General features: G+C 49.9%; 2 protein-coding genes and 1 long non-coding RNA gene across 6 annotated transcripts; 1 reads left to right on the top strand and 2 right to left on the bottom strand.

Moving 5' to 3' along the window:
• Window positions 1–5,006: 5,006 nt before the first annotated feature.
• Window positions 5,007–56,675, top strand: MRC2 (mannose receptor C type 2). Of its 4 annotated transcripts, none has more exons than XM_047081656.1 (30): window positions 5,008–5,367; window positions 33,554–33,955; window positions 34,648–34,821; window positions 35,020–35,184; window positions 35,410–35,523; window positions 36,007–36,150; window positions 38,748–38,936; window positions 39,092–39,246; window positions 40,184–40,291; window positions 42,227–42,342; window positions 42,821–42,969; window positions 43,543–43,760; window positions 44,447–44,589; window positions 45,625–45,727; window positions 45,993–46,131; window positions 46,247–46,282; window positions 46,604–46,764; window positions 46,851–46,918; window positions 47,637–47,737; window positions 48,036–48,178; window positions 51,819–51,933; window positions 52,065–52,228; window positions 52,393–52,501; window positions 53,036–53,274; window positions 53,442–53,610; window positions 53,705–53,854; window positions 54,192–54,311; window positions 54,506–54,685; window positions 55,185–55,211; window positions 55,336–56,675. In XM_047081656.1, exons 1-30 carry the CDS (start codon window positions 5,241–5,243, stop codon window positions 55,554–55,556), a joined length of 4,449 nt encoding a protein of 1,482 aa, XP_046937612.1. In that variant the 5' UTR covers window positions 5,008–5,240; the 3' UTR covers window positions 55,557–56,675. The 4 variants fall into 4 exon arrangements, 3 of the variants coding, with proteins under 3 accessions (XP_046937613.1, XP_046937612.1, XP_046937610.1); XM_047081654.1 differs by having other exon boundaries at window positions 55,333–56,675; XM_047081657.1 differs by lacking the exons at window positions 55,185–55,211; window positions 55,336–56,675 and having other exon boundaries at window positions 5,007–5,367; window positions 54,489–54,573.
• On the bottom strand, window positions 20,132–22,065 carry LOC124513552 (uncharacterized). The gene is made up of 3 exons (XR_006962424.1): window positions 21,718–22,065; window positions 20,728–20,939; window positions 20,132–20,490 (listed from the first exon to the last, which is right to left on the bottom strand). It is a non-coding gene; the product is annotated as an uncharacterized LOC124513552 (long non-coding RNA).
• A 7,771-nt stretch (window positions 56,676–64,446) lies between the features above and the next one.
• MARCHF10 (membrane associated ring-CH-type finger 10) lies at window positions 64,447–141,036 on the bottom strand. The gene is made up of 9 exons (XM_047080448.1): window positions 140,947–141,036; window positions 130,203–130,322; window positions 108,744–108,915; window positions 97,227–97,379; window positions 90,282–91,701; window positions 86,186–86,352; window positions 83,445–83,554; window positions 73,267–73,380; window positions 64,447–64,593 (listed from the first exon to the last, which is right to left on the bottom strand). Exons 1-9 carry the CDS (start codon window positions 141,034–141,036, stop codon window positions 64,447–64,449), a joined length of 2,493 nt encoding a protein of 830 aa, XP_046936404.1.
• Between the last annotated feature and the right edge of the window lie 214 nt (window positions 141,037–141,250).

Below are 141,250 nucleotides of genomic sequence, written 5' to 3'. Positions count from 1 at the left end.
TGTTGGTTACCACCTGCTGGGGCCCTGACAGGTCCACTTACTGCTGTGTCACTCAGGACTCTGGAAGGTCTGGCTAGCCTCTCGGAGCTGGGGTGGGATGGTGGGCCAGCTGGATGCAGCTGCCTGGCTCCTGTTCTCATCAGGGGCTCTATTCCAGCAAGGGTCTAGGATGGGTCAGGGGAGGTTCTGTGTCTGCAAAACCACCTCCTGCATGTTTTGCCTCCAGGCCAGAATCCGCAAGAGTCCCAGGAGGCTGTTGGCTAAGACTGGGCCCAGCCTTGCTTTGGAAGGTCAAGTACTGAGACTAGAGTAAACCTCCTGCCTGTCCTCCCTGAGTTGGGCAGAGGGAGGCAAGGACCAGGGAACCGCGTCAGATGACCTCCTGAAGAGGCAGGTGCAGAAGCAGCCAGCCTAGCCAGTGCTGTGGACCAGGGTGGGCCTTGACTCCTGCCTCAGCCCTACCCTCGGTGCAAGGACAGGCTCAGAGGAGCTGCAGCTCCAGGTTGGGAGAGGCCCCTGAGAGCAGACAGGATGATGTGGCATTTTTCTTCCCCTAAGCCCTGGTACCAGCTGGGTAGGGCCGTAGAGGGTTCTGGAAACTACATCCCATCCAGCTGCAGCTGGTTCTTCAGCTCAGCTCTGCCATCCCCACTTTGGCACCTCAGGCCAAGCTCTGCTCCTCTCTGAAGCCCCACTGGCCAGCTTGCTCCTGACCTGCTAAAGCCTTCCAAATAGAGACAGGAGGCAGTGAGGATCCTGGAGACGGTGGATTTGTGGCCTCTGCTGCAGCCTGTGACCTGGGCTCTGCTTGGCCCACCTGCTCTGAACTTAACTCCGAGGCCCTGACGACTTCTGAAGGCCTGTCATGGGGACTCGTTCAACTGGGGGTCCACATCTCCTGGGGAGGGAGTCTGCACGGCTTGCCTCCTTGGAGGGGTTGTGAAGTGATCATCTCCTACCCCTAGGGTTTGGATCCCTTTAAAGGAACCATCTTCTAATATAGGCCTTGGGCTGAAAGCCAATGGATACAAACTCAGCAGCCCTCCAGGGAGTAGGGGTGGCGGGGGGGTTGGTGTTCTCCAACAGAAGGTAAAGTGGGCAGAGTTTTTCTCAGGTTGTATCTGTGGTCATTATAGGGTAGACTAGTCAAGAGAGAGTGGTAAGATTCCTCAGTAATGTTGCTATGGGAGAAATACTTCCTTTAGGTTAACTGTCCCAAGGTCGTACAACCTAGAAGAGGGGGAGCCAAACTTTGAAACTTGGGTCTGTCTGAATCCCAATCTGCCGCCTTTCTTCCCTTTATAGCCCAGTCCTTTCTGAGATCCTCAGTGCTGCGGACGAGGGGGTAGTAGCCGCATGGACTCAAGGGGTGGTTTGTCTGAGTGGAGACCCAGGAGTTTGAGTTGTAGGAAGAGTGGGGAGAGGAGAGAGAGGGTGGGAATGGCATAAGCCAGCCCCTTGCTTGGCCAGACTTCTCCGCTGGCTTGGAAAGGTCCGGGGTGAAGAAAATCATGGCTGCCCCTTTGGGTTCACACCCTCTTCTCCAGGTAAGGACCGACTGCATCTTTCTTTACATCCTCCTGCTGGGGGTGTCCAGAGGTCTGCATCCCCCGGGCACCCTCTGGCTGGAGAGGCTGCTGAGCTCCAGAACCAGGGAAGAGGAGACTAATGTGAGAGGAGCCTGAAGCACAGTGAGTAATGATGCCAAGAAGTGCACATCCAAGGGCTCCAAGGCTCAGAAGGGAAGTGACTTTGCTCAGGGAAACGTGGTGAGAACTGACACCTGGCATTCCAATTCAGCGGTAGCCCCCAGGCCTGGACTCATCCCATTGCTCCGTGCTTGGTGATTTATGGGCGTGCATTCATTAGCCAGCCGTGGTGGGCATTGACCACGGTTACACTCCAGAACACCAGTTTTGTATACAATTTAATATGAGATGTTCAGACAGGGAGGGGAGGTTGTATTCTCTCAGCCAAAGGAAAGCCCCCAGTGTTGCAATCCTGATAAAACTGCCCTGTGCAGCTCTCATGGACAGTGGGGTTGATGGGTGGCTGGAGAGGCAGGCAGGGTGAGGGATAAGGAGTAAGGAGACACCCTGATGTTCAAATGGCGAAGGTGGGAAGCAGGGAGGGGACGAACATTCCCTGAACATCTTTATCCGGGGCTGTGCCATCCCTTTATACGTCACGTTTAATTGTCAGAACAAGGTAAGAATTGTTGCCTCATTTATAATAGAAATCATGAACTCAGAGCTTCAGTAACACTGAATGCCGCAAGGCTGGTAAGGGAGAGAGTCAGAATTTGAACTGGGGTCTTTCTGACTCCAGAGTCTGCTCTCTGTACTCACTGAACTGGTTTTGCTGAAATCCACAAACCCACAGTGCCTACTGCTGGCTGTGTCTGAAGGAGAGCCATATCTCAGTATCGATGGCACCATAGTAGATATCATCCCGGTAGAACTCTCCTAGACCAGGTCACAGACCTCACTAAAGTCCCAGCACCTAGCCTCATGCCTGACACATAGTAATAAATGGCTGTTCAGCTGAGCTTTAACAGGAATGGTGAGGAGGCTGTAGGCACAGAGGACACTGGCCCTTCTTTGGAAGTAGAGGAGGGCCTGGGTGCTAGTAAAGGGTCCCATTGAAAGCCTTAGCCCTCTCAGGACACCCACCACTCCTGCAGACCGTGACCATGTTCTGTTATCAACTGATGGTGTGCAGGATCTTGAAGCAGTGGGGGACCGGCCGGATTTTCCAAAGAGAACTGCCCAGACATAGCCCAGCTCTCTGCCCTCCGAGTTCAAGATCTAAGACAGATGGTGGCCGCAGATGTGGGCCCACAGTCAACAGAATACAGCATGTAACCCTGACACACTGGAGCAGGAAGTCTCACGCTCGGCAGAGACTAGAATAGGGCTTCAGAGACTTGGCCAGACATCTGTCCCCGCGAGCGCAATGCACTTGTGCTCCTCAGCCCCCGAGCTGCCTGCCGTCTTCTCTGCCTGGAGGATGGCAAAAATTGGGTCTATTTTCCCCACTAAACAAAACTCTTCTAGGGCTACGACCGTTGGCTGATCTTTGTTCCCCCAGCAGCTAGCACAGGGCTAGCAATCAGTGGTCATGAAGTGGGTGAATGAAGAAATGAGAGAGCATCTCCTGTGTGCTGGGGACTCTGTGTCCTGTGCAGGCAAGTAGTGGGCCTTTTGGACCCACGTGATTGACTGGTGAGGTCAGGTAGTTGGCTTCTGCCCTGCTGGTGGCAGGAATGGTGGGGAATGTCGAACCGGCCCTATTCCAGAACCTGGAGGGCTCCTCGGGTACCCTGCCTGAGTTCCCCTTCAGAAGAAAGGGGACCCCTTGGTAAGGACTTCGGCCAGCACATCCAAAGATAAGTCAGCAGCCTGTAAGATGATTTCGAGAAAAAGCATCCTGTGATCTGGCCTCTCAAGACAGAAAAAGAGCAGCTTAGTTAAAGCTGGCCAGTCGTCAACCCCTTGTAGATAACAGGACTGTGAACAGGGGAGGCCAAGAGGATGATCTTTGAGGCAGCCCCAGCATGGCCAGTCACCTGCAGAGCACTGGGGTCCTGGGACATGCCACATCACGAAGATGTGTCCCAGAAGGCACTTGGTTCTGTCAGACTTCCCCAAACCAGCTGTGCAGTGCCAGGGGCTCCCCTGGCCTGGTGGCTAACCATTTTTTTTAGGGCCAAAGTATGGATAGTGGGAATCTTTTCCAGGGGACTGTAGGCGATTTCACACGGGTGCTCACTTTGGGGCCCTGCAGCCTCTGGACTGACATTTGCCAAGAATCTCAGCCCAGCAGAGACAGAGTTAAATGAGCATCTCTGGCCCCGTATTCTTACTGCAGAGATGGGGAGGGGAAGATTTACTGAAGGTAGTTAAAAAGAAAAAAAAAAAAAAAAAAAAAAAAAGCTGAGTTCCCTATTTCCAAAAATAGCACCGAGGTGGACAGCCCAGGAAACAATAAAATTTATATTACAGTTTCCTAGTGTTTTTATTGGATTACTCGTAGTGGGAGAACGTGAATCTCCTTTGCATTTAGGGTCTCTGAATGCCTCAGTCCTCCTTTGAGCCCAGAGATCCCAAACGACTTTCCAGAGTTGCTCAGGGAATCAGAGGTAGAGCTGGGGCTAGACTCCAACATCCTGACTCCCAATCCAGTGCTCTGCACTGCGGTGACCTGTTGCATAATACGGAATAACTGTGGATTGTCTTTCCTTTTATGAAATTTCCATTCGGCCCTCTGCGACCGGCCAGCAGTATGGTTGCTGGTAAGAGTGAGGACGTCTGTCTTCAGTGGACAGATTTTTCTCTGGGTTTCTGGATGCAACCCCAACTAGCAAAAGCACTGCACCCCTTTGCGCCAAGGACGCTGACCCAGGGGTCGCGCAAATGCTAAAACGACGTGCAAGTGTTTGCGCTCCGCACACGGCCGGGGGCCCTGCCTCCCCCTCCCCCAATCTTCGCCCTGGTGGCCGAGCCCTGGGCTCCGCCCCTTTCCCCCCAGACCCGACCAAGGGTCCTCCTAGGCGTGGAGGTAGCGGATGCTCGCCAGAGCAGACGTCCGCAGAAAGGCGGGATAGAGGGGGCGCCCGCGGCCGGGCTCTGGCCGCCTGGGTCGGCCGCGCGCCCCCGCCCCACCGAGCCTCGCAGCCCAGGTCCCGCCACGCCGTGAAGTTTGCGGAAACTTTTGCAGTCGCTTCCCCTCCCGCGCCAGCCGGGGAGCTGTGACGCAGCGTCTGGGGCTCCAAGCCCGGACTGAGAAGAGAGGGAAGGCGAGGCGGGGAGAGGGAGGGCGACGGAGGACGAGAGAAAGAGCGCCCGCCGGGGTCCTCCTCGACCCCGCGGATCCTCCTCTCCGCTTCCCCTTTCTTTCCCCCTTGGCGCTCTCTCTGCGGCCCGGGCCCCGGCCCCGCGCCCGCCGGCGCCTCCTCCCCTTCCCATCCCACGCTGCCCGCTTCCCTTCCCCTCTACCCCTCAAACCCTCCTCCGGGTTCTGCGCTCCTCCCTCCGCCCTCCCTCCCCGCCCCCCCCACCCCCGCTCCGGGCCAGCCTCCTTCCCTCCTCCTCCCCTCTTCTCCCCGAGAGGCATCACTTCGTCCCGACCCGAGGAAGACGCGAGCCCCTCGCGGGCGGTCGTCACAGCCCAGCGCCCGCGCTGCCACCGCGCGCCGCGCCCGTGCGCCCTCGGTCCCCGCGTCCCCCAGCGCCGCGGGCATGGGGCCCCGCCGGCCGGGCCCCGCGCCCTGGTCTCGTCACCTGCTGCGCTGCGTCCTGCTCTTCGGGGGTCTGCACCTCGGCCACCCCGGCGCCCCCGGGGACGCCGCCGCCGCCGCCCTCCAGGGTAAGGCGCTGCCAACTTGGCCAACTTTGGGGGCCGGGCCGGGGGAGGGGGGGGCGCCGGGGAGCGGGCCGCTCTCGACTTTTCCCTCCTTTTTTTTTTTTCTCCCAGAAGCGCGTGTGCGTGTTCGTGTGTGCGTGTGCGTGCGTGTGTGTGTGTGTGTGTGTGTGTGTGTGTGTGTGACTGGGTTTTTAAAAATCGTCTCCGCTTTTCTGAAAGCGGGGTGGGGAGGAGAGGGGAGGAGGAGCACGCCGGGAGGTGGGGGAGGACCTGAGTGGAACCAGATGTGGCAGGCGGCGGGGGAGGGGAGCTCGGGGGTCTCGAGCTGCCTCGGAGGAAGAGGGCGGGCTCCGGGAGGACCCCCGCGCCCGCCCTCCCGGACCACCCGGCGCCGGCCCTGCCCTGGGCCCCGAGACCTGCAGGGCGCGTCCGGGGAAACCAGAGGCTCCCTCCAGGCCAGTCTCCTTGCTTTGCCCCAAGACCCATACGTTATTATTGTTTTCGAATTATTCGTAAGGGCTCCTTTGCCCTTCCTGGCATCTCGGGGGCGTTTATATTTTCTTTTCCACACTTGTTTTTCAAGGACAGCTTGTGGCATGTGGCAACCTCACTGTTTGAAGGAAACACTGTGGGGGCACTTTTGTGCCCCCAGGATGCAGCGACAAGCTGGGCACTGTGTGTGTGTGTGTGTGTGTGTGTGTGTGTGTGTGGTGGTGTGTGGGTGGCTCTGACCAAACTGGCACCCCTCCAGAGTAGACAGACCTTGGGCCCCAAAAAAGCTGCTAAAGATGCAAAAATCCAACCAACCAACAAAACAAAAAACCGAACTTGTGCCTTTTCTTTCTGCTGCTCTTTCAAAGGGTGACAGTGACGTGTGGGGACAGACAGACCCCTCACCAAGAATCTGAGAACTAAAGGGAAAGATCTACTTCCGGAGGTGGGGGGGGGCGGTGCAGGAGTCAAAGCTGGAACCTCCCGGGAGTGTTAGTTACTACAGCCCCAGTGCTGGGCCCAGCTTCATCTTGCTTTATGTTTAATTTGCGGATGGGGGTCAGTGGAAGGGGACAGTAGTGCAGTGTTTGCAGTTTTGCGCAAAACCCAAACAGCCCCCCGGAGGATCTGGGTTCTCTAGCCATGGCCTATGCTTGCTTGCTTGCTTGGCCTGGGCAGTGTGACGTAGAGGACCAAGACCCGTATTTGCCCGATTGTGCTGTCCGGATTGTGTGGATGGGAGCGATGGGGTTTGGAGTGACCCACATTCACGCCATGTAGACACCCCACCCCCCACCACTGAACTCCACACCCACCTGGAATTGAATGTTAGACGCAAACCAGGCAGCATCTCCCTACCCCCCGCTGTCCCCTGCCTCCCTGCCCTCCTGCCTGTGTCTTGCTCCTCTGTGAAGGATCCCCGAAGAGGCAGGGTGGGAGGGGTGGAGGAGGATGGCCCTTCCAACAGCCCAAGAGCACATTTGAAAGTCAGGCCCTGGGAGAGTGGTGGCCTAGATGCTGACTCGGCCTTTTCCCTCATGGAGCTTTTGACAGAGGGAGCTGGAAATGCCTGGGGAGAGGCCCCATCAGGGAGGGGGAGAGGGTCCCCTCTGCCATCCCCCCTCTTCTTGCCCTCCCTCGGACTGCGTCTCAGGACGTGTAGCCCCCACAGCCTCAGAGGGGCCCCTTCCCAGTGGCATCGCATTAAACACCCCCGCACGAAGCTTAGGTGTGGGCAGGGAGGTGGCGGTGGGGGGACGGGTCCCCACAGCGGCAGTGGAGTGACGGGAAGGAGAAGTTGTTACCAGTGCTATCCCTGCACATCATTGTTCCCTCGGCCGGAATGCTGCTCCTCTAGGCCGCAGTCCTTCCTCATGCCCCTGTACCTGATGAATTTGGTAGCCACGGGTGGGAACAGTTTACCGCCATCAGGATCCTAATGGTCCAGGAAATGTTTGGGGGGGGGGATGGATTGGGCTTGGCAGGCCAGTGTGCTGGGGCGGAACTTAACCCTGGGGGGTGGGGGTTGTCTGCGAGTGGCTGTCTGACCACCAGCAGGGGAGCCCTGTGGGGTAAGAGTATGGGGCACCACAGCGCCCCTTGGGGGCAGCGAGGCAGCAGTTTGGCAGTGCCTTTGTGGGTATGTGATGGCAGAACCCGTCTCTTCTCCAGCTCCGTGGAGTGCCCCACACAGTGTGGCTGGAAGACCTCTTTGTTAATTGCAGGGTTGGTGCGGGTTTTTTTTTTTTTTTTTTTTTGGTAGCATTCACTGCTCAAGGCTGAACCAGATACTTGGGGCGGGGGGGTGGTGGTGGAAGGTACAGAAGAGTGTAAGACGTATCCTCAGAGCAAGTTTTGTTGGAGGCGGGAGAAACTGAGTGGGGCAAAGGGTCCCCAGGGCTCTCTGTGGGACCAGGCTTTGCAGCGGCAGGGAGGGGAGCCGAGAGGGAGACCCGGAAGGTGGGCTAGCTGTCTGGGAATGATGTGGAAGCTTGCTAGGCTGGGGTGTAGAGTTGGTGAGTTGGGTGGAGGAGAGGCTTGAAAGGGGAAGCCGGCCAGGTGGCTGGGAGGCTAAAATGGGGGAACCACTTGCTGGTGGGGGTGGGGAATCCCAGGGACCCCCTGGGGTTTCTGAGCAGAGGAGGAACGGGATGCGGATTGGAAAGAGGGTTGCTGGGGTCCCGGGGATCAGGTACCCAGGTTGAAGGGTGAAGAGACCTTGGGAGGTCTTCCTGTGGGGACAGACCACTGTCTAGAGAACAGGGAGGGAGACGTTCCTTCTGAGAGGCAGGCAGGTATCCCTGCTGCTGCCCGTCAGCCAGACAAATAGCTTGCACCGCTCCTGGTGAGTCACAGAGTTCAGAGCCTCCTTATTACCCGCCAGCCCCCCAAGACCCAGTCTTCCCTGCTCCACCCCGCTTGCCTTCTGTGGGCTGCCAGGGTTAGGGTGGCGCCTGGCTTGAGCCGCAGTTGATGCTGGGGAGCTGGCCCTCCGCCTCAGGCTCACCTGGACAAGGCGAGGGCGCAGGCAGGAAGGGGAGGAGGAAGCCCAGGTCTTTGTCCCCATCAGTGCACATTAGAGAAATCTTCCCTTTCTGATGCTTGCATGGTGCAGGGATTTGGGCCGATGAGATGATTTCAGAAGTGCCATGAAATTCTCAGAAGAGTATTCGTTTGGATTCACTGCTAATTTAAGCCCTGTTGCACCCTGCGGAGGGATGAGGTGATAACAGCGATGGCTACCATTATTCATGGGCCGGGCGCCTCGCCCAGGGCTTTATAGGCAACAGCTCTTGTATCTCACAACCCTGGGAGGGCGTCACCACCACCGGCAGTCAGCAGATGCGAGATGTTAAGTCATGTGCTCGAGAGCACACCGCCACATCGCTAGAAGGTGGCAAAAGCAAGATGCGAACTCAGGTGTGGCTGCTGAGCCTGAACACTTCAGTACCAGAACATGCTGCGTCTCCGAATTACGTGGTATGTGTTAGGAAAGGCTGGAAAATTCTGCTGGGTGGGTTTTTCCCCACTAGCTCTAAGCCTTCTAGAACATCCTCTCGATGAGTCTGTCCTGAGAGGAACCCTAGGAAGACGGTAGAGCGGGCAACCCTGTGTTTATTTATACCTTGGCTGTGTCAGGGGGCTTGTCTCTCCCCCAGTCCCACTGGGCCCAAGACACAGGGACTGAGACCTGCTCAGCGTCCTCAGGATATCTGAGATGCCCCCTCTGAGGAGGCCTCCGTAAGCGAGTGACCGAAGGGGTCTGATGGAGGAGGAGCCAGCCCTCCTCCCCCCGCCCTGCACCCCAGCTTCCCAAAGGTTAGGGATTCATAGGCTCATTCATTTGGTCTGAGGATCGTGGGGCTGCGCTGAGAGCAGGGATGGCTGTGGCCGGTTCTTTTGAGCCCACCTCCGCCTACCCCTCTGGTGGGGGTCCCTGGACTTGGAGGGCCTGGGCACTGCTGACAGGAAGAGTCCCTTCCTGTTTGCTCCTTCATGAGATGGGAGGGGCCGCTTCCCATGACTGGATCCTATAAATCTGGGTGGGGTGGGCCATGGCAGTGGTGATGCAGCTCTTGGATCTCACCCTGGGCACTGCAGATCCCCATTACTCCTCACTCCTCAGTGGTGTCAGTAAACAGGCAGGCTGGGTGAAGGCCACACAGTGGCATCTGTGACCCTGGGGACCTGCCGGCATCAGCCAGCTCCAGCCACTTAGGGGACAGATTGAGTCGGCTCCCAAGCTTCACACGTGGCCTGATGGGCAACGCCAGGGGGGTTCCTGCCCTTCCCCCTCCTCTCCCCTTGGCTGTGCAGACCCCTCACATCCTGCTTGGCCGCAGGGTGGGGGGATGGGGGGGCTGCTTCTCTGCTTCACCTCAGCCCTGCCCTTCCCCACTTCGGTTCCTCTGACTGTGCATTCTGCCCCCACAACTCTGGTTGTGTTGCTAGATGATGGCTAGGAGACCATAGCCTCTTCCCAGGTCCCCCGGCCCCCACACCTTCCCCCTGTCCTTAGCACGGTCTGCTCCATCTCCCCTGAACCTTCCTCTGCCCCGGGATGCCCTTCCCTTCTTCCTCCCTGGCTCCTGCCACACTCTGCCTTTCGAGACTCAGGAACCTAGGGGCGCCTGGGTGGCTTAGTCGGTTGAGCATGCGACTTCAGCTCAGGTGTTGGTCTCACAGTTCGTGAGTTCGAGCCCCACGTCAGGGTCTGTGCTGACAGCTCAGAGCCCGGAGCCTGCTTCGGATTCTGTGTCTCCCTCTCTCTGCTCCTCGCCCCCCCCCGCCCCCCCCCCCCCGCCCCTGCCCATGCTCTGCGTCTCAAAAATAAATAAGCAAAAAAAAGGGCTCAGGATGCTGGGAAAGACACAAAGGAGTCTTGGTCACTGCCTCGGGCTCACCTGGGCTAAGGGGAGACCAGCATCCAGACACTGCACGTGGGGCTAAACCCCAGCATGGGGTGGGGGGCCCTCTCTGTATCTCTTTCTCTGGGTCACCTCTGGGATGACACAGTGACACACTTTTGTCCTGAGCTTCCTACAGGTAAAAACAGGAAGCCAGATTCCCATCTGTTCCTGGCACCCTCCCGAGAGTGTCTGGAAGGGGAAGCTGATGTGGTTCCCCCCACCCGGCCCAAGTGTAGACTGAGGCAGAAGCAAGGTGTGGCCAGGAATGTCCCACCTCCCCTCAGTCCTCCAGAAATGTAAATCAGGACTGAGGTAAGGCCGCTCACCAACTGTGTGAGTTTCTTCATTTGTAAAAGGGGAGAAATAAAACAAAACCCCCTCCTTAGGGGTATCATATTACACAGAGATGAGATAATATGGGTATGAGATGCATGCCTGGTACAGAGTCAATTTCCTAGCAAACCGTATTAAATTATTGCTATTTTCATTATTATTAGGAAGGGAGAACATGAATACCAAGGGACTTCAATGTGAAAAAACACAGTCCTCAACAGATGAGATCCTAACTATAGCACTTTTGTTTTGAGATCAAAGCCGGTCTAAACCCGTTACATCTCAGTGACACTTCGCCAGCTACTCTGAGTGCCTGAAAGTAACCATATTTTTTCTGAACCTCAATTTAAATCCGAAAGGAAAAAAAAAATCCTATCCTCAGTTGTTCTTGCTCCTAAAACCCTTCAATCCCCCACCTTCCCTCTTCACTTCCCTTCTTCATGAAGCTTCTCCAGCTGACCTTCACGTAGGAACTGAGGAGTTTCCTAGACTGGACTTTCAGTGTGAAAACCCAGACAGTCCCCGGCAAATGGAGCTGCTTCCTGACCCCCGGCCACTGTAGCGTGCTGCGTCTCGATGGTCATGGTAACTAGGCTTCCGGATTATTAATTTCAGTGACCCTCCTCAGGCCTCACCTTGCAGCGTGGGGGTGCTGTTGATACTCTCGGTTTAGAGAATGCATGCTTGGTGGAAAACAGACCATACGGAAGTGAAACATAAACAGTTTGGGGTCCTCCCTCCCCTCAGCCCACAGCTTACAGTAACCCCTGTCATGGGGTCATCTTCCGGTTTTTATGCATATGCACACACACACATAAATACTCCTTTTAGACAGTTGGGGCCTCATTTTATACTCTATGATGTGACAAAGTAATTTTTATTTTATAATATTCTTGTGGGTCTTTCCATGACAGGCTAGAGAGCTGCCGCATCCTTTTTTTTTTTTAATTTTTTTTTAATGTTTATTTTTAAGAGAGACAGAACGCGAGTGGGGGAGGGGCAGAGAGAGAGACGGAGACCCAGAATCCGAAGCAGGCTCTAGGTTCTGAGCTGTCAGCACAGAGCCTGATGCGGGGCACAAACCCACAAACCACGAGATCATGACCTGAGCCAGAGTTGGATGCCCCACCGACTGACCCTGCCCCCCCCCACCCCGGGCGCCCCACTGCCACATCCTTAATAGTGCCCAGGATTCTGGTGAAGGGGTGTACAAAGAAACTCCTTTCCTACGGATGGACACTTTTTGAAAATCCTCTCCTCCTCTGGCCTTTGTCACTCAGTTTGCATCCGTGGTCTCTGCCTCCTGTCTTCCCCTCCATCCTCAGTGCAGAGCCCAGCATTGCTGCCACATTTGTTCCTAAAAGGCAGATTTAATCCTCAACAGAACAAGGTCTGAACTTTCAGAATTGGGAATTTGAGGGCCTGCTGAGTTCAGGTTCTACCCTTTCTCTTCAACCCCTGGCACAAATCAAACCGACCTACTTGCTGTCGTGCAGAGATGGCCCTGGTTCTGCCCAGCACAGCCTCTGCTCAGGCTTTTCTCCCAGCCTGGAGTGCCTGCTTCCACAGGTCCGAGTCCCGGCTCATACCTGAGGCCTCAAGTTGCCCTCAGCTGGAAGAAGCCTTTCTTTCTAGAACTCCTCTCATGTTTCATCACTGCCACCTGCCTGGTGGAGCCACTCCTTCCCTTCCTGGACTCCGGGACAGGCATTTATGGCCCCACACTGGCCCTGCACAGTGCCTTGGACACAGTGGCATTTAGTAAGTAGTTACTGAAACAAAAAAAGGAAAGAAAGAAAAGAGCAGACCAGTGTTCAAAGAACCTCCCGTCACCGGTTTTACTGAGGTATAATTGACCTGTAACATTGTATTGGTTTAAGGTGTGCAGCATAATGATTTGACACACATATATGTTGTGAAATGATTGCCCCATCCATTGCCTCACATGGCTACAAAATTTTTTTTCTTATGATGAGAATTTTTTTTTGTAATGGAAAGGCAATAAGGAGAGCTATGCTTCTAGAGTTTTAGATGACGTCACAGTCATGAAAAACATATGGCATGGAATTAAACAGAAAAGAATCCAATGGACTGGAATAAATTCCAGAAGTAGACTTAAACTTGTTATAAGAACTTAATGGGAGAAACACCAGAAACAACACATTAGTGGGGGAAAGAATCTTTACTTTTAAATATTATTGGACAAGTAGATTATAATTATTACAGTTTTAATTTCAATCTATAGCTGATCACACTTAAGGGAATTTATAGGGCCTGTTGTCACACGGAAAGTGAAAAGATCGCTAGCAATTAAAGAAATTAACTTTCTTTAAATATGTAATTAAACTAGCAAAAACAGAATACCTAAACTTGACAGCTATGAAGACACCAATCTGTATGACTTAGGGCACTATAAATTGGTTCGGTTTTTCAGAGTTCAGTCTTTCAGACAATATGTAAGAAACTAGTTATGTAAGACTCCATATCCTTTGACCTCATTATTCCACTTTGGGGAATTTATAAGGCATTAATCCCAAAGAAAAAAAAATGCTCATAGTAGTGCTATTTATAGTAGCAAAACAAACTGGAAACCGTTTAAATGCCAGATGGTAAGATAATGGATAAGCACCTAAGATGTCTTAACACAATGGACAATTTATGTAGCTCTAAATGGCAAATACACAACTAACGTCAGTGCATGCAGATATGTCTAAGAAGGCAAGTTCTCATGACCACAAGGCAATCTTACAAAATACTATGCACATGCTAGTAACAAGTGGAGACGCATGCCTTATCATGGACCTTCATTTTTCGTTTATTCACTTAACTTTTGGTTTTGTTTTCCTGAGTGCTGACAATGTGCCAGGAGGACCCCCAGGGGTGGCTCAATTAGTTAAGCGTCTGACTCTTGATTTTGGCTCAGGCCATGGTCTTGCAGTTTGTGAGTTTGAGCCCCACGTCAGGCTCTGCACGGACAGCTCTGAGCCTGCTGGGGATTCTCTCTCTTTCCCTCTCTCTCTGCCCTTCCCCCATGTGCGCTCTCTCTCTCTCTCTCTCTCTCGCTCTCTCTCTCAAAATAAATAAATAAACTTTAAAAAAAGAAGAAAGATGGGAGCCATAGACATCTCTGCAATCTCAGACATGGGGTTGGGAACCTGTCTGAGAGGAGAGAAGCCCTGAGTGAGACCAGCCTGGGCAAATAGGAATTCAACTGGAAACAGCCTTGCAGTCAGTCATGGCCCCCAAGAAAGGATTTTCTGGTATAACCCCAAAGATGCTTAACCTCATTTCTGAAGGATCTGAGGCTAGAAGAGCAATGCTGGTTTAGAAGAGCCTGGAAGCACTTTATAATAGCCAAACAAACAAATGTACATTGAAAGAAATGTGGATAAATTACAGAGTATAGACACACAATGAAATATAATGCAGCAGTGAAAGTAGTGAACCTCAGCGACATGCATCATCATGGGTGAATCTTGGAGACAGAATGTCGAGTGGGGTAAAAAATCCCAGAGTACTACTTTGATATTATACTTCCTCAAGCCATTGGAAAAGCTGAGAAAATAGTGAACACCCATATACTCTTTACCTAGAAGCACCAACTGTTAACGTTTAATCACATTTGCTTTAGCTCACTCTGTGTGTGTGTGTGTGTGTGTGTGTGTGTGTGTGTGTCTGTCTGTCTGGTGAAGCTTTGAGACAGTTGTAGGCATGACATTTCACACCTAAATACTTCACCATCAACTCAAAACATAGACGTTATCCTTTATAACTATAATACCATAATCACATTCAAGAAATATACAACCTTTTTTTTTTTTCTTACATGCAGTCCTTGTTTGGATTTCTCTAGTTGTCCCAAGAATACCCTTTACAGCTGTTTTTTTTAAAGTCCAGGATCCAACTTGTTGTCACGTCTCCTCAATCTCTTTTATTCTAGAATAGTTGCTTGGTCTTTTTGTCTTATAAGCATTGCATTTTTTTAATGACTTCAGGCCAGTTGTTTTGTAGAATCTCCACAGTCTATATTTGTCTGATGTTCACTCATTACATTCATGTTAAACATTTTTGGAAAGAAAACTACATGGGAGATGTTGTGTCCTTTCCATTGTGTCACATTAAGTATGTTTGTTCCTCTGTTGGTAATGCTAACTTTGGTTGCTTGGTTCATGTTGTTTACCAGGTTTCTCCACTAAAAAGTTACGTTTTCCCCTTTGTGTTTAGTAGATAATCCAAGGAGCTTCAACTAAAACAAGGAAAGGAACAGCTAAAAAAGCAAAGTTATTAATAGCAGCACTATTCATAATAGCCTCAAACTGAAATCCAGCCCCAACTAAAAACTACCCAAATGCCCATCAACAGTAGAAGGGATACATTATAGTAGCCCCACACAAGGGCATAGTATAGAGCAATGAGAAGGAACAATCTGCAACTCCGTGCAACAGTGTGGATGAAGTTCACAAACACTGAGCAAGACCCAAGGGAGCTCATGATCCCACTAATATAAAATACAAGAGGCAAAATTAATCTATGCTGTTTGAAATCAGGAGAGTGGTTACCATTAGTGAAAGCAGTTGTGACCAGAGTCTTAAATAAAATTTAAAAAGAACAACACACAGGGAAGAGAGATCTATTATGTCTTTGGCAAGAAGCTCATAGAGGCCAATAGGGAAAAACACAGGAATCTCCAGTAGGTTTTTTTTTTTTTTAAGTTTATTTATTTCAGGAGCGAGAGAGTGAGAGGGGAAGAGAGGCAGAGGGAGAGAGAATCCCAGCTGGCTTCACGCTCTGTGAAGAGCCCAACGCAGGGCTCGATCTCACAAATGGTGAGATCATGACCTGAGCAGAAATCAAGAGTCTGGCGATTAACTGACTGAGCCATCTAGGTGCCCCTCCCCGGTAGTTCTAAGGCATCTAAAATCAGAATAGGTAAGACAGCAAAGGCTGTGAACAGAGTTTTGCAAAGAAGACGAGTAGCAGTATCTAATAAGCCTATGGAAAATGTTTAAAATTACTAGCAAACAAGGTACCATTTTCACCCCTGACGATAGTGCCAACAAAGATTGATGTAACAATATGTTCAATATAACATTATAATTATGAAAATCTATAAATTGAAGACTATTAATAGTGAATAAATGAAAGGTAGTATACAGCGCCTCATGGAATAGCATAGCCATGAAAATGGTTTTTACAAAAGTTTTTAGAGACAGAAAAATCCTTTTGCTGAGATGTTAAGGACAAAAACAAGATTCAAAAACGTCTGTGTAGGTGTGTGATGTGTCTGCATATATAATGTGTATATATATATACACACACTGTACACATATATGCATATTATGTGCATACACATGAGTATATAGTGTATTTTGAGTCTATAGATAAAATTGGTAGAAAAGTCATACCAAAATTTAGCAGAGGTTATAGGTCACATTCTACTGTTCTATACCATATTGTGTTACGTATTATCCAACAAGGGTGATTATAGATAAGGCCTTTTTTTTGTTTGAACACGTCTGCGTGTTTGGCGATTGGGAGGCAGGGGGCAACTTTCTCCTCGTCCAACCACGTGACGCCAGCAGCACTCCCCTGACTCCCACCGCGTAACTGGTCGGAGCCCGGAGCACGTGACTCGGCAGAGCCAATCAGGGGCGCGCTGGAAGGGCGGGCCTTTCTTGGGCGGCCCGGACGCCAAGGTATCTGTCTTGGGCTGCGGTTCGGCCAGGCGACAGCGGCCTGGCCCCGGGAGGCGGGAGGGATGCTAGGGAGCGGGGTGGGCGGCCCTGGGGCCTGAAACGCTGACCTGCCGAGACTTTGGCTGCGGTTTTCCCCCCGCTGTTACCCACCCTCCTCTCCCGTCGTTTTTTTAAGTGCCGAATCGGAGTAGGGCCTCTCCACCCGGGGCTCAGCCTTCGGGGCGGGTTTTCCGAAAACGCAGGCAGGTTCCCGGGGCGAGCGCAGGGTCGCGGAGCGGCTGTGGGGACCCACCTCCACGCTCTTCCCCTTAACAGGAAGAGCCTGTTTGGAAAGCCCCTCCAAACGCGAGGCTGCCCCTCTCTACCTTGTACTTAGCCGTCGAGTGCCTACGGAAAGGGGGCTAGGGGAGAGGACCCACGACGCTGAAGTGCAAGTTTGTACTTAGACAACAGCAGGACACAGCACTCTAGAAGCACTCAGTAGCACTACGTACGTCCCATACTGGAGAGCACATCAGAAGGGCGCCAGTTAAGGGGACAGGCTTTTGGAAGGCTTTGTGCTTTTTAAAATTGTATACGTTTCTGTATAACACTGTTTGTGCAACAAATGGGAAATGGAGGCTACACGAATATTTACTGAGCGCATCAAGTCGGCCAGAGTCAGTGTTAAGCAATTCCACGTATACAATATTTTAAGCCTCCTATGCCTCCCTTTCACAGATGAGGAAATTGAGCCAGAAACACTCAGAGCCAGGATTACATAGCTGGTGAGTGGCAGAGCCAGGGATGTAATGCTGGCCTGTTTGGTTCCTTCCATGGTCTTCTTTTATTTTACAAATAAGTATTGATTAATATATAATGAACGTTTGGGAACCCACCACCTAATCCAAGACAGAGGACATTCCAATACTTCTGTCTAGCTATGTGCTTCTCATCTGTCTTCCTTTTCATTCCCCCCAACCCAACTCTGCCCTGAACTTTGTGTTTATCAATCCCTTGGTTTTAAAAGTTTTAATTCTTGAAGTATAATATAAATATAGGAAAGTGAACATATAAATGTTCAGTTCAATGAGTTTTCACAAACAGCACACCCATGAAGCCAGTGCTCAGATCCAGCAAATAAGAGCATTACTAGTATTATTAGTATTCCAAGTGCTTGTAAAGATGTTCCGTGGCCTAATTAGACATGAGCATTTTTTCTTTGTGAACTGTGTTCCTATCCTCGATCATCTTCTCTCTTCAGATCTAAGCGGCTTAAAATTATGCAGGTGTCTGTGTTTTTCTCATTGACTTACATAAGCTTCTTGCTGCATTTGTTACAAGTATTTTCCAGTTTGTTCTTAAGTTAAATTTTTTATTTGGGTGGCACCTGGCTGGCTCAGTCACACAGCATGTGACTCTTGATCTGGGGTCATGAGTTTGAGCCCATTTTGGGTGTAGAGATTACTTCAAAAAATACATCGTAGGGACATCTGGGTGGCTCAGTCGGTTAAGCGGTTAAGCATCTGACTTCGGCTCAGGTCATGATCTTGTGGTCTGTGAGTTCGAGCCCCATGTCGGGCTCTGTGCTGACAGCTCAGAGCCTGGAGCCTGTTCCAGATTCTGTGGCTCCCTCTCTCTCTGCTCCTCCCCCACTCATGCTCTGTGTCTTTCTCTCTCAAAAATAAATAAACATTAAAAAAATACATTTTGGGGTGCCTGGGTGGTTTAGTCAGTTGAGCGTCTGACTCAGTTTCGGCTCATGTCATGATCCTGGGGTAGAGGGATCGAGCCCTGCATGGGGCTCTGTGCTGAGTGTGGAGTCTGCTTAGGATTTTCTCTCTCTCTCTCTCTCTCTCTCTCTCTCTCTCTCTCTCTCTGACTCCTCCCCCACTCGTGCTTTCTCTTTCTAATAAAAAAAGAATACATTTCCGAGATTGTAAAAAATTGCACTTACTTACAGCATTAAAAAAATCAAATAGGAACAAGTTACCAAAAAAGAAAATTTACCTGAAATCTCATCACTAAGAAACAACCACTGTTAACATTTTGGAGAATATCCTTCCAAATTGCCTCCCTTCTCTCTCCCCCTTCTTTTAGGAAAGTTGACATAAATGTCTTCATGTTGTTTTGTAACATTCTTTTGTATGCCAATACGTTATTGATGTATTTCTACCCAATGCTTCTGTTGGTTGGGTAGGATTCCATTGTATGGTTGTACCATAACTTATCCCTTGTTGGACATTTGGGTCATTTCTCATCTCGCTGTTGTGGATAACTCGGTATGCATCCTAGCACATTGGATCTACAAAATAATGGGTATCCTGGCTCAGGCTGGGGAGGTGGCTTGACTGACATCAGTTTAATGCATCCGGACTCACCCAGCTTCTTTGTTGTTACGAGTCTCTGCTCCTTGGCACAAGGACTAGGTGTTTTGTCTCCCCCATCTGTAGACTTTCCCGGGGAGCATCTCTTCTGGTTTATTTCTGTAATCTCCCTTTCCAGATGGACTGAGTTTAGTGTATAACTCTGCACATATAGGTTGAGGTCACTTAGGGTTACATTTGAAACACAGGACAGACAGACACACACACACACACACACACACACACACACACACACATTCTCTATCTTTTTAAAATTAGCAAATATGTTCATTGTAGAAAATGCAAGGAAGAGAAAAAAACCCACCAGCTATCTCTTAAGTCAGTGATAACCACTGTTGACACTTAGGTGTATACAGTGGTTCCGAAACTCTGGGGTGCCTGGGAATCTTGTTTACAATCCAGATATTCCTTTACTCTGTGGTTCCAATTCAGTAGGTCTGTTGCCAGGCCTGGGCACCTACATTGCTCCCCAGGCAATTTAGACACTCAAGTTTAAGAACAAGAAAGTACCAATGTTTTTCCAGACATTACTTGATTTAAAAGAAAATAGAGGGGTGCCTGGGTGGCTCAGTTGGGCAACCAACTTTAGCTCAGGTCATGATCTCGCAGTTTGTGGGTTGAGCCCCGCATCAGGCTCTATGCTGACAGGTCAGAGCCTGGAGCTTGCTTCAGATTCTGTGTCTCCCTCTCTCTCTGCTCCTCCCCCACCTGTGCTCTGTCCCTCTCTCTCAAAAATAATAAGTAAGCATAGACATTTTTAAGGAAAATAGAAGTGAGATTGTTTTATTTTAATATTTTATTTTATTTTAGTTTTTAAAAATATTTATTTATTTAAGTAGTGTCTACACCCAACATGGGACTTGAACTCATGACCCTGAGATCAGGAGCCGCATGCCCCACTGACTGAGCCAGCCAGGTGCCCTGCATTTGTGCTTTTGAAGGCTTTTGATATATGTTGTCAAATTCTCCTCCAAGAAAGTCACCCTCCTACTACCATGGAGGTTACTGCTACTTCTATAAGCTCACTTTTTGCTGGGCAGGTTGGTGAGGCCTTTCTGTCCGTGGGCTCAACCAGTACTGCCAACTACCTGGTGGGTAGTACCCAGCACGGCTCCTGGCACAGGCTGACTCTTTTCTCCACTGAAGAGATGACAATACTGAGGGATGAAGAGGTCAAATAACCAGTTTGAGAGCAGGGATTCAAACCCAGCCTTGTATCTGGAGCCTGAGAGCTCTTAACCACACCATGATTTTGTTTATTTTTTATTTATTTTTAAATACATCTTGTTTTCTTTTTCTTTTTTAATTTTTATTTTAGAGAAAGCACACGTGAGCAGGGAAGGTAGCAGAGGGAGAGAGAAAGAGACAGTGAGAGAGAGAGAGAGAGAGAGAGAGAGAGAGAGAGAGAATCTCAAGCAGGTGCCACACTCCTGGAGGAGCTGGACTCAGGGCTCGATCCCATGACCCTGGGATCACGTCCTGAGCCGAAATCAAGAAGTGGCCATTCAGCCAACTGAGCCACCCAGGAGCCCCACCACACCATGATTTTAAATTGATATCAGAGAGTGATGGTTGTGGGAGCAGTACTTTTTTTTTTATATGGTTCTAAAAAATGTACGAAAGAAATCAGGAAAAGGCATCGGAGGCTGGGGAAAGAGAAGTAATATGAGGGGACCGGCACAGACGTTCCTTTGTAGGTCAGGTCTAGTGTGTTACTGTGGGTCTGGGTGATGTCACAATGGTGGTGGCCGTAGTGCGGTGTTGAGATCCTTTGTTGCCGTCCAGGGCAAAGCAAGTTACATTCACAAACATTGGACACTGAGGCAGGTTCTGTGGGATATACAGAAATATTTGGTTTCTTCAAAGGTGATAAGATCCCCTGTGTCTTCCTTCCCTCAGTTTTATTTGCTCTAGAAACATTGTAACAATATAATCGTAAGTTATGTGTAATCCCAACCTCCTGGCATAACAAATAATTTTGTGTTTTCACTTTATTCCCTTCTGTTCATTGTCCATATGGAGATCTGTTTTTAAGAGGGTATAATTTAGAGGATGTTAAACCCTTACCCATAGGACACAGCTTGCCTTCTCCCTCCCCTGGTCCTGTTCAATTCAGCACACACGTAGGGAACACCTGCTGTATGCCATGCACTCGGGAGGCGCGTGGATGAGACACAGCTCTTGTTCTCCAGGAACTGGTCACTGAGGGAGACACACCCTAAAAGGATCGTGTCAGTATTCCATAGACTTCTCTCCCTGTAGATCTCCCCAGGAGGAGTCTGTGAAGAGTCAGGGAGAATATTTTATAATTCAGTTTACGGGTAAGAAGACCGAGTCCCCTAACGTCATTGAGATTGTAATGGCAGGATCAGAACCTGAACTCCTGAGCCAGATCTGAGATTTCCTTTCCAGCCTCCTTCTTGTAGGTAACGGGGCCCCGCAGCCGCATGACTGCTTGAGCCCCAGAGAAAGGTCCCTTGCAGACTCTGTCCACCCACTGTCCCAGCATCTGCCAGGCTGAGGGGTGTGGGCGCTACCCCACTCCCTTCCACACTCTCCCTTCCAGCTGCGTATTTTGTGACCTCATTTTCCCTTTACAATGGCCCTTGGAGTTTATTTCTGCAGAACCGGAATGTGGTAGGGACCAGGGTACACCCCAGGCCGCCCTAACTCTCCCAGAGACCCCCTCGCTTTGCCCTGACACACTTTGCGGCCTCTTCCGCCTGTAGCTCCCTTCCAGGCACACCTGGGGAGGGGCCGAAAGTTGAGAGGCCAGAAACAAATGGTGGTTGCCAAGGCACCCACGGGAATTGGGGGGAGGATCCTGCGTCTGGACTGTGAATTTATTTTTCTTTTAATTCTGTGGAAGACCAGCTTAAACACTTTCGTCCTTGGCCTTACTTCCTCTTATCGTTTCCTCTCATCCAGATAGCAGCATCTGCTAAGCCTGGTTCCCAGGCTCTCTGCTGCAAAACACAGATTCCTGAGCTCACAGCCGCAGTCCAGGCAGAGGCTCTTGCTTAAATATCAAAAAATAGTTATGGCCCTTCCACTTACCAAGGACTTATCAGGTACAGAGCATCTTCAAGCATTTTCTTGCATAATCCTGCCAGAAACCCAGGAGACGGGCCTTATTAATGTCCTTCCAAAAGCAAGGCTTGCAGAAGTGAGGCAGCCAGCCCCAGGGCCCACACAGGGATTTGAACCTGGGTGGGTACAGATTGCAGAGCTCATCTCCTAACTGCTCCACCGCTGTGCTTCCCGGAGAAGGTGTGGGCAAGGTGCTCTCGGCCCGTCATTCCAGAAGCCGGCAAACATTTGATCTTCGGCATGTCGTGTTAGGGAGATCCTGAAGAGTGCCACGCTTTGCTTCTAGAACCACACAAGTCATCTTTGGCTGCTGCCACGTCAGAAGGTCAGGAAATTACCAGAGAGCAGAGGAAAAGGGTCATTATGAAATGTGTCATGATTTCTCAAAGTCTTGTGCTGCGATTCAGAAATGTGTTACGAAAGGGATACGACATGTCACAGGGACATTGTGCTTGCAATAGAGCCTCACTTAGAGGACCCTCCCCCCCTTTTTATTTTTGGTTTTGAAATAGGCATAGCTGTCTGGTCATTTTTTTTTTTAAGTTTATTTATTTATTTTGAGAGATAGAGAAAGTACAAGTTGGGGAGGGGCAGAGAGAGAGGGATAGAGAGAGTATCCCAGGGAGGTTCCACACTGTCAGTGCAGAGCCCCAGCCCAACCCGGGGCTCAAACCCAGGAACGGCCAGATCATGACCCTAGCCAAAGTCGAAGCTTAACTGACCAAGCCACCCAGGCGCCCCCTCTGGTCACTCTTAATAGAGACCAGGATACTGAAGAACATTTCTCCTCTCTGATAAAAACAGTCGTGCAAGCATGATACTATGTGGCTGCTTTCATTCTACCTCAGTGTTGGGTTGGGGGCTGGGGGGTTTGCAAAAGGGGTGGGTGGGGACTGTGGCAAGCTAGTGAGCGCCCTCCCAGGTGGGCAGCTCCACCCATGAACCGGGACTGGCTGCCTGTGGATACACTGGAAACTGGAAATCCAGATTATTATGTAAAATCTGTCTGTCTGTCTCTGTCTCTCTCTCTCTTTAAGTAGGCTCCATGCCCAATATGGTGCTTGAACTCACAACCCTTAGATCAAGAATTGCATGCCCTACTGAGCCAGCCAGGGGACCCTCTGAAATCTCTTCAGTTTTAAATGTTGCCTCACTTTTCTTTCACACACTGTGATGACCAAATATAACCCACCTGTAGGTTATCAATTTAAAGCACCTGGAATAAGTTGTTCAGTGCTCAGCTCTGTACCCGGTCCTCTTGGACTCCCCTCTGAGCTCTGCCCCTTATCAAGCTGTTATCAAGCTGTCTTAATCTCTCATTTAATACCTTATGTTCCTCATCTGTCAGGTGGGAGATGGTAATTTTACCTACTTCTGAGGGCCGCTATGAGAATTAACGAGAAAAGGCTTGAAACCTGGCACCTGATACCTACCAAGCCCACAGTAAACATTAACTTTTATATTTCAATACTTTTACATCTCATTATTTGTGTCTCTTTCCATAAGTGCAGGGTGACGTTATGTCCTAGTTTGCCTGGGACAGCCCTGGTTCAATCTTGTGGTACATGTGTAATTATCATGAACTCCCCTTTTTATTCTTAGTATTAGACAATAAATTATATGGTCAACCTATTTAAGCAAATACTGGCATTGTGCCATTTAGGACTTTAACAAATTGTATTTCAAATGAAAAGATCATGGTTCCAGTTGTATGAGGATCTTTGGACAAGTCACTTAGGCTTTCCATGTTTCTGTTTCCACATTCTTGTCAAAGTTTCAGAAAAAAGAATGAATCACTGAAGTATAATTAGTAAAAGTTTCTTGTGCACACACCAAAGATTGCAAACCAGGAGGACTCAAACCAAAACATGGAATGAGGCTCAGAGGTATATTATTATGAAGCACTTAGATAGTGTGGAGGCAGTGGCTGTTTATACTTCACAGCGATTAATTATAATATTAGAGCTTTCTTTTTTTTTTAAGTTTATTTATTTATTTTTGAGAGACACACAGAAAGTAAGTGGGGAAGGAGCAGAGAGAATGGGAGAGAGAGAATCCCAAGCAGGCTCTGCACTGTCAGCACAGAGCCCCGATGCAGGGCTCGAACTCCCAAACCGAACTCACCAACCGTGAGATCATGACCTGAGCTGCAACCAAGAGTCCCATGCTTAACCGACTGAGCCACCCAGGCACCCCTAATATTAGAATTTTCTTAAATGAAAGGGAAATGGTTCCTGGTTATCTCGTATGAATTTTGGGGATCCATTTAAGTTTCGCTTATAATTTTCAGAGGCACACGTTAAGTATTGACCCAGTTCAAGTTAGATTTGCTTGTGTTGCAAACTAAGCTAAATTAAGCTTTGCTTTTATGACTAAACTGGTTTTGTCTGCTCAGGGAATTTTCAAGTCTGGTCTCCCTATGTGTTTGATTTCATTATTCTAAAGGATTGACAAGATGAATTCTAAGATTTCCACAGTCTGCGTTCATTTTGTCATTTGACAAACATTTATTGTGAGTCCAGACTATGCCAGGCAAATGCCCAGCATGTGGAGAGGCCAGAGACGGAGGCCAATAAGGACCTCTCGGGCAGCGGGGTGGGAATCCCTACCAGGTTTTAAAAGTGTTATTTGAAAGACTTCTCTAGAAATTGTTCACAAAATGTTTCTAGTGAATGGAATGTTTATATTTGAAACCTCAGTTTCTAGCAAACAAACCATTACATGCAGTGTAATTCTCTACACATTTCTATCTTGTGAGTGGCTATCTAATTTTAAAAAATTATTTCAGTGTGGAAAATTGGAAAATACAGAAAGGCCCAAAGGAAATTCTTCCGTTGACTCTTCAATGAGCCAGGGGCCATCTAATGTTTTAGCTTTAGGTTACTCCTCGCCCCCACACACCTGAGGCCACTTTGTCAAAACTAAACTTTAAAAAGCTGCTCTCCCCACATTTGCGTATTTCCTAATAAAGTAATTCTCCAGCCATCCATCCATCCTCCATCAACCAGGTATGGAATACCCAACCTGGCGCTGTGCCTGGGGCCCCAGACGGCTCTCCTGTCAGCGATATAATGAAATCGTCCGTTCGCGACTTCCTCCTGCAGATAAACCAGCGTGGCTCAGCACTGGTAGGGGCGTGCTTTCATGCGTCGGTGGGCATTGCTGGGCAGGTGACTGGGGCGCCTCGCCTCCAGTCCTGAATCTGGCTCTTCGCGGGCGGGCCAGTGGGGTTGGACGGTGCCGGCCCAGAAAAAGCCACTTCCTGCCGCGACCGGAGCGGGCCGTCGTTGTGAAAGCGGCCCCCTGGGGGAAGGAAGTGACTTTGCGCGGTTTATTTTGGCTGCGGGCTGGCAGACGGCGCCGGGGGCCGCGGGCCGCGCAGACCCCGCGTTCGCAGAGCGGGGCCGTGGAGCCGGTGGGCGGAGGCCCCGCGCCGAAACGCTGGGGGCGCGCTGCCGAGAGGGGGCGCCGGGAAGGGGGGCGGCGCGGCGCGGAGGGGGGCGCGCGGCCGCGAGGACCCAGAACTCCCGGGGCCGGCGGCCCCCTGCCCCCAGGTCCTGGGGCGGGGTGAGGGAGGAAGGGGTCGAGGTGTGCCCACCCCGGGGATGCTCCCGTGAGGAGCCCAGCTGGGGAAGGGGCACAGAGGACAGGCCTGGGAGCCGACGGTCCGTCCGGAGCTTAGAGGCGTGATCGCTTCTGTAGGGGCCCGGCGGCATCCCCGTTTCATCCTGCCAGATGGGGCCCGGGAAAGGACAGGCCGCAAAGATTGTAATGCCTTAGTTTGAGGAGACAAAAGCCGGCAGAGGGTGAGATCAAACACCACTAAATCGCCAGGGGGGGAGGCCAGGGCCTGAGAGTATTTGGTTCCCAGAGAGCCCGGAGGGTGGGGGCCGAGGGGTGGGGGTGGGGGGACCCGGCAGAGTTGCAGGAAGGTGAAAATCGCCTCTCCGATTTTACGAATAATCCAGGTCGCTCCCACCCGCTTCACGTACCCCCTCTCTTGCGTTTATTACGTGGACGTGACAAGTCCACCTCAACCCGTTCCCCGCCCAGAGTCTGCTTTAACATCTTCCTGGGACGGAGCAGGTCACATTTTGCAGCACATACGTTTTAAGGGGGGAGAAGAACATCTCTAGAAATGACTGATAGAGGAAGCTCACCATGGCTGGAGGGAGAGAGGGAGAGACACCACACACACGTGTGACAGCAGCAGAGGGGGGCTGCGTGTGCCGAGTTTGGTCACATGCGCTTTAAGCAATGGAGAGCAGGCAGTTTGGCCCCGCTGGAATGCAGAGGTGGTTGGGAGGAGGGAGGAGAGTGTGAAAAGCCTGGAGGGTGGAGAGTAGACGGAAGCCCACAATCGCCCAGGATTTGGGTGGAGATATCGCACAGTTGGACAGGGCATTGGGCCCCTGTGTCCTGTAACTGTCCTGCCCTTCTGTGAAGGGATGCCCCGCCTCCCCCATCCGGGTCCAATGTGCGCATGGACCTTCTAGCAGAAGGTAGGGCAGGGTGGGGTGCTGGGTCCCCAGGGTTAGCTTTTCAACAGGGAGGGGCTGGCAGCTTCTGCTGACTCAGGGACATTTCCAGGCCTGGCCTCAGGGCCAAGCGGCTTATTGAAAGCAGCTGCTCCTCTTGGCTGGTGGCCCTACGGCCCCTGGCTCTCCCTGGGATGACCCTTTGCCTCTGCGTGGCCTGAGGAGGCCTGAGGAGAAGGGCCAACTACAGAGACTCAGTGGTTAGAGGTCACCCTGCCATGCCCCCGGGGACCAAATCTGGTCAGCCCCCAGGGCTCACCAGCTGGTCCCTAGGAGCTGAGCCAGGCTGGTGACTGGGTCCCCAATCTTTGCTCTTGCCATTCCCCCACCTTGGAACACCTTCCCTTGCTCTTGTCTCTGCTGGTGCCTCTCAGGGTTTTGTTTGACATGCCTCTCGTTCAGCAGATTTTGAGAGTCTGCTGAGTGCCAGACACTCCGCTAGAATTAACTTCCCCTCTGCTTCCTTCAGCACCATGTCTTTCTTGTAATGGAGAGCAGCCGTCTTATCCGAGGTCAGACCTCTGGCTGCCTTCGCTGCTGGGCTGAGTGCCGGGAAGCTGCTGGGACGGCTGAGAGCTTTGCTCCTGAGAGACAGAGACAGTTCTGAGTCTTTTGCACTCAGCCTCAGGACTCCGCCAAAGCATTGCGTGTACCTCACAGCAGATGGGAAAGGAAAAGAGGCCACGGTGAGAGTCAACAGGGAGGGAGGAGACAGGGGCTCCTCAATGTAGGGCACATAGCCTTAAAAGCCAGTTGCTTCTGAGCACAGGCATAAATGTCCAGGCTGACGACTTGGAGATGTCTGAGAAGGAAGGAAGTGTGGACACTGCAGCAGAAAGATTGCTGTTATCTGGAAAATCCATGCTTTCCAACACCTTCATCCCCAGCCACGCGGTACAAATTGGACCTGGGGGTTTTACACACGGGCTGACGTGTTGCTTGTAACTTTTTCATGGATTGCTTCATGAGTTCTGCCTCTCCGGCTTCATTGTAAATGTCACGAGGCCAGAGGCTGCATTGTCTAATTTCCCCGTCGTACCTAGTCATAAATGCTTGTCATCTGCACAAGAGAGAAAGCCTCTGGGGGAGCAGACAGAAGGGTGATTAAGGAGGATGGGGTGGGGGTCTGGCCTCCAAGTACCTCCTCTGACAAGCCCAAGAGGCCCATCGCTGGTCTGAGGGTCAGAGGGAATCCTGGAACGGTAGCCTCTGGGGAGTAAGGAGGCTGGGAGAGAGGCTGTGGCTCCAAGACGCAGGGTTGTGTGTTTGTCAGGGTCCTTTTGGTTACAAGGACAGAAACCCTTGTAGACAAGCTCAGCACAAAAGGGGAATGTGGCTGCCAATGAGCCGGAGTGATTCACAGGCTGGAAGAAGAGCCACAGGAACTCTGGGTCTGGGACTGGGTATTCAGCACATGAAGACTAGTTTCCTCCCCTTCCACTGCTCAGCTGTGTCTCTTTCTCCAGTGTCCCCATTCTCGTCTGTAGCAGGAAGGTCTTTCCCTCATGGTAGGAGACATGGCCATTGGCAGCCGCAGTTTAGCGATCACAACAGAGAGAGAAAAATCACGTATGCCAGGGGAGGCCTCTGATCAGCCCTGTTTGAGTTATGTGCCCAGTCACCGTGCCAGGGGGATGGACACCGTTACTGGCCAGGAGTGAGCCTTGTGCCCACTCACGTAGCCAGAGCAAGAAAATTATAAATAAGAAGAAGAAGGGATGGGAAGTTCATTGGGCAGACAAAAACAAAGGCCAGAGACTGAGAGAAGTTCAGTGAGGTTCAGGGATTCTGTTACCATCTCCATATCTTCCATGTAGAGCCCAGTGCCAACCAGACCATATGGTGGTGGGGGCCAGATTATGTCTCTGTTGCTCCCCACTGTACTCTCAGAACCTGGCACCGTGCCTGGCACCTGTGAAATTCTCAATACGTGTTTGTTGAGTGAATGAATGAATGAATGGATGGATGGATGGATGGATGGATGGATAGATGTGCTCAACACATAGCTTCCTGCCCGGTTTCATTCATTTCTTTATTCACCCACTGAGCAAGTACACAAGGAGCCACACACAACCTGGTGCACAACACTGTGCTGGTCGTGGTGTGGTTGCAAACAAAATGCAGGAGGTCGTCCTTGTCCTTGAGGGATGTACGTACCACAACCCTTGTGAGGGGCATTTCTACTTCCTGATGCTCCCCAGGGCATGTGGAGTGAGGCGAAGGGATGGGTAAGGCTGGAGGGGGCCTTCCCGGGATGGGGGGCGCATCGGGCCTCTGTACCCTGAGCTCCCTCTGCTGCCTCATGCGGGCTGGCTGAGCACAGGGCTGCAAAGAACACGGTCTCAGCTCAAAACACCTTTGTGCCCTTCCCTCGCCCCCTTACCGTTTCCAGCTCAGCCAAGGCTGGGCTTGATCTCTTCCTGCATTGGGCCCTGGAGAAAGAGCCTCCTTTCTGTGAGGGCCCAGGCACTGCCCCCTAGACTTTGGGTGGAAAATGCTCTCTCAGGAACTCGCCCCACTCAGGTCCCAGCTTGGCAAAGTCCCCGGGATCCACCTCCAAGAATCCCCCTCAGCTTCCCCTTTGTAGCTCTCTTGCCTTCCACCCCTCTGCTCCCAAATTCCTTGTTCTTTTCTCATTTGCTGCCAAGGCAGTTCTTTGACTTGCATTCTTCACCCCTGCCTCCTCCAGACCCTTAGTGTCTTCAGAGAGTCTCCCGCCCCCTCCAGAAGCACAGCTCTCTCTGACACCCCCAGACACCTGGCTTTTAAGGGCTTGTTTGCCTCATGTTCTGCCATGTCCAAACCCACTGGCCTTCTCTAACTAGGACAGTGCTGTGTGTTTCCTCCTGGGCCCAGCGTTGCCTGGGACATGCCACACACACGGCAGGTGCACCAGGAAGATACGTGGATTTGAACCCAGAACCTAGGATGTCCTAGGATGGAGGGGACTTGCAGGCGTGGTTCATGTGACAAAGGAGGAAACTGACACCTTGAAAAGTACTGCGATTGGGCGTCCTAATCTCTTCTCCTCTCTGGGTCTCAGTTTCCTCATCTGTCAAGTGAGGGAAAGGTGGCCTGACCCTGGGACTGCCTCCCCCCGGCTGACACAGACCCCTTCAGACCCCTCATTTGCCATTTATTATGATGCACAGCCTGGCTGGAACGCTTCAGCCCACACGTGGGTTTTCTGGTTGGGGAGGAGCAGAGGGTTCTATCCCCCTGGGCTGCTGTGGGCTCCTGTGATGTTTTGGGCTGCATTGTCCTGTCCCATCTCTGAGAAACATCTACAAAAGCAAGCACTGTTTTCTCCCTTTTCCGGTCCCAGGCCCTTTCCCTACCCCCTGCCAAGGGCCACTTTCTGTTCCTACTGACTCTTCTCACTGGAGGGGACGTTTTGAGAATCAAACACCCAGTCCTTAGAGGAGCCTCAGGCAGGCCTGGATTAAGTCATGGGGCCAGTTTATGGTTCCAGAGTGTGGCTGGAAGGGAAGCAGCAGGCTGTGGGGAGGGAACAGAGGACCCCCATCCTGGTTTTGTTGAAGAATAGAGTGACCAGTGCCCCTGCACCATCAGCCTTCTTACCGTGGTGTTTTGAGCACTCAGTGACAGAAGCTGTGACAGTGCTCTGTTTTAGGAAAATTAATTTGGCAGCTGGATCAAGGAACAGAAAGATAAGACTGATTGGTTGTGATTGTTATCTAGGCAGGAGATTCGTTCGTTCATTCATTCGTTCATTCATCCATGTGTTCATCCAGTATTTATTAAGCACTACTGGGTGTAAGGCCGAGTTGTAGGTGCTTTGGGTGCAGTGGTGGAAAAGACTGAGAAAGTCCTTGGGAGCTTATGAACAAGAAGAGAGACACACAAAATAGAAACATGTCAGATAATGAGTTCTGCTTCTGGAAATACCAGTGTAGTTGGTAGCAGTCTAACTCTCTAGTCAAGGGTACTTATACACAAAGGATATAATATAAAACACAGTGGTTTGAGAGCAATCAAAAACAGGTAGATTCTGGGGAGGAAAAAAATCGCCAAAAGAAAAGAAGTGGATGAAGTGAGAGGTTCATTTAAGCAGCATATCTCCCTGAGAGCACTGCCCTATTTGAGGACCTCAGACAGAAAGTGGCAGTTTTACTGGTCACCGTTTGGGGCTTCTGGAAGCTCGTAAACTGTGCATGGGAAGGGCGAGGCATTCGGGAACCCACCAAGAAACAGCAGCTGAGAGACAGAGGTTTCAGATGCTGCCTGGTCCTGAGGGAACAGAGTTTGGAATTCAAGATCCACTAAGTTAGAGGGGCTTGGTAATTGCCTAAGGTTTTCCTGTGAAACTCCAGAAGGGTCTCACCTTGTGATTAAACCCAAGGCTAACAGCCGCACCCTAAGACTAAAGGCGAAACCAAAACAACCCCGCCCTAGCAAAGCCTAAAGCCAAGCCTCTGCAGGATCAAGATGATCCACCAGTAATTTAACTGCCTGCCAGAACAAAACTCAACATTCTTTTTAGGAAGATAAAGAAAAAAAAAAAAAAAACAAACTCAGACTCCCTATAACATGTCATCTACAACATCCTGTATACAATAATAAAAAAAAAAAATCCAGACTCTTTATAACATTACCCACAATGTCCAGTATGTAACAAAAATCACTAGACATGCAGGCAGCTGGAAAAGTGACCCATAATCAAGAGAAAAAATAATCATTAGACAAAGGTGCACAGAGAACCCAGATGTTGAAAAAAAATCAGAGAATAATAAATAGTGAAGATAACTACAGTTGAGCAATATGATAGAGAGTAACTGAGTAGCTACTACAGGTCCGAAGGGCCTCTTTAAAGATGTGACTTTTCTGAGAAGTGAAATATCAGGCAGGAAAAACCATGCAAAGACCTTGAGGCAACAAAGTACGAAGCCTGGGGCTCCTGGCTGGCTCAGTCAGTGGAGCACATGACTCTCGATCTCAGGGTCGTGAGTTGGAGCCTCATGTTGGTTGTAGAGGTTACTTAAAAAAATAAAACCTTAAGAAAGAAAGAAGGAAGGAAGGAGGAAGGAAGGAAGGAAGGAAGGAAGGAAGGAGGAAGGAAGGAAGGAAGGAAGGAGGAAGGAAGGAAGGAAGGAAGGAAGGAAGGAAGGAAGGAAGGAAGGAAGGAAGGAAGAACCAAGCCTGTTCAAGGAAGGGAAAGGAGAGCATTGTGATTTGAGCAAGGAGCAAGTGTGATCCAGGATCAGACTGGTAGGCAGGACCAGATCATGTAGGATCTTGTGGCTCATGGTAAGAAGTTTGAATTTTATTTGAAGAATGATGAATTAATTGCCTTTGAAGGACTTTAAGTAGGAGGGAAACTTACCTCACGTATGTTATTTTATATCTTACTACGAGTGAGGCTGTTTCAAATAGTTACGAGCCAGTTGCATTTCATTTTTTTTAGCTGTGTATGTGTGTTCTTTTCTACTACGCTGCTGATATTTTCCTCATAATTCATTCTATTTTTTGTAGAAACTTTTTATATTAGGGAATAAGCTATTTGCCACCAGTAATTTATGTATATATTTGTCATTGGAATTCTGGCTTTGTTCATGGTATTTTTTTGCCATGGAAAAGATTATTATGTCATTGAATTCGTCAGTGTTTACTTTATGACCTTCAACACTCCAGTATTATTTTTTTAAAGATTTGGGACTCACTTACATCTTTAAAAAAATCATTCCAGCTGGCCAAGAGAATGACTTATAGAGGGATGATAAGACCATGGTGGAACAGAAGGAGCTTGAGGTTTGGACTCCGAAGACCAGGACCAAATTTCAGCTCCTCTCTGAGCAGCCTCATGATCGGTCAAGTCATTTCACTACCCTTAGTCAATTTCTTTACCTATAACATGGAATAGTAATGATAATAAATGGCAACAGCAATAATTTACAGTGCTCTTACTGTGTGCCTCACCCTGCTCCAAACACTTTACAGGTATTCTCTCATTTAACCTTTACAATAGTCTGATGAGGAAACTGAGTCAGAGAGAGGGAATGCGGCTTCCCCAAGTCACACGTTAAGTGGCAGAGCTGGGGTTTGTACCCTAGCTGTCAGATTCATGCCTTTAAGACCTGGAAATTATCCCGAGGGGGTAGTGGTTCATGGATGCAAAAATTCCTTGGTGACAGGGATGTGCTGTGTGTGTGTTGTGTACAACTAGGTGATGAAACGTGGATGTCAGGCCTGGGCTTGCTTCCTGGCTGTGTGACACCGTGAGCAGGTCACCTCATGACTCTAAACTAACCATGATCCTCTCTCTTTTTTATTCCTGTCTCCCTCCCTCCCTCCCTCCCTCCCTCCCTCCCTCCCTTCTTCCTTCCTTCCTTCCTTCCTTCCTTCCTTCCTTCCTTCCTTCCTTCCTTCCTTCCTTCCTTCCATCTCTCCCTCTCTACCTCTCTTTCTCAGCTTTACTGAAATGTAAGTCATGTCTCAAAGAACTCATCCACTTAAAATACACGATTAATTGGGTTTTACTTTATTCACAGAATTTGGCAGCTATCATGACACTCTAACTGTAGGACATTTTCATCATCCCAAAAGAAACCCTGTACCCCTTAGCAGTCACCCCCCATTCCCATCACAGCCCAGCTCCCAGGCAACCACTGTCAACTTCCCATACATTTAAGTCTCCATTTCTTAATCTGTAAAGTCAGTGTGCTCGGGGGCAGGTTGGGTTTCACTGCCTTCCCCAGAGTGCACAGTGAGGCGATGGGTGAATTGATGAGTGACTGGGGGAAGCTCTAGCTTTAGCCCAGCTAAATGCTGCTTAAAAAATGGTGTGCAATGGTTCTGGGAGGCATGAGTGGTTGGATATGGAGGTGGAGGGCGTTCTAGAAGATTCTAGAAGTCAGGAAAGGAAGGAGCCAGTGAAGCTGAGGGGCCAAGGGGAAGAACAAGACCAATTACTCCAGGCCAGAGAGGAACTTTGGTGGGAACACCACACTGTGTCACGGAGCCTGGGATAAAGTTGTGATGTGCCGAGTGATGTCAGTGTGTCCACTGCTCCTCACAAGATCTTGGGAAAAGTATACAGCGCCCAACTTGCCAGGTGGAGTCGGGCTTGCTGTTTGAAGGTGGGATGGAGGGCTGAGTCCTGCCTCTAGGCTGAGCATGGGGCTAGAGCAGAGGCTGGCCATGCAGCCGGTTTCAGGCTCAGGGGCAGCGTCTGAAGGTGGCACTGGCCATCAAGAGCCAGCCAGGAGAGCCCCTGGGATGGCATCATGCCCTGCCTTCCCTTCCAGAACCCAACGTCTTCCTCATCTTCAGCCATGGACTGCAGGGCTGCCTGGAGGCCCAGGGTGGGCAAGTCAGAGTCTCCCCAGCCTGCAACGCCAGCCTTCCCGCCCAGCGCTGGAAGTGGGTCTCCCGAAACCGGCTCTTCAACCTGGGTGCCATGCAGTGCCTGGGCACGGGCTGGCCGGGCACCAACACCACAGCCTCCCTGGGCATGTACGAGTGTGACCGGGAGGCCCTGAACCTCCGCTGGCACTGTCGCACCCTGGGTGACCAGCTGTCCCTGCTCCTGGGGGGCCGTACTGGCAACACATCCAAGGCCGGCAGCCCCGAGCGTGGCGACCAGACCCGCGGTGGCCAGTGGCGCATCTATGGCAGTGATGAGGATCTGTGCGCTCGGCCCTACTATGGTGAGAGGCCGCTTGCCGGGAAGAGGTGGGCCCCCGCCCCAGTGTCAGGAGGACCGGAGCCACAGAGTGACAGATGCGGGAGCGACAGATACAGACCCTTGGCAGCCGTATCTTTAATTGTAATGGGAAGCATTTGGAAATAATTAAGAATATTAACCTCAAAGCATTAATTTTTAAGGACTTAAAAAATTAATACATGCTTGCGAGGACCTCAAACGGTGCAAAAGCGTATCACGTAAATTTAAAATTCCCTTCTCCCAGGCCCACTCTCCAGGGTAGACCCTAGAGTAACCCCATTGGTGTCTTGCTCCCCATTTTGCAGGGGCGACCGGGGACCGGGGTCACTCGGTAAGGGGCCTTTTGTGGTGGACAGCTCTGTCCAGGGGGGTCCTCTTCCTGTAAGACATCCTGAGTTCTGAGATGGAACTTGTGGGGAGGGGCAGCTGGATTTTGGACAGGCATGAGGGGCGCTGGGGGGACCCCTTCCCAGCGCTGTGGGATGAGCAGCAGGACCTCTCCCAGGCTCCCTGGCTGATCTGACGGCGAGGGGGCCTCAAAGCCTTAAGCGCCGCTTTGGCCTTCCCATTGCTGCCCCATCCCTAGCTCCCTGGGGTAGGCGGTTTTCCCTGAGGGGGGAGGGAGGCGGGCAGCCTCTGGGGTCCAGATGCCAAGACACTGGCTCCGTTCTGCAGAGGTCTACACCATCCAGGGAAACTCCCATGGGAAGCCGTGCACCATCCCCTTCAAGTATGACAACCAGTGGTTCCACAGCTGCACCAGCACGGGCCGTGAGGATGGGCACCTGTGGTGTGCCACCACCCAGGACTACGGCAAGGACGAGCGCTGGGGCTTCTGCCCTATCAAGAGTGAGAGCAGGGTGGAGAGGGTGGGCCAGGGTGGCTCCTGGAGGGAGGCCGACCACGAGGGGCCTCAGCATGGGTGGAAGAACTTGCCGGACTGGGGTGATAAGATGCCCCTCCTCGTAGCGCAGAGCAGCGCGTGTGGGGTCTGCACTCCTTGAGGGACTCCCGTGTGGGACCCATGTCCCGCTGTCGTGGTGGCAGGTAACGACTGTGAGACCTTCTGGGACAAGGACCAGCTGACTGACAGCTGCTACCAGTTTAACTTCCAGTCCACGCTGTCGTGGAGGGAGGCCTGGGCCAGCTGCGAGCAGCAGGGGGCGGACCTGCTGAGTATCACGGAGATCCACGAGCAGACCTACATCAACGGTGAGGCGGCAGGGCAGTCCCCGGGGTGGGGGTGGGGGGGCGGATCCTGGGTCTGGCGGCCCGGCAGGGCAGGGCAGGGTGGCGGCAGCCTGGGCCCTGCTGCCCCTCTTTGGAGGGCCCTGGGCCCTTCCTGCTGGTGGGGCACGGATGCCCTTGGGGGGGCCACACAGTGGGAGGGCCGCGGGTGGGCCAGTCCCCTTCTCACTGTCTCTGACTTGCTGTCAGGGCTCCTCACTGGCTACAGCTCCACGCTGTGGATTGGCCTTAATGACCTGGACACCAGTGGAGGCTGGCAGTGGTCGGACAACTCGCCCCTGAAGTACCTCAACTGGGAGAGTGGTGAGGCGTGGGGTTCGGGCGCAGGGTGGCCGGGGGACTGCACAGGCATCTGGTCTCCTATTTATTCCTCCCCGGGAACCCTTCTCCAGGCCGTGTGGGGGAGGGGCGGCGGGGCAGGTTCCACCCCCTCCTGGACCGGGTCCCGCCCCATCCGGGCCCGTGCAGTGGCCTTGCGTAAACTAGAACCAGAACCCGATGCCCTCTCCTCAGGGCGCAGGGCCTGGGGCATGGGCTGGATTTCAGGCCCTGTCCGTCCCTTCAGCTGCACCCAGGGCACCGGCAGCCCGGCCAGGGAGGCCCCGGGGGCCTGTCACCAGTGTCGAGAGGAGGGTTTGGGCCCAAGGGGGGAGGGGGAGGCGGAGGTGAGAGGCAGCGAGGGGCCCCGAGGGAGCCGGAGGCTGTGAGGAGGGCCGGGAGGAGGCCCGGGTGTAATTGAGTATCTCTCTCCCGGGCTGCTGGCGCCCTCCCCTCCCCTCCCCACAGATCAGCCGGACAACCCGAGTGAGGAGAACTGCGGGGTGATCCGCACGGAGTCCTCGGGCGGCTGGCAGAACCGCGACTGCAGCATCGCGCTGCCCTACGTGTGCAAGAAGAAGCCCAACGCCACGGCCGAGCGCCCGTCCCCCGGTGAGCGGAGGTCCCGGCGCGGGGCGGGGGACGGGCCTGTCGGGCGGCGACACAAGGGACACTCTGCTGACGGACTAACCGGAATGTGGTTAAATGCTGGTAATCCGCACGGTCCTTGCAGCAGTCCCACTCAGCCGGAGGTGACAGACATCTCAGCACACAACTGGAATATCCCGAGTTATGTACCACTATAAAAATATGTGTAACAAATGTTAGAGAAGACATGCCTAGAGAAGAAACTGCTTAAGCTCCTGAGAGTTAAGGAGGGCTTCATGGACGTGATGTTTGATTTGGGCTTTTTAAGCTGACTGTAAAGAGGTGTGAGGGAAGGGCATTCCTGGCAGAGGGAACAGCATGTGCAAAGGTGCAGAGGCATGGAAGTACACAGCACCTTTAAGTTTGGTGACGATTGCAGTCTAGTTGGAGTGTAGACTCTACATAGGGTGTGGTGTTTGGACCGGCAGCATGATGCTGTTATAAATGCAGACTCTCAGCCCCTCCACCTGGCCTCCATTTCACAGGATCGTCAAGCAAGGTGTGTGTGCAGGTGCAGCCAAGGTACCCTGGCTTAGAGGGCATGCTGAAGAGAACAGTTCAGAAAGGCAGGTTGCAGCCAGTCCCTGAAGGGTCTTGGCTGCTGGGTCAAGTTTGGGTGGGGCCAGGTAGGCTGTGGGGAGCCTCTGCGGGTTTTTAAGCCAGGGAGTGTCTTGCTCACATTTGTGATTCACAGAGATAGCTGTAGGGGCCTATGGAGGAGGTTGGGGTAATGGGCACAGCACTGTTCTGGGGACTGCTGCGTGTGGCTTTGGGCAAGGAGCTCTGTCTCTGAGCACAAATCGCGAATAAGCTCCTACCCCTTGCAGGGTTGTTGTAAGGCTGGAGACAGGGCCTTGCCCAAAGGAGCGTGACCGTGGGTAGCAGAAGATGTTCGTCAGTGTAGGTTGGAAAGGCTACGACAGGAGTCCAGTAGCCGTGGGAGCCACTGCTTTCTCTCCTCCTCCCCTAGGGATTGGCACCCCACACATAGGGCACCTCCCCTCTAGCTAGAGGGGGCCTGGGGCAGGCACCAAGTCAAGGTCTTCTCAGACCTAGAAGGAAGGAGGGCCCTACTGTGGGCAGGCCTGCCCTATCTGTGGCCCCCTTTGGGCCTAGCTCCTCACCAAGTCCCCTGTCTCCTGGATCTCCCCAGTGTGACCCCATTGGGGGAGGTCTCCTCTGAGGCCTCCTGGATCTGCAGATGTGTCTGTGGCCTTGGACTGACTCTTTCATCCCACTCTGCATGAGGCATCTTTTCCGAGCAATTTCTCAAATGCGTTCTGTCTTCTGGGTCTCATCATGCAAGGCATGTCATTCCAAAGGCAGGCACCATTGTGTCCGCAAGGCATCCATATTTCCTGAGTTTCTTTCCTCCCAACAGCCGGAAGAAGGCCCCGTTGGGTCTGAACTTGGGTTCTGTCTGTGGCGGCAGCCTTGGGTCTTAGCCGGGAGGCCCAGGAGATGATTGACAAGTCAGAGCCGAGGAGTGAGTCAGCTCAGGCTCAGGCCTCTGAGAAGCACTATGCTGGACCCTGGAGCGTCTCACAGAATGGAGTGGATCCCAGAATCCCGGTCTGGGGTGACGCTTCCAGTGGGTGCATGCTTTCCTGCCTGGCTGGGCAGAGTCCTGCCCGAGCCTGACATTGTGGGTGGTTTAGTAAAGTCTTGTTTTCTCTTGCCAAGGCCCAGGTGAGGGCTTGTTTGCTTCAGCTGCTCTGGGACCCGGATCCCTAGAGAGTGACCCTGAAATGCATGGAAGTGGGGGTGAGGAAGAGCCTGTCCCTGGTTAGTTTCTCAGCCCTGAGTGGAGCTGAGGGTAGGGGAAGGAGCAAGTGACTTCTTGGGCCTCTGGCCTGGTGGTCCCACTTCCCCATCCCTACATCCTGGACTGCCGAGGTCGGCCCTGGGTCCACACTCAATATATGCTCTCTGAGGTAGTGACAGTGGTCTCATTTATTAAGCAAGGTGGACATGAGCTAAGTTTGAATCTTATAATAGGAAATACCATTAAAAATGTTTTTAATGTTTATTTTGAGAGAGAGAGAGAAACAGCATGAGCGGGGGAGGGGCAGAGAGAGGGAGACACAGACTCCAAAGCAGGCTCCAGGCTCTGAGCTGTCAGCACAGAGCCCAACATGGGGCTCGAACCCACGAACCGTGAGATCAAGACCTGAGCCGAAGTCGGTCACTCAACGGACTGAGCCACCCAGGCACCCCAGGAAATCCTATTTACAGAGGAGGAAACTGAGGCTCCCAGGGCTGGTCTGACCTGAGTCTCCCCACTCATCTCTTTCTGAAAGCCCTAGCTGAAGGGGCTGTCCTGTCCTGGGTGAAATTTGCCACCACTTCCCGGGGCTCTGCTTCTGGGCTTCCAGCAGCCCTGGAGGGCTTTGTCTTTTTAGAACCTTTCAGCATTCGGACCTGTTCTGGCGGCCAGGGCTGATCTGAGGCAGGTGTGGGGAGGAGGTGACTTCAGGGCCCTGCCCATGTTGACACTCAGCGGGTCAAGGCATCCTGGCTGGGTGGCTTGGTCCTGAACGGCACCTCGTGGGTCTCCGCAGACGTGTGGGCCAACGTGAAGGTGGAGTGCGAGCCCAGCTGGCAGCCCTTCCAGGGCCACTGCTACCGCCTGCAGGCTGAGAAGCGCAGCTGGCAGGAGTCCAAGAAGGCGTGTCTGCGGGGCGGGGGCGACCTGCTCAGCATCCACAGCATGGCCGAGCTGGAGTTCATCACCAAGCAGATCAAGCAAGGTGAGCGGCTGCTCGTCCACACCCGGAGTGGAGGGCACGGCCTTCCCAGCACCCATCCGGTCCCACCCAAGAGGCCGTGGGACTGTCCCTCTGCTGCTGGTGGCTGAGGCTGACCTCTCCGTGCCTTCTCTCCCCTGTCTCCTGCTGCATCCCAGAGGTGGAGGAGCTGTGGATTGGCCTCAATGATTTGAAACTGCAGATGAATTTTGAGTGGTCTGATGGGAGCCTCGTGAGCTTCACCCACTGGCACCCATTTGAGCCCAACAACTTCCGGGACAGCCTGGAAGACTGTGTCACCATCTGGGGGCCGGTGAGAACCCCCTCTCCCCACCCTCCTGGTGCCGCTGTCAGCTTCTGCCTCTGTACCACCACCCCATGGCCTCTCAGAATCCCCCACTTCCCCACCAGCCCCTTCCCTTCCATGTGCAGAGATCGCGAGGATTTGAATCCTCCCCACCCCCAACTGGCTGGGGCACCTTGGGCAAGTTACTTAACCTCTCTGTGCCTTGGTTTCCTCATCTGTCAATGGAACACTAACAGTGCGAACCTCAGACGGTCATTGGGAGGATTAAAGGAGTTAATTCTCGTGAAGCCTTGGGATTCTGCCTGGCACGATCTTGGTCTACCGGCTGCCCTTCCCTACCGGCAGGTGGCATCAGAAGCCACATTTTGTGGACACGCTCCATTGGCTGGGCTGCTCTGTGCCAGCCCTACCCAGCCCAGGGTCCTGTCTCCTCAAAAAATTATGGGGTGATGGCTGTTTGCCATGGTTTGGGCTCAGATGCAGTGTGGGTAGATGTAGGAATTGATGTAGGGCTTCAAGTAGAGACAAGAGAACCTTTAAAAAGAGACCAAGTCAGAGGGACAGAGGATGGACTCCAGGGACAGACAGGACATTCTGCTGTGAGATGCTGCAAAACGGTGCCAGGACTGTAGAGACAGAGCCATCTGGCATAAGGGACGCTATTTAAAAATTTATAAACAATTATTTGTTGAGTGTCTGCCACGTGCCAGGCATTCTCCTGGGGACTGGGACACAGACACCTCTGCCCTCTGGATGGAGTTAAAGGCAAATAAACTGCTGGTGAGGAGACTGGGGACACAGGACAGTCTGGAACACAGAGAAGACAGGTCTCTTGCTCAGGATCACACAACAAGTTGGAGGCAGGGGCAGGTCTAAAAGTCAGGTCCGCCAAAGGGTTTGGGGGAGGGGGGTGCTGAGACTCTCCCTCATCCTGTGTCCCTAGGAAGGTCGTTGGAATGATAGCCCCTGTAACCAATCCTTGCCGTCCATCTGCAAGAAGGCAGGCCAGCTGAGCCAGGGGGCCGCAGAGGAGGACCACGGCTGCCGGAAGGTGAGGGTGCTTCTGGAGCTGCCCCTGGGTGGGGCCAACCAGAGGGGCTCCCAGAGGAGGGAGGGAGGGGAGAGTCTCCCCCGGCCTCCTCCCATGCTTGGCACATCCCTCCTTCCTACTCTCCACACTGCTCTGTTCCAGAAAGAGTGATAGTGGCTGAGGCAGGGTGGGGGTAGGGTGGGGGCTGTTGGGAGGAAGCAGAGCTCCCCACCCCCGCTCTTTTTGGGGAAGCTACTTCTCAGAGGCGGCAGAGAACAGGAGATGGGTGCGGGCAGGCCCCCAAGTCCTCACCTGAGTGAGACTGCCGGGGTGCATCCCCCACCCCTGCCCGCCGGCTCTGTCTCTGCTGGCCCACACCTTGCCGTCTGACACACGGAGCGCTTGTCTGTCTCCTGGAGGAATGAAGCCCTTCTGGTGTCTCCTTCCTTGCATTCCTAGCCCCAGGGGCTTCCAGACGTTCAGGGAGGGAGAGGGCCAGGACTGCCCACGTTAGTGGGGCGGTGCGTGTATGAATGAGGGACCCATGTCCTCCTCCAGGCCCTCCCAGGCTCCCTACAGCCTGGCCCTCAGCCGAGCAAGGGCATAAGTGGTGTGGATGAATAAGGGGAGGTTACTCAAAAAAGACACTTAATGATGTTTTGGCCCCTGGTGGCTCCATCCGCCGAGGCCACGTTCCTGCCAGCCCCTTGCTGCCAGTCTGGCTCCTCACTCTGTTTTCCTTTACCACACCCCCACCTCACTTGAACCCCATGCTCTCCCCCGGGGAGGAGCCCGATACGACGACAGGCACGACCTGAAGTGGGGAGGAGAGAGAGCAGGGGCCCTGCTGAAGCATCTGGGGGGCCGGCATGGGCAGGGACTGGCCCAGGGGCTCTGTCCTGGCTTGGGTGAGGTGGGGGCAGGGGAGAGAGGAGGAGTGACTAACGGCTCTGGCCCCAGGGCCACCTGAAATGTGCGTGCAATGTTGAGCAGCCCCAGTTAACACCCTGGGAGACCTGGGGTCTTAGCACAGCCTCCCCCCACCCCGCCCCGCCCCACCAGCTTCTCTTTTGCTTGGGCTCATGCTCTTGGGGCTGTAACTTTCTCCCAACCTCAAATCCACCCCAGGCCTTCCCATTTCAAGAGCTCCTGGAGGTGAAGGCCCTGGCAGGCACCTTGTGTCATCTTAGGATGGAACAGGGCTGTGGTCAGGACAGGAGCAGCCTTTGTGGTGTGGGTTCAAGTCTGAGCTCCACCTTGTACTGTCTGTGTACAAAGTCCGATCACTTAATTTCTCTGAGCCTCGGCTGCTGTTGTGAAAGGCAGGAGCAGAGAGCTCAGGGTGGCCCAAGGGGCGGGAGGTCTGTTGGGTGAAGCCTTGCCTGGTCCCCTGGGGGTTGGATGGTAGAGGACCAACCACCGAGGAGCAGTGGTCTCTTCCAAAGCTTCGCTGCTCCTCGCTGAGGGTCCGTCCCCCCACCCCAGGCTAGCTGCCTCCTCTGCTCACTGTACCTTTTCCAGGACCCGAGGATTACCCAGCCTTTCCTGGCAGCTCTCCCAGCTTTTCAGCTCTGGTTTCGCAGCCAGCTGGCAATTTTCCCACCGTGACTCTTGGTTTAAATGCCCGAGAGAGGAGTCCAGTGGGCCGCCCATCTTTCTTCACTGGCCCACAGGCGGGTCACTGGCTGCCTCCAGATCAGCCGCCCTTGGGCCATGCTTCCACCTCTGGTCTGGCAGTTGTGGGTGATGGTAGGGAGTGGGGAAGTGAAGTGGTAAGATGCAGAACACAGCACAGGAAGAGCCGTCTCTGGTGTCCAACCAGTCCCCTCTGTCCAGTGCCCAAGCCTGTGGCACATTCAGTGATGCCACCATGGCATCCCCCACCCCAGGAATTCTGGCTGAGGGAGGAGAGTCCTTCCCACTGACGTCCGTCTTTTGCCCACTCTCTCGAGCCAGGGTTGGACATGGCACAGCCCATCCTGCTACTGGCTGGGAGAGGACCAAGTAAGCTATGGTGAGGCCCGGCGCCTATGCACCCATCACGGCTCTCAGCTGGTCACCATCACCAACAGGTACAGGCCAGGACCGTGTGCCCAGACCAGCCCTCAACGCCTGTCTCAATGCCTAATGTGGACCTTGCACCAAACGGGGTGGCGTTGTAACATTAAGCACAGAGGGACCTGAGTCCTGGGAGCCTCAAATGGCTTCAGGACCTTTTTTCTAATATTGTCATGAGAATGATTCCCGTTTATTAAGTGACCCCAGTGTAGGGCAGGGCCTGGGCAGGGGCAGGGGCAGGAGCAGGAACAGGTGTAGATATGGGTTGGATGCCCAAGAGAGGCCTTGGCTGTGTCTGATTTTCTCTACTTTCTTCTCAGCAAGGCACGAAGGTGCAGGCAGTGGGCAGGGAGCTTGGTTGCTATGTGTCAGCTGTAGGGTCCCCATGGGTCCCCCAAGTTACTGGTTGGGGGGGCAGGGCATCTGGCCTGTGGCCCAGGGAGTGGTCAGGGGTGGGGCGAGCTCCCTGCCTGACCAGCTTCTCTTCTACAGGTTTGAGCAGGCCTTTGTCAGCAGCCTCATCTACAATTGGGACGGCGAGTACTTTTGGACCGCCCTGCAGGACCTCAACAGCACCGGCTCCTTCCGCTGGCTCAGTGGGGATGAGGTCATGTACACCCACTGGAACCGTGACCAGCCTGGTGAGCCCTTCCCACACGGCACTTGGCCAACCCCTTCTTTGACCTTCCTTGGTGAAGCCAGGAGGCCATATGGACCTGCCCTGCCGGGACCGAGTCCCAGGGCTTCCCAGTAAACTGATTATTGGTACAGTGTGGTGAAATGGTTAGGGGCACAGGCTCTGGGGCCAAACCGCCTGGTGCATCTTTGAGCCTCAATTTGTCATCTGTCAAATGAGGATAAGGTACTTTGGGGTTGAGATGGATTAATAGATGTGAAGTGCCTAATTATTGTATGTGATGCTAGCACAGGTGCTTTTTATTATGATTATTGCCATTTCACATTCATTATCTTTTGTAGCCTTTTCAATTCCCTGATGAGATAGATGGTCAAATAGCCTCAGAGAAGTTAAGCGACTTGCCTAAGATCTCACGCAGGAGCAAACACAGAGCTGGGACTCTGCCTCCATTCCCTTCCGGGTCCCTGCTGCCGGCCGAGCTGGTCACCCAGTGTGCAGGGCCTGGCTGGGGTGGTGCCCTGTGGGGAGGACTGGACCACGAGTCCTCAGCAAACGGGTCTCTTGCTCCCCCCTCCAGGGTACAGCCGTGGGGGCTGTGTGGCCCTGGCCACGGGCAGCGCCATGGGGCTGTGGGAGGTGAAGAATTGTACCGCGTTCCGGGCCCGCTACATCTGTCGGCAGAGCCTGGGCACGCCGGTGACGCCTGAATTGCCTGGGCCAGACCCCACGCCCAGCCTCACCGGCTCCTGTCCCCAGGGCTGGGGGTCAGACCCCAAACTCCGGCACTGCTATAAGGTAGGCAGCCTGCCGGCGTGGGAGGAGGGAGCAAAGGAGCTGCACGCCTGGGGTGAGGGCAGCCCCAGCAGGGCCCAGGCTCGATCCAGGCAACTGGGCCCCAGGGACAATGTTTCCCCACAGCAGCTTGCAGACAGAGGTAATTTCTGATGACAGGCTTGTCAGTGGAATGTCAGGTGTGACACATAATAGGTGCTCGATATACATGTGAGGGACTGAAAAAAAATCATGGAGATAATCAGTTTCAGAGGTTCCCAAATGTTGGGGCTGGGATGTCTGCTTTTCAGCATCATCTGGGCAGCTTGATAAAAATAAACTCCTGGGGCTGCCACTGTGGAGATTGGGATTTGCTAGATTGGGGTGGGGCCTAAATTTTTAAACCCTGCTGGGTTCGGGAGCCACTGACATAGTCCAAGGTTTTTTGTTACATGAGGAAACTGAGTCCAGGGAGGGGAAGGGACTGGCCCACAGCACACTGTGGCTGGTTCAGGGGTCTGGGCAGAGGTATTCTCTAGGAGCCGGCTGTGCTGGCTCCCCTCCCCGGAGCTCATTCTCTGAGGCGCAGGCTTGTCTTAGGTAGCCTGCACCCCCGTCCAGTGCGGCCCCAGCCCCCTTCCCCACTGCTGTCATGGGAGGGCGTGTGGACCCATGGGGACAGCTGGGACACCTGGACTTTGTTCCTGTAGGTGTTCAGCTCAGAGCGGCTGCAGGATAAGAAGAGCTGGGTGCAGGCCCAGAGGGCCTGCCAGGATTTGGGAGCCCAGCTGCTGAGCCTGGCCAGCTATGAGGAGGAGCACTTTGTGGCCAACATGCTCAACAAGATCTTTGGGTACGGAGCCTGGGGCGGTGGCCTGCACGCACCTGTGTGGGCTCTTGGTTCTGCCGGGCGCAGGGCAGGGGGCAGGGTGAGGGCGCCCCCGGTGAGGCCTGTCCGAAGGCTCGGAATGACCTGTGTATCCGCAGCGAGTGCCAGGACCATGCTGTCCTCCCTCAGGTAGCCATCATCTCCCTGGACTTGGAGACTTTGTTGCTCACCAGTGTCAGGGAGCCAGCAGTGGCCCCCTCAGACTCACAGACTTCGACAAAAGTAACTGCCCTTCCCATCCCTCTGCAAGCTGATCCAAGTTGAGCATCAACACCCAACACCCCCAACACCATCCCGTAACAACCCACTCTCCTCAATAAACCGCTTTTCCTGAGAAAGAGGAGGACAGAAGCTACAAAAATGAGCATTTGCCCATGGGGGTCCCTCCAGGACCCTGTGTCTGTCCTGTGGGCTCCCAGCACCCTATGACACAAAGCACGTTTAATCCCTTGGCACTGGGAAAAGGCCAAATGGACCAGGCTTCCTGAGATCTTAATTCCAGGGCCATGTCTTCCCAGCAAACATCAAGGTTACGTTATTTGACGTAAATACAGCTCTTGTCAATGGCCTCTCACCACGTCTCAGGCACTGCACTAAACATTTAATCCTCATTCAGGCTTGTTTTCAACCCTACGAAGTAGACATTGCCACTGACCCATGTGGGCTGATAGAGAGGTTGGGTTATTTGCCCACTGTCACGGAGCTGCTCCACGGGTGACCCTGGACTGGAATCTACTTTTATCTGAGTCCAGAGCCCCAGGTCAATGCTCCATCCCCGTCGACTTACTGAAATCCTGAAGTGAAAGCCCACAGTCTTGCTGGCAGGGCAGGGCAAACCCCACCGGAAGGGAGCCAGGCCACCCTCCCCCAGTGAGCTGGGCGTCTGGTCCAGCGAGCTCAGTTCTCTGGGTGTGAAGTCCAGACGGGAGAGGCCCCAGGCCCTTGGGACTGCTCCTCTTATCCCCGTATCTTCTGTCCCACCCCTGTGTTGTGCTGAAGTGAATCAGAGCCCGAGATCCACGAGCAGAACTGGTTCTGGATTGGTCTGAACCGTCGAGATCCCGGAGCGGGACAGAGCTGGCGCTGGAGCGATGGCTTGGGGGTGAGCCGGCCTAGAGGGGACAGGCCAGCAGGTGGGCGGGGCTCGGTTGTAGGCGTGGTCTTTCCGGGCAGGACTGGTCCTGGAGGTGGGCGAGGTTTAGAGGATTTAGGGTATTTGGCTTGACCCCGCACGTTAAAGAAAGGGGGGCGGGGCGTCCAGCCCAGGTTAGGGGTTCCCAGCTCAGGTCGGGCCCCTGTTCGTCTGTCCTTCGGACGCTGAAGCGTGTGCCTCGTGCCTGATAACTCTCTCGTATCTCGACCTCCAGTTCTCTTATCACAATTTCGACCGGAGCCGGCACGACGACGACGACATCCGGGGCTGTGCAGTGCTCGACCTGGCCTCCTTGCAGTGGGTGGCCATGCAGTGTGAGACGCAGCTGGACTGGATCTGCAAGATCCCTCGAGGTTGGGTGGGATGGCGCTGGGAAACGGGGGGGATGGGGTGAAGGGCGTCGGTGCCGGGAATCCAGGGGAGGCGTCTCCGTTCCCTGCAGCGTCTCTGTCCCTGTTGTCCCTGTAGGCACAGACGTGCGGGAGCCCGACGTCAGCCCACAAGGTGAGGCCCCCGCCCCGCCCTCCCCCCCCCCACCCTGGGCTGTGTGGAGAGGGTGAGGGGCGTCACCTCCCGGGCAGGGCCTGGCTGAGATGGAACGAAAGGAGTTAGGGATTCGAGCCCAGGGAAGGGGAATCGGGACGCCTGGAGCCCTGTCGGCCTCCGTCTCCAAGCAGGGGCAAGCGTGGGCCTGGAGTGGTTCCTGCCCCGGGTCCTAGCGGCTCGAAAGCCACCTACTGCCTGCCTTTGGACCGGGCCTTGCCCACCGGGAGAGCAAGCAAACCCTGGCTGGCCGCTACTCGCATGCTCACACTGCCCCCGCAGGCCGGCGGGAGTGGCTGCGTTTCCAGGAGGCCGAGTACAAGTTCTTCGAGCACCACTCCACGTGGGCCCAGGCGCAGCGCATCTGCACGTGGTTCCAGGCCGAGCTGGCCTCCGTGCACAGCCAGGCTGAGCTGGACTTCCTGGGGCACAACCTGCAGAAGGTGAGCACTTGAGCGGGCAGGGGCCTGCGGGCAGGACCTGGAGGAGAGGCCCTGCCACCCCTCATCTGCCTGACCGGTTTCCCCAGTTCTCTCGGGGCCAGGAGCAGCACTGGTGGATCGGCCTGCACACTGCAGAGAGTGACGGGCGTTTCAGGTAGGAGCCTTCCTTGGGGGGGGGGGGGAGGGGTAGCGGGTGGGGGGGGTGCACATGCCTGGATGGCCACCCACGGCCCAGGTGGGAGCTAGGGAGGCTGAGGACAGAGGCAGATAGACCTGAATTTGAATCCAGCTCTGTTCCTCACTGGCTGTGTGGCCTTGATCGAATGGGCCTTGATTTTCTCACCTAAAAATGAGAATAATGCTGCCTGGTAAGATTGCTCTGAGGATTAGAAAGAAGGTATGTGAAGTCTTTAGCACAGCATCCAGCATATAATTGGGCACCAAATAATGGCAGCTCATATTATGCTGGGGCCACTCTTGAATAAGGCCCCCTCAGGACATGGGCAAGAACATATGATGTCCAGAGGGCTCTCTCTGTATTCAGTACCCACCTACCATGCATGAAGAGGCTTGAGGCAGCGAGGACCAGGAGCACATAGGTATCTCAGCACACTGTTGCCCTTGGGCCTCTGCTCTGGGATTCTTGGGCTTTTCTAGGTAGAGAATGAGAGCCCAGGGAGGGCTGGGCTTTCCCTGGAGGCACCAGGTCTCTGGGTCCCCAGCTGCCCTGAGCTCAGTAGCCTCATTCTCAGCCTGGAGCCCCTGGACTTGGGCCCTTTCCTGCCCCCCTTTTGGTGGCCTTCATTGCTGCATACAAGGGAGGTTGGGCCCAGGGCCAATGCTGGAGTCACCTCTGCCTGGTGCCATTGCAGGTGGACAGATGGTTCCATTATAAACTTCATCTCCTGGGCACCCGGTAAACCTCGGCCCATCGGCAAGGATAAGAAGTGCGTGTACATGACCGCCAGCCGAGGTGAGAGCAAGGCGGGGGCAGAGAGGGTGCAGAAGCCCAGGAGAAAGTTGATGTTGGGGGCAGTGAGGTGAGCCTAGGCAGGACCGACAGTCTCTTCTCATTCTCTTTGTTCCCACAACCCAAGAGGGGCTAGACCCAGAGAGGGGACCTGTCTCCACGGTCCAGCAGCCATAGAGGACTAGAGTTTAGATAGAGCTGGACACAGGCACCTGACCCCCATGCTCTTTTCTTAGGGCATGAGGTAAGGGTGCTGCCCGCCCTGCCCTATGCTAGAGTGACCGCCCCCCTCTTTCTGCAGAGGACTGGGGGGACCAGAGGTGCCTGACAGCCTTGCCTTACATCTGCAAACGCAGCAACAGCACTGGAGAGCCGCAGCCCCCAGACCTGCCACCCACGGCTCTGGGGGGCTGCCCCTCTGGCTGGAAGCAGTTCCTCAATAAGGTAGGAGATGGGGAGGGGGCCCCCCAAGGGAGTCAGGGGAGAAGATGTGAACATGGCAAGGCCGACTTTCAGGAGTTCTGGCCCTTCGGCAACATCAAATTCGTGGCCCCTTGCCTATGCCCACCAATGTCTCTCCTGCTTAGCCCTGGTGCCGGGGTTAGACTCCCTGGAAAACAACTTCTTTTGGTAGGACCTTCTAATCCACCAGGTAGAGTGTCCACATAGTGCGGTGAGTTTTCGAGGTTAGTGGTTGCCAAACATTTAGATAATGTTTGATAATTTTGATAATTCCTGTTAGGAAACAAAATACTGAGAGTTCAAAGAATATGTATGTACATTGTATATATGTGTGTGAATATGTATATATTTGCTTCTGTACTAATGTGATTAATGTTATATGTATTAAAATATGCACAAGAACAAAAGAATATAAAGCATGAGCTAAAGATTGAAAGAGAATACAGGTATTTTTTTGAAAAAATATTAAAAAAATTTTTTTTAATGTTTATTTATTTTTGAGAGAGAGAGAGAGAGAGAGAGAGAGACAGAACATGAGTGGGGGAGGGCAGAGGGGGAGAATTTGAAGCAGCCTCCAGGCTCTGAGCTGTCAGCACAGAGCCCGATGAAGGGGGGGGGGGGTGGGGGTTGAACTCACAAACTGAGATCATGACCTGAGCTGAAGTTGGATGCCCAACTGACTGAGCCACCCAGGGGCCCCTTGAAAAAGTATTTTTAAGTTAAGTTTAAAAATGTTTTCTATATTAGTGGTATGAGAAAAGGCCTCAAAAATGATCAATGATAATAATTTTTTGTATTTAAGTAATTTGGATAAGAGAAGGTAATTGTATTATTTCATTATTTTAAAAAATATCTTGGTCTGACACTTTGTGATTCGGGGCTTCACAGGTCTTCGAATTATTTTGGATTTAATGGTTATTGTAGATGAAAAGGTTGCCTCACAAAGACAAATACATCAGAATGAAAAAGTTCATTCATTGTTGGTTGGACTTTTTTCATTTTCCAGTCTTTCTACCAGTTAAACAAAGGTTTTTGTTTAAAAATCAGCTACGAAGTTTCCGCATTCTAAACTAATCTGCCTCATAAACTAATCAGAAGACCTGATTAAGATGGTTTAAGAACAAGCCTTTGGAAGATTTTTTTTGAAACGCCATTTAGGAAATTCTTTTCCCAAGGGTTCTGAGTGTGCAGATAGGAAAGTTTGGGGTGGTAACATGAATCAGAAGGGATATGTTTCCAAACAGGGCTTCAAAATGTTCCTTCAAGAGTGTGAATTTCTTCCCCAAAGTGGTTACTTCTGCACTAGTGGGTTGATTTATAGATCTGATTAGACCTTCATTGTTTTCACCTCGTGGTGAAAACACTGCTGAGAGGAGCAGCAGTTTTTTGTTTGTGCTGGCATCATGAGTATGAGCTTCAGTCCCTGCTTGCTTTGCCGAGGTTGTAAAACCACTTAGCCGGATTGTGAGGATTAGATTAGTTAACCCCAGATCATATAATCCGTAAATCTTTGTCCTGTAATGGAGTGCAGCCAGCCCTTGGTGTCATGGAGCTCTTACTGTCTTCAGAATATTCAAGAGACTATTATACCTTTTCTAGAAACAAACACGTGTATTATTAAAACTTCGGAAAACACAGAAAGAAAAAATAAAATTCACTCACTCATCCTCTCCAGAAATAACCACTATTAATATTATTACTCCGCTTCTTGCCTTTTTCCACATAATTGAGATTGTACTACGTAACACGATCAAACTACGTAACACGATTTTCTTTCTCAGGGCTGTATTTTGAGCATTTTTCTCATGTCATTACCTTTTTCAAAAACTTACTCTTGTGGCTTCTCCTACCTGATATAAAACAATATATCATATGTAGGTAATTGGTCTCTTTCTTTAAAAAAATTTTTTTTTTATGTTTATTTATTTTTGAGAAAGAGAGCATGTGAGCAGGAGAGGGGCAGAGAGAGAGGGAGACACAGAATCCGAAGCAGGCTCCAGGCTCTGAGCTGTCAGCACAGAGCCCGACGCGGGGCTTGAACTCACGAACTGCGAGATCATGACCTGAGCCGGAGTCGGACACTTAACTGAGCCACCCAGGCGCCTCTAACTGGTCTCTCTGTCTTAATGCATCAGCATCATTGTGAAGATACCAGTTACTCCCCTGTCAGAAGCCTTTGAATTATGAGAGGCTGTTTGCCCCTTTGCTCCCTGGCCCCAGATACCTTGCTCTGCTAGTTTTTTGCCCTCTTTGCAGCCCCATAGCATTTGGATGTAAGGATCCACCTCTCCCACTAGCCTTAAGCTCCTGGAGGGCAGGGCCACTGGCTCCTGACATATCACTAAATATACTTGCACATGATAGGAGGTCCTGTAGTGTTTGTTGGGCTGGGCTGAATACTTCCTCTCTTTAACTGCGGATACTTGCTGATACGGGTGTGACCTTGCTGCTTCTCATCTTGTGACTAATTTTGCTAGTTATTTAGAGGAGGCCTCCGTGTCTCTGAACTGCTTCTGTGAAACCAAATGCATTGGCTTCATGATAAACCTCCCCCAAACTCTTGCGTTATTTCTGGGCTTATAGTTTTCTACCCCAAATCTGACGTTTGCATCAGTAAGCTCATGCTAGAGCTGGTCATAAGAGTAATAGTAAGAGCTTTTACTTGTTAAGCTCCTGCTCCTGTGTTGTGCACTGTTCTCTTTAACCTTTAAAATGACCCCAAAAGACAGATTTTTTTTTTTTCCCATTTTACAGAAGGGTTAAGTTAGATCTGGAATCTGAGCTGCACGTCCCCCGGCCCTCTGTGACTCCAAAGCTTCCTTCCTTTCTTTCTCCTCCATCCTACCAAGGAAGAAATCACTGGAACTCATTCATTTTTAAATAGTCTTCACTTGAAAGATTTCCCACACAGGGTTCCTTTGACCTTACAGAAGTAGTGAAGGTGGGAACAGACAAAACAAAATTACAGAGTTACAGGCTGCTGCCTAATAAAGATCATTCGAAAGTAAAGCTAAGGTTGGGGGCACCTGGATGGCTCAGTCAGTTGAGAGTCCGACTTCAGCCCTGGTCGTGATCTTGCGCTTTATGGGTTCAAGCCCCGTGTCGGGCTCTGTGCTGATAGCTCGTAGCCTGGAGCCTGCTTCAGATCCTGTGTCTCCCTTTCTCTCTGCCTCTCCCCTGCTTGTGCTCTGTCTCCCCAAAATAAATAACCATTAAAAAAAAAAGATAAGGATATCATACAGGTGAACTTTTAAGTTCATGGGGTAAAATAGCGGATTTCAGGCAACACTCAAAAACGTGTTTAGCCGAGATTGAGACAGACCTTGTCTCCATGCGTGGTCCAGGCTCTGCTGTCATAGGTAATAGAGACTTTGGTGACCCAAAGAAATCCTGCCACTGACAAACTCTCCCGAGTGTAGGGACGTGTGTGTGAATGTGGGGTGCTGGGCTGAGAGGGCGCCAGAGCCTTGCTCAAGGAGCCCCAGATGTCCTGATTCTGATTTATTGTTCTCACAGCCCCCAAAGCCTCCCAGGGCCTGCCACTGAGGGCTGCACAGCAGAGTTTCTGGGTTTGTGGGACAGGATGGTGGGGCAGGACATCATGTCTCCCCCTCCGCCCCAGTGTTTCCGAATCCAGGGCCAGGACCCTCAGGACCGGGTGAAGTGGTCAGAGGCACAGTTCTCCTGTGAACAGCAAGAGGCCCAACTGGTCACCATTGCCAACCCCTTAGAGCAAGGTAGGGCCAGCCCATGGGAGGGCCCCAGTATCCTCTGACGCGATCCCGCCCCCCCTCCCCCAGGATGGCTAGAGCCGAGTGAGCGAGGGGCTGTCCTGTCACTCATAATTCTCTCTTCTGGGGAACTGTAGCCTTCATCACAGCCAGCCTGCCCAATGTGACCTTTGACCTTTGGATTGGCCTCCATGCCTCTCAGAGGGACTTCCAGTGGGTGGAGCAGGAGCCTCTGCTGTATACCAACTGGGCACCTGGGGAGCCCTCTGGCCCCAGCCCTGCTCCCAGTGGCAACATACCGGTGAGGAAGCCCCTCCCTCTGCACCCCCACGCCAACCTGCTGCACTTGCCTTCACTCCCGGGGTCCCCCTGTCTTCCAGCCTCTTTGCTCAGAGTGCAGCCTTTCCAGGGCAGTGGCACAGGGGAAAGCTGCCAGGGCTCCCCTGAGCAGTTCCTTTCCCCCAGACCAGCTGTGCGGTGGTCCTGCACAGCCCCTCAGCTCACTTCACCGGCCGCTGGGATGATCGGAGCTGCACAGAGGAGACGCATGGCTTCATCTGCCAGAAGAGCACGGGTACGTGTCACCAGCGAACTCAGAAACGTCAGCACTGGGGCCAGATGCTGTGGGCCATGCCAGGAGGAATGAAACATAGTCTCATAGACCCAGGACCCCCCCCCCCGAGGTCACCCCCAGAGTCTGGTATCTGCTTGGGAAGCAGATGGGCAGAGAGGCCAGGCGCCAGTCAGAGGGAAAGGCAGTGAGTGCTGAGGGTCTCAGGAGGAAGGTTTGGGAGGATGGAGGGCTGACAGGGGGCAGCTAGACACTGCGCGTGCCTGTTGTCAGGAACCTGAAGTTCCGCATCTGAGGCACCTGCAGCCCCGTGCATGTTCTACATGGGTTCCTGGGGTAGGACTAGGTTGCTCCTCCGTTTATCAGCAAGAATGTGTTCTTAGGAACAGTGGCTAACATTTCCTGTTAGTCTGTGCCAGGCACCGTGCCCGGCAGAGACCTGGTCTCTGCCCCATGGCTGGTGCTCTCTCAGCTTCGTGCCTGGAAGTGGGGTGAGGGAGGCAGAGCCTGGCCTGAGCTCTGCCCCCTTCCCTGTAGACCCTTCCCTGAGCCCATCCCCAGCAGCGTCGCCCCCTGCCCCGGGCACTGTGCTCTCCTACCTCAACGGCACCTTCCGGCTGCTGCAGAAGCCTCTGCGCTGGCATGACGCCCTCCTGCTGTGTGAGAGCCGCAACGCCAGCCTGGCCCGCGTGCCTGACCCCTATACCCAGGCCTTCCTCACTCAGGCCTCCCGAGGGCTGCGCACCCCGCTCTGGATCGGGCTGGCCAGTGAGGAGGTGGGCCCCCAACACTTGTCCTGACGCCGGGGCTGGGGACCGCTCCCCTGATTTCCCTCCCTGTCTCCTCCTGACTCCTTGCCTTACCTTACCCACCTCCCCCTACCCCCCATCCCCTCCCCCCACTGGCCCCCTTCTTCCCACCCTGATGGCCCCCTCGTGCCCAGGGCTCCCGGAGGTACTCCTGGGTCTCAGAGGAGCCGCTGAGCTATGTGAGCTGGCAGGACGGGGAGCCCCAGCAGCCAGGGGGCTGCGCCTACGTGGACGTAGACGGGGCCTGGCGCACCACCAGCTGCGACACCAAGCTGCAGGGTGCTGTCTGTGGTGGAAACAGTGGTGAGTGCCCAGCCGCTGGGGCCGAGGGGTGGGCAAGGCGCAGGTTATCCCGGGGAGGACTCTGGGACACTTCTTCAACCCTGCACCCCCGCAGGGCCCCCTCCTCCCCGAAGAATAAGCTACCACGGCAGCTGTCCCCAAGGGCTGGCCGACTCCGCCTGGATTCCCTTCCGGGAGCACTGCTACTCCTTCCACATGGAGCTGCTGCTGGGCCACAAGGAGGCGCTGCAGCGCTGCCAGAGAGGTGGGCCGGGGCAGGCGAGTGCCCACGCGTGGGCATTTCAGGTGGTGACCCCCGGCGTGGACACTTACAGACTCCATGGATGCAGTCCCCCTGCTACGCTCCACCTGTAGGCCGCACTCACACATAAGCGCCCCGTCGTGTTCCGATTTACAGGGACCACATGTGACATTACACGCACGTAACACCTGCCACGCACACGCAGACGCCCAGACTCCACACCATCCTCTACCCAGGCTGCCAGAGAAGAGGGGTGGGGCCTCTGGGAAGGGGGAGGGGGGGTCTCCGCCACCCCCTGGGGAGACCTGTCTGCCCTGACATGGGCCTCCCTTGTGTCCAGCGGGTGGGGCAGTCCTGTCCATTCTGGATGAGATGGAGAATGTGTTCGTCTGGGAGCACCTGCAGAGCTCTGAGGGCCAGAGTCGGGGTGCCTGGCTGGGCATGAACTTCAACCCCAAAGGTGGGTACCCTGTGTGTGGCATCGGGAGGGTGAAGCCTCAGGGTACAGGGGGGAAGCCCTCCTCCAGGGCTTGGTGGGGGTGAGGGCCTGCAGGAGATGGGAATTGGTTCTAGAACAGGCCTGCTCTCTTGCACCCGCTCCTGCTCCACCTTGTGTCCTCTCCCCCACACCCCTCAGTGTCTTGTTTCCCATAGGAGGCACCCTGGTCTGGCATGACAACACAGCTGTGAACTACTCCAACTGGGGGCCCCCCGGCCTGGGCCCCAGCATGCTGAGCCACAACAGCTGCTACTGGATCCAGAGCAGCAGCGGGCTGTGGCGCCCGGGCGCCTGCACCAACATCACCATGGGCGTCGTCTGCAAGCTCCCTCGAGGTGAGTGCGCTGGCAGATGCTGCGCTCAGCCCCTGCCGCCCCCACACGGCCGGCCGGTGCTGGGCCTGGGCCAGGGGCCTGCTTCTCATTCTGCCGGAGACACACGGACACACACGGCGGGCGGGAGGGCGGGAACCGACAGGCCCCGGGGCCGCCAGGACCCTCCCCCGGGATAAATTGGTCTGTAGGAGGGACCGGCCCTTCCTACAAATTTCCAAACTAGACAGCAAACCCATCATTTTGTAGCGGTTAAGGGCAGGGACAAGGTTCAAGCCCCGGGCAAACCACTTTACCAACTCTGTGACCTTGGGCAAGTTACTTGAAGCCTGTGGCCTCAGGGTCTTCCTATGTAAAATGAGGATAATAACAGTACCTACGAAATTAAACGAGCTCATGAGCTCATAACGTGGCTGGCACTCGGGAAGTGCTGTCTCCGTGTTTGCTTATTATTTCTGTTAACTACTTCGGTTATTGACTGGTCCCTCCCTCTCCCCTGCAGCTGAGGAAAGCAGCTTCTCTCCATCGGGTGAGTCTGCAGCTGGGCCCAGACCAGCCCTCTCCCCGCTTTTCCCCCGCATGCAGGGCAGCAGGTGGGCAGGTGGGCAGCCGGCGGGCAGCCTGTCCCCTGAGTGTCCGGCTTGCCGCAGCAGCGCTCCCGGAAAACCCGGCGGCCCTGGTGGTGGTGCTGATGGCGGTGCTGCTGCTCCTGGCCCTGCTGACTGCGGCCTTGATCCTCTACCGGCGGCGACAGAGCGCGGAGCGTGGGACCTTTGAGGGCGCCCGTTACAGCCGCAGCGCCTCTGGCCCTGGCGAGGCCACTGAGAAGAACATTCTGGTGTCTGACATGGAAATGAATGAGCAGCAGGAGTAGAGCCAAGGGCGTGGGCAGGGTGGGGACAGGAGGAGTGGGGAGGCTGGGCCCTGGGTCAGCGGGGCCCCCCCACCAGCTACCAGCCCAGGTGGCCTATGGAGGGGTGCCTTTGGGATCACTGTCGGGAGCTGGGGCTGAGCAGGGCCTGGCTGGTGGGGTCCCTCCCTCCCATGAGGGCTGGGCTGAGACCTGGCTGAGTGCAGAGTGGTGTTTCCCTTTTGGGGGGCCTAAGGTCTTGTCACCTAGGCCTGTGCCCCCATGGTGACTGGAAGCAGGACGGGAGCCTCTTTCTGCCCCTTTCTCCCCAGGCCCCACTGCCCAGGCCTGCTGACCCACGCCCCAGGACCCCCTTCTCATTGCAGAACCTGAGGGTCCTCCCCTGAGCCCTCAGCCAGCCTCTGTAGCTTCTCTCCTTCCTGGCAGCCTAGGCTCCCAGCCCCTCTCCCCCATCCCCTCTCCCTGCTTCTCATGCAGCCCTTCCTTCTGAGCCAGAGCCCCAGGGTTTGGGGAGCCCTGTTGCTCATGGTGGGTGTCAGCGGAGGGAGCCAAGCATCTGTCACTCCTGTGCCTGCTGGAGTGGCCCATGGGGCATGGCAGGAGGGGCCTAGGTTGGGCCTGAGAACCAGGGCACCACTGGGGTGTCACCTGGGCTGGAGACAGGACTGGGAGAGACGCCCTGACCTTCTGGGGGTGACCGGGCTGAGGTGTCATCTCCTGCCGGTTAGGGGAGGGCTCTGTCCCTAAAGAGTCCCCTGTGGGGACCAAAGTAAGTTCCCTAACGTTTCCAGCTCCTGGCTCTGGTTGGGAGAGAGGAGGGGGTTGCTAGAGCCCCGGGGACCTCAGAAGCAGGAGACCGCCCTCTAGTGGGGCCCAGAGGAACAGTGCCCAAGCTCCTGGGGGGCCCAGTCCCAGGGCGCTGACAGTGCCTTCCGGAACCCCGGCGGGGGCTGGGGCGGGCGGCCAGTCCCTGTGCCACGGCGCGGGGCAGTGTGAACACAGACTCAAAGACGTCCTTTTTTGTAGTTCTTAATTTTTTTAATGTGCCATTATTGTGAAAAAAAGAAAAGAGAAAGAAGCAAACAAATAAAACACCTTTAAGAGGCTTGAGAGAGAAGGGTTCGTGCTTTGTTCTGTCGTCAAAAGTTCCTCGTGTTGCCTCAGAGATAAATGTCGTGTTTGGAGTTCGTGTTGTGTGCTCTTTCTGCAGTCCACCATTTTGTTACTATGCCTTGGCCCCATGGAGACCCCTGCACCCTTGTCTCTTCTTCTGGACCCTTGCCTTTCTGGACCTGCTCCCCACGTTCCCTATTCCTGGGGACGTGTGTGTAAGTAAGTGACAGCTCAGGAACCACCTGACGGCTATGTGAGCTTCGGCAACTTAGCTCGCTTTTCAACGTGTGTAAGATAGGAGGACAGGATGAGCTTCCTGGGGCTGCTTTAAGGATATTGGAGGATTAAATGAGATCATCTGTGCAAAGCAGTTAGCAGCCCAGCACCTCTGAGCTCAGCCAGTAAGGGCCTCATAAATGCCAGCTGTTACTGTTATTTCTGGGCGGCGGCCTCCAGGGTAGCCTTGGAGGTGCTCAGGCCAGCCCTGGGCTGGGGGGTTCCACATCACCATCTTTCAAGGCAGCCACATACCTGTCTCTGAGCTTCGAGAAAGTGCACATTTGTTCTTGGGGAGTTTGGGCTCTGAAACCCCCCAGAGGCGGGGTCGGTGGCTTGCAGGACCTTTCTCCCACCAGCATTCACTCCGGATATTTGAGCTGCAGACAGCAGCGAACAAAGAGAAGGCTCTGCTAGTCAACGATGCCAGGTACGTGCTAGGTGCTGTGGGGAAGACTGAACTAGGCCATGGGAAGGGGGTGTTAGTTTGGACTGGCTGGTGGGGTAGAGTCTTATCAGAGGAAGTGAGATGAACCTGAAGGAGGTGAGGGAGTGAGCAATGGAGACACCTAGGTAGGTCCAGGCCAGGGGGTGGGGGGGGCGGTGCGGGCTGGGCCCTGCTGTGTGTTGGTCCCTGGTGCTTCAGAGGACCAGCAAGGAGGCCGGGCTGGCTGGAGGGTTGGGAAGGGGAGCATGGGGGAGTCCAAGGCCTTGAAGGCAGTGGTAGAGAGTATGGACGTTGTTTGAGGTGTAATAGGAAGTCGGTGGGAATGGCTAATCCGATTGTCCTTTGAAGATGGTGGTGTGGACCGGTACCTCGGTGTGGCCAGGTTCTGGGCGCCGGCACATATTACGTGCATGTTTTACCTCGTTTGTGATTTTTGAAAACAAGTTTCTGTTTTTTGAGTAAGTTGTAACACCACGTGGTTCAGAGTCTAAACCTAAACAGTATGAAAAGATACACATTGAGAAGTCCAAAGCTTTTGGCCTGGACAGTAGGGTAAATGGGGTGCCATTTTTTGAGCCGCACCCCCCCCAGGTTGGGCTTGTGAGCTGCTTCTCTGAACCCGTGACTGAGGCCAAGCCCGAGGCCATCTTCCAGCTCTCGCCTCCCTGCAGTGGCTGTCCTCTGACGGGCAGCAGCAGGACCCGTGGAGGGAGCTGGTCACTTTGGGGAGGGAGCCCCAATCCCACAGGGGAGGGGTCCTTAATGATTAATCCACTTCCCCCTGAAGCGATTTGCTCCCCAAATTAGGGAGCGGCTCCCTTTGTGCGCTAAGGGCCCTGCCATTATCTGCAGCTCAAAAGACTGCTTGACCGGCCTGCAGGGAGCCACCTGGGGGCAGAAGCTCCCTGGGCCTCTGCTGACCCCTTGCCCTGGGAGGGAAGAAAAGCTGAGGGGTAAAGGCAGGGTCACGGGATTCCTGGGGGTGGGAGGAGCAGCCAAGGAACCGAGGACGCAAATGTCTAGTGCTGCCTGGGGGTAGCGATGGTGAGTGTCCAGAGGTTTAAATTATTCCAGAAATACCTATCCTGGCCCCTCTATCCTTCCCTCAGGTGGCTGTTGTTCTCACCAGAGCCCTGTTCCCCGGCTAAACGCTGGACTTCACAGACACCTGGGGGCTCCCTGTAGACTTTGTTCTTTATGCTTGGGGGCTCCTGCTGGCCCAGAGGAAGGTAAGGGGAGGCTCTGGCAGCTGTCAGGGCAGGAAGAAGGCTCTGGGCCGGGAGCAGCCATTTCCCTCGGGCTTCTCAACAGTGCTGGTTCTGATGGAGTCCGCTGAACCTCCTGTCTTTCTGTTCATTTCAATTCAATAAACATTAAGGACGCCTCTGCATTCCCTCTCTGCCGGCGGCAGGATCTCATCCCGGTGGGCCTGGCCGAGGGCACTGTGTGCCAGGCACCAAGGCCAACCTCCACCTGCAGGGCTAACCTGGCTCAGCTCTGGCCTCCTGGATGTTTGGTGACAGCTCACTGAATCCATGAATGAACGGGAGAGTGGGGCCGCCCTCCAGAGAACAGTGTCAGGCCTTTTCTCACAACCTCTCCTTGTCGAGGCAGAGATGGCCTCCTCCCAGGTGTCCTGGCAGAGCTGGGCTGGCCCAGTGGGCAGCTCTATGAGGCCGCAGGGGTGAGGAGCCAGCCAGCCACACCACATGGCTTTCCTGGAACGGGCTGCCTGAGCCCTGCCAAGCTGCCTGGAGCACTGGGGCTCCGGTGTGTGACAGGCACAAGGTAAAGAATTGCATCTTGAGGGCAGACCGGAGAAAGAAGGGCAGGAGGGGGAAAGGAGAGGAAAAAGGGAGGGGCCTCAAGGGGGGACAATGAGGTCCAAGTGCCCAGACGTTCAGGCCTTTATCATAGGGCTCAGGGCTGCCAAGAGGCCCCAGGAAAAGGCTGACCTCAGTCTTGACTGCCACCAGAGTCAGCACAACCCGAGGTGTGATTTCAGTCCTTCCTTGTCCAGAAAAGCAGGCGGGCAGCCAGCCCTGGAGGGAGGAGAGGAGCTAAGCAGTAAGCAGGCATCCGCCCCCCTCCCCTTGAAATGGATTCGTCACTGGCACTCAATGCAAAAAATTGACTATCTTCTGCTAGCAGATGGTGGAAGTTTAGTTTTAGCCGTTTCCAGGGAATCCTGCTCGGCTAAGGCTTTCTGGTCCACTGGGCGGTTTTCTCCTTTCCTCCCCGGCACCTCTAAGTTCTGTGGTCCTCTGGAGTATCCAGCGACACGGTCCCTGGTCATTGCAGCTCCCTGCTGGTTGATGAAGAGATGCCCTTCTTTTGCCCTTGTGTGTGTCTCTTTGGGACTTGGGAAACTTTTGGACAGTGTCTTTCCCCATACGGGGGCTGCAGGGGACTCAGGACACTGCCTCAGACAGGCCATTCCTCCATGATCATGGTAAAAATCAAAATATTCATTGAGTATTTACTATGTGCAGCCCTGTTCTGTTTGCCATGAACTAACTGATTTTATCCTTTCAAGACACCACGAACAGGTGAGGAATGGAGGCACAAGAGGGGAGGACTTGCCATGTCACCTCTTCCCCACCCCGCCCCCCGCTGCTCTATAGGAATTGTGGCAGAGTCAGCCATGGGAACAGAGAGCCCCTGGGATCTTGAAGCCAGTCTCTGAGACCCAAGAGTTTTGTCTCAACCTATCATTTCTGCTTAGAGTTTCAGAAGCCTATTTTGAGCTTAAGGGTGGAGAAGGACGGCTTTCTTTTTGCCCTTCCAAGGCAGTGGAGGAGGGAGACGTGGGTAGCCTGGGCTGGGGTAGGGCTGAGGGTTACAATGTACGATGTGCGGAATTGCAGGGAATACACAGAAATGAGGTGGGCACTCGGTTGATATATTAGACATTTACAAGGTTAAGGATATTTAAAAACTCATATTCGCCTCCTCAGTGGGAGTTGACTCATCCAACGTGCTGTTGTGACAGGGTGCGCTCCCCTCTTTCCTACTGCCTGTTCCTCTGGGTCCTACTCTCATTGTGCCAGCCTGGGTTGTGACTATGGAAGCTCCCTGCTGCCTATGTGTGGACTCTCAGCTCCCTGTCTTGGCCCCACGGTCCCCTAGCTCCCCTGCCCAATGAGCCCTTTCTAGCCAGTGGCTCCCACCGTACCCTATGTTTGTATGTGCTCCCCATCTGCCCCTCCCTCCACCACCTCTCTGCTTACCTGAGCTCCACCATCCTTCAAGGCCCTTTTCTCCTCCACAAGCCTTCCCTGAACCTTTGGCCCTCCTGGAGCTGGTTAAGGATATTACCCCCTCTCTTAGGCAGTCTGGGAGCCTGGCCTTGGCCAACAGACTTCATCCTGTAAACTTCGGTGCATCACACAAGGTTAGGTTTGTGATGGTTAATTTTATGGGTCAGTTCGACTGGGCTAAGGATACCCAGATAGCTGGAAAAGCGTTACTTCTGAGTGTGTCTGTGTTTCTGGAAAAGAGTAGCATTTGAATGGGTCGACCGAGTAAAGAATATCTCCTTCTCCAGGGTGGGTGGTCATCACCCTATCTGTTTAGGGCCTGAAAACAACAAAAAGGCAGAGGAAGGGTGAATGTTCTCTCTGCTTCGGCTAGAACATTCGTCTTCTCCTGCCCTCAAAAATAAGCCTTTCTGGGTCTTAGGCGTTCAGTTTTTGGTGATTTTTTTTTCTCTTTCTTTTCTTTCTTTTCTTTCTTTTTTCTTTTCTTTCTTCTCTCTCTCTTTCTTTCTTCTTTCTTTTTCTTTCTTTCTTTCTTTCTTTCTTTCTTTCTTTCTTTCTTTCTTTCTGATTCTTATTTTTAAGTAATCTTTACATCCAACGTGGGGCTTGAACCCACAACCCTAAGATCAAGAGTCACACACTCCACCGACTGAGCCAGCCAGGCACCCCTGGCCTTCAGGTTTGAACTAGAACTACCTCACAGACTTCACTGGAACTTTAGTTTGCATGTGGTAGATGGCAGGACTTCTCAGCCTCCGTCATTGTGTGAGCCAATCCTTCATAATGAATCTCTTTCCATATATTTATAAATATACCTTATTGGTTCTGTTTCCCTGGAGAACCCTACTACAAGTTTCCTCTCAAGTAATGTGGGGTTAGTAATATCTGCCTCACAAGCTTATTGTGAGTCCCCAGGCCCAGCTTATAGAAAGTGCTCTATGGGTGGCATCTATATAACCTTGGTTTGACTTTTTCTGTGTATATCCTATTGCCCCAGAAAGGCTATGTTCCTAGGGGGCGGGCATCATTTGTTTTCTGTGTGTCCTTACAACCTGGCACATGGTTGATGGTTGATAAATGTTTGAGGGTCATGGTGAAGGCAAAGGTTTTGTTTTGTTTTTTTTTTAATCCACGTTCCATCTACTGTGTCTCAACCTCTAATAGATTTTGACAATATTTACTCAGTTAGAAAGGGGCAATGTAGCCCTTTTCACCAGGGTCTTTTAATAAATGAGACTTGATCCTTGAGGCACCTCAGGCCATGAGAAGCCCCATCAGTGGAGCCCTGGGCCACAGCAATGTTGAATTAATGGTGCAGGTAGATATTAGTTCTGCTGTGTCTTTCCCACCGAGACCTCAGAGGAGGCACTCTGAGGCACCCGAGGAGGGTAAATCCTTGAAATCGTTTTCAAAAAGTCAGTGTTGGCTGATGTAAACCTGTGACAATCTCAGGGTAGCGGCCTCAAACATTGTCCCATCTTATAGTGGATTGGGCCTGTCAATGTTTATACGGCCACCTCAGATTCCATCAAGCTCTCTATAAAACTTATTTTTTATTTTAGAGAGAAAGAGAGCACAATTCGGGGAGAGCGGCAGAGGTGAGGAGGAGAGAGAGAGAGAGAATCTTTTTTTTTTTTTAATTTTTTTTAACATGTATTTATTTTTGAGAGAGAGACAGAGCATGAGTGGGGGAGGGGCAGAGAGAGAGGGAGGCCCGGAATCCGAAGCAGGCTCCAGCCTCGAGCTGTCAACACAGAGCCTTACATGGGGCTCGAACTCACAAACTGGGAGATCATGACCTGAGCCGAAGTCGGACACTTAACCGACTGAGCCACCCAGGCACCCGAGAGAGAGAGAATCTTAAGCAGGCTTCTCGCTCAGCACAGAGCCTGACTCAGAGCTCCATCCCATGACCCTAGAATCATGACCTGAGCCAAAGTCAAATGTCAGGCACTCAACTGACTGAGCCACCCAGGCGCCCTAAAACTTATTTTTTTTTTTAAATATGTATTGTTCCTTCTTAGACATTTCTCAGTATTGGCTCCTGGACCAATTCTTTAGTCTTGAGTCAACCTTTGAGTGCAGTTGAAAAATAAAGGCCCATTTTCTCATAGAATGATTAGGGCTTGGGGCTGCATTTGTGAATGGAAGAATTTGAGGTTTTAGGAGTTTTATTTACATCAGGGAGATATTTTCAACTGGAATGGCTCTTGTAGATTCTATTAACATTCAAAGGCGTCCCTGTGCTTTGCTCTCAGCTCTTGGAGCTAGGCTGCCTGGCCACACCCACCAGCTTGCAGTAATAGAGTCACTTTAACTGGATCTTGTCGGGGATGGACAAGATTTTGAGGGAATTCAGTCAGAACTCAGATTTCCTAAAACCCTGCCGGCACCGTGACTCATCTCAGGTGACCCCGTCTTTGTGGCAAAATCTGCAATGGCTCCTCCTGGTCTTGGAAGGTAGGAGGGAGACATACCTCTTTCTTCTCATTTTTCCTTTCTCTCTCCCTCTTCTCTCTCATTCTCTGTCTTTTCCTCCATTTTTAGAGAAAATTTATTGAGGCGTATTTTACAGTTATACCACAGAGTTCATCCATTGTGAGCACCCAGTTCGATGAGCGTTAGTAAATTTGTCCAGCTGTGGAAGCATCACCCAGGACCCAGCTTTAGAGCAGCCTCCTCACCCAGATCCTCTTGAGCCCGTGTGTAGACAGTCTCTCCTTCTGGTCCCAATCCTGCCACTCCCGATCTATCTCTATAGTTTTGCCTTTTCAAGAAATTGTGTGTAAATAGAATCGTACAGTGTTGTCTTTTATGCCTGGCTTCCTTCACTTAGCATCATGCTTTTACATGTATTAGAACTTCATTCCCGCCATCTTTTATTATTTTTTTGACCTTTGTCCCTCTCTCATACACACACAAACCTTCTCTGAGCTTTTAATTTTTTTTAATATTTATATTTGAGAGAGAGAAAGAGAGTGCGTGAGGAGGGGAGGGACAGAGAGAGAGGGAGACACAGAATCTGAAGCAGGCTCCAGGCTCTGGTCTATCAGCACAGAGCCTGAGGTGGGGCTCAAACTCATGAACCGCAAGATCATGACCTGAGCTGAAGTCAGATGCTAAATTGACTGAGCCACCCAGGCACCCCTGACCTTTTTTTTTTTTTTTTTTTTTTCTTAACCTCACGTGTTGGCCTAGTCTTTGGGCCCTACGGTGTCAATAGGAGAGTTGTATGGAGTCCACACACCAAGCCCGACCTAAGTAGATACTACAGGGGCTGCTGGCCATTCAGCCTGTCACAGTCCACAGGGTCCAGGACATGTCACCATGATGGTGGGGAGCAAGGAGAGGTGGAGGTGGGGAGAGGGGTGAGATATGCTTCCCTGTCCCCCAAGTTTGAGGCCCTGAGCCTTTGTGCAAAGAGACCAAAACAAAAAACAAAACACACACACACACACACACACACACACACAAGGAAGTTGGGTGAATAAAGCCCGTTTACTGAGGATGTGGCTCGATTCCACTCAGCATGGAGTAAGGCCTGCCCAGGTGCCCTCAGCAGAGGGCCCCCCGGGCTGCTGGGCTGGCAGGGCTGCTGGGTCACCTGGGCTTCCGGCTGAGCCAGCAGCAGGGCCACCTGCAGGGACCCAACAAGCCCCGGGCTTCTTGGCTTGCGCTGTCTGGGACTGCACTGGGGCTGCGCCGGTCGCTGCTGCCGTCTGTATTGCTCGGGCCAGACCCCAAGAAGAGAGGGGCACAAGGGGAAAACGGTAATGTAAACACTTTGGTTTCCGTTTCAGTAAAGAGGAGGAGGAGGAGGAAAGGAGGCATACGGGGATGTAGAAGAAGCGGCTGTGGGGCGATGTCTTCGCAGAGCTCCAGGGCCAGCTCCCTTGCTAGACAACGTGGCCGTTGCTTTCGTTTCCATCCCCCAGCTCGGAATCTGGAAAGTAAGAAGGCATCTCAGGCTGTGGAGCCATAGTGGACAGTGAGCTCTGTCAACCAGGGTGTGGCTGGGCTTCCCCTCCTGCCCCCACCCCAGCACCTGTGCCCGGGCATTCGCGAGCTTGCGCGCGCGCGCGCGCGCGCACACACACACACACACACACACACACACACACACACACACACTCTCTCTCTCTCTCGCTGCAGTGCCGACAACAGCATGGATAAGGGCCCACTGTCCCGGGAATCCTCCAATGCCCCTCGGGGCTTCCAGCCAGGCCAGGGCAGAGGGGACTGTAAGCCCCTCCACAAAAGCACCTTAGTCCACATCCTCGCCTGACCTGGTGTGGCAGATGTTTGCAGGGTGAATCCCCAGAGGAGCCTTGCTGCCTCTCAGGGCAATGCCTCCACATAAACCTCTACTTCCTTGCTGGGTGGGGGAATGGGGAGAGGGTTGAGCTAGGTCTTTAAGAAATCTTTCAGAGATCAAATGGCTGGAGGTAGAGGGTCCTGCGATGGGAAGACAGGGAGCAAAGAGGCAGTAGGGTGGCAGTGGGGGCCCCGGGGAAGAGGGGGAGTATGGGGGAGTTGTCTTTATTCTTGGGGGAACTCTTGTTCTCAGAATACTTTTCCCATTGGCATCAGGAGTGCTCCCTGACTTATCTGGAAACCACTGAAGAAGGGCAGGGAGCAGGATTAATTGACATCCTGGACCCTCTCTGCCTCTGCCCGTGCTACAAGGAAGCTCCAGCCCCACGAGCTGCCCCTGTGCCCTGGCCTATCCTATTCTTTCCCCCAAAGCTAGTTGCCTAGACTTGCGTCTATGGGGGTGAGGTGGTCTGGCCCAGCCTTTGGCCTGAAGACCCTCAAGGCTGCACCTGTCCACACCTGTACAGCTGGCTACAGGAGGCATTGTTCCCCTCCCAGGACTTGGACTTGGCTGTGGTGACAGTCATTTGTGTCAGTCATTTGTGAAGTGCCTGTTGGGGGGGGCTGGGTCAAAGAGCCATATGGCAAGTGGTGGAACTTGGGCACACCCACCCAGGAACTCTCCAAAGCTGCTTTTACCTCAGTGCTGCCGGTGGCATTTGTGTGCTCCAGATCCAGGGGAGGGGGGAACCCAGTGAGAAGCCTGGCATGGGCACCACGGAGCCCCAAAGAGGTTGGCGTCTCCTTGTGCCACCTGATGGGCCCCGATGTTTCGTCTTTTTCCTCCCTTTTTACCTGAACTGAGCTAGGGCAGCTGTGACTCAGCTCTGGCAACCCAACTTAAAAAAGTGCTGCCGACCAGGTGAGCCATGCCAGGCTTCTGGGGAGCAAAGGAGAGTGTGGCCGGAGGAGGACGGGAGGCATGTGCGTCTATCTGCCTCTGGCTGCCCCGGCTTGTCTGGGTCTTGATTGTGGCCCCGGCCGGAAGCTAGGCAAGCGCGGCACCTGACCAGCGTGCCAAGATAGCCCCTCTGTGCAGGGCCCTCCTCCACCCGGGCTGTATCCCCAGTGTCTGGGATGGTGCAGGGAGAGAAGGCCTAGACCCGCGTTTCCAGGGGAGCATTGGCTGCCCCGCGTTGGGGCAGATCCTACAGCTAGTCCCAGCTTCCTGAAGAGGGGAGGGCAAGTGACGATCAGCGGGACCATCTGCCTCTGAGCGACGCAGGGGGGCAGCAGCGCAGCGCCAGGCACTTGCAGGGAGGGCTCCCGCAGGTCTCGGCGGAGACTCTTTTTTTTTTTTTTTTTTTTTTTTTTTAAGCAGAGCCCCAGGGATGCTCTTCCCCTGCTCTCCAGAGAGGGCAGGCTCCCCTGCGGCCCGGGCGAGGAGGCCCCCAGACCCCCGGGGAAAGGCTGCGTCCCCGGGACCGCAGGGCGACAGCGACCCGCGCTGGGCACTAGGGGTCGCCCCCGCCCAGCCCAGCCCAGCCATCGCGCGCGGGCCGCGGGTTTCCCGGGACCGGTTAGAGCCTCCGGGGCGGGGGCGCTGGGAGGGGCGCCTCCGCCGCCCTGCCCGGAGCCGCGGCCTCCCCCCCGCCTCCTCCCCGGCCGGAGCGCGGGCCCAGGCGCCCGAGGTCTGCTCCCGGCCGCGCCCTTTCGGAGCAGGGGCTCTAGCCGAAGGCTGCCGCTGGGACCTGCGAGCGAGGCGCAGAGGCGCTTTCCCCGAGACACAAAGGTCTTTTCTAGATCTCCACGCTCCCTTCCCGGCTGCCGCAGGGGGAGCAGCGGCTCCGGGTGGGCCCAGGCGGCAGGGCCGGGAGGCGGGGCCCCGAGCGGCCCCGGGACCTGGCGAGGGCGCCAGGGGACGCGGGGGGGACACCGTGGCGCGCTCTGGGCTCCTTTTGTGAACGGAGGGAAGCGTCTCCTCCCCGCGTCCCTGAGAACGGTCAGCCCGGGTTCTCAGCGCTGCGTGCCCCGAATAATAAATTGGGTTCTCTGGGGTCGGAATCCGGGCCCCACCCTGTGGGGCTTTGAGCTGGTCGGGGTTCCCCAAAGCATCGCCGCGATCGGCTGCGTCGGGATCCCCGGGGGTCCACCCCACCGTCTGAATCCGAACCCCTGGGAGGGGCCCAGGAACCTGCCCTTTTGGTAAATCGCCCAGGTGATTCCGATGGCGAGGCCAGTGTGGGAATCGTCGTTCTAAACCTTCCACCTGCCTTAGGGCGGGCGATTGTAAAATTTCTCCCCTGAACTTCTGGAGATGGGATTGTCACACCCGCCTCAGTCCACGGTAACGTTCATTTTCCCTGCTGATGGAGGAATCCTTCCTGAGTCTGGCTGTAAACCCTCCTGCTTTAATTAAGCACATTTTCTTCCGTGTGGTGGTTTTTTTTTTTTTTCCTTTTCTTTTTTTTAATGGGATAACGAACCTGTTGGAAGACAGCTGTGCTGCCTCCTTTGTGGGACCTTTCTCCGGGGACCTGCTTTCCTCGTTCAGCCTCTGTATCCGGCTGAGCCGCCTGAATGGACCGCGTGGTGAGAGGATCCAGGACAGCCACTAGCCCGTGAATGAACGTGGTCCCTTCCCGTGATGGCTAAACAGCTCCCTTCCAGGGTTTAGAAGATAACCCAGGAGGCTCCCCAAGTACCGGATGCTGGAAAATCCCAGCAAAGGCGAAGGGAAAAAAGCCTGCAGCCAGCCCTCCCCAGCCCGCCTGACCATACCATCTTCCCTTTGGCTGGCCCTTGTCCTTGATTTCAGGATGAGTTAAAATTCTTATCTGCTGTGCCTCCAGCCTACTCGGACTCGCTTTCCTGACTGCTGCAGCTAGACTTTCCCAGGCTTGGTGGGGTTATTTTTGCCTCTGGGTGGTGGTCATTACTTCCTTCCACAGTATGAGGTTCAACACAGCCATGGGGGAAAAAGAGTAAGTTAGCAAAAACACCCTCAAGATGGCAGGACTGACCCCCAAACCTACTTTCATTTTCTTCCGGTCTGGGTTGTGGGTAATTTCTTGACAACTATGAGAAAGAAGACAATGAAAAATGAATTTTTTTTTTCTCCAAAGCAATTGTGAACAGATGTGTAATTCCCCGGTCTCAGGAATGTCCTAGGACTCCCTTACATCACCTTAAAGGGGCAGAGGTGCCAAGGGCAGTGTTGATATTCACCTGCAGGGCTTAACCTCTCCTAAAGACACCGGCGGCCACGACCCAGGTCACCTTTGCTGGTTCAGGGCTTCTAAATTTGGCCATGTGTGCGCAACTTGCTTCCTTTCAGCAATTGATCTGAGTAGCAGAATCCCATTCTGGATGGCCCGAATCATCTACAAGCCAGTGGGGGCGAAGGCCGTGCTAATTGGCCACTTGCCTCACCACTGGCTTTTAAACAATCGGTTGTATTCTCTGCCCGGCAGGAAGCAGCAGGCCCATCAAGGCTCTGGGCTCCCTCTTTGTTCTGACTTTATGGCATTTTATGCCACAATGAGAAACACTGTGTACTCCGTGGGAGCCCATTGTGCCAGGCTGCAAGGATGTGGCTCCTGTGCGGAAGGGCTGGTGGTCTTCCCCCCAGCAGAAGAGGGGCTTTGTGACAGGCTGGAGGACAAAACGAGGGGTGCCAGACGCTGTTCCTAGGGCAACTGCTGGCCATTGCGGAGGCAGCGTTGGCGCCTGGGTCCCTGTCACCCGCAGACTGGGGGGAGGGCAGGAGAAGGATGGACTCTGTCCTAAGTAGCAGTCCTGGGGACGGGGTAAATTATACGCCAGGACTGAGCTATCCGCAGCTCCCATGCCCTCCTGCTGAGCCGGCCACATCCCGGCCTAGACTCAGAGCCAGGTGACCGCATCTATATTAACCAGGCCTCATTCCTCAAGGAAATGCCTTCTGGGTGAGCGGGGAAGTTTCCCCAAATGAGGGCCAAGCCTGGGCCTCAAATATTTTGGGTAGACTTGGTCCTTTGAGGCAAGAGTTTTGGGTTTTCTACGAACAGTGTGAATGGGAGGACCTGGAGAAAGTCCCTGTGGCCTCACACGTGAATGGGCCAGTGGGGTTTCAGAGCTCCTTCAAGACCCTGCCCGCCTCCCAGGCCAGCCGCTGCGTTCCCTGCCCCTCCTCCCAGTTTCACACAGGTGGAAGTTGCCCTTAATACAGCACACCCGGGGCAGGAAACCAGGGCGGGTGTGGGTGCTCACTCCAGGAGGACGCAGGCACTGTCATGATCCCTGAAAGGCCCAGGGTCCCTTCTGCTCTTTGCCTTTTAACTCATGGACCGAGATTCTTTCTATGGTTTGACGTAGTCCATGGAGGTCGGCACTTTGGGGCACCGGGGAGCTGCCTTGGGCAAGCAGGGAGAGGGATTCAGGGTACAGGTACATTTCATCGAGGAAATGGAGAGCATGATACTGACAAAACCTATGGCTAGGAGAGAGCCCAGGACAGGGGACTTTGTGGGTACTGGCTCTGAATAATGGAGTACCCCACATGGGCACTGAGAGGGAGGGAGGTGAGGAAGGTGAGTCCATTTAGCTTCCCCACAGAGGACAGCCCTGTGTCCCCATCAGCTTAACAGGCAGCTGGTGGGGTCCTGTGTTCTCTGGAGATGCTTCCACTGTGAGCATTTGGAGAAAAGGCCAGTTTCCTGCTGGGCCCTTGCAGAGAGTAACAGTCAGTGTTTCCTTCAGCCTGGACCTCACTCTGTGCCCTTTCCGTCTTCAGTGCTCCCACCTGGGCCCCCTTAACCCATCCCACTGCAGCAGCAGCTGCCCGCCTTCCACATAGCTGCTGCAGTTTTCGCTCAAAAATGCAAATCTCCTGGCCCGCCAGCCTCGGGCTAGAAACCCTCCCAGAACTGCACACAAACCCTCCAGCCCCTGCTCCCTGCCTCCGCCTCCACACTCACTTCCTGCCAGCTCCAGCCGCGCTCCTCTCCTCGACTCTCTCAAACATACAAGTCTTCCTCATTTCTCTGAGCCTCTGCCTTTCCTTCTGCATGGAATGCCCTTTCCCTCACCACCATCCCTTGTCCAGCTGCTAAACTCCCCAAGATTTGGTTGGGACATCACCTCCTGAGCTGATCAGGTGGGGGGGGGGCAAGCATGGAAGCAGCCTTGGCACGAGGCTTCTCAAGCAGTGGGAAGGCCCATGGCAGAGGGTACAACCCAACCGGATTAAAAGCAAGTCTTCTTGGAACGTTAGTTTGTGTCTCTGAAGACCCTGCCTGGACAGTTGGTCCTGGAGAAGGAGTGGTAGGAAGGGGTGAGAAGGGTGGTTCCTCCCGGGACCTAACTGCTCTGGGCGCTTCTGCATCTGGCTCCTTCTTCCATCGTAAAGCACATTTCTTGATACTCTTGGTTACATGCTTATCTCTCTTCAGACTCGGAGCCCCTTTTAGGCAAGGAGTTTGTATTCCCAGAATTTAGTTTAGAACCTGGCACGTAGTAGGCATACAGAAATTCTTTGAATAAATATATACCTTGAACTTGAGAGGGTTCCTTTACCTAGAATACTGTTCATGCTCCACAAATTTGTGCTACTACTTTCTCCAAAACATAACTCAAAACTCACTTCCTAGAGAATAGGCTTTGGTTTATTAGTTCATTGATTTGAGCATCAAAGTTTACTGAGCACCTACTATGCGGCAGGCATTTTCTAGGCACTGGAGGTTTGTGGGGCACAAAGAGAGATAAAAATTCCATGACCGAGCTGCCAGTGACCGCCACCCTCCCCCCACCCCCGCCCCCCAGGAGACCATGTCCTCATTTGCAGTCATTTAGCATTTTGGTAATCACTCAATGCCCCTGGCGTCCACAGTGCCTGGGACATGATCATCAAATATGATTGGTTCACTGTATGCCCAGATCATCAGACAGGTGTAGAAGGCCCGGCTTTGCCTTCAAGTAACACAACCTCATGAGGGAGACAAATGGTTTGTTTATGGGATCACTGGAAACCCCAGAAGTCCCAGCCAGGGAAGATCTTGTTAATTCACAGCCTCTAGAAACTCACTGGATCCACTGGTACTCTTGACCAAGTGCTACTTTCCAGTTATTTCCAGTCTTTATAAATATGTGAGTCTCCTCTTCCAGCTTGGTCAGAATGGGACAACATGGCATCATGTCAGGTGCCCACTTCCCCTGATTCCCATCTCGGCACCCGAAACAAGCCAGGGCATGGATGAAAGAGTGAGTGTTCAAGAGTGGGCAAGGATTCATCACTGGGTGTCTTAATGAGACACCACCAAGGAGTCAGACATGAATGGGTTCTCCAGTTCTGATAGGTAAAGGACAGAAGGGTTTTTTCCCCAACATAGGGCCTTTTTTTTTCTTTTTTTTTTGCTACATGTTACCCTCAGATTCTTAGTATAGTCTACAAGAAGATCCCGAGACTCAAATCCAGGAGAGTGTGAATTTGACAAAAGTCATTTGTTTTCGTCCTTCCATTTGGGTCCCTCTTAACTGGCTATTTGTACTGGTTATTGTGTGGTGGTTTTAGTGCGTGAGATCTATTTCAGGGTTTCCCAAATTAAATGTAAGCCTAAGAGTGTTGCCCTGTCCATTCTGCTTCCTTCTTCCTTCCCAGCAAACTGGGTTCCCAGATTGTTCCTGCTGTCACTCCTTCTCTAGGATAGTTTTACCAGAAAGTTCTGCAGACTCAATGCTTTAAGGCCTTGGTTTTCACCCATGGGGTTGTACTGTACGTTGTCCTCTCGTGTTTGTCCTGCAGTCCTGGAGGCTAGCATTGCTTATATTAGCCTGTTGACGTTTTAGCCATCTGTAACCTATATCAAACACTGGGTGCTTTGAAGTTCAATGTGCAATAAAAAGTTCATTAAAAAAGATGTGGAATCATGAAAATAAGGTTACAGAAATGTTAACAAAGGATCGTTTCCTGCTTCCTGTATTTTTGTTTTAAATGTATTTCTCTGAGGAATTTATGTCACCATTAAAACTACGGAAGAGTTAAAGGAAGGACAGGCCTGGGTCAAAAAGAGGGTGAGATTCCTGAGGAGATATCTTGGCCAAGACCCAGCCTGTTTTCTTAATTGAGAGCTTGAGGTCTAAGGGGAGAATTTATGCCAGAAAAAAAAAGGAGGGACAAATCTAGAATTCTTATGACTGATGGTTTGAACCCAGCATCACTAATAGGGATGGCTCAGAAGCCTGCTGTCATTGCAAGGTCTGGGCTATGTCAGGGACCCTCAGAATCACTGGGTTCCAGCCTCCAGGCAGGTGCCTCTTACCCACTTGAGGAAGAAGAGGAGAGAGACATGAAGAGAGACAGAAAGTGGGGGACAGAGAAGAGAAAGTCAAGAGAAAGATGCATAGGGAAAGGGTGGCAGAGTGTCACCAAAACTGCCTTGTGACACCACTGGTGGCTTGCCCGTTGCCCACACTGCCTTGTTGCCAGTCACGACCTCCTGATAGGAGCAGAGGTCAAGTTTCAGGCCCCGAGGGGCATTGAACGCTTAAAGCAGACCAGTCCCTGGCATGACCTTAAGGTAAGCGAGGTACCCGTGTGTGGCTACGGAGTACGCTTTCCTGGTCTGGCCACAGACAGGCATTTAGCCAAGAGGGAAGTCCCTTGGGGCTCTGCGTTCTGACTGGACAGTGACCAAATGTACATTTTGCTGGACTTTGCTAAGTCCAGGCTCCAATTAGTAGCGGGGCCAGGCTTCTCCCTCCAAACTGCGTGGCCTCATAGAGGGCTCCTGGTTCTCCTATTAAACGAAGGGCGGCCCCAGATGATTATTCCCTGTGAACACATTGTCCCCTCTCTAATGACAAATGGGACACTGTCGGCACCTTTATTTCCTGGCCTCACACATGCAGAGACACTGGAATAACACACTCTGGGAGCCGAGGCAAAAGAAACAGTTCTCCTTGGGGGGAAGGCCCCTGTTTTTTACGGACCCTCCGAGCTTGGGCCGTGGGCACGCCTCACAGCCTTGCTGGCCTCTACTTGGGGGAGCAAATATCTCCAGAGACTCACTTGCTTATATGACCAAGAGTGACCATTTAATTGCTATTTATGTTCAATAGGAAGCAATCATGTGATTATCCCTTACTTTTCAGCCAGAAGGCCCACTGTGCATACACTTAGCAGCCACTACGTCTTAGTCCTAATGATGGCAGTGCCATATCCTACCAAGTGACCGTGAAGGCCTCAACAGATTGCACATGTATTAACCAGCGCTGCAAGGTTTGGGGGACTGCTGCCGACGGCCCGGGTCGGAGCCACACTCACCCTCTCTCTGATGACTCGGTTGTAGTTGCGTCTCATGAGTTCTGCAAACCTCTGCTCATAGAGGTGAAGCAGGAGCGCCAGGTACAAGCCTGAGTTCATCAGCTCATTTTGTGCCTAAATATGGAAAAGAGACTCCTAAGTGCATCTATAAACTATTCACGGTCTACATCACAGGGCAGAGGGTAGTAAGGACACCGGGTGACGAGAAGTGGGACAAGACCCCAAACCCCAAGGCAAGGCCTGCCTTTGGGGATCAGAGAACAGAGCAAGAGAGGGGGGATCCTTTACTGCTCTCTCAGGGCAGAGGCTGGAAATTCTTTACTGCTTAGTGGAGGATGCGCTGAAAAAGCCCCGTGTTCCAGGCTCAACCCCATGCCTTGAACGTTTATTGAGCAGTTACACGTCAAAGCCTCGAGCTGGGTGTTGTGGGGAATATGAGGTCCTGCTGGGAGCCCATCGTCTGGTGTGGGACAGCCTCGTTCAGAGACGGTTCTAGTACCAGCTGCAAGTGTCACATGCTACACTGGAGATGCACGGGAAGAGAGACCAGTTTACTAAGACATGGGGAAGGCCCCTTGGACGGTCCCGAATGGATGGGAGCACCTTGGGTGGGCTCTGAGGGTCGGTGAGGGCCTTTCAGACAGAGGCATGGAATGCCAGCAAAGGCACAGGGGCGGAGAGAGCAGAGCACGTGTTGGGTAACATTCCCTACGCACTGGTGTGGCTGGAGTGTATGGGGAAGGTGTTTGTCTTGGACTGAAAAACTCATTGGGCATGGGCTGGCGAGATGGGAAGGTGGGAGGGTATCAGGCCGAACCAAGAGTTTGGATGTCCTGCTGTGTGTGTATACCTAGCTACCTGAGCGGAGGAGTAAACACAATGAGATGTGCATCTTAGGAAGGAAAAGTTTTCTGTGGGAGAATGTGGAGTACAGATGCCACGGGCATTTTGTTTTTCTAGATCCCTTGTTTGTCCAGAGAAAAGGCCCCAGGTCTTAGTTCTGTGTGTTTCTCTCTGTATAATTGGGCTTAATGATGGTCTCACCTAAAGCCCCCAGCCCTGGCTGGTCCATTAACTCCCAGAGGGCAAGCTGAGCATGTGCCCAGTAGAGTTCCAGATGGGCTGCAAACCTCAGGGCCTTGGCTCACCTCTTCCTCATTCCATCGGTGGGCTTGGTTTGTTCTTCTGTTTTGAGTGCCCCCCGCCCCCCTCCCCCTCCCCCCCCACCCTCCCCCACTCCTTTCACAGGACTTCCTTCGCAATGTCTCCTGCTTGTAGAAGCCTTCCTGACGAACCTCATTTTGCTTTTCCTCAGCGGTGGGTTGTGTTTTATTTTTCTCACGGGTGCTGGGAACATAGGGAGGTACCCAGGGAGGGTCTGGCTGTCTGGCTGAGGACAGCTCCTCTGTCCTCAGTGCCTTTGGTGGTCTATGCCACAAGGCCTGTGGACCCTTCCTGGACCTTCAATAAATTAGGGGCATTAGAAACGACTCCTCCCCCTCCGCTTTGTTTCCCTGCCTGGCCTCCCATCAGATCCCCATGGGTGGGGGATGGGGAAAGGCCAGACCAAGCTCGGGAAGCCCCTGGGAGACTAAAATCCCTAGCAGAGGACATGGCCCTCTGCATCACCCTGGGGAAAGGTCAGAAGTGTGACTGTTTCCCTAGGATAACTGAAGCTCAGACCTGACGCGGCGACCACCTCAGTGCTTTTCCCTTCCTTCCGGGCCTATCTCCCTGTTCCCATTGCATCAAGGGGAGCTCAGGAAGAACAAAACAGCTGCCAGAAGAGGTGCCCAGGTTGAGCAAGGATCAGTGCACTCTTCCTTCTGGATCAGGTCCAACTCTGGATCTTGACCACTGGCCCCAAGGTCACGGCTCAAGGCCCTTCCGCTCTCCTACGGACCTGTCTTTAAAGGCTCTAGTCAGCTGTCCTTAGCAGTTAGCCTCCTATTTTTAGCCTTTGGTCGTGTTTTCTGTGCTCTCCTGACCTTGGCCTAGAGCGGGCAGAGAGGAAGTTGCTTGTTTTCACTTTTTTCCTAATTGCCTCCTCCCACCTGCCTCCTTGTCGGCTGTCTCGCAAGCCACCGCCTCTGGGAAGCCTTCCTAACCCACACCCTTCGGCTCCTCCCTGCACACCGAGCCTTCTCCCTTGCTTGCTTCTATCACTGGCTGGCGGTGGCCTCCCGCGAGCTGCTGCTGGTTTTCTCTCCAGCACCCTCTTCGCCAGTAAGCCTTTGTGCTGAGAGACACTCCGATGCATAATGGCAAATCAATCAGCTAGAAAATGGCTTGGAACGATCAGGTTTGTCAAAGCATTCAGGGAAATCATTTACTTTTTATGACTCAATAAGGCCCGGAGGCATGCAGATGGGGAAAATATCCACTAATGTTTTCTGCAGATAATTTGAAAAGTCACTTCTAGCAGATTGTGTCTTTTCTCTGGCCTGTGGGAGGGAACCTGTCACGTGGCGCCATAAATCTCACTGGCCGGGGCCCCTTGATGTGCGCCCTTTGCAGAGCTGGTGATGCACCACAGAGGGGCTGGGCTGACCAATCAGAGCATGCGTTTGCTAGTGAACTCAGTCATCTCAGGCTCCGAGCCACAAGTGGGAGGGACTTGTTATCACAGAGAGTTCCAGGGCATTTGTTCGGCAAGGGCAAAATGAGCTAGGTTTTGGAGCGTTATTTTTGTAGCTCTCCTGACCCTCCCTCCCCGAACCATTCTGGTGGGGCATTGACACCCATGTGCAGTGTCGGCAGTGGGTGGGTGGGGGGCAGGGAGGCTCGAAAGAGAGGAGGCTCATGAAGCCATGGACAGGAGCCCCGAAGCACTCAGGCTGCCTGCCAGATGTTTTTCTTTCTTTTCTCCCACCTCCCTCCCACCCCTTCATTTTGTTAATATTCATTTGGGCCAAGAGATTGGCTACCTATGGAAATTCTCCATATAATCCACTCAAAGACGCAGACAGCCTGGCTGAATGTCCTATCAAGTCTTCAGATGTGTTCAAGAGATGCTCCTAGGTGTGAGGGTGATTAGGTGGCTGCGTGTGTCCAAGGACATCTGTCCGTGGCCGTGATGGAGCAAAGCCAGGCCTGTGCTTCAGAGCAATGACAGCCAGAGGCCCGCTGAGACCCTCCTGTGCAGCCGGGCAAAGAAGACAGCAGCACATCTCCATCACGCAGTGGGCGTGGGCCCCCAGAGCGGGGCAGCCTGGGGCCATCGAGTGCTAAGACTTTGGGCGGAGTTTTAACTGGGCCTGACCCAAGTGACTCCAGTTATAAAAAGGGGAGAAATAACCTCTATCCTGCCTGTTTCCCCAAGGTGTTTTTGGCAAAATGAGCTAATACAAGTGGACGTGGTATTTTGCAAAATAAAAATATCCTATGAGAGGCAGAGAGGAAAGATAGGACTCAGGGCAAGGACCACATGTGCCTGTTTGATCCTGTGCTCGTGCCTAGCCCTGGATATTTGGTGTGTGCTCAGTAAATATATGTACAGACGAAAGAATGACAAAAATGTATGATTTTGGACCAGACAGTGGCCCATTTAGCCGTGTCTTTTGACCCTAGTCACTCCCAACTTGAATGTGCATCAGAATTACTGAAAGGGCCTTTTAAAACATAGCTGCTGGGGGTCACCTGGGTGGCTCAGTTGGTTAAGCATCTGACTCTTGATTTCAGCTCAGGTCCAGATGTCATCGTTCGTCGGATTGAGCCCAAGCCTAGCATCAGGCTCCGTGCTGATAGAATGGAGCCTGCTTGGGATTCTGTCTCCCTCTTTCTCTGCCCCTCCCCTGCCTCTGCTCATATGCAGTACACATGCTCTCTCACTCTCTCTCTCAAAATAAATAAACTTAAAAAAAAAAAGCAGTTGCTGGGCACCACCTCTCCCCCTCCCCCAGATTCTGATTCAATGGGTCTGGTGGGTAGAGCCAAAGAATGTGTATTTCTTTTCTTTTTTTTTTTAAATGTTTATTTATTTTTGAGACAGAGGGAGATAGAGCATGAGCTGAGGAGGGTAGAGAGAGAGAGAGGAGACTCAGAATCGGAAGCAGGCTCCAGGCTTTGGGCTGTCAGCACCGAGCCCGACCTGGGGCTTGAACTCATGAGCTGTGAGATCATGACCTGAGCCGACGTCAGATGCTCAACCAACTGAGCCACCCAGGTGCCCCAAGAATGTGTATTTCTAACAAGTTCCTAATTGATGCTGATGCTACTGGGGATCACCCGTCTTGGAGAACCACTGCTCTAAGCTATGGATCAACAATGTGGTCTGGGGATGTGCTCTGGTGGGAAGGAAGGAAGGAAGGGAAGGGAAGGGAAGTAGGGAGGGCGGAAGGAAGGGAGAGAAAGAAAGGGAACGAAGGAGAGGAAGGATGGGCAGACAGACACGAACTTCTCCAGTTGGAGACAGTACTCTCCATTTTGCCTCGGTGACCACCTCCCTTTATTATAATGACGCCTGCAGGATTCCGACCGTTTAATATGGGCCTGGCCTCTATGGCGTCTGAGCGTACAATCTGTGATCTAAACTGTGCTTCATCCTGCTTTCTCCTGGCCCGTCTTGGAGTTTGGAATGTTAGTTCGAGCTCTATCTGGGGGGTTCTTCCTTGCACCCCAACACTGAGTGCCCCAGCCAGAGCCAGATCTGAGGCCTACTTCCCAGGTGAGAAATGTCACACAGGACTCCTCCTTCCCGGACAGCACCCACAGAGCGAATGGACGCTTCTTGGGCTTCCTTTTCAGGCATCCTTGAGTAAGGAGGGTGGGAAGGTTGAGCTATGATTGGGCCACCAGGTGCCAGCGGCCCCAAAGTGCTGAGTCCAGGTCCTAGGGCCCCCGCAGTTGTTTCTGCTTCATGGGGCCACTCTGCACACAGCCTGTAGGAGCTCCTAATCCAGCCACTAGAAGCCAAGTAACAAGCCTTGATCTACGGGGCCTACAGGAACCACCCAGTGTCTGAGGGATGGGGCATAATCACATTTCAATGCCCTGTTAAAAAAATTTTTTTTTTCAACGTTTATTTATTTTTGGGACAGAGAGAGACAGAGCATGAACGGGGGAGGGGCAGAGAGAGAGGGAGACACAGAATCGGAAACAGGCTCCAGGCTCTGAGCCATCAGCCCAGAGCCCGACGCGGGGCTCGAACTCACGGACCGCGAGATCGTGACCTGGCTGAAGTCGGACGCTTAACCGACTGCGCCACCCAGGCGCCCCTCAATGCCCTGTTAAAACCCATGGGCAACATTCACTCTACTCCTACTCAGGTGCATTGAAGCAAACCAGGAAAACACTGGTCTAAGCCCCTCCACACCCTCAAAGCCATTGACAATGCTGACTGGACACCCAGTGGGCATGACTGCGATCTGGGATCAGATCTTGTGTCAGGTGTCTTTCTTTGATGTCTCAGATTTTGCCTTCAAGGGCACGTGGATAGAGAGCCCACTGCTCTTTTTCCTTCCTGGTCTTAACTGTCTCTGCCTCAGGGAATCTTTCTCTGGTCCTGAGAACGGGTCAGACCTCTTTGTGGCTGTTCCCAAGCTGCCTGCGCATCCCTCGTTGTGATGCTCCCACACTAGGGTTACCCTCCCTATGCCCTTCCTGTTAGAAGGAAGTGACTGTGCTGGTCTTGGGCACCTTGGTGTCTCCAGCAGAGCATCTGATATACAATAGGCTCTCAATATGTGCTGTTGGGTTTTTTTTGTTTTTTTTTGTTTTAATTTTTGTTTTAACGTTTATTTATTTTTGAGACAGAGAGAGACAGAGCATGAACGGGGGAGGGTCAGAGAGAGAGGGAGACACAGAACCCGAAGCAGGCTCCAGGCTCTGAGCTGTCAGCACAGAGCCCGACGAGGGGCTCGAACTCACGGACCGTGAGATCATGACCTGAGCCGAAGTCAGCTGCTTAACCGACTGAGCCACCCAGGCGCCCCTCAATATGTGTTTTAAAAGTTAAACTTTTATGTTATGTGTATTTTGCCACTCTTCAAAAAAAAAAATTTGATACCTGGGCCCATCCCAGATCAATTAAATCAGAATCTCTGGGGCCCGGCCTAGACATGAATACTTTAATAGGAAAATAAAAAGGCATGCAGCTAAATGTTAATTATAGGGGATTTTTTCATGTTTGTGATTTTTATAATTGAAGAAAAGCAAAACAAAAACAAAAACAAAAACAAAAAAAAACCCAAAGCCACCTAAAGAAAAAATGCATAACATAATAAGTTAATTGTTAATTAGTGAGTTAGCAAGTTAGTTGAGGTCAAGTGAGACCCAGACTGGGCTGAAGTCAGTTCTAGGCTTCTTCTGGTTTTGATCTTTTCCTTGTATATGTCTGTTTTGGGGACCAGCTACCTCACGTCTCAACAAAGGAACTTGTTTGCCAGGAGTGAAGGGCACTGGGCATTGGCTAAGATGGCCAGAGGACCAAGGTTTGGGAGTCGGGAAAGGCCTGGACCTCAGGAGCCCGTGTAGACATAACAACTCCAAGGCCAGGCCAAGGGGCCTCCCCGGCTGGGGACGAGCCGAGAGCATATTATATCCTCCATATCTTTTTGTTCAACAATAGTTACTTCCGCCTTGGTCCACGGAGTTTCTGAACTTGTCTAAGTCATGCTTCCCTACTGTCTCAAGTTTAACTCAGACTGTTGGCAAACAGACTCCATTAAATCCACAAGGGTCCATCAGAGCAGTCAGAACCATTGCGAAAGGGTGAGCCTGCAACTGTTTTCCACCTGCAGGTGAATACTGCGCGTTGGTTCTTGGGACTGTTGTTCGCCCACCAGGGTGGGTCTGTCAGTCTGGTTTCCACCTGTGGTTATAATGAAGGGCATTTTCAAAAGGCTTTGATGGCCTGTCAGGTTCTTGCTGAAACTCATTTAAACTCTTTTCTGCTTCCATGTAGAGTAATCACTGTGCTAGATATTTTCTGCTTTCCCCTCCAGATTCAGTTTCCACCCTGTGCTGTGACCTACACGCCGATCTCAATGGATCGCATTAACTAGACCCCCTTGTTCTCTGGCTTCCCGTTGGGTTTGGCCAATGGGAGGCCCTGGCAGGGGACCAGAGGGCGGGAGGAGAGGGAGGCCGGGTGGTTATTCTTCTTGTTCCCTCTCTGCTGGAGAGTGGTGTGGCAGTGGCTGCTTTCCGTTACTGAAGGTCACAAGCCATTGCCGACTCTCTCTCCTATACCTATGGGTCTCTTGATCCTGGTGGTTGCACCCTCCCCTTGTCACTTGAGGCCTGGGAATGGTCACAATGCCAGTCTCAGGATACTTCATCCTACCTTGTTGGTTTCTTTTCCTGCACATTTCTGCTCTTAGGTCAGCTCTCCTTACTCACCCCTGTTGAGGGTGCCTCGATCTCTTCCACCAAGATTCTGGCTAACACAGTTACTTCCACGGTTCTGGTTAGGACATGCTTGTAGATGCTTCTCTCCACTGGTAGGGTGCAGTGAAGCCAAGGTTACGGGTATGACCCCTGCATGGGCTGGTCGGCTTTTTTCAGTGATGGACTCTAGCCTTGTCCTGGCATGCTTAGCTGCCTCCCTCGAGTCCAGAGAGGTTGGGCATCTCTGGGGCTATTACACGGTGGATCTCATTTCCTGAGCGCCTTCTCTGCACAGGTCCTGGATTAGGGGTTATCCTCAAGTCTTTTCCTACCTCCCATGCTGGGGGGTAGGAACTATCTCCTCCTTCCTACAGATGAGAGAACTGAGATCCAGAGAGCTTGTGTAGTTTCCCCAAGGTCACACAGCAACTTTGGGGAGGAGAATAGGAATTTAGGTTCACACCTTCATCAAAGCTGGTGTGCTCTTCGGTGGGGTAGGCTGCCTCTGGCTACGTGAGTGCAAACGTTTTACTACAACTTGAAAAGTCTGCTGTGAGTGAGTGAATTCTACAAATACCAATGGTAAACCAACAGCACACGGTGGTGGTAGCTGCTTTGCAGAGGGTGAACGATGCAGAAATACTTGGAACCAACAGGGGTCTTTACTAGACAAGGCAATCCCTTGGGCTGCACTGTGTGATGTCTGCAGACCATTCTGGTAGTATTCCACATAACCTGGCCTTGTCTGGACATGTCCTTCTCAGGAAGTCCCACAGGTTCCATTTCCGGAAATAATCCTCCAAGATGACCACGTGGAACCTTCTGCACCCTGGCTGGCATCCTGATCTCAGGTGCTCACGGGCCCTGGTTCCCTTCAATAGTGTGGTTCCAGAATCACTTCTGTTTCTCATCTCAGTGCCTGGGGTTTGTGACCGAGTGATTCAAGACCCTCAGGCCTCAGAAAGGATGGACTCAAAATACATTTATTTCTCAGGAAATTCTTTCTTCCTTTTTTCCAAGTTTTCCAAGAAACTTCTTGGTTGTGCTATTCAAATATTTCCTTCTTATCAATAGTTTGTCCTTCTGTCTCGAAGCCTTAGGGTTTTAAAAAAGGTAACTAAACAATTGCCTAGACTCAGATGCAGCATTTTGACTCAGCTGTGCTTTTTTCCAAAAAACAAACAAACAAACAAACAAACAAACAAACAAACAAAAAGGTCTGGGCACAGGCTAATGATTTAAAAGTCAAAGGGACTCCTCTGAAGAATGACATTTTAGTTACTAACAATGATTTTATAGTTTTAAAGTAATGTGCTTTACAGTTACGGTTATTAATCCTTTTTTTTTCCTAATCATGTTAAATCATAATGGTAATGATGACTATTTTCACTTGATAAATACTTATTGACTGCTTATTACATGCAAGGCACCTTGTAGATAAACATCACCCGATGAAAATACAATGTGAGTCACAGATGCAACCCCGGTATGTAACTTGATTCTTCCCAGTAGCCACATTAAAGAAGTGAAAAGACACTGGTGAAATTAATTTTAATAGTATGTTTTATTTAGCCCCGTATATTCAAAATATTATTTCAACATATAATATAAAATTATTTATGTGATATTTTGCCTTTTTTAATACTGAGTCTTTGAAATTCAGTGTGCATTTGACACAGCACATCTTTCTTTTTAATTTTTTTTTTTTTAATTTTAGAGAGGGGTGGAGCAAGGGAGGGGCAGAGGGAGAGAGAGAAAGAGAGAGAGAGAGAGAGAGACAATCTCAGGGAGGCTAGCGTGAAGCCCTACATAGAGCTCGATCTCATAACCCTGGGATCATGACCTGAGCCGAAATCAAGAGTCAGATCTCAACAGACTGAGCCACCCAGGTGCCCCTCACGTAGCACATCTTGAGTGGCAGTAGCCACTTGTTCATTAGCCACATGTGGCTTGTGGCTGCCATATTGGACAGTGCAGTTCTAAAGAAAAGATCGTTTGCCTGAGAACTGAACAATTAACTATTATTCTGAGCACGGATCACCTTCCCACATAAGGTTACCTAGCTTTTTCTTTCTTTTTTTTTTTTTTTTTAATTTTTAACATTTATTCATTTTTGGAAGGCAGAGAGAGACAGAGCGCAAATGGCGGAGGGGCAGAGAGAGAGGGAGACACAGAAACAGAAGCAGGCTCCAGGCTCCAGGCTCCGAGCTGTCAGCACAGAGCCCGATGCGGGGCTCGAACTCACAGACCGCGAGATCACGACCTTAGCCAAAGTCGGCCGCTTAACCGACTGAGCCACCCAGGTGCCCCACTAGCTTTTTCATAGTATTAGAATTGCAACCCAAATGCCCCAGGAGAATTAATTCACCGGGTGTTAAAAAGCACACACTAGGTGCTTACTACCTGTTAATAAACAGTAAAGCAGTTTCTTATTACCCTAGAGTTACTTGCTATGTAAATTAGGGACCATTTTTTCCAAGACCCTGATTTTTTTTTTCTTGTCGCTATTAAATTTAAATTACTTCAGCAAATCGGGGCATGGAGCTTGCCAGAGTATTCCTGTTTCTGTGTCCAGTCGGCTACTCTGCCTTCCTACTTTTGCCCCTGACAACAGCGGGACCTCAACCCCAGGTGACCAAGACTTTCGAATCCTCCCGATGGCCTGATTTAGTAGCAGACCTTCTTGGAGACGAGAGCCGGGGGGGGGGGGGGCGGGGGGGATATTCCCAGACTCACGCCATGCACAGGCCTAATACTGTCCCTTTATCAGGGAAAGCATGTCTTCCTACCATGCGCCGCCTCTAACTGACTTTGAGCCGTGGAAGCAGATCGGCGTGAGCGTCTCTTACCCGGGATTGCTGGTGTTTGTGATAGAAGTCGGTCACGTTAAAATCATCCAGATCGACCAGCAGGCTTTGCTTACACATTTCGCAGGTCTTCGCGGCACCTAGATCCGCTCCTGAAATTAAAGAATTCTTTGTTACATGTAGCCCTGGGTCTCTCTGTGCTGACATTTTGGGAGTGAACTTGTGTCTGTTATGAATTCTGAGTTTCAGTGACCTTTTTATTTTTATTTTTTTTATTTAAAAAAAATTCTTTTTTTAACGTTTATTTATTTTTGACACAGAGAGAGACAGAGCATGAACGGGGGAGGGTCAGAGAGAGGGAGACACAGAATCTGAAACAGGCTCCAGGCTCTGAGCTGTCAGCACAGAGCCCGACGTGGGGCTCGAACTCACAGACCGCGAGATCATGACCTGAGCCGAAGTCGGCCACTTAACCGACTGAGCCACCCAGGCGCCCCTCAGTGACCTTTTTAAAGCCAGCCATTGTCTGTAGAAAAGGACCTTGAATCTGAGATCTGGAAAATTTCCTTCGTAATCGTTTTCATTATTATGCATGCAAGCTTTGTATACGTGAAATTCTCGTGACTTTTAAATAATAGGCCTTGCTTTCTGTTTAAATATAAACACACTGCTTCATAAAATTGGAGTTGCTACATGGAGGCAGAGAATCTGTAACATAGGTGTTTGCCAAAAGAGTGAAGATTGGCCTATGTTGTTGTTTTTGTTGTTGTTGTTGTTTTTCTGACAGACATAACCCAGGTCCAAGCAAATAAATGAGGACCACATTGATGGCAGAAGCTATTCTCAGTCTGTGGCTTAAAAATCTGCCTTTACTCTCACCCAGGTGACTTCCCTCCTGAGGGGGTGAGGGAGCCGGGGGCCATGTATGGGAACTAGCACAGCAGTATCTCTGGCCAGCCCCTGAGACTGAGCTCAGCCTCATCTGGGAAAAGAAACATGAGAAGCCTTCCTTTGTTGCTGTGGGGTTGTTGGTTTTTTTAATTTTTTTTTTTTTTAACATGCATTCTAGATCAGCATTTTTTCTCCGCTTATCCTGGTCCCCAAAGCAAAAATGGAAGATGCAGAACTGTGCTGTGTTGAGGCAAACACCATGCCCAGCGTCTTTTCCCGGCACGTGGGTGCTGCAGTTTTGCTAATGATGTCCTGGTGTTTATTTTCATGCATTAGAAACTAGAGGCCTGGTTAGTTACCTGCATTTATTTGGGAAAGGTAGGGTTGGTGCCGTTTTATACCCCAGTTCTACTCTGCCTCAATGGGGACGTAAAGAAATAGTAAATGGTAGAGAACGTCAAAAGACAAGGATGAATGGTGATCCCGTGTCTGCATTTTGTTTGCTTGATTTTTTTTTTTTAGGGCCTCTCGGTAGTGCTTTAGGCTACTGAGTGTCCCATGTGCCTCTGATCTTGATGGCGCTCAACACACCCCTACTGATGCTGGCGTTTTACAAGCAGTTAGCAGTGCTTTCATTGCACATTTCATGAGTGATCTTTTCCTGTGCTAGATGTTTAATTGGCCCAAATTTGTAGTAAGATAAAACACTGCATGACAGGGTCATTAGCGGCCAAGATCCCCGTTTCCTCCCCGTCTGAAGGACTGAGTACCAAGCTCGCTACGTGGAGATGTGTTTAAGCAGCTTGGATGATGGGCCCAGGTTTGTTTCCCTTGCTCGGGAAAATGCAGAAGGTGGACAGGGGATCAGGGAGGAGACGGGTAATGTGATCGGCCCACGGTTCCTGCCTCTTTCTCTGGAGGGGACGTGGCCACTCCCTATGGGGACAGGATAAAGCTCTTAGGTCTCCCAGGCTGCCTGAAAGAGTGATAACCAAGGAGGAAAACACGGAAGAGAAGAGAACTAGGATCCAGCTATGGGGTAAAAGGTTTTCAAGGAGTTGTGTCTGAAAGACATAGCAGCTATTTTGTAATGGGTTCTTTGCATTGCCGTTTCCTGTTTTGGGTTTTTTGTTTGTTTTTGTTTGTTAATTTTGTTTTGGTTTGTTTGTTTGTTTTTGGTTGTTGTTATTCAAGTTGCCCTTCTTCCTCAAACCCTGTTATAAAGAAACCCCCTGTTTTCTGCCAAGAAAACCACAGCTGACCTCCCCATGTGGCCGTATTTAGGTTATAACCTCCCCAGGGAGTTGAGAAAGGGCTTCACATTCAGTTACAAGATCTGCAAAAGACAGAGCTGACAAAGCCAGCACGCGGAAATCTCTTTACCTAATACGGTTCTAGAAAATTAGATCAGCGCTCTTTCCCTGCCCCTACTGCCAAAACGCAGCTTTGCTCAGTTTCTTAGGTGACACCCTCCTTCCCCCGCAAATAAAAGGAAGCAGAACTGCTTTTGCCAGGTGTCTATTAGCAGGCATGGCTGCTGTGTGCTTTTGCTGAGGTGCAACCACTGACCTATTTCAGTTTCCTTCCTCCTGGGAGGGAATCTTAGCATCTCTGCTCGGGCTCAAGTGGGGTAGGATTTAATAGCATCGCCAAGATTCTTCTCTCAGACTTGGAAAACAAATTCATTTCCCTCCCATAATTTAAAGGCAGCATTTAGACCCGCTACCATCCATCAGCGCTGTGAGCAAGAGTCCTGGGGTCAGGGGCCATGGTTCTTCTGGCTACTGCTTAGGAGGAGAGGGGACAGTTGTCCAGGCTCGGAGTCCCGCACGGTGGTGTCTCATATTAATTATATGTTGGCTCACGTTTTCCGCTTCTCCTTCCCCACCCACCTGATGTTATTTTCACTTTCAGCCACTTTTTCAGGCACTCCTGATGAACAAACCGCAGGCTTCCCACACAGCCGCAAGGCTCCAGGAGGGGGTTGGTTGGGGAACCCCCGGCTATCTGACAGATGCGACACAAGTCTCCCTCCTCCTCTGAGTCCTCCTCCAGGAGACTAAATGGAAAACAAGCCCTGGTGAGCAGGGGTCTGCACAGTTGCAGTGTCTACAAACTACAAATACCACGTCCCGGGATGTTCAAGGGGGAGGCCCCCCCCAGGACTCCCCAGGCCCACCCCCTGCTCCCTCCCACCCTGCTGAAACTTCTTCCCGGTTAGTGATAGCAGGTGCACAAAGTCTTGTGTCAGGCTCCTCTGCAGCTAGTGGTACGTGTGAGCTGACCAGGAGAACCAGCAGTGCCTCCATAAATCTAGAGGCGTGGGACAGGGCTACAGAGGAAAGTCATGGAAAGGGCTGGGCGCCCCTCCCCCTGTCGTGGCCACTGTGAGGGAGTTGGCGGTGTGGCTTGTTGTTGAGTACGTGGGATTTGCAGGCAGGGGGCCTGGGTTTGAGGCTTGCCTCTGAAACGTGTGGGTTTGGTGACTCTGGACCAGTTCTCGAAGCTTCTCAGGTCTCTGTTTCCTCACATATAAAGCCATGTGGTGCCAATACTACTTATCTAACAGGGTCTTGGGCAGCCTGGATGCCATGATGGCGGTGTCACCGCTCTGCAAAGTGCATCGAGAGTCTGGCAAAGTATTTGCACACAGAGACCCCTCACTAGATGTCGTTTGGGATGATGATGAACCAATGAACCTGGATGTGAATTCACCAATAGCATAACACTTGCCAAGAAATTTTGCCAACATTCCAGAATGTAAGCTGCTGGGATCTGATAAAGATGGAATTAGTGAAAATGTAAGCAGATATGTTTGTGTCTAATCGATGGGGAGTGAAGACTAGCTGGTTGATGTTCATGTTGGGAGGCCCTTAGGAAGCTTAAGGCTTGTTCTTTAGAATCCTCATGGCCTGGGGACTGTCTGGTCAAGGAAAGGAAACTGGCCAGAGACTCAAATCAAAGGAGAGGAAGAAATGGGCATTGCTCTGGAGATAGAAGTGTGTGCTGAGTTTCTGAAGAGACCTTCCTCCCCAGGAAACAGAAGTCATGAAAAGGAACCAAATTATAGTTTTCTATTATGGGCACAAACAGAAGAGGAGATAAATCATATTTTTTAAAGACTCAGTATCTCTAAGATGTCAGTTCTCCCCAGAATAATCTACAGATTCAATGCAGTTTCAGTGAAAATCCCAACAAGCTGATTCTGAAACGTGTATAGCCCAGGACTCTTAAGGAACAAAGTGGGGAGGCCTACCAAAGGGCACCACTGGCTACCAAAACTTATAAAAGCTACAGACATTAAGATGATGTCGTATTGGATTAGGGAAAAACAAAAAGGAACAGGCCAGAATGGAGAGCTCTGAAGCAGACTCGTACATTTATAGTTATAAGACAGAGGTGGCCCTTCAGTTGAGCAAGGAAAGATCTTGGGACAGTTGGGCATTCACAAAGCATACCTCACATCACATATTAAACATTACTTCACATTCAAGACCAAAATCCATTTCACACTAAGTGCTAAGTGTTCAAAGTGAAACTGTACAGATTTTAGAAAAAAATAGGAAGAATATCTTTAAAACAATTTTTTTAATGTTTATTTATTTTTGAGAAAGAGAGAGAGACAGAGCGTGAGTGGTGTGGGGGGGGGGGGCAGAGAGAGAGGAAGACACAGGATCCGAAGCGGGCTCCAGGCTCTGAGCTCCAGAGCCCAATGTGGGGCTCGAACTCATGAACCACAAGATGATGATCTGAGTCAAAGTCACTCAACCTGTTGAGCCACCCAGGTGCCCCAAATAGATAGAACATGTTAATGACCTTCAGTTAGCAAAGGATTTCTTCATCAAGATAACAAGATACAAATCACAATCCATAAAGATGGATATATTTGACTCCATTAAAATTAAAAATTTATTTTCATTAAAAGACATCAAGAGGGGGCCCTGGCTGGCTCAGTCAGAGGAGTATGCGGCTCTTGGTCTCAGGGTTGTGAGTTCAAGCCCCATGTTGGGTGTAGAGATTACATAAATAAATAAATAAATAAATAAATAAATAAATAAATAAATAAAATCAAAGGAATGATAAATACAATGCAAGAATGGTTTCCTGGGGGCAGAAAGGATATTGGGAGGGGGTAGATGAGATAGGGTGGGTGAGGGGCTCAAGGGCTCCAGTAAAGTTCTATTAGCTGGAAGGTAGGCACAGGGATATCTGGGTTTTGCCTTATTTCGAATTCTCTAATTATTTGTATGCATTAAAGTAACTAAGGGAAAATTTTTAAAGAGTATAAGTGGCATTGAGAAATGGGCTTGAAATATTTAAATGAGGCATATTATAAAATATGAGCCAATGCTTACTAAAAATTGCATTTATATGCAAAGATAAAAGATGGGAAGCAAAGTTATTTTATAGTGCTTATCTCTGGATTATAGGATTACAGGTGATTTTTCTTTTAAGTTTATATTTTTCATACTTCCTAGAATGAACATTTTTGAGATAAACAGAAAAGCATAAGGTTTATTACATACAGAAAGAAAAAGGGTGTCTGATAGGCGAAGTACATAACTCATAGCTGTTTAATGCATTGCCATGCCGAGACGTGGATGTATTTTTAAAAGAAATCATTTTTAGCTCCAAGGCATCACTTTGGGATGGTGGAAGACCAGACTCCTGACAAGTAGGTCTGAAGCTGTATTTTTGGACAGGTGTAGATGGGTGAATGTGAGGCCTTTTGGCCCTTAACCATGAGTCGGTCTGCTGGTAGCTCGTATAATGGGGAAAGGAAAATTGGGGTGCCTGGGTGGCTTAGTCGGTTAAGTGTCCAACTTTGGCTCAGGTCACGATCTTGTGGTTTGTGAGTTCGAGCCCCCCGTCGGGCTCTGTGCTGACGGCTCAGAGCCTGGATTCTGTGTCTCCTTCTCTCTCAGCCCCTCCCCTGCTCATGCTCTGTCTCTCTCTGTCTCTCAAAAATACATAAATAAATATTAAAAAAAATAAATAAATATGGAAAGGAAAAGGTACTGCTAATAGGAGAGTGACTTAACTCCTGCAGTTGGATAACAGACCTCAAGGAGTAATAGGTGTGTGTCCTGTGTCCTCTCTTACCCTCTGCATTCTAATTCATTGCCTTAGAATTTCCCCACTTACAATGAATATCAATAGATAACTAACGGCTGAAATGAGCCATACTAACGTACACAAAGGTGGCTTGCGTTCACAGAATGCGTTTCCTGATCAGTAAGCCAACATCAGGGTGTGGTAACACCTACGTAAAGGAAACAGAATCCTGACACGGTGTCTAATGATGGCTTTAAAAAGTATCAAATTTCATATATTGTGGATGTTGTGAAATATCCCCACATCATCTTACAAGACAGGGAAGATCAAAGGAAAGGGCAATCCAGAAAAAAGACCTGTTTCATGCGTGAGAAAGAACACATAAAATGGAAGCTGTGGTTACCCCAGCGTAGCCCTTCGGAGAACCGAGGTAACCATGGTAACGGTTTGGGACAGGCCTTTTGGTTGGAAAGATTCAAATTCTAGAACTGTTGGTTGGATTTGCACAAAGTCCCATGAGGGAGAGCTGGTGAACTTCAAGTGTGGAGTGGCTCACTCTCTGGGGAGATAGCAACCTTTTCGTAAAAGATCCTGGTTCCTAATTGCCCATGAGAAGAGCTAGCCCTATGTAGCAGTCAAAAATCCCTTATGTCTAGCAAACTTGCCTTCCTTAAAGTTATGGTATTTGGGGAAAAAAACATTTGGGGAATACTGGAGAGATTGAGCTGGAACACCAAAATTTTCCTCATAGATACACACATCTTAAGAGCAACAAAATAGATAATATTGTCGATAAAAGCAATCATTAAAATGTCAAGGAAGGGCCTACTTAGGATTTAAAATTCCCATGATGCTCTAATGAAGGCAGTGCTTATTTCTACCTGGAAAAATGGAATAAAAAAGTATATACATATCATTATGAAAATTCCTCACCTTTCTTGCAGTTTCTTGAGTTTCTCAGAGTCTGCCTTTATCTTATTGGCTTCCTTTTCATCTGTGAAAGCAGAGGCTGCCATTCTGTTCCCGTTATCACTTTGATTTGGGAAATTAGAGACCGCGAAGAAAGTAAAAGGCATATTTTCTTGCAGGGACTCAGGCACGTGCAAATGGCCTTGTAAGTTCATTCTTGATGGTGAGGAGCTAGAAGACTCCCCCAAGGACAAGTTGCTTTGAGGATTTAGTAAGAGCTCTTCCGTATATTCTAGAGCCCCCTGGGATGGGTTCGTTAAAGGAATATCTTCTGCTCCCCTGACATCAAATTCATGTGCACTATTTACTGGAAAATAACCGCGGTTCTCAGCACTGGCGAGTGGATTCCTATTTCTAATAGGGGACAATGGTCGGCGAACATTAAACCTTGAATTTCCCTCTGAGTCTGAACTGTGAATAAATGTAGACGACATCGACAAGTCTACTGGAATATCATCTCTCATGGCAGAATGCATTAATGATCCAGGAGTGTTATAAGATAAACTCACTGGTGATCTTGGAGCTGTTGGTCTACCAGAGAGAAAACAGTCAAGAGAATTACTAGAACTGCTTAAGTAGGCATGCCAATCTCTTTCATAATCACGGATACCAGGCCTGTCTTCCGTGGAGGTACAGTCTCTAAATCCATTTTCAGCACTGAGGTCATCATCTAGACTAGCTGTGGATTTGGTGTCCCATGAAGGAAAGGTGCTTTTCTCATGTTCACTGTCACCACTGTCATTCTCGTTAGGAGACCCTCCACCAGGTGGCTTGAGGTCTTGAGACACCCTTGCCCCCACAGGAAGCTGCTCTGTCACTGGTTCCATTGCATTGCTCATTCTTAATGAGCCACGACTGGACTCAGTTCTTCTTACCGAATTTGCTCTGCAATTTTCAGGACTTTCTTCAAAATTTTTACTTTTGGCCTGAGTGGCCCACGTCCCAAGAAATCGACTTCTCTTATGACTGGGAGGAGAACGAGGCCGGTGCATACCAACCAACAAAAGTTCTTCCTCTATGAGGGTCTCCTCCTCAGTGTCATCATTTTCTCCTCCAGGGTTTAATGATAAAATGGAATAAAAATCTTCATCTCTGAACCTAAATGGTGCCCTTCTTGACCCTCCCATGGTGGTGGTTAGGAGTGGGGGCCCCAAGGACTCACTCGACACTTGAGGGCTGTTTGTTCCTAGGAAGGCCTGAGATAGGCCTGAATGTGGCTCATTCTGAGAAAGAACACTTGAGTCTCCTTTTTTGGCTCTCTCAGAGGTATTCTCAGTCATAGTCATTAGCTGTGAAGATGGGACTAAGTGTCTTCTCTCTTGAGTTGGCCTCTTCAGCTTGGTGCCACTGGCCCACACTGGGCCCTCTTGTTGAACTATTGGATCTGCATGGAGAAAAGACAAGTTTATCATTCTTCTATAGGTGCTCATGGATGAAAGAGCTCGAACACTAAGAGTGAGAGTCCCTCAAGGAAACAAGCAAGCCTAGAGAAGGAAATCTGCACCCTTTAAAACGGCTGGAGGTACAGAAGCAGGACAGTAGAGGTAGCTTCATTTTATGCTTCTGGAGTCTTCTTTGTACATTTTGTGGAGCTCGGGCTGGTTCTGGGGCGACAGGGTGACCCTGAGGATACAGGTCTTTTTTTTTGTGGAAGCTTTGGGAAGACCGTCCAGCCCAGGTCAGTCAGGGCCGATTATGGGGAAATCTCTCAAATGCTGGTTTTCAAAACAGTGTTTGTGGGTAAGGAAAACCAGCAGTCCAGGAATGGCTTCTACAAAAACCACCAGTGCCTTTTCATCTGGATTCATTCAACACGCATTTATGACACTCCTGCGCCACACACAGCTTTAAAAAATCTTAAGAAAATATAATCTACCTGGGCAGATTGGGAGGAAGGCTCTAGAAGCTGGTGTCCAGTTACCCTGATGACTTGGGTTACATTTAGTGCTTAGTGCAATAAAAAATATAACTCTCTCATGACATCATTACCTTCTCTTTGTCACTAGCTCCCAGTCGATTTGTAACCTCGAGTAATAATAGAATTCCTCCCCTGCCCCCTGATTCTAAATTATGAAGAGATGTATGGAGAAGAGGAGGCAAAGTGCCCAAATGGGTAGCAGTTTCTAGTGGTGAAGTCACTTGGTCAAAACTTGCCTTATAAAAATAATGACTAAGCACACCTTACTGCGGGCTTATACTGAATGGGCCAGGCACCATACTAACTTTATTACATACACACATTTTGCCTCAGAATCTTGGGAAATAGGTGCTACAATGACACCACTTTATGATTGAGGGCACCAAGGCTTAGGTCACGAAACTTACCCAAGGTCACATTTCTAGGAAGTCAGGGTGTGATCATTCAAACTCAAGCCCGCCTGACACTATGGTTTGTGTTCTTAACCCCGACGCTGTGTCCCCCTTAAGAAAATGGCTGGACTTCCAATTTCCTTGTGAAAATGAGTATCCGTTTAATTCATTGTGATGTGCATGTACTGTTCAGGATTTTTTTTTTTTTTTAACCCTCTCAGTGCAGATAGGACACTGAAAGTACTTACTTCTCTGATCCCACTTCTCTTGGTTTCCTCCTGGCATCAGCCTCCTCCCGGCCCCACCCCCCACCTCCCCTGTGCTATCCTGCAGGATCTGGTCCTTATCATTTACTTTCCAGAGCCGTTCGCCCCCTAGAGTGGACAGGACTCCACGGGTTTGGAAAGGCCTGTGTGGTAATAGCTCAGGCAAGTGAAATGCAAATCTGCAGAGCCTCCGTCCCAGCCAAGGGCCACGTCAATACTGACTCACTTTAATTGAGGGCCTCCTGGGAGCACCAGCTTCTAAAGTCCTAATACTCTCTAAGCCTCTTTTATTGTTAACTGCATGGGACACTCAGCGACGCAGTGTGAATTTTTACTCATCAGCTCTTCCAGAAATCAGTTAAGCTCTCCCAATCAGGCCCCTCGTGGGTTTTATAAACCCCAATAAGAGATATATCAGCGATTCCAGGAAGCTCTGAGCATCTGGCTGTATGTGTATTAGGAGTAGAGCTGGTATGCCCACTCAGATCCCGTTTGGGGGACAAATTCTTCTAAGTGACCAACTGAATTCTCTTGATTTTTTTTTTTTTTTGAGAAAAAAAAAAAAGTGATATAGAAGATTCAGAAATGCAGTCTCTCTGGTCGATTGCTTTTCATTTTGAATCCGATGAAGCACCGTGGAGATTAGCTAACAAGTTGCTGGAACCTGAATCTTCTGGTCTGTCCCTGAACACACAGCTGTCCCTCTGCCCTGAGCCAATTCAGTCTGGGCTCCAGGAGACACCTGAGCAAAATGATCGGCCAGGACAACTTTTGCAAATCAGAACTGGACACTCAACAGGAACCACAAGCTTATTTCAAGGAAGCCAGAGAGCTGTCGCCCAGCAACACTGGCTTCTGAATGCTGCAAGGCAGCTCCTGTGTATCCCAAAACACCCCAGGGAATGCGTCTTCACTCTCCTTGTCACCACCACTGCCTTCCTCTTTAAAGGTTCAATCAGCGTTTCCTTGGTGTGTTTCCCCTAAAGGTGGCAGACTGTGCCATTCTATATTTCCACTATTTTAACCCTATTTCTTGCGTCTATCAGATAGGGAGCAGACTTCATAGTGCGCGGGCTGGGAATAAACACCCCATTTGGTATGCCAGGATGCGCTATTCATAGACCAGGCCCTACAGATTCTGCCGAACGCCTCTTGGGCCCTGTGTGGACTCCAGCTCAGAAGGGAGGGGCTCCCATTTCCAGAAGTTCAACCAGGTGCCACTGAATGTTCCAGGTGCAACAAGATGAAACCAGAAAAAGCATCCATCCTCTCTGTCTTTGGTCTAGATTTCTTCATGTGCTTGACCAACCAGTCCTAATGTAGGAACTATATACTTTTACCTGTTTTCCTCTGATTATACAAGTAGTTGATGTTCATTTGGAGAAAATTTGGAACTTTCAGAAGAGGATGAAGAAGAAATAAAAATCCCCATAATCTGAGACTCAGACTGCCGTTGTTCCTGTTCTGGAATTCAGGGGTGGGTTGCAAACCCAAGACCCCTGGGCCATTTTCATCCTGCAATAGTGGTTTGGCTCGGCCTCTGAACACTGAGTTAACTGCCTTTAGGTGGAGCCTGTACGTTCTGGTTTACCTCAGTCCCCACAGCCTCGGTTACGTGTTTCTCCTGCCATTTCCATGGGTTCCCTGAAGTCATTTGAATTTATAAGTCAGCGCTCTTACCTAGAAATACTTTTTTTCAAAAAAGTCAATACTGGAATATTCGGGTACATAAAACTTTATGTCCTGCTTTCTTTCCCTAATTTTTTTATTGTGAGCATTATCTCCTGCCAGAAGTTCAATTATTCTTCAAGAGCATGATATTAAGGACAGGTTAAGATATACAGGGGTGCCTGGGTGGCTCAGTCGGTTAAGCGTCCGACTTCGGCTCAGGTCATGATCTCACAGTCTGTGAGTTTGAGCCCCGCGTCGGGCTCTGTGCTGACAGTTCAGCCTGGAGCCTGCTTCCGATTCTGTGTCTCCCTCTCTCTCTGCCCCTCCCCTGCTCATGCTCTGTCTCTCTCTGTCTCAAAAATAAAAACATTAAAAAAAAAAGATACATTATATAAATGTATCATAATTTGTTTCACTCTTCTCCTATTCTTGGGTATATAAGTGGTTTCACGGTTTTTGCTATTACAGATTACACCATGATAAATGTCCTTGCTCGTACGTCTTTGACTACGTGTCTTCTTAGAGCAGATTCGCGGGCATGGGATTGCTAGGTCAAAAGGTATGACCCTTCTAAAGACTTTTCACACATGTTGCCAAATTCCAGTTTGTAACCAAATTACCCTACAGGTACGAAATGAAAGCATCTCTCATAGCTGTGTCACCAGCAACTCCTGCCAAGGGCTTGGCATGACATTGACACAACAGTGCGCAGGAAATGTTATTCGTTTCATTATCAGTATTGGGTATTATTGTTACCCAGTATTGGGTAACAATATTGTTATCAGTATTGGGTGTTATTGTTAAAACCTTAGCCAATTTCATGGGCCAAACCGATCTTGTGCAAATTTACACTTATTACTTAGTGAGGTTCAACTTGTTTTCTTCCACGTGTTTATTAGCTGCCTGCATTTCTTCTGTGAAATTGTCTGCTACGCCTCTTCCCATTTTCCTATCAGGTACTCGTGGGTTTTCTTATTGATCTGTAAGAGCTTTCTATATATTACCTCTCTGTCACATTGGCTTCGAATTTCTCACGGATGCGATTCAAACATCTGGCTTCTACTCCAATTTATACAAACCACTTGAGAATGTGAGAGAAAGAATGAAAGAGAGACTAGTGAGGAAAAAAATTGGGGGAAGACAAGGAGGCCTTATCCTTACATAATAGAAAGCTGAATATATACTAGAAAATTGGGATAAATTCTCAGTGAATCTCGGGATAACAGAAGATGTCTTCCAGGTATAGGTGGAGGATTGTATGAGCCTCATGGGATGTTTCATGCATGGGGAACCTGACCTTTCATATAATATTCAAGGGTTTACTAGGACCATTGGCGCGGTGCAGGAGAGAAACTAACAGTAATTTGGAGCCTACTATAGCTCGGTGCTGGTCGGTGTATTACTTCCTTTAGTTATTACAGCAATACAGTGAGGTAGATTGTATTATCTTTTATTTTTTTAAGTTTATTTATTTTTATTATTTTTGAGAGAGTGTGAGCTAGCAGGGGCGGGGTGGAGAGAGGAGAATTCTGAGCAGGCTCTGAGCTGCCAGAACACGGAGCCCAACGCTGTGAGATCCCATGAACTGTGAGGTCACGACCTGAGCCAAAGTCAAGAGTCGGACACCTAACCTACTGAGCCACCCAGGTGCCCCTCGTTGGCATCATTTTAGGACAAGGGAACTGTAACCCAGAGGGGCTACTTGACCATCCCAGGCTCCAAGGCAGGGAGGAAGAAGACCTAAAATTAGAAGGGAGGTCTGCCCTTCTCAATAGGAGGTGTTACATCACTGGGGGCCTGTGACATATGGTTGCTGCAGGTTCACATATGCTCTAATTGCCCCAAATTCCAAGCCATCCAAACCACTCCCCTGTTTGATATTTATAGGTGTCCACTGAAGTATATATCACATTTTAAAATAAAGCCTACTGTGTTCATCGGGTGGTGAGGAAGTGTGATGCTCAGTGGTTTCTCCAAGGGGAAGACTAGGTCCCTGGCGAGGTTGGCTGTCCAGTGTCACTTTCTTTGAGTCCCATGGAGACTCTTCGGGTCCTATTCCTTCTGCCATCACAGGGGAGGGTGATGTGGTCAGTGGAGCAACATGGCCTGGGCCTTTGGATGAATGCTCAGGACGGAAAGAGGACGTATCCACCAGACCAGGGTTTTGAAGGAAAGTGTATATTTGCTTTGATGTTATTTCTTACACACTGAGATCTCAACACTCTGGATGGCGAGGCGAGAAGATCCCTGCGGGAGGTGAGCAGTCTGCCACCCACAGACCCCCCTCCCCGCCTCTTGGGCCAGGTGAGACAGCCCCAGAACTGCAGACTGCTTCTCCACCCCTTGTCCCCCACCACCCAGATGCCCTCTCCAGAAGCCGAATGGCTGGCCCCCACTCAAAACCATGCACAGTCATGCTTATGGAATAAATGGGAGAAAAAATAAAAACAAACTCCCCTGCCCTACCTTTTCCGGCCAGCCTCTCTCCGAGAAGGAAACTAGATCCAATAGTTTGCTTTCAAATCCTTTTAGGCATTTCATTTTAAGGTACACTGTCCTCCACATAAAAGCCCAAGTGTCTGAAAACCATATGGAATTCACCAGGTAACCACACAAGTCCGTCCTCTCTGCGGACCAAGACGCATGGGTCCCAGGTCCTTACCTGGTCCCCTGAGGGCCGGCGACCTCACTGGCAGCTGCGATTTCTGTCTGCTCCTGTCCCCTGGCACTCTTGGGCTCTGCGTTTCTGGGCTGACTGTCAGTCTCCCCAGGTTTGGCCTCCTCTTCCTTGATAAAATTTGTGGTGCCTGGGCTGCTGAAAGGTGCAAAATCTTTTCAATAATTTTTACAGGGAAACAGCTTCTGCATAAAGAATGCTCCAAAGGCCCAGCAACGGGGAAGGCAGGTAAGGGACTGGGGCCCAGGTGGTCAGAGAAGAGCTGGATTTGAAACCTGGTTCTGTGACCTTGTAGCTGTGTGAAATTGGGCAGATCACATCACCCCCTTGCAGCCTCAGTTTCCTCCCCATCAAATGGAAAATCATAATACCTACTTCGCAAGGTTGTTATCACTCACCATTAATGAGCACCTGTGACACCTGCAAGCAGGGTCTATAAGGGGTGTGCCCTTCTGCTAAGATGCTTCTAGCTTCCTGTTCATAGATGTTGGGATGGGCATGCTGGGAACCCTGTCGAGAGCCCTCTGCCGTTGGGACATGCAAAGGCCCTCTCTCCAGCTGCTCTTCCAAGGTTGAATCACAGCCTATTTTGTACCCTCAGGTTGTTTATTAGCAGCTAAGATGGCCTTCCAGAAAAGTCCCAAGCGTCTGGAATACCAGGTATACCTATTTGCTTGGCTATGTGCTGGGAGGATGAACTCACGGGAAAGACAGTAGTGAGAATGCTAACGTGGAATGAGTTCCCGATGAATTTTTTTTTTTTTTTTGGAAATTCACATTTTGAACTAGGTTGCTAATTGGTTTGAATAATCTCAAATGTCTTCTGCACATGTAGGAAGCGTCAGTGCCCACGGAGTTTGGGGCAAGCGTTTCAGTATTTTCCATGCCTCTCTGCAAGTTCTTGAGTTTACAAGGCAGTTGAATTGTGAATATCTGAACTAGACCTTTCCAGGGGAATTTGCCTGGCTCATCCCCCCTTGGACAGTTCAGAAGTTTCACAAATAACCGTAGCCAGGAGGCAACACGGGTAAAGCTGGGAAGGTCCTTGAGTTGTGTGCGAGAGAGCAGCCGTTCTTGGCCTGTGGAGACAACTGGATTTATGTTCCAGAGAGTAAGTTGTGGTTTTTGTCCAGATTCAGGAAATGAATGAAAGTTCTTCCTGGCAGCTCACGAAGCCGAGTTTAATGCGATTAGGTACGGCCCGCTTCTCCTGATGGGCCCCAGGAGGGGAAGGCACTCAGTTCTGTGTCCCCAAGACAGAGGGGACCATGTTCTACTGGGGATGTGCGGAAAGAGGGGCACGGCCGGTGGTGGTGGCTCACGTAGGGTGAGCTGGTGGGGCCTGGAGGGGTTGCAGGTGTGACCGCAAAGGAGAGAAGGGAGTTCTCCAGAAGACGAGGACATATTCTTCAGAGGGTGTGGGGTGGTGATGAGACACAATTTCACCAACCTGGAGGACAGTGAGAGGGGATTTACGCTATGGGAGCCAGGACGGAAGGGGGGAGCGAGGCACTTTCTCAGCACCCAGATTGCTTTCCTGCAACCCACGGGTTTCTCCCTGGTCATCTAGGACCTCATCCCTCCAGCTCTCCGCAAAGACTGCCTCCTACCTCTCCCCTGACGGCCAGGGCGGGAAGCAATGGGATTCCTACTGAAGAAGCAGCAGCTGGAGGGCCGAGGGAGGGGCAGTCTTGGGATTCAGGCCCCAAGGTCCTGGTCACAAGGATTGCACGTTGATTCCTAGCGGGAATCCCGTTAGAATCTTTGCATTTCCTTCAGAGCCCAGGGCAGCAGAACCTCACACTGCCCACTGCCCCATGCCCTCGCCCCCCTCCACACCCTCCCAGGGTGCAGGGGTGGGGTCCTCCTCCCCAGGGGCCTTTCTGCCCCAGCCTGCCCCAGCCGGCAGGTCCTTTGAGGCCTATTTCCACTTTTATGCCCACCCACGTGCTTTTATGCTCTGACTCTGCTTTGGCCAGAACTTTCAGGATTCCTAGGACCTTTAGCATTGAAATAGTCTAACGTCGCCCGAGGTACACATCTTTTCTCTCCTTAAGGATGAGGACCCTGTCTTAGCCCGCGTGTGGCCTGGTCTCCTTCAGGACAAAGAGTAATTGCTTAGTGTGATGTGCAAAGGTGCGTTCGGCTACCCGGCTACCACGGGGGAGTCCAAAAGTAGAACAAACTTTTTCTTGGGCTAACCATCCAAGATGACTTACGGTGATTTTGTCTTGTTCCAAAAAAAGCACGCTTTCTTCGAAGCATCAGCTCTTTTAAATGATTTCCAGAAACGAGCCTGTCTGTCTCTAACCGAGGGTTTCAGCAGACTAAAGTAATAAAGCTGAGAACCCGGAGATGGTTTTACGAGGTCTGGCAAGCGAAGCTGGCAGGGTGGGCAGGAGCCCCTGACTTTGGGCAGGTTGGACCTCAGGCTCGGCATCTCTGAAACGGGAATATTCCTATCTTGCCGAGTTACTGCGACGTTTCACAATAATGTACGTAAATGGCCTCAGAGTCCGGTGCTTCTCGGCCGCTCTCAGTGGTTGTTGCAGCATGTGCCACAAACAGTTTACTGCTACTACTGCTAATTGGGGATCTGAAGTCGCTCCCCGGAGAGAATTGCACTGGCCCAGAACGTGTTCTGCAGGTTTCATCCCTTGAGAATAACCTACTCGATAACCTTCATTTCTGTGCTGTTCTTGCCGAGCCGTCCTCCCTCAATCCTTTATAAAATCCAAAAGGCAAATAGCAACTCCCTATTATAATCTGTTCGACAAATACCCGTGTGCCTTTGCTATGTAATAATTTGAGGGTTCGCAAAGATGAGTAAGACAGTTTGGTCATGACCTTAAAGACTGTAATCCAATTTGGTGGTACTGCTGACTTCTTCCTTGTGATTACCCTCTCAGAGTCTATGGAAGGCAAACTCTTACAAAATATCCCTTTTCACCACCTGCCGTTGCAGGCACAGATGAGGTGACCTGGGCCGCACAGCTTCTATGCACCCTGTTTCCGGGTCCTACTCACCTTCCCCGTACCCAAATCAAACCAAACTTCAGACCTCTGGGGCCTTTCTAGCATGGTCCTCCCCGTGGCATGGTACAGACCTTAACCTACAGAGAGACCCAAGTTAGAGTCACACTGGAAGAGGAAATAGAGCTTCCTCTTCAGGTTGGAGGACAGACCCGTTGCCTTGGAGAGAAGGCATTTGTGCTCAGCAGTCCCATTGCTGCCACTCAACACCCTGAAGTTTGTTAGCGAATTTGGGGAAGACTGGTTTGCTTTGCACTGGACCCTCTTCTAGTGTCTGAGCGAGGCGATGCCTCCAGGGGCCGAGAAACCAAATGGCTGTTTCGATACAAGGTGCCTGTCCTAGTTCTCTTGACGATGCTGGGATGCTGTAATTGTTGATTGAATAGTTCTTACTTTGACTAGGGGGGATAAAAGGTAGTAATCTCCTATTTACCCAAGGCCCTGATGACTGAGAACCAAATCCACTTAATCCTGCATGTTAATTCCATGTGCCTCATCATTGCTCAGTTCTTTACATGCTTGCCAGACACAGACACGGTTCTTGATAGACCAGGTCGAAGAGAGAGAAAAATACAACTCCTAAACCTTTACTCCCTCCCCCTGTCTTGACAAGGAGGTGCCAAGATTCTGTCTAAGAGATGCCTTCTTAAAAAAATGTCTTGCTTCCTTTACTCTCTCAACATAAATAAATAAACTTAAAAAAAAAAAAAGTCTTGCTTCCTTTAGATCGTGGGAAGAATTACAGCTTAGTCGCAAGGGCCGGTGTTGCCCTGGAGTAATAGGCAGCTTTCTGTACAGTCACAAATAACAGGCCGCGTCGATTTGCCTATTTGGGTGTGCTGGAAATGTGTGCTGTCTCACATACCCAGAGGAGATCTTAATTAAAGCTTAATTATGTACCATAAATATGTTTTATTTTGGAGCCCAGGAGGTGGGATTTTTTGATTTTGGGAAATGTGGTGCCTAATAAGTAGGCAGGAAAGGGAATGTAAACAGTGAGTGAGCCCTTTAATTTGTCCCCTTTCTGCACGGTTCTGCGTGGCTTCTCAGTCCCAGCGTGTGCCTTGGGAAGGGCCTGCCCCGCCCCCCTCCCCGCGCCGCCCTCTCGGGGCTGCCATCGGACACAGGAGGGCCTGCTCTGTTTCTGGGCGTCATGTTCCAGAGCGTGCCAGCCACGGGAGCGAAGAAATCAGATGAGTCTCGAGAGAGGACGGGATTTTATTGGTCGCTCACGCCTTAGCGCTACGAGGAGGTCGAGTCAAGTGGCAGCTGTCTGGTCTTCCTGCTCCCCTGCACACCTCACCGCCTGGGTGTTGCTCGTGACCTTGCCCTCCGGCCCCCCACCTCTCCACCTGCCTTCCGGAAGCCCGAAGTCCCCCTCTCCCTGACTCCTCTGTGCTGTGTGCCTGGCCGAGGGCGACTTACCACACGAGGTAAATCTTACTGGGCCTCCTGGGGCCCGGCAGACACAGCACAGGGGTCTCCGCTGGGGTCGGGCAGGACACGGGGAAGTAACACAGGGTGGCTGGGGACTGGGGCACGGGGCCCGGGGACAAGGAAGAGGGGTTGGCGAAGGAGGGAGAGGGGGCAGGAGGGAGCTGGGGGAAGGGGTCCTGGGCCACCGGGGAGGCTGGCGGCAGGAGCGGCAGGAGGAGGCAGCAGGAAGTGGTATTGGGCTGCGGGAAGGGAGAGAAAGCGAAGACGGAGCAGTAAGGGGAATATTCAACACAGAACAGGGGGTGCTCGCTGCTGTCACCTGCACAAAAGAAAAAGAGCAATCAGGAAGCAGCACTCACGGTGGGAAAGCCTGTGAATGAATCAGAACACAAAGAGGGTTCTTCGGGCTGGCCTGTCCAGGTGTCAGAGGGGTGGCCGATGGGATCTCAAAGTCACCCGAGAGTTAACTGAGGGACACGGCCTCATCATCACACCCTCTTCCAGCCAATAGTCTCTGGCGTCCCTGACAGACGCCGGAAAGTTCTTCCCCCACTAAGTTCCTGCGTGGCAGCGCGGGGTCCCTTCTCCGCCCCCACGGCCAGTCTAATTAGCTGTGCCCGCAGCAACATACAGTGGCTGGCAGGGTCTCACCTCGGTAAGGCTCTCCCCCTCCAGTCCTCCAGCTGCCCGCAGGAGGAGGCGGCAGTCATGCCCTAATCTGGCCTTTCTGCTGCAGAGGGGAGGTTTGAGAAAAGAGACAGAAGCAGAGAGATCCTGGTGGGATCACGGAAAGGGGGAGGGACCAAGGAGGGGAAGAAGCAGGTGGACGAGGGAGGTGTCCAAGTGAAGTGAATGATTTGCCCGCTAAACCCACACTTAATCTGCCAACCTTCTGGAGGCGGAGTATGGGCACCTGATGGAGACACGATCCACAGAGACCCCCTCGTGCATGACAGATCTCTCAGCGCTGCCACTAGCCAGCTGGGTCACCTTGGATCATCTGTTTACCTTCTCAAAAACTATTTCCTCATCCGCAAAATGAGACAGGTGTTTTCTCTAGGCCTTGTTCCCCCACGGGTGGTCCTTTGACCGCCAACATGGATGTCCCCTGGAAGCTTCTTAGAAATGCAGAATCCTCGCCCCCTCCTCCCAAACCGACCGAATCACAACCTGCAGCTTATTGGAGTCTCCAGGTATCTCATCAACTTTAATGTTCTAGAATCAAGGCTGTGAGACAGGTGTCCAAACCTCTGTGATGAGAATCACCTGCTGTGCTTGTTAAAGATGTGGTTTTACAGGCTGCCTCGGTGGAGATTCTGATGCTCTGGGTCAGGAACGGGAACCAGGAATGTGTCTTTTCATCAAGTACCTCCCGGGCGACTCTTATCAGAGAAGTTTGGGAAAGGCTGCAGCTGCAATCAGTCCCGATTCTAAAATGCCATCATTGGAAGCATCCAGTTGAAAACCATGATCATTACCTCCAGTATAATTGGGGGTGGGGGTGGGTCTCAGCCCTTAGTTACTCCTATCCTGTGCAAGATCTGACACAATGATCTGTTCCTTCATTTCCCTGCCTCCCTAGGCTTTTGCAATGGCTGCTACTTCTTGCCTTGTTTCTCTGTGGTTGTCTTCTTCTGTCCTTTCCCCACATCATCCCTGCTTGCTCCATGAGCTCTCACAGGGGAGACCCTCTTCAGCTCCCTTGCTCTCCCTCTAGGCCCTTGGATTCCTGCTGGTGGCCAGGAGCTCTCCGCCCAGCAGCAGACCTGGGTCCTCCGGTGTTTCCTGGCATTTCCTCCCGGCCATCCTGCCTGCCCCTCAAAGACAACACTCACGGAATGGGGCCCATTCTCTTCTTGCTTTCTCAGCCTTGACAAAGGCAACCTCCACAGGCCTAGTTTTCTGGGCCAGAGCTCCAGCTTCTCTTGGTTCCTCCTTTTTCCTTATCCCCACACCCAGGAGTCACCACCAAGTACTGCCAGGAGTACTTCCTTGAACATCCCTCAAGCCCAGCCCTCTTCCCCATCCCCTCTGCTTTTACTCCAGGACAAGCCCTTCTTATTTCTCTCTGGGTGCAGTGCACGTACAGCTTGTCTGGTCTCTCGGCCTCTGTCAGGCTGCTCTCACTCCCCTTTCAGGCCCCTCTCCATGCCACAGCCCACTTGTAAAAGTGCCAGTCGGGTCGCACCACATCTCACTTAGATCCCCTCCCAGGTTGATGCGCCAATGCCTTTCTGCTTGACATTCAAGGCCCTCAGGGACCTGGTCCTTGCCTCCCTCTAGGGTATCAGCTTTATACTCTCCTCTTCCTAATTTAATTTGTAGGCTGACCCTAAAGCAGAGCTTCTCAAACTCATCTGTGCACACAAATACCCCAGAGATACTACCAAAGGCAAGTTCTGGTTTGGTCAGTCTGGACTGGGATCTGAGGTTCTGTATTTCTACCAAGCTCTCAGGTGATGCCTCTGCTCCTGGTCTGGGGACATTTTAAGGCCCAAGGCCCTAGACTACTTGGAGTTCCTCAATTTTTTACAAGAAAGTTATAACCTGTCTTACATCTCAGACTAAAATGGCTTTGGTTGAGCAGCTTATAAAACGATGCCAGGCCTGGAGCAGCAGGTGGTGGGGGTGGGAGTCGGGATTTCCAAGCAGAGGGAGGACTGGGGACTGACCTTTCCCTACGGCCTAGTCTCCCCACAAGGTTTTAATCCTCCCATCTACCTGGTGAGGTAGGTAACAACTCGACTTTACTGATGAGGAAACTGAGTTCGGGGAAGTTGCCAGCTCACTTTTAGGGCTATAAAGTAGTAGACCAGGATACTGGGCCATGGCTTCCCGTTCTGGGCCCTGTGACCTCCCTGAGCCCCACGGTCTCGGAAGCATTACCATAAACGACTGAGGATTAGCATTCTCTACGTAGAAAGAGCGTTCACTTATGGTGGTTGTTTTCTAACTTGGGCAGATGGCCTGGAAAGTTGTTGGGACACCAAGGGACCTGCCTGGAAATTCATTAATCTTGGCCTTTCGAGAAAACCTTCCACAGAATTTATTTGCAAGGTAGGTTATGAAGATTTGGGATTTGCGTCAAATTTCTCTGCCAGGCCGCCCTTCAAATAAATATTTCCCGACTCACAAGAGACCACAGTTATGTTAGATGTTTATCATTTTAAATCTGAGTTCACTGCTTTTTCTTGGTTTTACAAGAATACGTCCTCACGAGAAGCCATTATTGAGCTGAATAGGCTTTGCTACTCCCACAAATGTGAATCTGGTAATGACTAACATTGAACTCAGTAATAAGTGAGGATAATTTCAGAACACTTGGCTTTGTTTAAAAGGGCAAGATTTTGGAAGCAGGCTCTAGGACTCCATCCAGATCCATTTTCTTGGCACAGAACTAGGAGACCGTGCCCAAGCTCTAGGTGACAGGAGAGGGCATGCTCTTTTCCCGTGGGCCGGGCACTGAGGCAGACAGGTCTGCAGGACTCCGGGCGCCAGAACCCCGCAGCACAGTGGCCTTTGGATGCCTCTACGCATCCTGGAAAAGGAAGATGGCTCCTTTACAACTCAGGCTAGCACTGGGCGGGGTCTCGGGTATAGGCAGGAGGCCAGGAGGCCATAGTAGCTCCCTGTGCTTCTCTGTCCCCCAGCGTTTGCGGGGCCTGGAGACCTGCTCAGCTTCTCCCAGGTCCATGCAGAATTCTGAAAGAATATGTAGCTCTGCTTCTGTCCCTCCCTGGACCAGAGTTCACCTTGATCGTGAAATAGGATTTCTGAATCCATTGCACATCAGACACAGCTGGGTCTGGACTCGCTGCCCGACTTTTCCATGTCTTTTTGGAGATAAAGCAAATCTCTGGCTTGGTGAATGCTTTCTGATTATTCATTTCTCCCCCTTTTGTGTTCTGCTCTGGAAATTCAGGGTGTAGTAAAAGTGTTTGTACCTGAATTTATATTAGGATTTAAAAAATATAACTCGATTTTTGGTAAAGGGGAAAAAAAGGATTGTGGGGAGTGGGGGCAACATTAAGACAGAGAAAACAAGGTTTTATAATTCATTCCCTACTAAACACAGTTTTGTGTCCTAGATATCAATATGCTGTAATTTACCAGGTATTTAATTGTAACAGGCACTGTTCTAATGGCTGAGCGTACATTTTATCGTTGAAACTTCACAGCAATCCCGGGAGGTGGGATCTGTTTTGACCCCCCACTTTACAGATGAGGAAACTGAGGCACAGAGAAGTCACTTGCCCAAAGGCACACAAGCAAATAAGAAATGGTACCCAGATGCTAATCCAAGCATTTTGACTCTAAGGCACTTCCCCGACACTACACGGAGGCGGGGGGGGGGGGTAACACGGAGAATTACAAGCCAACTCATTTAGCAGCAGTTTGATGGAATATATGAACTTACTTAATTTAAAATGCGTGAACTCCTTCTAAAAGAGTGTGAAGAACAATGAAAATCTGATACCTTCTCAGTTATAAATCTATTGGTAGAGGGTACCATGGGTTCCTCTATTGTAAATAGCCTTCTTGGGGGTTCTAGATGGTAGGTCACATGGATATAAGGAAAAACTTGATTTCAATGGATTATCATTACATAGATTCGCGTGTAAGGCAATCCACATTTCCCAGCTGTATTATTTTATTCAGGAAAAGCCTGGTAGAACTCGGTATGGAAGGTTAGTCTATTACACAGGTGTTGCAAAGGGATTTCACTGGCTTGGATGCTTCAATTTGACACAGAATCTCAGTTCTGAAATGGGAGGAGTTTTGGTGACTCACTGTCAACTTTGGCTCACCCCCAAAATGCTTTAGGAAAATATTCCTCTACAGAGGTAAAGAAAAACAGGAACCTGGTGAGCTGGATCAATGTGTCTAGATAATTCAGACCCCCAATCCTCTTTTTCTAGAACCACAGGAGAGTCCTTTGAATTTTCTGAGTTGCTAGCGTCACTCAACTAGACTTTTCCTGAAAAGACTCAGCTTAAATTCTCACCATGTCTCTGGGCTCTCATTTCACTGTGCTAATTAAGGAACTCTGAGGGTGCATCTACACATGTAAAACGAGTGGATCTTAACACGCCAACGCTTTGCTTTTAGCCAACTTCGTGAATCCAGTTTGCTGTACAACTGATCAGGCTTCTGTAGCAACCGGCATTGATCACCAGGACCGCTGTGCTCACTGGACAGCCAGGCCCCAGTCTAGCCCCTTCCTGCGCGGGTCCTGGACATGGTCTGGGGTCATAATAGGACGATAAAGCTGGTACTTTTTAAAAGCTTTTACTCCAAGTAACATCCCTCATTTGATGAAATAGGTGGCCTTCTGCCAACTTGGCTCTCTTGCCTAAACCTTGGTGTTTCCAGGCTAGTAATTCTTCAGACGTGATGTTTTATAAAATGTAAAGTAAATTAATTCTTCCTTTTGTCAGTGTTGTAAGGTCCATCTGGAGTTTGCTCGGTCAGAAAAGCATCTGTATTAATCACACAAACTAAGATCATCTAGTGGGCCTAAACCGTACATTTTAATGATTTTACTTGACAGATGACAAAGTAGCCCAAGCAAATAGCTACCCAGTTTTAGGAAGAAGGTTAGAAATCATATCTAGTGAATGGAATTGCATTATTTAAACTTCAATTTTTTTTTTTACTAAAAACCTCCCCAATTCAATAAATGACCACATATATTTTGAAGTAATTGGGGAATCATCTTATCTGCCCTATTCCATTCTTAAACAGCTGAATTGAAAACATGCTTCCTACTGGGGCGCCTGGGTGGCTCAGTGGGTTAAACGTCTGACTGTGGCCTGGGTCATGATCTCATGGTGTGTGAGTTTGAGCCCCCTCGTAGGGCTCTGTGCTGATAGCTCAGAGCCTGGAGCCTTCTTTGGATTCTGTGTCTCCCTTTCTCTCTGCCCCTTTTCCATGTGCCCTCTTTGTCACTCAAATATAAATATTAAAAAAAATTTTAAACACACTTCCTACTAAAAGTCTTAAAAATGAGAAATTGTTAACTATTAATGATACTTTCCCCTAATTAAATAAGGAAAAAGTTTTGGGGCTTTGCTTGGAAGGACATCATTTCAGATTTCTTTTTTTTTTTTTTTTTACCTCATTAAAGCAACAAAATGTGGGTGGTTAATCTGAGGGAAAGCTGCCATTTTCTAAAAATGCATTAAGACTTAACTGGACGGGTGGTTGCATGACAAGAGCTATTTAGGATTAGAAAGTAGTTGTGATTTGTATTTAAATGAATTGCACGCTATTTACAAATTCTTCGGCAGTTAATTTGGATCCTTTCCATTCTACTGCAAGCAGAAGGCAGACCTTTCTGCCTAGTTACCCCAACTTCGAAGTCAGTTCCTGGAGGAATCAAGTTTGTCCTCCATATGTTGGCTTTGATGGGGATGAGCCCGAGGGACTCTACGCTTTCACTTGAATTTATCCTCTTTCTGGATACTATTAAATCATTCCTGCCTCAAGCGGAGGACTGATCTCTGCTTCAAAGGCAGCTAAAGAGTGAATTATTTACCAAATTGCACAAAAGGGAGGATGTATCAAGCCCCCTTTCTCCCAGAGAGGACAACCCCAGTATTGGAGGACTTTATTACTCTCTCTTTCTTGGCTATAAATTATGCCATTCAGATGCTTTTGAAAGCTTCTCTTCATGCTCTCGCTTGAGTCATAAAATTTGATACCTGGGGCCAAATGCCTTCCCCATCCCCACCCCAGAAGGGTAAGGAAGACGAAAAGGCACCAATTCTAGGAAAGTGTCACACAAAGCCAATGACTGGGCAGCAAATTTGGGCAGTGGGAACAGTTGTTCTGCATAAGTCACACCTTCTTGACTTGCTCTTCTACTCTAGAATGAATTTTACCACTTGTATAAGATCACCGGACCCTCCAAAACCTGAATTCGCCACTCAGAGGGCCCTCGGTGTAACCGGTACCACCAGTCTGAGTGTTGGCATTACCTGTAGCGTTGGGATTTTAGAGTTTGTGAATTTCCACACATCAGTCACTCACCTGAAGAGGGTTTGCTGGGGCCCACCTTCTCCGGTTTCCGTGGGGTCATGGTACTTTTATGTTTCTGTTTGACTGATGTTTGGTCAATTGCCGGAAGTCTGGAATCACCCTTGACCGCAGAACTCTTGGTGGAAAGTCTTGGTTCGGCTACAGAATCCTCCTCACCAGAACTCTACCGGAAATGAAAGGTGTCTGAGTATTAATGGGCAAATAGGTCATCTCTGCTGGGCAGAGAGGGAAAAAGAGACTAGCTGACTGCAGGGATCCCTCCAACACTAACACTGGAATATCCCGCCATGCTTAATATGCCCTTTTACCAGTGAGGTTTTGATGGACTGTATCAATTTAGAAGAATCAATTAGAAATAATAGCAAAGTTAATGAGACTATTTTGCAGAACACCATAAAAAGGAGACACTTCTACGAGTCTATCTTGTAGAACGTTATGAAAAGAATACATTTCTGACCCTTAAGTAATTTGATGACCAACAAACAGCTCATGTTATGAAAGCTATGTATGAAAGCAAAAGAAACAATCAATGCCCTTAAACTTCTTGCTTTTGTTATCTGAACTGCTTTGGGGGTGGGTGAGGAAAGATGTTCCTAATGGTAATCATATACTTGACAATGAAAAGGAAATTTAGATAGTGTGTTGGGACTGAAAAAATTAGACCTCCGTTTACTGTTCTGAATTACTGGGTGCAACGTGAGACAGACTAATCTTTTTAAGAGTCTCCTAGTTGTCCGTCTTCTATAAAGAAGTCGGTATAAATCTACGCACAGCCAAATCATGATTCCTGCAGCGTCAGAGTGTCTCGGCGCAGCCTTGCCAACACAACAAAAATTATCCAGGCATTCGATAGTTTTCTACTTTGCCGCCACTACGCTCACCAAAAGAATAATGAAAGCAACGTAACTGGCTATGGGAAATCTGGTCACAGTGGGTGAGTTAGGTCCTACCTCATGGTTTTAGGTCCTGGTGTTATGATTTGTGATACACTCTGCAACAAAGTAAACCCCAAGGTCTCCGCCCCTCCCTCCCCAGGGGGAGGGTCACTCAGTTCTTCTACAGGCACATTAGTCCAGTCTTGGGAAAGTCCTCTCAGGATGCACGGTCTTCTGCAGACAGAGTGCTACATTAATGCCCCCCTCTTCCCCAAACGTGGCGATTTGTATTGATCTTGCTCATCGTTCCCGCTGACAATTGTGGCATTTTCATTTCAAGGGCTCCTGACTCAGGAAAATACCCTGAGTAGCTTTGAATTATTGGGTGCAACAGAAGACAAACTAAATTCTAAAAAAAAATTCCCCTGCTTGTCAGCCTTCTTCAAAGATGTCTGTATAAATCTACAGGTGGACAGATCATTATCCTCTAAGATTATAAATTGTTGTTTTGTAATTTAGAGTCTGGAGACAGCCTTCAAACAAATAATTATTGTTTCTCCCTGTGTTTTCAGAAAACAAATCAGATAAAGAGACAGGAAAAAGAAAGGACTTAATGAACTGGTTGTTCTCCATTTTCCTTTTCAATTCTGGAATTTAATAGAAATCCTTGAAAATGATCCTGAAATGTCAAAGGTGAAGCATTAAGTCATTTTTTAAAAAGTTTATTTATTTAGTTTTGAGAGGAAGAGTGTGAGCAGGGAGGTGGCAGGGAGAGAGGGAGAGAGAAAATCCCAAGCAGGCTCTGCACTGTCAATGCAGAGCTCAACATGGAGCTTGAGCTCATGAACCGTGAGATCGTGACCTGAGCCAAAATCAAGAGTCAGACACTTAACTGACTGAGCTACCCAGGCACCCTATGAAGCTTTACGTCATTTCTGAACATGAGACAGGTTCTCTGTTTTCAGAGTAGGAAATGTGGGCAAATTTTAATTATGATGCCCAAGACTGTCCTAGGCAAGGAGAACGTCAGTGAACATGGGATGGAATTTTTTCCACAAACTGCCCAACAAATACCTCATGTGAGTGAGTGGACAATAGAAAGGGTCTATTCTTCAGCCCTTTATTTCTAGCCAATGCAAAGGCAGGAAAAAGATACTCTGGGCTACGACTACCAATATCCATGGTTACAGTATCAGGAGCAATAATAGCGTCCACCGTTACTGGTGGGTCTGTCACCCTCAGCCAGGGCTGGATTCTTTGCTTGTCCCGGGCAGTGGTGAACTGGGAGGAGTTGGTTACAAGACTTTTGATTGGGTGGGTGTTAAGCCATATTTTATCCTTCCTTCACCCACTCATTATACTTCAAGCCTTTAATACCACCAAAGGTGAACGACAGTTTGGTCCACGAGACAGTGCCTATTACATAGGGAATAGTGTACCTGTGCTCTGAATACATCCTTTTCTGGTTCCTAGTTCCATCAGCCTTACTTACTTCCAGTTGCTAATCATTCTTAAGAGTCTAGAAATTGCCGCTGGAAGGGGGTGTTTTGTCAGTGGGAAACTAAAGTCGCAATGGCAGAAATAATAATACTTATGATGAATGTGCTTGCTTCACTAATCGTACGTAAGCAAATCATTTCAACTTTTTTTGTGCCTTTGTTCACGTCTTCTTGTGTTCTCTGCCATTCTCTCTCCTCTCTTATGAAAACGCATAATATTAATCAGGGAGGATGATCCTTGGTGTGACAAGTGTAGTAACTCATTCTGGCACCAAAGTGTAGTATTTAAGACTTCCTGGGAGGGGATTCTGGGTTTCCCAGGGTTATTGTGCGACATAGTGTTAATTTTGGTTCATCTCTGCATCTCAGAATTTTCCATCCATGAACCATAGTGTCTACCTTGTGGTGGTTCTGCGAGGATTAAATGAGTTAGGACGTGCTCGTAGCACTTAGAACAATACCAGGCATGCAGTAAATGCCATGTGAGTGTTGGCTTTTGTAATTACCCATTTAAAAAATTAACTCGCTAACAACCGAATATTAACTACCTGTGGTTGAAAGCAAAACCCAAATCCCCAGTGAGAAATACTATTGGATTTTCACTTCATCCGAAGAAATGTGAGCAGAGAGATAGATCAGATCTTACATCAGACTCTTGATTTATTTATTGATTGATTTATTATTTTTGAGAGAGAGAGAGAGAGAGAGCGCGCACAAGTTGGGGAGGGGCAGAGAGATAGGGAGACAGAATCTGAAGCTGGCTCCAGGCTCTGAGCTGTCAGCACAGAGCCCAACTCGGGGCCCGAACCCACGAGCTGTGATATCATGACCTGAACTGAAGTCGGACACCTAACCGACTGAGCCACCCAGGCGCACCTGGACCCTTGGTTTCTTTCACAAGCTATTGAATTTATGATTGTCTTCTAAGTATCCAGCTGAAATTTGTCTGGTCTTAAGAAAATATGGCACGATTTCTTTTTCAGACAGTAAAGCTCTAACGGAAAATATTTAACAACAGTCAGAGATTATCAAACAATAATCATTAAGTTATTTTGATTTAAAGTTGATTTTAAAACTGTCTTTTCCCCCCTTGTAATTTTGAACAGTAATTACAATGTTCATTTCTTCCCCCATATGTTCCTAAGTTGAAATGTCACATGGAGGTGGAGGCAACAGCACATTTTGCTATTCCTTTGGGGGAAGAAAACCAGCTTTGTCTTTCAAAATCAAAGTCTAAAGCATTAAAAAAAAAAACCTAACTAGAAAGAAACTTTTAAAAATCAAGCTACAGGATACATGTGAGGATTCTCAGTTCCCTATTCATAATTTGGTAAGAAAGTCCTAATAAAGCCATGTGAATAGAAATAAGCTATTGTCGAAATGAACATTTTTCTAGAGTGTTATTACTTGTGTATTTATCATTCTCCCCCGGTCCCCCACTTGCTCTTCTGGCAGAATAGAGAGACTACCTTGCCCAGGGCAAGGCTCTCTCCAAAGTTCAGAGAAAGACTCCTGTCTGGGAGTCCCATTAGGGACTTCCATAGGGAACGACTTATTGATGCTGTAATGGTTCTAGTTAGGCCTCCTGGGAGACGGAGACCCAGGGGTTGGGAAGTGGAACACATTGCCTCCGGGACGTGAGAATGATGAGATTATTTCGCCTGGGACCTCACAATGTGGGATCTGGAATGGCAAGGTGACAGTGAACAGAGACAATTAGAAGAGAAGGAGACCTAAGTAGTCAGGGATGGACGAGACCAGGTTATTTTCCAGCTCTTGCCCGATGGCTCATGTCCAAGACCCAGGAAAGTGGTCCTCAAATGGGATGGCCCCTCTCTCCTGCCCTCCCTCCTTCAGGGCGTGCTACTGCACTCTGATTGACGTAGACTAGCCCCATTTTTGCCACATGTCATGTGATGGAAAGCTGGGCTGAGCAGATCTCCCGATATGGTGTGGATCAGGGTACGACCTGCTGCGAACAAGAGGAAAAGAGTAGTGTCGGGCTATTGCCAGAGAAGGACCGTGTGTTTATGACACTTGAAATAAGTATGTTTTCATGAGAACATGAAAGACAGTGACCAACGCGGTGACACTTGACGTCCAAACAGTAACAACACGGGAAGGGTGACTGAAGGACTGTGGGTGCGAACGTGTACCTTCAAGTTTCCAAAGTCTACGTTCAAATTGTGCCTCAGACACAGAAACAGCCTTAGAGAATCGAAGGTAGCTTGTATACGGAGCATTCTGGACAGGGTGGACTCCTTTGTGCATTCAAGAAGCATAAACGCATGTTCTACACAGAGGGCTGGCTTGTCACAAAGCAGGCTAACCTGTCTCTAATCTAGAAAAAACTCTTAAAGCAGCAAAGTCCTTCGCATGTTCAGGACAGTGTTGAGCTCCATTTCGCTGCAACATGCTTTTTGGAGTCGGGGGGCTGCCACGTGTGTAAATATCACATGCATCTGTGTCTACCATGGACTTCAGTGAAGAGCGCCCCACCCCCCCACCTGCCACGGTCTCTGTGATTTTCATGCTAGCAAGTTGGAATGACTCAGCCTGAGACACTGATCTGTCACTAGTGGCCTTGGTCAAAGTCTTCCCAACATCTGATGACCACGGCGTCGGCTCCGTGAAGGAGGGGCACGTGAGACCATAGAATTTGCTTCGTGATGACTCTCCATCTGACTGTGGCATGGCCTCTGGGTGAAGCTCAGAGCTGCAAGCTACTCAAATGGCAGACACGACAGGTTTTCTGACACTTGCTAGCTATTTCTTGTAATGCAAATTAATCCCTTGTGAGTTGTAGAAATCACTCTTGTGGGTGGTGACACATTTTCATGCTTTTGGGGACCTGTGCGAGTGAGTGAGTGCGTATGATGTGCTCTGGGATGGAGTTCTGTGTGGTGGGCAGCAGGTGTGTGGCCAGAAAACGCTGGATTTTTAAAATTTGAACACTAAAGTGTAGTGGTTAGTAACACATACACATACTAACCACCAAAGTGTAGTGGTTAGTAACTGCCCTCCGTTGGATATTTCTCAAGTAGAGTTTGGCTACAATAAATTTCTCCACCATTCTTTATTTGAATTCCTGTGCCTCTTTTAGCTGAGAGGAGCCTCTGAGGAACATGAAAGATTTGGCCATCAAATGGAGATCCTCTACAAAAGTACCTCCTACTCGAAATAATATGTCGTACAATGTGGGAATTAATTGAGAAGCATCATTTGCAACGACTATGCCTTCAACCCTACTCAAGCACCAGGAAGGCACTTAAAGACAAGAAGCTTGCGGTGGGAGAGATGAGATTATAATCTCATGAAATGCAAAACAACATTTAATTAAGCGATAAATCGGGTGGCACCAATTCTGAATTCCAAAGGAACGCACAGAAAAAGATGCGAAGTCAAGGCAGGGTTCCTGAGGTTTCTGGAACCTGAAGTATGAGTGGTGACTGCCTTAGGCTGGAGGCAGCACAGGAGCCAAGGTATGGATGGAGTAATGAGTAGGGCATGATTCTCAGACGACAGGGCAAGGGGCCAGAGCAGAGAGTGGGGGAGGAGGGGGAGAGAGAAAGCTGGATGGCAGGGTGGCGTCAGATTGGGGGGGGGGCCCTGAGATGCAAGCAAAGAATTGAGAGTCAATGTGATAGAAAATGGGGTCCAACTGAAGGTTTCTGAGTAGAAAAATGCTTAACATGGTTTCTAAGATGAGCATGTATGTTTCTCTCAGAGCGGGAAAAGAAAGCATCCTGAAAATTTGCCAGTGAAATGATCTTTTCATAGTTTCAATGGCTTTTTTTGGTGAAGTGTAACTCTTCATTACAAAAGGAATGCATGCTCCTAATGGACATATAAAGAGAAGCCTAAGAAAGAAAATTTAAAACATTCAAAGCCCCATTAACCTAGAACTAAAAACTGCAAGCAGCTTGGTCTATATTCTTTAAGACTCCCTTTTAATGACTGCGATGGATTTCCACTGAAATCCCTTCTCAAGCAATAGGGTGAAGCTGGGATATGGCCACCCTCCTTGAACAGAACGTTTCCATCTCCCCTGCCACGTGGTGTGGCCTTGGAGGAAAGTCTCACCCACCGAGTGGGAATGAAAGTGTCTGCCTCACTTCTGCCTCAGTGTCTGGCCCGGCACTTCAGCTAGAGAGGCAACAACTTTGAAAGTCATGCATTGAAGACAACCGAACTGTTATCAGCCCGAGTCTCTGAAAGTCTTGGTGGAGGAGAGCTGTCTGCCCATCTGGTTCGTCCAGCCTGAACTGTCACACGTGCAAGAACTAAACTGCCTTGATTCACTCATCATATTTTTGGTCCCTTTGTTACACCAGCTGACGTTACGCTAACACATGTTTATGCCTATACAAGTGTGATTAAAAAAATAGAATTGTACCATACATACTGTTTCACTTAACAATACGTTGCATCAACAGATACCTTTTAATAATGTTTCGATCTTATTCTGAAAATGTCAAATCTATAGAGCAGTCGAAAGAACGGTACAAAAAACAGCCATTACTCTATTTGCACGCTACACTCTCTTGAGCCCGCTCTCACACAAGTATGCGCACACTCTCTCTCTATATATATTCTTTTTCTAAAGAATTTCAAAGTCACTAGACTTCATGATAGTTCACCCCTAAATACTTAAACATCCATCTCTTATCAAAATAGACATTCTCCTGCAAAGCCACAGTACCAGCCATCTTACCTAAAAAAATGTAATATTTCCGTGACATTGTCTAATACGTACAGCATATTCAAACTGTCCCCCAAATGTCTCTCCAGCTGTTTGTTTTGATCTATGATCCAGTCAAGGTACTTAGATTGCATGCGGTTTTTATGTCCCTTTCTCTTTGGTTTTCTGCCTTTTTGGCTTTTTCATGTTTTTTACTGTTTTGGAGAGTCCCAGCCCCATAGAAGGTCTTACGTTCTGAATTTGATTGTTTTCTCATGATAAAATTCAGGTTAACCATTTTGGGTATGCATATTCTATAGGTGGTGTGGTGTACTTCTGTATAACGTCACACATCAGCACCTAACAATGCTATTGGTAATGCTGTTTGATCTCTAGCTAAGGTGGTGACTGCCATGCCTTCAATGTAAACTACATTTCCCCCCATTGTAATTAGTAGGTAATCTATGAATGATTCTTTGACACTGAATAGCCTATTCATAAACAACACTTTACCCAATGATTTTAGTGTCTCTTGATGTACTTTTCCTGAATTGATAATCATTTGGGGGTAGTAGCAAAACAATTTTTTTTCCAATTCTGTCATTTCTCCTACAATTAATAACTGGCATTCTTCTCTAGAGAAGAACATTCCCCCCACCTTCTCTTTTATTTATGTACATATTTAATTTATTTATTATCACTGCAGTCTCAAGGATATATTTTCTTCAATTATCTCATCACATTCTTTCATGCTCAAATTGTACCAAAATTGGTGAGTGGGAGTCCACTGAAGTTGACTTTTGACATGAGTTTTTGAGCACTTCTTTACTTTCTGGTACAATAAAAATATCATAGTTTCCCCCTTGTATTTTACCTGTCTCAGACCTGGAATCCAAGTAGCTCTGGTTCCTTTTAGTTAAAATGGTAGTTAGGACTTAATATCAATGCTGGGTGTGTTCATTGCTACTAGAATGACACTGTTCCTAAGTCCTTTCAATAGAATTCATTAGAAATATGTATTTAGGGGCACCTGGGTGGTTCAGTCGGTTGAGTGTCTGACTTCGGCTCAGGTGATGATCTCATGGTTCGTGGGTTTGAGCCCCGCATTGGGCTCTGTGCTGACAGCTCAGAGCTTGGAGCCTGCTTCAGATTCTGTGTCTCCCTCCCTCTCTGCCCCTCTTCTGCTCATGCTCTGTCTCTGTCTCTCTCAAAAATAAGTACACTTAAAAAATATGTATTTAAAAAAATCAGGAGTTCACAGCAATCTTTCTAATTAAAATTTAACACTATATGGAGCTTTCCATTCTTTGAAAAGCTTTATACTCGTATTTTACATTTAGCATCTTTATTCCTTAATTATATTAATATTTTTATTCACGTTTTGCTCTGTAATAAATGTGAAATAATGTCAGAATTACAATACAAATATTACTGTAAGAATAAACCCACTAAGTAAAATTCATTCTTTCTTGGTAGTTCTTTTTGTTTGTTTTTTGATCTTTGTTTACAATTTCTTTTTTTAAGTTTTTATTTATTTAAGTAATCTCTATACCCAATGTGGGGCTCAAACTCACAACCTCGAGATCAAGAGTCACATGCTCTGCTGGCTGAGCCAGCCAGATGCCCCAGTTCTCTTTGTCTTCAGAATACACTCCTCACTGAATGGATCGATCATAATTCTTTTTGTTGATCATGTACTTTGCTTCCAGCTTTTTGCTATAATAAATAGTGCTATGATGAATATTCTTCTAGATTTATGCACATCTTTAATTATCTCAAGTTTCCCAAAGTGGGAATTTATATTAGTAGATTAAAAGCATCACAAAGATTTAAAATTTTTTGTTCCCAAATTGTCCTCCAGAAATATTGGTATCAACTTACATTTGTAGATATATGTGAGAATGCCAACTTCCACATAACTTTTCCAACTATTATCTTTTTTTGAAAAGTCATTTTGGGAGATTATAATTTTGAATTGTAACTCATATGTAATTTTAATTATTACACAGGCTCATTTATCTCAGCTATTTAGAATGTATATTCCACCTATTTCTAAAAAGGTTCTGAGATTACTTAAAAGAACTCCAAAGCGTTTTTAAGAAATGGAACAAGAAAAGGCAGAAACTAATTTATGGAGAAAATACTTAGAATAGCAGCCGTCTCTGAGAGGGACAGGGACGGGAACTGGCTAGAAAGGGGCATAAAGAATCTTCATGGGGTGATGAAAACTTGATGGGGGTGTGGGTTACAGGGCACATGCATTTGTCAAAACTCATTAAATATTACTCTTAAAATCTATTCTATACAATTTACTTCAGGGAATTTCTACCGCCTAAGCAAAAACTGGAAAAAAAAATGAACCATCAAAACCACAAAAGCCATAAACAGGTATTCAATGCTAGTTAATGACGTACATGCTGAAGTATTTTGGGGGGCAGAGTACTGATCAAGTTGCAAGTCTGCAACTTGCTTTGAAATGCATCAAAACATGGGCGCCTGGGTGGCTCAGTCGGTTAAGCATCCGACTTTGGCTCAGGTCATGATCTCACGGTTTGAGTTCCAGCCCCATGTTGGGCTCTGTGCTGACAGCTTGGAGCCTAGAACCTGCTTCAGATTCTGTGTCTCCCTCTCTCTCTGCCTCTCCCCTGCTCGTGCTCTCTGTCTCTCAAAAATAAACGTTATTAAAAAGAATTAAAATGAAATGCGCCAAAACCCAAGGTGGATCTGTGGATGGATAGATGGACAGATAGATACGTGATAAAGTAAATATAGCAAAATGCCAACAATTGTAGAATCTAGGTGGTAGGTATATGGATATTCACTATACAATTCTGTCAAGTTTTCTCTATGTTTTGAAGTCCTCAGAGTAAAATATTGGGGGGAAATGGAGCAGAAATATAGATAGATATTGCCGGGCTGCCAGGATAAAGTAGGTAGGTACTTTGTGGGAACACTGCCAGTTTCTTTTTATACCTCATAATAAACGTTTCATTAGATTGAAAATGTTTCCTTCATGATACCATCTGGTAACAATGAGAGATCAATGATCAATACAGAGAAGTCAATGCAGGATAAATTTTAAAAGATATGCCTCATCTTATACTTGGTGATTTAGGATGAACATAAATTTATACTAACAGGGACCCTCCACGGAAGAGACAATATAGCCACATATGTTGGGATATGCGAATGACGAGTAAAACAAAGACTTGGTTCTTACAGAGCTTACAGTCTAGGTAGGAAGGTAGATCATTTAATCAAATAATTATTAATGTAAAATTGCAAGTCCTAAATTAAAAAAAAAAAAAAAAGGAAGCATATGGAAAACCATAGAAGATAGGGCAGAAGGTACGAATCTAGTTGCGGGAGGGGACAGTTGGGAAAACGCTCCCTGAGGAAGTGACCTGGGCTGACATCTGAGGCATGGTGGGAAGGCAGGGTGCGTGTTGTAAGAGAGGTGGCCTGGCAGGTAGGAAGACCCGAAGCCAGGGTGGACGGACTTGGGGCAGTACGGAGGACCAGATCCTTCAGGCCCTTATTGGCTCCATGACGAATTCTGGTTCCCATTCTGAAAGTCACAGAAGGCCACGGAAGGGGTTTCAGCGGGCCAGGGACATGATCTGAGTTCCACTCATCACTGTCACTCCATGTGGTACAGAAAATGGAATTTAGGGGGAGGAGTAGAAGTGTGAAGACTGGCCAGGAGGTGTCGGCAGTAACCCAAGTAGGCAATGGAAGAAAAGCACACACAGACCGATTAAAAAGCTCTTGGGGAAGGGGTGCCTGGGTGGCTCAGTCGGTTAAGCGTCCAACTCTCCATTTCGGCTCAGGTCATGATCTCACAGTTGGTGAGATCAAGCCCTACATTGGGCTCCGTGACAACAGCGTGGAGCCTGCTTGCGATTCTCTCCCTCTCTGCCCCTCCCCTGCTCATGCTCATTCTCTCTCAAAAGAAAATAAACATTAAAGAAAAAAAGCAATTGGGGAAGTAAATGGCATAGACTTGGTGATTGAATTGAATATGAGGGTCAGGAGGAGAGAAAGTGCCAGATTTGGATGATGCCACACGAAAGGAATCGTGAAGGACCAGGCTGGGGACTATGGTGTTGGGCCTGTTGAGACTTCCAAGTAGACATATTGAGTAAGCAGTTGAATATTCAGACCTGGAGATTACAAGTGAGTTTTGGGTTGGATATGCAGATCTGGAGGTCTTTGGCAGTTAACATCTTGACTTTGGCAGTTAACATCTTGATGAGGTGACCTAAGGAAAATTTATAGAGCAGGGCTTCTTGGGGGGCGGGTCGTGAACTTGGATGGGGGAAAAAAATTATATCGTTATTTCCACTAACCCCCAACTGAAAGCTAAGCGTAGCTTTCATTTCTGAACGCAGGCAACGAACCACGGTGGTATTGGCAGTTCCTGTGACTTTGTCGCCAATAGAAATCACAGATATTTTCACATTTCATTAAATTTGTTGCAGATGTCTCAAAATACCCTTTACGCCCATCACTTGTTATTTAATGTGTTAATAAAGAAGCACATACATTACTGAATCACAGATTTCTAAAAATATTTTGATGACTATTTCGATAAAAGTGGCTTCCTTTGAAATCCTTTGTATTATTATTTTATGCGTTTGAAATATTCTGAGAAGAGGATCTAAGAGAGTTCACCATAGTGCCCTCGAGGTCTGTGATACAAAATTAAGATAAACCCCTAGGTATGGAGTGGGAAGAGAGCCCGAGCCTCGAGGAATCCCGGGACTCAGGGCCTGGGCAGCAGTGCAGGAACAGGAGGAGAAATCACCTCCAGAGACACGGGAGGAAACCCGGAGGAGGAGATGGCTTTGCAGGAGCTCAGGGGCACATGCTTCGGGGGGACTGAGTGAAGGGGCCAGTGGAAGCCACTGGGAGGGCAAATGTGGAGAGGACCCAAAGACCTGCCCCATTCATAGATGTGGAAGTCGTTTGACAAAATGCCATTTCAGTGGAATGAGGGAGCATGAGAGCCAGATTGGAGTGGGTTGAGGAGTGAGTGGGAGGTGGGGAAATGGAGTCAGTCAGTGTAAATAATTCTTTTGAGAATTCTGACTGTGAAGGAGAAGAAATAAATGGAGGGACAGGATCAAGGGAGAACTTTTTTTTTTTTTTTTTGGTGGGAGACCGTGGATCACGATTAGATGCTGATAGAAGGTTCTGGGTCAGCTGGGGGTGCAGGCAGGGTGAGGGAACTGGATGGAAAAGGGTCTGTGGGCAGCAAGGAGGCGGGATCTTGAGGAGAGGGTAGTGCACAAGAGAGGGGATGGGTGCGCAGGGCAGCAACGAGCTAGGGATAACTCTGAGGACCACCAAGGTGTGGAATGGAAGAGAGGAGGGATTGAAGACTGGGCAAAGGGAAAGAGGATCCAAGTGAGAGAGCTGAGCAGGGCAACGGGGCAGCACTGAGGGGTTCCAGGAGATTGGTGGCTGTGACCTTTCAGTAAGACCATTTCTCAAATTTGAGTGACTTTTCTGCAGCAGTTACCAGGGGCCTGGATATGGACCCAGAGACCACGGAAGGCTGAGACTGCCAGAGAGGCGAGAAAAAAAGACAAAGGGCCAATGGACCAAAGGTTCCCAAGAGGTGGGAGAGACGTCAGAGTAAAAGTGGATGAGCAGGAGAGCTGGAAGACTGTTGTCATCAATGGATTTTGGACATGGAGACCTTTTGGTTGATGGCGCAGTCTGGGATGTGCCGTGGGCTGGGGGAGGCGGCGGCCGAGGGGAGTGGAGGGGGGCACTTAAGACGCATCAGGAACTGAGAAGCCAGGGTGTGGCCTGGTGGGTGCCAAAGTCATCCAGGATTGCGGCAGGAGATCAGGGGATGGGTGAGCAGAGACCAAGCCACTGCCAGCGTCTTCACTGAGTAAGAGAGTGGCCAGGAGACAAGAGGGATGATGTGTGTGTGGGGGGGTGGGGAGAATGGTGGAGCGAAACAGCACAAGCCTTAGGGCACCCGTGTTTCCATCAAAGCCGGGGGAGCAGTGGTCTGGGAGCAGAATTGGGAGTGAGAAGGGCACCCTCCTGTGTCCTGATCCTAAGGCAAGGGTGCAGGGGGGTATGACGAGTGTCCTCCAGGGAGGGGAGCTCTGAAGAGAGGTCTGATGTACATTTCCTGTGCTGCAGGAAGACTGGGCGGCTCACCCTTTCCCAAACGTGCCCATCTCTCTTTGATTTCGGCTCCTCCTTCCACCTGTGACGGTGCCCTGCCTCAGCTCCCCACCCCCCACTCCCAGCTCCCCAAATCCTGTCGTGCCTTAAGATCCAGATGAAAATCTGCATTCCTCTAGGAAGCTTTTCCAGGTTTCCTTTTGCCTTTTTATTACACTCGTCAGATACCGTCTTGAACTGCAGGCATTAGTGTAACGTCTTATTTCGCCCACACTGTGAACGGGCGGGGGCACGGCTTTGTTATTACCGTGTGCCCACAGCATCTAACACCGCGTCTTGGACACAAAGCGGTTTGCAATTCCTTAGTGAGTAAAGTGGTATAAAAGCAAAACAAACGGTTTCAGGATGAGATGTTGTATGTTCTAACTCATGCTTCACTCAGGTATGCACCTGAATAATATCTTGCAAGTGAAAAAATTTTAAAGTTTGATAGCTGAGTTTTAATTGGTTTTTAACAAGGTTTGGGTTTTTTTTTGTTGTTTGTTTTAAAAATTAATTAGGGCCATTTTTTTTAAGTAAGGAATTTTAATAAAAGGTAGTAAACCAAAATACATAGCACTGCATAAAATGGGCAAAAATCTACTTTGTTATAATCTTCTCTCATGCAATTTCGGAGCTGCTGAGTCCAATTAACATCAGGAGCCCTCTGGATCAGAGGCCACCAACTCTCGGCATCCACAATTTCACTGAACTGGGATAACAATTGGTGTTTGTATCACCCGGCCACATGGCAGAACCACCCTAGTGGAAGGATTGACTCTAGGCTTGTCTTGCTTATCTGTTAAAAAAGGCAGGACAACATTCTGGAAGCAGCTGCAATTTGAACTGACAGTTGCCCCATTTTACTGCCATGGCCTATTTTTAAATTACCTAGTGGAACTCAGACAAAGCCCAGAAATGAAGAAGTGAAGCATTCCTGTCTTTGCCCACGATACAGTTATTGTTTGCTTTCTCCATTAATGCTGTTGGAGACCTTCAGCACCCTGGTTTGCCCACAGAAGGGCATGCACGCCAGTGTATTCCAATTAATCTATAACCTAATTATAAAAGAAATATCCAGTTTAGTCTGGTGACTTATCTGGTGGAACATGAATTCACATCTTTATAGCAACATGACTTCTGTTATAAAGTACAGCGGAGTCCCGGGCCAACTTTGGGCTGTTCTGAGTTTCCTCTGTCCACGGAGAGCCTTGAACCCAGCCCTTCTACGTCCTCGTGTTCTTGCCTATCTGTGAGAAAAGGAACTTACCCAGGGCTTTGAAGAAGCCATCTGTCCATTCGCGGAAGGGTATGCACGGAAGAGTGCTCTCTTTCATTGGTCACTCTCTGGTGATCACCACTGTGGAGGTTTCCAAGTGGTTGATTGGAATGGATTCCTCTTCAAGCCCAAACTGGCCATTGCACACTGGCAACCTTACTAAACTACTCGCCTCTCAGTAATTGCAAGCAAGGTCAGGGAGCATTCACCACTCCACTCCAAGTAACAACATCTCCTATTTTCTCTCGTGCGGGGTGAGGATTCCTATTTTGGCTGTTACGGCTATATGCCTATAACACGTGCGTGTTCCTAAACCATTCCGGTAACTGTCAGCCGTCAGCCATTCCTTGAGTTCCTGTTACATGGTGGGCATTGGAAATATGACAACAAATGGCACCTGCTCTCAAGTGGCTTCCAGCCTAAGGGAGGAGGGAGATAGGAAGAGGAACCCCAAGGTGGACTTGAGTCCAGAGGGTGTTATGGGAATACAGAGGAAAGACAACAGCAAAGTCACCTGACCCCCAGGAGAAGCTCTAGAAACTTCACAGAAGAGGTGCCCTCAGGGTTGAGAGGCAGGCCGGCCAGGGCCTTGAGTACCTTGCTAACGTGTTTGAACTTGATCTGTGGGGATCCACTAAAGAATTTTCAACAGAGGAGTGACACGATCCAGACGGATCACTCTTAGTACCGTCTGGAAGACTGGCTGGAAAGGGTGAGGTGAGGGCAAAATGTCCAAGGAAATGACTCTGACAATTTCCAGGCAAAAAAAAAAAAAAAAAAAAGAGATGGCCCGGCAGAGGGGAGTGTTGATGGACAGATTCCCGAGAAAGGAGACAAGATGATCTGGCTTTGGTGTGTGATTACTGTGAAGTGTGAGAAATAGCAGCAGAAGGAACCCAAGATAATTTCTGGAATTCTGGCTTGGGCAGAAATTAATTCAGGAAGAGGGACCGTTTTGAGGGAACCAGATGACGCAGTCAGCATCTTGAGTCTGAGGTGCTTGTGGGACACGCCATGGGGAAAAGATCAACAGCTAAAATGGAAAACAAACTCAGATGAGAATTCTCACAGATCTGCACTTGTCAAACTGTGAGCTGCACATTCTCTCTCCATGACGTACGTTTGGAGCTTGAGATGTTGTGTGCAGAGCCACGTTATTGCTCAGGTGCACCTTGAGGGTGCGGAATCTGAGCTACAGTCGAGAGGGTGGCTAGGACAAACAGCACACCAGGTGCTAACGGTGACTCATAGCCTCCCAGGGTGGGGCCTTCTGGCAGTTAGAACCGGTGTGTGCGTGTGTGACCTGCCTCAGCCGCACACCGGCCTGGAGCCAGAAAGAAGGGAGGCCCGACCCTCAAGGAATCCGACAACGGACAAGCAGAAGTCAGAAAAATGAGAAGGATGAGTCATGGAACGCTTATGCTATGTGCTAAAGCCCTGGCTGCTTTCATGACACCGGTAAGGGTGTTGGTGGGTTGACACTGACAGATTAATGGGAGAATAACTTCCCCAAGAGCTGTTTGAAAGAGGAGAAGCTGAAGGTTTCACAGGCAGGGTAGGCTGAATAAGAAGGTAATGAAAGGAGGCATGCAAATATAGCGAGGTCACAGAAAACACAAAATGCAAATTGAGCCAGCCTTCTTGGACAGCTGCACTGTCCTCAGAGAGCTAACATTTGCAAAGAGCCACAGTATGTAAAGCACCGTATTGTGGATTATACTTTCTGGCCCATAGGCTCTTGTCTTGTTTTGTTTTTTTGAACTTGACCACAATCTGGAGCAGCGCTGTCACATAGAACTTTCGGCAATGGTGGAAATGTCCTGTATCTGCGTGGTCCAATATGGCAACCACGGGATACATGTGGCTACTGAGCATGTGAGATGTTGGCTGGTGCATCTAAGGAACTGAATATAAAATTTTCCTTTTGATTAATTTAAAGTTAAAGGTAACTAGCCACACATGGCTAGTGGCCACCTTATTGGACGACACATTTCTAGACTTTTGCCGCCCTCTCGTGTGGATGGACAGTCTGACTTTTTAAGCCACTGCAGGTTACTTGAAGAGGCTTTCTTTTTAATTTTAACCTCCAAAGTTTGTGTGGATCATTATGGACAAAACAATTAAGATGTTTATGTTGGGTAGTTGCCTTCACACTTGAGAGTACCGTGCTTTCTGGGAGGTTCAGGTGATCTCACTGGTCAACATCCCACCGAGCCAGGCCTGGGGAAGAGCCAGTTGCTACTGTTATCAGGTTTACTGCCTCTTTCCAATGTAACGTTGGGTCCTTGTGACCTGGAATCTAAATATTTAGTTGTTGGTTGCTGATGGTAAAGGACAATAATCTTGTTCCTATTAGCAAAGCAAACAGTACTCTTGAAAAACCGAGAGCTGGGTGGTCTCCGCCTTCGTTGCCGGCAAAGTAAATGCAGTGACGATCTGTCCTAAGTCCTTGAGGTTTGTGCATTTGGACCAGCAAGGATAGATGAGAAATGCTCATGATGTCCCTTTTCACAGAAGGTTGCTGCCTGCAAAGTCATGGGCTTATCATTTTCATCATTTTCTTTCTTTGAAAAAAAAAGATTTTTTTTTTAATGTTTATTTTTGAGAGAGACAGAGCGTGAGCGGAGGAGGGGCAGAGAGAGAGGGAGACACAGAATCCAAAGCAGGCTCCAGGCTCTGGACTGTCAGCACAGAGCCCGGCGTGGGGCTCAAACCCATGAACTGTGAGACCATGACCTGAGCCGCAGTCACACGCTCAACCGACTGAGCCACCCAGACGCCTCTCATTTTCATCATTTTCTATGGGGAAATCAGGGCTCCTGTTTCTTTCCTGTGAAGGTTTGAGAAGGCAACATATCCTGTCAATCACAGCAGGGAATGATCCAGGCGATGTGTACTCCTCTAGGCCAGCAGCTCTCCTGGGGACACTGTTTCCTGTTCATATTGAGAGACTGCTTTGTTTTTAGTCTACTGCTCACCCAACTCCTAGTTGATGACTTTGTGGAGCTGTTATGTATTTCCCTTTTTATTCTAATCTGATTCGTTAACAAGGTTGCATGTAACCTTGAGAAGGGTCTAAAATTAAGTTGCCACATAAGGTTGGCTTTTAGTAATGTGGCCTGGGATTGGGCTGAGGCAAAAGAAGGTATTCTAGAAGTCTCAGAACCCAATACCTACTGGAGCACCATTTGTAAGAACAGCCGGGCACCAAGGCAATTTATAATGTAATCAAATGTTAGTATGAACGCAAGAGTCTCACTTGTTCTTGCATTGATCCCACAAGATAAGCATTAATAATAAGTACCTCCGTGATGGGAAACTGAAGTGCTTACAAGTGCTTTGTCTGAATTCACACTGTAATGAGGGACAGAGATGGCCCTTGACGATAAGTGTTCTTTCTACGCCACACCATTAACTTAAATGTATTTAGGAGGTACCACTTTGAAGAACATCTCAGCACGAGCTGGGTGGTTACTGCTTTATCTTGGATTTAGACGTAAGACAACCTCTGCCCGAGGCACTGGTCGTGGTGAGGCGCTTGTGCGGAATGGTGGGGCCACCGCGTTGGGAGATCTGCCCCCTGCCAGGCAGGTGTCTGGAAACGATGGCTTGATACTGGATCTGTTACTTGATGATAAATGTCTCACTTATTCCAGGTTCATCAGAACTGTGACAATCTGAGATTGGGGCAAGGAAGGAACGAGTGACAGAAGTTGCAATACCAGTGTCAAAATACGGGTGGTGGTGCACTTCACCTATTGACCGTGTGGTGGAAAACTTCCCATGGATTAAGCAGTCCACTTCCCTACCACCCGCTCAGTCAGAATGAACTTCCCTTCACAGATCAGAGGCAAAGCGTTCCTTGGAGTTTTCAGCCACAGGAGTCTCTAAAAGGGAATTACTTAGGGGAATGTTTACCTAGGGAGGAGGGCTAGGTTAGGTTTACGTCTGCTCATGGACACGTATCTTTCTCCTGGTCTTTTCTCATCAACCAATGATCTTTTGCAACTCTAATTGTCTGATGTGACATTCAATACACTGAGCTCTGGAAACTGGGACTAATCTGGCCTGGGTTCTCCTTTGGGAGGTGCCCATGTTCTTATACCCTCCTCTGGGACCTGAGGATCCCATCCTCAGGGATCCCCTGGGATCCTCATCCTCCCTGGCACTGAGGTTTGATAAAGAGGTTTGATAAGTTCTGTATCCCCTCAGGATTCAAAATATAGCAGGGCAGGCCCAGACTAGGAAGGCTTAGGAACAGCCAGATTTTCATAGAAATTTGGGTGGGGGTCCAAACCTGGGAGGAGAGCTCTCCAAACCAACCCATGATCCTGGGGGTTGAAGAGTTCTGGATACGGTTTGTCTCATAAGGGATCTCTGGCTTCACTTGTACCAAGCAAAAGTGGAAGGATTGAGCGGGGGGTGGGGTCAACACTAGGAGCACACAAGTCATATGGCTGTTGAGTGATGCTTTCAGTCAGTGACATTCTCGCTCCCCGTGCCCTTCCTGTGCTTTTGTATCTGGGGGGAAATTCTGCAGTATCCCCCAAAGGATATCTGTAATACAGAGAGGAAAGCAGAGGTGAATTTCACTGGGGAAAATTCTGATTTCGTCACTCTTCTTGACACAGAAGATGTGACCTTGGAGGCACTTGTACAATCAAGGCCCAAACCCTTGGGATATCATTACCTGGAAAATAAATCTGAGATTATTTAAGTAATGTTGTTTTGGGGTTTCTGGCAGGTTGAGGTACAGTGGCATAGTGCAACATGAAAAATCCTGTTCTTACACTTTAGAAATTGCCAGCTTTATGCGTTTTAGCACATATTTTTGTCCTTATTTCATAATTACTTTTATATGTACAACCATATCCTTTTTTAGATGTGGTCTGAGCATTTTGCCATGATGATTTAAAGAATGAATAATTTTTATAGCATAAAGAAGAAAACTACAGAAATCTGTCACCAGCCTGTCCCCTAAACAAAGTTTATGGAGAGGAGCATAAAACTTCTAGTCCTAGAATGTCCCAAATGTGTGAGTATTGCCATACAAAATGGCCACGGCTATGCATGTGAATCTTTGCGTGAAAATAGAAGAACCCAGCTGCCCACTTCTTTACCAATCTAGGAAGATTGCTACATGCTACCGTTCGACTTAAATTGCCTTTTTTCTTATCAGTCCTTGAGTTTTGTTTCTAAGTGGAAAAAATGTGAGAATTTATCTTAATGCTAGAAGTGTGCTGTTCGAGCCAAACTAGATTTAATTTTTGGATTAATCTCACTCCCTAAGTTCAATCAGCAGCAGGCATTATATTTAGTCTTCGACTAACAGGGAGCGATCCAGGCGATGTGTTCTTCTCGATGCTGCCAATGTTAGAAGATAGTCTCTTTCACCTTTAGACTCTAGGTGGAATATCTGATTGTGTGATTTTACGTTCCTTAATAGGGAGTATAGATCTCACCCAGGGATACATCTACACCCATATACATCAATCGCTGATGTTTCTGAGGGATCCTTTGAACATTAAATAACTGCAGTGTGAACCTCCTAGATTAAAAAGAAATCCCAACAAGAAATCGATTGATATCAGGTGTCCAGGATCTATCTCAGGGATCCACACTGCTGACAGAAAGCGAGAGTCCATCCTCTAGAGTATATTGCAGGCATAAAATATTAAATAAGAATTCATAAAAGGCGTCTGGCTCATCTTAAATCAATTCGCCATGCTAACAAATGGGTGTTGAATGCAGCTTGTGGTGTTTGGTGCTTACATAGGATAAGTAAAATTCTTACTCGGATAAGATCTTAAACATGAAATATGATCGTATCGTTCAGTGGTTCGGAGCACCTTCCCCGGGGCTGGGCTCCCTGGGAAGGAACTCTGACTCTACCACACACTGGCTATGGAGTCTTAGGTCAATTTTCTGGTCTTTTCTGAGGCTCAGTTTCTCATCTGTGAGGGGAGGTAAATATATAGAGATTTACGAGAATTAAATAAGCTAATACGTATAAAACATTTGGCACAGTGCTGGAACACTGCCACCACTCAGATGATGGTAATGACGGTGACTAGTACTGTCATTGTCTTATCACTATTATTTGGATCTTATCCTTTTTTATTATCATCCAGACAGAAATATTTGAGCAATTTCTAGTCATTACACGATGCAGTTATTACTACATTTTAACTGTATTTGAAAGACCAGACTAAGCAATGCAATGAGTTAGACTATAAGTCCATATACAAATAAGATATATCTTCGTACCCATATCTATGTATGGCTGTGGTTATATGGACCGATCAGATAGACACAGGTGCAGGCGTGTAGATGGAGAGATGATGCTGTGCTTTAGAAAGCCCAGTGCCTCAACTCTTGAAGTGGAAGAGTTGTAGCATTTCTGATTTGGATGGTATCTCAGAGACCATCGCCATGGGATCCATCAGGAAAGAAGAACGAGGCCCAACCTGGGTGAAGGGGGACAGTCACACAGCAGAGGAGTGGCCCCAGGCGGCATCCAGGATGGGATCTCCTGCCCCTGTATCTCCCTGCTCTGAACTGTAGGATTTGTTTCTTTGTTTGCTTGTTTGCTTTATTTATGAGAGAGAGGGTGTGCATGAACCTGAGCAGGGGAGGGGCAGAGAGAGAGGGAGACAGAGGATCTAAAGCAGGCTCCGCGCTGACAGCAAAGAGCCCGACGTGGGGCTCAAACTCACGACCCGTGAGATCACGACTTGAGCTGAAGTCAGACGCCCAACTGACTGACCACCCTGACTTTCAGGATTCTCCAGGACCTCCTTTTGGAGTTGGCTTTTTCCTAAGTGACGTATGCATGTGCACGCACGTGTATACACACACACACACACACACACACACACACACACACACACACGGCAGCAGGAGGGTATCTCCCAGAGTTCTAAGTACCTGTTTGGAAGATGACCCAGTTGAAAACCGGGGTCTCTCCAAATTTGTCTCTTGCCCCCCAAATTGATCTTGTTTCTTCTCATTTGGGTCTCTTCTGTATTCCTGTCGTCTCAGACAAGCCTGCAGAATACAATTTTTTAAAAAAGTATCTTTGGCTTAGGTCTGCGACAAACTTTCATGACTTTTTGCTTAATTCCTATCGTGAGGAACATGAAATACACAATGTCCAGCTTCAAGGGCTCATCAGCACATTTACCAAGTGTCAAGACACTCAGCCAGGCATCACGACTCTCTTCCCTTTGCCCCAAAATGCCAGGTCAAAAAGAGTCATCTCTGCTTTAATAAGTTACAATGACAAACACACTAAGAGGCGTTTTGGTAAGTGTGTCCCCAACAATTGCTTCCTTAAGGCAGGAAGTACCTGAAAGGCAGCATTCACTTCCCCTCTGTCTTCATTCTCTTCAAAGCTCTGCTCATTCCAGCGTGGCTCTCTGTCCCCCTGGATCACTCCCAGTTATGGGATCAGACCCTTCCTACCTGAGAGCTTTCGCACCTGCCCTTCCTCCACTTTGAATGCCTTTCACAGGGATGTTCACAGCACGGCAGGCAAATCTGTGGATCTACTAAGATCCAGCTCAAGAGACATCTCTCGGCTTGCCAAGCTCTTCTTCCCCAGGCCGAATTAATTGCTCCTTTATACAAAAGCAGCTGGAATTACACAATTTTCGTTTTTACTGTTGTATTTAGTTGCTTTGTTTTGAGCCCGTGTCTCCTGCTGATCAGTGAGGACCCCTCAGGGTAAGGACCACCTCTTACCTTTTGAATCCCCTCAGCGTCTAGCACTGCATGTTAGCTCAATTGCATTATTGTTTCAGGGGGAAATATCAGTCCCTGAATGCAAAATAATAAAAACAAAATAACCACAAAAAAAATTCCATTTTCAAAAAACGAAATTAAGAGAAAAATCTAGTACCAAAAGATTTCTTCTCCAGTATCAGGACTGAACAAACCCCAAGAAATCATGTGCTATATGGGGGTTTCCAGTGATATTTTAAATAGTTTAAAATAGGAAAACTTCTTGGAGCATTTCTGTAGGTCCAGTGCCCAGATTCACCTTTGCTCTGCTAGAGCCAAATTATCCCCTGTCATGGTAAAGAAACCCAACGTAAGGACCCAACAATACTGTTTCTAAACAGGGCCTGACATCTCCCTTTCCTGGCTGGGTTAAGAAAGGAAAGATTCCTTCCACATTTTCCCCCTTTGTTAGAAAATGCATCTCCTTCTTTGATGTGGAAGAACATGCCAGAATTTCACACCACTGGGAAAGCCTAATATCATGCTACATGGTTAAAAATAGAAATGACCTGATATTAACAAAACATTTACCACTTGGAATTGGGAACAGCAAGTTGGTTTACATTGTGCCTCACAACAATTGCTGGTGAGGCACTGGCCTGGGGGTTGGGGCAGTGGGGGGGGGGGTGTGGCTCATGCACTGCTGGCCAGGTGATACTTGCAGCAAGTGGAATCCTGGATTCCCAGGAGAAGGGTACTGTTCCACCCTGCCTTACTGGGGAAGGGAGAGCACTCCAAAATGGTCGCCGCTTTATTTTCCCCCCTGTCTCACTGTTAACCTTACTTTCAAAACTATGCTATCTAGATAGCAAGCCATTTTAATAAATCGTGGGCAGTGTTTGTTTTCATCAATAATTGAAGCAAGAAAACCCCCCAGAATACTGGACAGTAACTATAATAAATAAGTGAAACAAACACCAAGTAATAAAATAAACCAAGGTAAACCTAAAGAGAGTTAGCCAGAGAGTTCAATGACGTTCAAGTAAATATGGGCCTCTTCTTTTCCATTCCTTTTACAATGACTTCAGATTGGAGCTCGTTTGGGAGGAGTCCTGGCTGCCACTGTTGTTTCCTGGAGCAGCAGATGTCTGTGTTATCCTAACCGACTGGGATTAAAGGCGCAAGAGGCAAATGCTGATAGGCTAAAAGTGCAGGACGGTGTTAGCAAATGCACGCAGGACCAAAGCAGATTTTGTGGGATGAACAGAATTCTTGTGGGTTGAGTGTTTTTTGAAAATTCTCTCCAAGAATGCATGCAACTTAAATATTTCTTTACCAAAGGGGGAGGAGGAGTAGAATGGTTTGCAATGTAAAAAAAAAAAATTTTTTTTTCTCCCTCTGGTTCCTTATGCCTCCTCTCACAGAGGAGCAAGAGAACAAACCAGCATCAGGGTAGGTCCTTCCTCATTTTTATCTTGATAAAGCCAAGCAGTCTTTCTGTGTAAATCAAGCATTACTCCTCTCGAAGTTACAGCTTTGCAGAGTTGAAGGGACACCAGGACAGAGAGGCAAGTCTAGACTTCCAGTCCTAGAAATAGCAAGAACCTAGCCATAACTGCCACCTCGTCCTCCAGGGGCTGGTTTTCTTGTTACTTGCTTTTTTTTTTTTTCATCTTTTTTAAATGTTTATTTATTTTTGAGGGAGAGAGAGAGTGTGCGTGAGCAGGGGAGGGGCAGACAGAGAGGGAGACACAGACTCCGAAGCAGGCTCCAGGCTCTGCGCTGACAGCAGAAAGCCGGATGCGGGGCTTGAACTCATAAACTGTGAGATCATGACCTGAGCTGAAGTTGGATGCTTAACCAATGAACCCCCAGGCGCCCCTGGTTTTCTTGTTATTTGTAATGTGAATGATTTTTGTTGTTGTTGTTGTTGTTGATGCTGGAGTTGCTTCCTCTTTGGGGGTCCTGGAGTGACAAGGGCAGAGTGTGAAACCTTAGGATGCAGGATGCAGGGGTTGAATTGATTTGTAATGATCACCAGGAGCTCCCCTTCCTCTGGAACTTTAAGAATATTCCCCTTTCAGAGTTCCACATGTCTGGAGCTAGATTGCTATAAATAAGTTTCTGTTCATGTGACAGAACTGGCTGAGGGCAGTCTTCAAATGGAAGGCTTCAGGTAACTCCTCATTTCCTCCTTGGGATGGGCGGCTTCCTCCTCCCCTCCTCCTCTGGTGTAGCGGCCCCCCACCCCCCAGCCCAACCCTGTGACTGCAGGCGCCCAGCAGCCCCCCACCCCCACCATCCCTGTGACTGCAGGCACCCACTAGTCCCCCACCCCCCATGCATCGCTGTGACTGCAGGCGCCCAGCAGCCCCCCACCCCCACCATCCCTGTGACTGCAGGCACCCACTAGTCCCCCACCCCCCATGCATTGCTGTGACTGCAGGCGCCCAGCAGCCCCCCACCCCCACCATCCCTGTGACTGCAGGCACGCACAGAGCACAAGCTACCACTGTGGGGGCAGAACACAGAATGTGCACATGTGCCTGTGGGGCATGACGTGCTTTCTGTGACTCACGGTAACTCAATACGGGTAAACACGACAGACCCGCACTCTGCCACTTTCTCCAACGTGACCTTGGGCAGGCTGACTACCTCCATTGATTCTTGTTTCCCTCATCTGTACGAGGGAGATGCCCTCTGCCGCCAGACTGCTGGGGAGCCTGGGGCCCCGTTGGCAGGACGCTCAGCAGAGTAAGTGGCTCATGGGGAGTGTTCAGTGAAAGACACTCATCACCACCGTCACCGCCGTCATTAGCATCATTAGGCTTTAATTGTTGTTTCTGATCCAATTTCTTGGTTTACTTCTATTTCTAAAGTCAGCCTTTGCCAAATCATGTGACTCTGATTCTGGTCAGGGAAGAAGAAAGGATCTTTCTGTCTGGGCCTGAGGTTCATCCTTGTTTTTGTGCTCTGGGAGCAGAGGTCTGTCTCCTGAGCCTGCAGTTCCCCAGCCAGACAACTGAGAAAGTGCTGCTCTCAGTCAGTCAGGCTGCCTTGGAAACTGATTTTTCTTCAGTGTTACAGATTCTTTCCTTTCCTTTCCTTTCCTTTCCTTTCCTTTCCTTTCCTTTCCTTTCCTTTCCTTTCCTTTCCTTCCTCCCTCCCTCCTTCGTTTTTCTTTTTTTCTCTTTTCTCTTTCTTTTCTTTTCTTTTCTTTTCTTTTCTTTTCTTTTCTTTTCTTTTCTTTCCTATCTTCCTTCCTTCCTCCCTCCATCTCTCTCTCTCACTTTCTAAGTTTATTTAAGAGAGAGAGAGAGAGCACAAGCATGAGCAGGGGAGGAGCAGAGAGAGGGGAGAGAGCAAATCCCAAGCAGGCTCTGTTCGCATAGCACAGCACAGCGCAGAGCCCTATGACGCAGGGCTCAAACTCATGAAGGGTGAGATCATGATCTGAGCCAAAATCAAGAGTTGATCGATCGTGTAACCTACTGAACCATTCAGGCACTCCAAGTGTTAACAGCTTTCGGAACCTACAGGGGTCCTCAGTTTCTCAATCAGTCCCTCCTAGTCACCCTCCAAGTTCCTGGTGCCTTAAGAAGCCACATACCCCAGGAACACTTCCCAGACTCACTGGGTTCTGGTGTGAACCAACCCCCCCCCCCCCCCCCCCCCCCGCACCACAGCACATCTCTGCCTCTTGAGCAGGTGGCCCCTGTCAAGGTTATTGTTGCTTGAAGTCTCCAAGCATTTTGAAACGTGGGAGTTGTCCCTGCTTCAGTGGGTACGTTTTTGTTGTTCTTATGATCCAACATTTTGGGATTTAATTATCATTGGGGGGCATTGTTCAAGCTCATTAGTTTTAAGAGGTTAAAAAAACAGGGGCGCCTGGGTGGCGCAGTCGGTTAAGCGTCCGACTTCAGCCAGGTCACGATCTCGCGGTCCGTGAGTTCGAGCCCCGCGTCGGGCTCTGGGCTGATGGCTCAGAGCCTGGAGCCTGTTTCCGATTCTGTGTCTCCCTCTCTCTCTGCCCCTCCCCTGTTCATGCTCTGTCTCTCTCTGTCCCAAAAATAAATAAAAAACGTTGAAAAAAAATTTTTTTAAAAAAGAGGTTAAAAAAACAAAGGTGTAAAAATAATTTGACATGATATTCCCCTCAAATGAGTTTCTTTTTCTCTTCTGTCTGTGAAGAGTATAGAAGCATGCACCCCAGAGGTGAGCAGAGCAGGGAACCCACCTGGCTCCTATGGGAGAGGAAGCCGAATTATCTCTACTCCTTCAACCCCCTGAGTGGATGGTTCCCGAGCCCCTGCTACCTGGTATAGTCACCTAGCACGTCTTTGAACAAGTTTATATCGTCATGTTGAGTTGTTTGCCCGGTACGTGAAAAATCAGGATGAATAAATGACGGGAAATGAAACCCATCTGAACACATTTGATAGATTACCGAATAACATTCTGAAATGCCAAGTGTAATCTTTCTCTCCAGCTTTCAGTAGACATTAATGGCTAAATTCTGCCTTCAGTTACATAAACACGTTTGACCAAAAAAAAAGCCTATGCAGCATGAGCACCCTTGAAGAAATAAGAGCCAGATCCTGAGATGGCATATAATTATGTACTAGTTACCAGATTCCGAAATAGCATGTAATATGCCAAATAGATGTTTATTTCCTCTTTTTTTTTCAAAAGGGCCCCACCCAACCGCTGAAAGGAGTAGCATCAGAATAACTCAGGGTGGGTTCAACCCACCTCTCCTGTTGCCAGCAGACAGACCTGCAAAGGCACTGCTAATTTGGTGCGTACCAAGCCTTCGAATATTTTAGGATGTAGCAGGAATAGTGCATACAGGAGGTTTCCAAGGGCTTCAATTTGAGCCGGTTCATTAAAGGCAAGTGAAGCGCAGGAAGGAATCTGTGGCAAATGTATGATTTAGGAGTCATATCTGGTTATTAGGTCTTATGCTATTTGTACACCCTGAAATGGGACTCACGGGTGTCCAAGCAGGTTGCTGTGCTAGGAGCGAGAGCTGGGATTTCTTGGGCCACAAGTAACCGGCCAAGCTCATTGATGACCCAGGATTTCAATACTGACCTAATGCAAAGTCTACCTTGGTCAATTATCTAGATACACACAAGTCATATATGGACCAAGTTATTGAGGGGTTATTAAGGTCACGTAACAGATTCTTAAACCCCTAGTTTAAATCCTTTCTGGAACAAGACAAGGGATAGACTAAATAATACAAATAACTTATTACTGTTCCCTTCAAAGTAGTTTTGCTGGGTTGCTACATACTTCATTCAACAAGACTCAGAACATATTAAAGACAACCATAATTATTTTCTGCAGACCTTGTGGTGAGTGGTTTTGAAAATGCTCAATGGGGGTGGACTTGGCCTTGAGGAATAGTTACAAGTCAGCTGAATCTAAGTCTGATAAACAGAGTTGGTGGTCAAGTTGGGTAATGCTGACTCACATCAATGACAGGGCATTCAGTTCAATGTAGAAAAGTAAGACTCCATCACTGCCCTTAAGAGGCTGTGGTCCGGATTGAGAGGAAGTCACACAAAAGACAATTTCAATACTATTTCATAAGCAGTGTGAAAGAGTTAGGAAAGGATGTTTTGGTGTTGGGAGTGATGGAAATGTTCTAAAACTGGATGATGGTGATGGGTGCAACTTTGGTAAATGTTATGAAATTACACACTTAAAACAGATGAATTTTATGATATGTAAATTATACCTCAATAAAGTTGTTTTTTGTAATTTTTTTAATGTTTATTTTTGAGAGACACAGCAGGAGTGGGGGAGGGGCAGAGAAACATGAGACAGAAGATCCGAAGCGGGCGCTGCCCTCTCAGTGCAGAGCCTGATGTAGGGCTTGAACTCACAAACCATGAGATCATGACCTGAGCTGAAGTTCGGATGCTTAACTGACTGAGCCACCCAGGTGCCCCTAAAGTTGTTTTGTTTGTTTTTTTTTTTAAAGAAGGGTGTGGTGGGAGTACAGACATTCCATTTAGTTCTAAATTCAAACTGCAGTCCTCACCACCCTTGTCAAGAGAGTAAAGAAGGGAGGAGAGGAGGTCGGAGACGTGGTTAAGGTTTAGGCTGGTCTTGCTGTGGTTCTTGGGTCTTGGGCCTGCCTTTAAGTGAGGGGAAATAACTCAAGAGCTGCATGCATCCCAACCGCATAGTCAAATTCACATTTTAGATCCACTTCAAAAAAGCAATCTGAAAGATGCCGAGGTCGGAGGCAAGGAGACCAGTAATAAGGACAATGGAACAATCCTGGAGAGAAACGGTGGCGGTGGGAACCAGAATGGCAGCAACGGCATGGGAAGGAAGGCACAAGTTCACGAGCATTTGGGTAATGGTGGCAGGACTTGGTAACTGGTGGGGTGTGGGTGGTGAGGAAGAGAGGGGAGTCGGGCAGGCTTAGGTCTCTGTCGTCAGGGAGGGAACGCAGAGGAGGATGGCAGGGGGTGGAACAGGCTGGCATCCCTCTGCAACATCCAGCTGGAAATGCCCAGCAAGCAGGCGTGCACGTGATGTCGACACTTTGGGGGAGACTCGGGATTTCAAGTCGTTAGTCTAGGAGTGGTGGTTAAAAACACAGGAGGGATGAGATGGGTCACAGGGACCGTGTGAATTAGAAGAAAACCGGGCTGATGGAAACCTGGGGGAATTAACATTTGAGGGGCAGAGAGAAGACTGTGACAGGAACAGAAGGAAAATCAGAAGAGTGTGATGTCAGAAAGGCAAAGGAGTAATGTTTTGAGAAGAAAAGAGTAATAGTGTCAAATGTAGATAAAGCTTTAGAAAACAAAGCCTAAAAAGGCGTCTGCTGGATTTGGCTACTGACCTTAGTGAGAGAACAGTTTCAGGGGAGGGGAGGTGACAGCCAGGCCACAATGGGTTAGGAATGAATGGGGAGCCGGGGAGGGGTGGGGGGAGGTGATAGAAATGTAGCTGTCTGGGGACATCTTGGGCTGTGGCCAGAGAAGGACACAGGGTCCTCAGGCAGCTTTGTTCTTTTGTTCTGAGGACAGGAGGGACTTGAACGTGTTTGTAGGCTGAGCCAATTAGAGGAAGGAAATGTCCATGATACAGATGAGAAGTGCCTGGATGGAGAGGGGCTGGGCACAGCGGGGTGTGGACCAAGAACTCGGGCCAGGCACTGGCAGGGAGAGTGTCACTTCACCCTCGGGACTTGAGGGGCTGGATGGATGCGCAGCCTGGAATGGAAGGGGAGGAGTGCCGTGGCTTCCCACCTGATGGCCTTGCTTTGTTTCCTGTGTGTGTAAAACAGGAAGGGAAGTTCTTTGTTGAAAGTGTGGGGATGGGAGGTCCAAAAAAAAAAAAAAAAAAAAAAAGGAGAAAAGTTTAAAATGGACGATGACAGAGGAAGCTGATGGGCAAGTAAACATGTTGATGAGAGCCGACCTTCACTCCTTTCTCTCCCCCACTCCGCCTCTCCATCTATCAGCAAGACGTCTCTTCTGCTTCTGTTTCCTGGGTTGGGCCACATCTCACCGCCTCCACTCCTACCCTCTGGGTCCAAGCCGCCATAATTTCTCTCCTAAATTTCTACCAGGGTTTCCTTACTAAGTTTTTCTGCTGCTTCCCTAGCCCCTTTTGGTCCTTTCCCCACACAGCAGCCAGAGTGATCTGTAAAAGCTGTAAATCCGGGGCGCCTGGGTGGCTCAGTCAGCTAAGCATCTGGCTTCTGTTCAGGTCATCACCTCATGGTTTCTGAGTTTGAGGCCCGCATCAGGCTCTGCGCTCTGAGCACAGAGCCTGCTTTGGATCCTCTCTCTCTCTCTCCCTCTCTCTGCCCTTCCCTAGCTCATGCACTCTCTCTCTCAAAAATAAATAAATAAATACCACCACCCCCCCCACCTCCCCGTAAATCAGATCATACCACTCCCCTGCTTAAAATCATCCAATAATTCTCAGTGAGATAAGTATAAACTCCTAACACCAAGCTTTGTCCTGAGAGATTCAGGCATCATCTGGCCCTTTTTACCTCTCCTACCTTGTCATGTGCCACATTCTCCCTTGGTCAAGGTGTTTCAGCTACTCTGACCTTCTTTTGTTTCTTCCAGGGCTCCAAGTTAGTTCCTGCCTCAGGGCCTTTGCACTTGCTTTCCTGCTACTCAGGATGCTCTGGCTGACTCTTTCCCATCTTTTACCTCCACGGCCAAATGTTACCACCCAAAACTTCTGTTTATTTGCTTCCTTATATATATCAGTAATTGAAACTATCTTACATATTTATTTACTTGTGTGTAGTGTTTGTTTCAATCCCAGACTAAGAACTCTGGGAGAGAGGGGACTTCATTTAGGACATAGTAGGTACTTAAGAAGTATTGTTAAAGGACAGTGTTGAAGGCTCAATGAGATTAGAAAAATACGACCGCGGTGACTTTAAGCCACACATTTGTGTGATTTTCTTAAGCACAGACCATCAAATAATGATGGATTTTCTTACATGCCTATTCTGGAGACAATTTCAAACACGTATTTCCAAAGGAGGGTCAGGTGGCAGAGGCATCCTGGTGAAAAGTAGATGGATTCCCAGTGTGACCAGTTCAGATATTTATGTTCTTATTCATTGTACAGAAATTCCGCCAATTTTACAGTCTTGTACGTGGGTTGGCAAGTCGTGGGAGGAAATTGCTGACTTTGTTTCCAATCCCAAAGCTAAGCTGTGTTATACAGGTGAAATCAGGTTACTAAGATAGGTCTGGTTTCCTTGGTGACCCAGGAGGTTTGGTTATATTTGACATTGCTAAGAAGGAGAAAAATCTGATAACGACAGTTCTGTGTTTTCCTAAGGGAAGGAGCACTTTTCAATCCTCGGCTGAGGCTGAGGACATGCCTCCTTGATTGGCGAGGGTTGACCTCTGGCCATCCGGCTGAGCGACACTTTCTAACTGCTCCCAGAATCCCACACCCAGTCTGGCAAGCTTGTCCTATGCCAGCTCTGGGTAATTACATCATGGCTCCTCAGGCCCCCTGTCTGGTTTGTTTTTGCATGTAAACACTGTAACTAGGGTGACGAATAGTTAGCTTGTTGGAGAATGTGCTAACACCTTTTTTCTGGTGGGATGACAGGGGAGGGCCATTTTATTTTATAAATGGTGCGTCGATCCAGTTAACTCTTTAATGGTTTTATTCCTGATAGCTGTTTTATCAAATGTCATTTGTTTATCAAAGGTTTGTGAGCCAAGCTCTGTGCTAAATACTTTTTCAGGATTATTTTATTTTCGTGACAATATTATGAAGTAGGTACTATTATTTTTTTTTAATTTTTTGAGTTTATTTATTTATTTGGAGAGAGACAGGGACAGTGTGAGCAGGGGAGGGGCAGAGATAGAGGGAGAGAGAGAATCCCAAGCAAGCGCTGCACCAACGATGTAGAGCCTGACATGGGGCTCGAACTCACGAAATTGTGAGATCATGTCCTGAGCCGAAACCTGAGAGTCAGACGCTTAACCGACCGAGCTACCCAGGCACCCTGAAGTAGGTACTATTATTAGCCCCATTTAAGTTAATGTTTATTTAGTTTTGAGAGAGAGACAGAGCATGAGCAGGGGAGGCGCAGAGAGAGAGGGAGACACAGAATCCGAAGCAGGCTCGGGGCTCTGAGCCGTCAGCACAGAGCCTGCCGCGGGACTCGAACTCACGGACTGCCAGATCATGACCTGAGCCGAAGTCGGACGCCCAAAGGACTGAGCCCCCGGGGCGCCCCATTAACTCCATTTTAAAGATGAGGAAGCACAGAGAGGTTCAGTGGCTTTCCATGGTCACACATCTAGGACGTGATGGGTTTTGGATTTCACGAAACGATTACTGCTGATCAAACACTGATACTGCACCCTGAATTCTCTCATAAAGCTGTAGGCGGAGGGGGAGGATAGTTCTAGTTTTCTACACTTACCTGATATTCAGAGTCCGCTTTGTGCTGCATGTCCCGCAGATACTGAACATCACTCACGAACTTCTGCCTGTCCCTTGCTTCGTGCAACATGATCCTTAATCCCCAACCTGCATATACAAGATAAATGAATGTGCTGTGGCACAATTCTTTGTTGCTTTGCCATATTTGGATTTAGCGTAGTATAACTGCTTTTATTCTCTTACAAACCCAATTTCCATTGTTTGAAAGCCACAGATGCCCCTTTCAGCCTGCAAAGACTCTTTGTATTGGTGTTGATGCCCTTACAGCCCTCCTATTCCCGGCA

This window comes from Lynx rufus, unplaced genomic scaffold (assembly GCF_022079265.1).
Source record: "Lynx rufus isolate CCGP_SWC_20201006 ecotype Redwood Valley unplaced genomic scaffold, mLynRuf1.p SCAF_18, whole genome shotgun sequence".
NCBI classification, from domain to species: Eukaryota; Metazoa; Chordata; class Mammalia; order Carnivora; family Felidae; genus Lynx; species Lynx rufus.
This window is presented reverse-complemented; position numbering and strand designations above follow the sequence as displayed.

Excerpts from the sequence above, each read along its gene's own strand:
- MRC2 (XM_047081654.1), top strand. The coding sequence starts at position 5,241 with ATGGGGCCCCGCCGGCCGGGCCCCGCGCCCTGGTCTCGTCACCTGCTG. Across the intron at positions 34,822-35,019 it reads GGGCTTCTGCCCTATCAAGA|GTAACGACTGTGAGACCTTC; the intron begins GTGAGAGCAGGG and ends TCGTGGTGGCAG. Across the intron at positions 52,229-52,392 it reads CTCCCAGTGGCAACATACCG|ACCAGCTGTGCGGTGGTCCT; the intron begins GTGAGGAAGCCC and ends CCTTTCCCCCAG.
- MARCHF10 (XM_047080448.1), bottom strand. The coding sequence starts at position 141,036 with ATGTTGCACGAAGCAAGGGACAGGCAGAAGTTCGTGAGTGATGTTCAG. Across the intron at positions 86,353-90,281 it reads CTCAAGAAACTGCAAGAAAG|TCTCCTGGAGGAGGACTCAG; the intron begins GTGAGGAATTTT and ends TTTTCCATTTAG. Across the intron at positions 73,381-83,444 it reads ACAAACACCAGCAATCCCGG|GCACAAAATGAGCTGATGAA; the intron begins GTAAGAGACGCT and ends TTCCATATTTAG.